Source organism: Trichosurus vulpecula, chromosome 1 (assembly GCF_011100635.1).
Source record: "Trichosurus vulpecula isolate mTriVul1 chromosome 1, mTriVul1.pri, whole genome shotgun sequence".
NCBI lineage: Eukaryota > Metazoa > Chordata > Mammalia > Diprotodontia > Phalangeridae > Trichosurus > Trichosurus vulpecula.
The window spans coordinates 213,354,097-213,498,275 of NC_050573.1; positions in this window are offsets into that span (position 1 = coordinate 213,354,097).

The following is a 144,179-nucleotide window of genomic DNA, read 5'->3' on the forward strand; positions in this document are numbered from 1 at the left end:
ATATGATGAAAAGGACATAGCATCTGTGCAATAACAGACAGAAGGCAGATTTTTAGATCTGAATCCTAATTGGGAAAGAACTTCACTCCTCCAAACACCAGAAAATGAAATAAATAGGCTCAATCCAAGAATGAATTGAAATTAGTGAATGCAATGTGGCACTAGGGAAGGCTTGTTTGACTTTTTGTAATATGAACAATAAATAGCCTCTTCAGGGAAATCATTGAAACCATCAAACCTGAGATCAACTGACTGAACACATGAATCTATAGTGATGATATCCCTCAACAGCATAACATTGTACCCCTAAATTTCATTCCACATGCTTTACTACATTGAATTGATCTGGAGGATGTGGAAATGATGACCCAATCCATTGAAAGAGAAATATAATCTAACTTGCAGTACTTAGTTGAAGGAGCCAGTAAGAAAAGTGACAGGCCGGAACTTAGGGGACAGAATTTGATAGGAAATATCTGCCATGTTCTTTGGGTAATGTCAGTAAAGTATCATCAAGGGAACCCTAGTAGTATAGAACTCCTGTTTTATTATACACACACACACACACACACACACACACACACACACACACACACACTAACATACATACATCTCAGAAGCATAACTTTAATTCATTAATTTTACCTTATTCTCATTTACATTTCCACACCAGTGCTTGGGGCAGGGTCATGTATTATTATTTATGCCTTAAACACCAAAGTTGTATCTAATTTTTCTGTGGGCCATACTTTTTCCAATAACGCAAGGATTTGTGCCTTTGTCAGTGTTGGCACTCTCTCTACCTCCACAGATGGCTACAACTAACTACATGGTCTTTAAAAGTTACCATGACTGCACCATGAGGTGCATCATCACCCTGAGGCTAACCTGGTAATCAGCTTCTGCAGACTTACCTAGGTTGACTCAAAGCTGACAGACATGTAGTCAATCTGGACACCTACCCTGTTAGGTAGGACTTTCCATGACTTTTGCTCCACTGGTAAAACTTTCAAGGATCCAGGTTCAGATCCATTCCATGATCAGATCCACATCAGTGGAACTTGGATACCATACTGCTTTGGATATAGACTGCTTCAAAATATATCTCAAAGTATGATCTCTTTTAAAAGAAAATAAGTATTAAATATAAAAAGTGATGATGCGAAATTATTATAAAATTATTATTCACTAGAGATGTTGCTTTTTCTAAAATGAAATAATTTATGTTAATAGAACCATGGTCCTTTATTGATCATTGCAATTTATATGCATGTGCATACTCATATTATTATAATACATGTGTATAAGTGTGCATGTATTTATATATTTATTTGTAATGGTTTCTGTTGCCATGAAAGTCCCGATCAGATTAAGATTAAAAATTTGAAATAAAGAGCAATAAGATGCTAGAGAGATATACTTTGGGAAAGAAACATTTTGCCAATTCTCCTCTCTGCCTGACATACTGCTCCCCACTTCTAGACAGCAATCAAGAAACAGATGGTATTTTCCCACCATCCTCCTCTCTGCCAACCTTACTTCCAGCCCACTCCATCACCTTAACTCTGTCATCACCATCAGAGACCTGGAAGACAATTCAGTGCTAGGATAAATGTAAACTTCTCTCCTCTGCCTCTTTCCTCCCACAGTGTTACCACATTGCAGTCTCTTTCTTTTCCCCTGCCAGGTTAGGTTTGGATTAGAGACTCATTTATTAAATGCCTACTATGTGCCAGACATCATGCTAAACACTGATTATCCACATCAATGAGATCATAGATATACTAAGGAATAAGTATCAAATTTTAACGTTTTAGAGGAAATTGGATTCTATATTAGGATTAATATAGTACAAATTTATATAACATTTAATGCGTTATATGTTTCATATGTAACAGTGGCTAAATAAAGGGAAGGAGCTAACAAAAAATGATGCAGTAATGTTCACAAAACAATCTGATTTTTCAGTTTCTTAGCCAAACACAGGATGCCTTAATTTTGATCCCCTCATTTTGCATGCTTGTATTTCTAACACTGAAGTATCAATTGATGATTTTTGCCTAAAAATGCTGGCTGACCTTGGCTTCCAAGTGTGGAACTCGTGATGTGTGAAAATCACATATTCTTGCAAAAACCTCATATGATTTAATTTATTAATGATCATTCAAGCCCTGGAATCAAAGCTCCACATATTAGGTAAAAAAGAAAAAAACAAAGAACTATCTTGTCTAATTGAAGTTTTAAAAAATGGGGATTCATTAATTTGCAAAGTATTCTTTTTGTTGTAGGTGCTAGGTAGTGTACATTTTGAAAAAATATTGATGGCTTTGGTTTTGACAGCACAGCTGTTTCTCAAACATTTAGCCTTTAGGAAACAAACATACATATGTATATATGTATATCTTGTACTTGAGAAAGTACAGAATGGAGGGGAATAAGTCCTGTTTTTATATCACCATATTCACTACCCACTTGGTGAAAAGAGGTAAAGGGAGCTATTAAGTGGCTAATAGCTATGACAAAATCTATTCTTTATGGCACCAGCTGGTATGATTCTACACAATTTATATCCAAGTAGTTGGAGACTTCTAAGAATCACCACAATGTCTGCATTGAACCATATCAACCATCTTCCCTTTAAAACTGCCTCAATTGCATATTAATATTTCTATTCCCCATCATATGGCAAAATATCCATATTCCCTATCATATGCCATATGAAAAAAAGAAAGTTGTATTGCTACTAATATGCTACTAGATAGCATTCATTTGTCAAATATAGTTTGCTAAACAGATGCAAAAAACTCAGAGTTGTTGAGGATACAAAGATGTTCAAGTCATAGTCAGACCCAGCCCTTCAGAAGATATGGTTTGGCAAGTGAGATGTACTCAAATAATTACATGTAACAAAGCTGCTTAACAAAGGTGTGCTGGAGTCAGTTGGAAACTCAAGCCAACTGCCAAATATTCAATATGAACACTTACATTTTGAAAATTGGCAAACAGTACAAATCAGGGTTTTATTTATTGTTTTGTTGCCTGTCTAGATTTAAGAAAGCATTGAAAATGTAAACTAATCTTAACACTGTATTGTTCTTACTTTTTTTTTTGGACAGCCAATTGTTAAATATTTGACATCACACTCCTGAATACTGTATATAAGTGCATCTCAGTGAATGGTGGAAGATATCTGAGAATTGAGAGATCATTTCCTCCTGGGCATTGTGAAGTAGGAAGAACTTGAGATGAGTTCAGAAGGATGAGTAAAATTTCAGTGAGCAGATATGTGGAGGAGAGCACAGAAGTCAACATGAGCAAAGGTATGAGAAGACTGGAAAGAATGAGGGAGAGTCAATACAATTCAGCAAACATTTATTAAATAAAGTTCTGTATGAAGCACTGTTATATTTTTTGGAGAAATTAAACAATTGCTACCCTCAATGAGTTTATAATCTACCTGGGAAAGAGATATATACAAAACTATAATATAAATTAGAGTAAGATATTAATTGCAAGTCTCTTGGTATCAATGTGGATGAAGAAAAAACTTGCATGAGGAAATAATGGAAGATAAGGTTAGAAATGTCAATAGCTCTATAATTCCCTGTAAAATTTACCTTTTATAAGGAGAGAAAGAAAGAACAGCTCCCTGAGTTCCCCTGATGGTTCTAACATTGACTTCTTGTGCAGGATAATAAATTAGCCTTATTCTGGGAGAGTTTTACATCATGTTGTGGTAATGCTTGTACATGTAACTACATTGTAAGAAATAATGCAATAACTGATTATTTTTCTTTTCAAAATACACTGAGAGTTTCAAATGAAACTTGAGTTTGTTTAAATTTTCTCAAACTGTAGTCCAGACATGAAAATGATCACATCATAAAATAAGTGAGATCAATGTACATTTTTCTTATTTATTATAACAATGAGCGTTCTAAGGTGTCTGAATTTGACATTCAGTTGTATAGCTGAATCAACTTCATCAATATTCAATCCAATTCAGTTCAATAAGCATTCATTAAGCATCCGCAGAGTGGAAAGTTAAACAGAGATTTGTTTCAGCTATATAGTGAGAATGAGAGATAACCAATGCATATCCTGAATGCTCCCTTTTTTACTTTCATAATGTCAGGGGATCTAGGGAAAAGTTCCTAGTATATTAAAGTTACATAGTATCATAGATATAGAACTGAAAGGGGCATTAGAGGCCAGCCAGTCCAATTCCATTTTGTAAATTAGGGAACTGAGACACAGGGAGCTTAGGTGATTTGCCCAATGTCACACAGGTAGTAGCAGAGACAAGTTTTGAACCAAGTCCTGTGAGTCTGTATGCCAGCACTCTTTCTACTGTATAATGCTGAGGAAATTTTCACAGATCCATCAGAATCGATGAGAATATTGTAGATACTGTAAACACAAAGTCGAAAAACAGCACAGCCCCAGAGTTGGCAGTATTGTGAGATATATGCCACGTTCATAACAAATAAGTCTGTGTGTCAGAATGTGATAAGTATAAGGCAGGAATCCTAACAAGGTCATCCATGGAAATTTGATTCTCTTGTCTCTGGGCATTTTATGCAAATTCATTGAAAAGACAATGTCTTCCATTAGCCAGTGAGGGTCTAATATGTGTGCCCTGAGATTAAATGAAATATGTTCTGAATCTACATTAATTCTCCTTGGCCACTAATCTTTGATGATAGTAAATCATTCTCTGTTTTCATCCATTTTTAAGGAGGAAATTGGGGTTAAGTGACATGCCCAGTGTCATACAGCTAGTATCTGAGGCCAGATTTGAACTGAGGTCCTCCTGAGTCCAAGGCTAGTGCTCTATCTACTGCACTGCCTAGCTGCTCCTCATTCACCCCCCCTTTAGAAACTGAGTGACCACTATATGCAAGTTGTTGTGCTAAGCATTGTGGGGAAAAATCTAGAAGTCACTGTCCTCCAGAAGCAAGCTTATAGTCTAGTGGGGGAAACTTGGCATATGCAGATGAAGGATGAAAGATAATATATGAATATGTCTAGACAATTCAATTGTAATTAACAAGCATTATATGCAAGGCACATTGTTGTAATACTGTAATGCGATGGGTATTATATTAAATTCAGTATAAGAAGAGATGGGCTAAAATAATCATTGAAAGTTTCATGAAAAGTTGGGCATGAACTATGTGTTGAAGTCACAAACAGCACAAAGCAATGAGGGCTTTATACCAGGGAACCAATGGGATCTGGGGGAAACAGCAATGCACTTACCACTCCTTGGGTTGCCAAAATGGGGGCAGGGAGAATGCTTTCTCCCTTGAGCAGTGAAGAGCTGGGAAAATACTAAATGTGATGAGGGAAGATGCTATATGAAGAAAAGTGGGTTTCCTAGAAGTCAGACTTGTGGGGAAAATGCACCTCTGTTAACGACTTACTAGTAGCAAGTTTCCTTTTTACATTAAGCTTTTTTGCCTGGGGTCCATATTCCCTCACCACCACACTGGAAAAACTGTATGCCAAAGAAGAGGACTACTTATATGCTAACTGTTCCATGTTCCCACATCAACCAGCAAACCAATGATAAATAACAATAGATACCCAACATAGCTTTGAAATATTCCCTTCACCCTGGCTCCTTTCCTGCAACTTCATTTGCCCTACTTGTAAAAATTCCTACTTACACTGATGTTGAAGGATGAGAAGGATTTAGATAGGTAGATCCAAGCTAGGGAATAAACAACAGGTGAGGAAAAGCAGAGGCAAAGAAAATATCACCACAACAGTGAGTAGAGATTTCTAGTTGAAGTGGAAAGTTCAAATATGACAATACTTTTATAACTATAAGCTGTGAAAAGCCATCAAAGTTTCTGAACATGAGAGACATGAACATGATATTTTAAGAAGATTAATATCACGGCAGTCCTCAGAATGGATTAGGAAAGTGAATTTTGTCAGGGAGACCAGTTACAATAATTCTCCTTAAAGGCACTGGTCAGAACTTTGGCGGTAGATGTAACATTGCAATGGAAAGGACAGATTCAACATACCTCGCAAAGAAAGAAGAAGGCTTGGTCATCAATTATATATGAAAGAGGATATTTGTGAGGCACCAAAGGACAGGAAAATAAGAGGTGACTCCAAGTGATTAACTACTGTCCTAATGGTCCTAATGTCTCTAAAATGTTTCATTAGCATTTTGTTGTTTATACAACTGGTGTTTCCCAATGTCCCTCAGTCTTATGAACTTACACACACACACACACACACACACACACACCCCACACAAATATATGTGTATATAATTAAGCAAAAGGAAAAATTTAAGTGACTCCATCTGATAGCATATGCAACATTTTGCACTCACAGTTCACCTCTTTTATTCCAATAGGAGAGGACATGTCACCTTCAGTAGCCTAACATCTTGAGACACATTAGCACAACTCACAAAACTGTCTAACTTAATATTGTGGTATGTTCAGAGCAAATTCAGTTTGTTATTAATCTTTCCTCATCATTCAGAAAAGGAAACAAACTACCCCCAACGGACAATAAGTCAGAGACACCTGGGATACCAAAAAAAAATGAACAGCTGTGAAAGTGCCTTTCACATGGTTTTCAACTTTTGATCCCTCACAAGCTGCTGCTTCCATAATTTTTTTTTGGTATCTATACCAAAAGTAAAGATCACTCTCTGTGTTTACACCTGACAAGACCAGAATGATCAGACTTTGTTTTCTTTTTCTTAGAGAGAGTGAGGGCTGTAATAGGTACTTTGAAGGATGTTTTCGATGTAATAGTTTCTTTTGTGTTATAATAATGCTTACACATTGTAAGACTAGCATGTCACAATTAATTAAAATTTCCAAATACATATTGGAGGGTGATGTCAAAACCTTCACATCTGGCATGGAAATTCAACAAACAGGAATTGCAGGAATGAAAACATGAATGAGCCTTATTTTAGCTTAAGACTACTAAAGAAAATGTAGCTTTGGAGATAGAACCTGAGTACTTAATGCAACAGGAAATTTGACGGTGGTGGTGATTGTGATGGGGTGTGTGTGTGTGTGTGTGTGTGTATGTGTGTGTTTTCTCTGTAGACTTTGCTGAAAGATGGTGTCTACACTGGAATAATGATTATCTTTACCAGGCAGTGAATGCCCGGTGATACTTCAGGGAATCTATTGGACAAATGTCACTCATTTAAATTAATGCTTCCTAAGGATTCACTAGGGCAGCTAGGTGGAACAGTAGACTGCAGGGTCCAGAGTCAGGAAAACTCATCATCAAATTCAAATTCAGCCTTAGACACTTACCAGCTGTGTTACACTGAGCAAGTCACTTAACCCTGTGTGCCTAAGTTTCCTCATTTATAAAATGAGTTGGAGAAGGAAATGGCAAACCACTTCAGTATATTTGCCAGAAAAAACTCCAAATAGGGTTACAAAGAGTTGGACACAACTGAACAACAGCAAAAACTATGATGATGACAACAAGGATTCACTAACATTCACTCAATAGTTTCATTTTGAAAAGATATGAGTGTCTTAGCTCAAAGCTGTTTTCTTCCTTTTTCTGATTTTCAATGGACCTTGAAACAGTTTGAAGGTGGACTCCATATACAACTGAGAATAACCCTGAAACCTTAATTTAGAGAGCAAAAGGCAAAAGAAAGGTGTAGCTCTGCTCACTGTTATATAACAAGGCAGAAAGAACAACTATGAGTACTAGATGGTAGCAAGCCCACATGCCCAGGGGAAACAAGTTTCCACAGATGTCAGCTGTTGTCAGTTGCATTCCCATTCATTTCAGGCTATCTGTCCTGGAATTTCTTTTCTTCTCTATCTCCAAAAATTGTCTCTTGGTGATCTCAGCACTTCAACTATTATACCTGTGCAAGTGACTCCAAGATCTACAAATCTAGCCCAAAACTCTCTCCTTAGGTTGTTGATTTTAACTCAACAACATCTCTCAGACCTGTATGTTTCTTTTTACTCACTTGGCCAGTTCAAGGATCATATATGTTATTTCCATAGAAACTGATTCTCTTGCTTCAAATCTCTCCTATCTTTAATTTTTCCTTTACATAGCTGCAAAATTTATATTCTTAAAGAACCCACCTGACTATATCTCCTTCCTGCATCAGAATATCTATGGTTTCCTCTTGTTTTTAGGATAAAATAAAAACTCCTGTTTTTTTTTTTTTTGTTATTTAAAGTCCTTCACAATCTCACCCCAGCATACATTTCCAGACTGTATAAACATTCACCTTCACCCACACGATGCTGCAAGAATACTTGGCCTAATTGTTGGAGGGTAATCTCAGAGGGAAGGCACCTTGGTAAGGAGAATATGGATGAGATATGTTTCTCACAAAAGATGGGATTTGTGAGAAAAGCAACAAGGAATCCAACAGAGTCAGAATGTTAGAGGAGAATAAAGTGTAAGAAGATTGGCAAGAGAGGAAGGGCAATGATATCAAAGTTCAGAAGGACCTTGGAAATCATGAAGCCCAGTCCTATCATTTTATAAATTGAAAAACTAAGGTTTAGAAAAGTTAGGTTATTTGCTCCAGGGCCCGTACTGTTTGTAAACTCCAATAATTTGAATTAAAAAGAACTTTTTCTACTCCTTCTCCAACTCCTACTTTAATCCTTCTGTAATTCTTTCCTTTGCACATGAAAGTAAATACATTCTCAGACTGGATACTACTAACAATCTAATTGTGCAGGTAGAGGAGGTCTTACTATTTGCACTTTAGAGATGAGGAAATTGAACATCAGAAGGATAAATCTAACAGCTAAAAAGTGGTAGTGCTCTTGTCTTCTGTTGTTCAGTGATTTCAGTTACATCTGACTCTTCATGACACCATTTAGGGTTTTCTTGGCAAAGATAATAGAGTAGTTTGCAATCTTAGAGGGAAAACATTAGCACTTAGTGGGATTGGAAGATTTTTGAAGAAAGTGTGATTTTAGCTGACATGAAGCAAGCCAGGCAAGGCTGGAGGCACAGATGAGGAGCAAGAGAAGTCCGGTTATGGAGGACAGCTAGTAAAAAATCTCCAGATCTGGGAGATAGAGTGTTGTGTGTAAGGAACATCTAGGAGTTTATTGCCACTGGATCACAGTGTACATGACAAAAAGGAGTGTATAAGAAAACTGGAAAGGTATAGGTGACACTTTTGACTATGTTTTGAATGTTTTAAAAGTTTGAGCCTGGAGATAATAATGAGCTAATGGATTTTTTATAATTGTGAAGGGGGTGACATCATGAGACCTTCATTTTAGCAAGATCAATTTGACATCTGAGTGGATAAGTCTATAGTGAGAGACTTGAGGCAAGGAGACCAACAGAAGTCCATTGCCATAGCCCAGGCATGAAGTGATTATGGCTTGCAGCAGGGTTATGGCAGTGTTAAGAGGAGAAAAGGAGATTTGTATGCAAGATGTTTCAAAGGTAGAATTGAAAAAAACTTGGCAATAGACTGTGAATGAGGGTGGAGGATGACACCTTGATTGTCAACCTGGGTGACTGGGAAGATGGTTGTCATTGAAAATAATAGGGAAGTTAGGAAGAGGGGAGGTCTTGGGGGAAAAGAAAATGAGTTCAGTTTTGGATATGCTAAGTTAGAGACATCCAAATAGACATTTGGAAAAATGATCCTGGAGCTGAAGAGAGAGATTAGGGATGGAAAAATATATCTGAGAATCATATGCATAGAGATGATAATTTAAGCCATGGAAATCAATGAAAATACCAAGATATCAAAATTCCAAAAAATAATTTAGGAAGTGAAGAGGGCACAACCTGGATAAGGAGCACCAGGAGAGAACAATGTCATGAAAACTTAGAGAAAAGAGAATCAGAGAGCAATCAACATTATCAAAGGCTATAGAGCAGTCAAGAAATATGAAGATTTAGAAAATGCCATTAGATTTGGTACTATAGATGACTTCTGTCTGTTGACCTAAAAGGAACTTGGATATGTATCACTGGAATCGATTATTTAATTTGTTCTACAACACAATATATATACACATATATATGTGTGTATATATATACACACACATATATACATAGAGATATATTCACACACACATATAAATGTGTATGTATTGTGTATATATATACACACACACATATATATACATACATACACATATATAATATCCTAAAGTCAGTGGACGTTTATGCTTTAATAAGCAGATATGTATACACTTACATATATGTTTATATATAAACATATATATATATATAAAATCACAATGAATTTAATTCTAACTCTTCCAATGAAAGCATCAGTAAATATTTCATTATGTAACATCTCTCTCATTTTTAGTGAGTTATGTCATGTAACATATTTCCACTACAATGAGTTACCTAAGAACATTCTCCAGACCACTTGACATAGTACTTTACTTCTCTGCAAGACAGGAGGAATATTGAATTCAAGTCAACACTACAAGACTATAAGTTGCAGAAGAGGTGCTGATCTTTATTGGTATAGAAAGTTCTCCATGAAGTACACTCTATAACAACAAAATCACAAGCTTGGTAAATAAACAAATTAACAAATAAAAATAAAATGAGATAAAACAACTAAATAAAGGAAATTATTTACAGTCTCAGAATAGGAAAGAAGTTAAATCCCTTTTCACCTGTGTTTGACTCTCCATGACCCCATTTAGGGTTTTCTTTGCAGAAATACTGGAGTGGTTTGCCATTTCTTTCTCCAGCTCATTGTATAGATGAGGAACTGAAGCAAACAGGTTAAATGACTTTCCCAGAGCAACAAAGGTACTAAGTGTATGAGGTCAGACTTGAATTCAGTAAGATGAGTCTTCCTGACTCCAGGCCTAGAGCTCTATTACAGCACCTAGTTGTACCACGCTTCTCAGAATAGGCAGTTACAAAACAATAATATTGGGATGAAACTCATAATTACTCCCTTAAAAATAAATGTTTGAAAGAAAATTGCTTATCACTTTTAAAAATGTTCCTTATACTTAACTATATACCTTTGCCATTATTAAAACTTTTTAAAACCTAATATACCCTATCTAAAAGACATGGCAACTTTATGAGTGAAATTTAGGCTTTATTTCTGACCTAGTCAGAATATCATTATTTTAAAAACAAATACTACCTAAAAAGATTATATGAAAGTAACAGCATGCTCAGTAAAATGCTTTCCGTCAAGGATTTATAGAAGACAAAAGGATGCTGAATCTCCACATTAATGCAATGTTTAAATTCTTGATGTCATATACAGCCTTTAACTGAGCCTCCTGAAAAATTAATCTAATTGGTGAACAAGAGACAAAATATGTAAATTTATCAGAAGGTTTTGCCAGTTCAAAATAAATGCGTGCAAAGATGTAGATTTAATAACATGAAACTCAGTACTTAAAGAAAAAAGAGTTAGGGCATTGTAATTGTATTACTCTTTTGTGCCAACACTTGAATTTTAGACAAGTCATCTCTATGCTCTCCAAGTGCTGACTGAGAAAAAAGAAAAAACATGGAATGTATCTGTATGAAATGGCAAAAGCTTCAGATCAATTTCCAGATCAATAGCAAGCTTTTAGTTGTTCACCTGATGGTTTTTAAAAATGAAATGCATGCATTTTGTGTTGATTATTTATTTCTAATGTCACCTTAAGGGGAAAATTGTATAGTAAAATAGGAATGCAATAATTTAATAGTGCTGACCGAGCAATATCTCCTTGAATTACTGGCCATTATAGCTGGCTCTGAAAAGTACTGCTTTGTTTTATAAGCTAATTTTTTCAGTACTTGCAATCTAGCTTCCAATTCCACCATTCAACTGAAACAGTTCCCTCTAAGTTCACTGAGGATTTCCTGCTAAATCTGGTGACTTTTTCCTCAGTCCTCATCATGCTTACTTCTCAATATCACTGAGCACTTCCGACTGACTCTTTTTCCCTTAATAGTCACTCTCCCCTTGGATTTCATGACAGTGTTTTCTATTGTTAGTCCTTCTACCTGTATGAGTCATCCTTTTTGTCTCCTTCATAGGCTCATCATTCATGCCCTGATCCCATACGTGGGAGTAACTCCCTGCTCACACTTGAGCTTTCTTTTCTTCTCTCCCTATACCTCTTCTTTTGGTGATCTCATCAGTTCCTTTGGCTTTGATTATCATCTCTAGAAAGATGGCTCCAAAATCTATAATATATCTAAACCTCATTTCCCATTATCTGTAAAATAAGCTGGTCACACTAAAATCCCCAAACAAACAAAACCAAAAATAAAATCACAAAACCTTTTTCTTCCTTGTATTTTTAGACTGGAATACAGAAAAGTAGACCTTCATTCTAGTGGGGATGGGAAGGGGATGTAGGATAATAGAGAAATTTCTCCAATGCTCTTATTTCCTGAAAATTAATGGCAACTTGTAGGAGAAGCACATGGCAAGCTAAATGTTCTTGACTAGATGGTCTCAGGTTTAGAGCCCTCAATTTCTTCATACTTTCAGAAATTAGAGCTATTGAGGGTAGATTTTCCCCTCTCCAATTATTGTGGACATTCACTTCCTGGGGAAACAAGCTGGAAGTTGACATGTGTTTGCATGAGGCCTTTGAGGAGAGATTCTGAGAATAAACTATCCTTATGTGTTTGAGACAACTAGATGGAGCAGAGCTCTGGGCTTTAAATCAAAGACCTAAGTTCAAATCTGGCCTCAGAAATTTATTATCTATGTGACTCTGTGTAAACTACTTAAACTTTATTTGTCTTAATTTTGTACTGTAAAACAGGGATGATAGCATCTATTTCACAGAATTGTTGTGAATATCAAATCAGCTAATATTTGCAAAGTACTTAGCACAGAGCTTGGCAAAGGGTAACCACTTAAATGCTTAAATGTAGTTATCTCATGGGTAAATCCAACTTTTAGAGTTTGGGTATCAGCTTCTAAGAAAGAAGATTTCCTTAACAACATTCTTATTAGAGTAAGAAGACGATTACATATGTGGAGAACTGAAGCCACATCATGGGGAATAGTCAGGGAGGTGGTAGGTAAGCTAGAGTTAAGAATCTAGAACCAACAGATCTAGTCCATGTGACTTCAGAGAATGTTGGAGAGTATAGTGTTTGTAGCACAGGTTAAATCTGTGTGGTCTTTCTTGATTCACCCAAATACTAGTGTTCTCCAATTTATTATTTTGTATTTACTTTATATATTTTTTGTATTTACACATGTAGAAAGAGCTCTTTCCAGATTAATTCCAAGAATAGAACATATATTCAAGATTTCATCAAAAAAATTTTTAAATAAGATGGATAAGCCCACTGTCATTTTAGTGAACTTTGCTACATGGAAACTAAAACAAAAGAACAAAAACAAAAACAAGCTAATGAAAAAACCCCACCCCCTCAAAGAAGAAAAACAACAAAACAGTGGGAAAAGTTGGCACACATATAGCATACACTAACAGAAAGGTTCATACATAGGGAACACACATAGCCAAGGAAATGCAAAAACCCCTATTTCTATTCTCTTCTGGTGGTGCTGCTCTCTTTAGATGTAGCATCTCCCAGTTGTTCCACTGGGCTTCTTGGGTCTCCTTTACTTCACAATTCAACATTGGGTTGCTAAGAGTGAATTCTAGAATAGACACTGAGTTCAGTGTCTGGTAACAGGGAAGCTACCCCGCTATAAGATGCCATTGCCAAAGGAGGAGGGAAAAGAGAGAGAAAAGAGAAAAGTGTTGATGTCTTCTAAAAAACTGGATTCTTCTTTCATAATTGGTTCTCTTCTTGACTGACAGGGATGATTCTTTAGAGAGGTCTATCTACTTTTGGATTTGTTTTTGTTGTTCTGTTGTATCAGACTCTTTGTGACTCCATGGACTTGTCTGTGGGGTTTTCTTGGCAAAGCTACTGGAGTGATTTGCTATTTCCTTCTCCACTGTGACCCCATTTTACAGAAGAGAAACTGAGGCCAATAGGGGTTAAGTGACTTGCCCAGAGGCAAGCAGCTAGTAAGTGTTCAAGGCCTCATTTTAACTCAAATCTTCCCAAATCCAGGCCAGTGCTCTATCCACTGTCCTACCTGGTTGCCCCTTTTTGGATAGCCTGCTTTTTAAAGCCTATCAGGAATGTGGCTAATCCTTCAATCAGCCAATTACTAACTGACCTACAATTCTATCAAACTGATTAAGGAACTTCTTCATACATCTGACAGGAATAAAGATATATAAACACTTCTTTATATTTTCTATATATTAAACCATGAAAGTCTAAACTGGGTGAATCCTTTGCAATCTCTAAATAATAGGTCACTCAGGTATTAGGCCACACAAGATTTCATGTTATTTATAATATATGACTGCAATCAACTCAGAGTGAAAGGGGAAAAGCCTTAATTAACACCATTGTTTCATTGTTAACGTTCCTTCCATTACACCCTGTAATTTCAAGTAGGAAGGACTGGGATTCAGTGTATCAGGGGTCCTATGATCAATCCTACCTACCAATTGCTATCACATATATGTTTAATGCTATTTCCCAGAGAAAATGTAAGCTACTTGGTGGGGGTGGGGAAGCTATTTCATTTTTTTCTTTGAGTCTTCAGTACCAAGACAACACCTAGTATATAATATATATTTAAAGTGTTCATTGTTTAGTTATTGGATCTAAGTAGAAACCCCTTTAAATAATCTGTCGACAGTGGCAAATGTCATTATTATTTTCTAGGCTAAACAGTTGTGAATGTCCAGGAGATACAGAAATGAAATACTTTCCAATTCTGAAGTACTAAAATACTCTGATTCCACCACAAAGTTCCTTAAAGGAAGAGGATGTTTTACACATGGGTCATGCAGACTGCCCAATATCAGGTGGAAAATTAAAAAATTCCAACCACTATCTGGAACAAGTATAATATTAATGATATCAGCTACATGCATGTACTAGGGATTTCTATGAAATGATGTTAAATTTTTTTAAATTAAAGAAATGTTGAATTTCTGATTTTAAATAGACTACTGTGTCAGCAACCTGGCATGACTGACATGGAGTCATTATGTAAAACTGAAGAGTGAGAGTTTAGACATTAACATTAAAAAAACTATCCCCTGGTGAAGTAACCTTTTCTGAAATGAATTATTTCTAACTTTAGCAAATATTATCACAAATATAATTTAATGTTTTCTTCATAACTCAGGGTCAACATCATGATGTCCATTTATTTTACATAGTTATAGATAATATGGAACAGTACATTTGATGTCTATTGATCTCAAAATATCATGAAACTGGTTTTCTTCAGGAAATGGAGGTTAGACATTTCTGACTTTCAGCAAAATTATTAAAGCAATTTCATGTGAAACATTTTTGTTTTCTTGACTTCAACAATATTTGTTAATAATTACTTTTGTCGAGAACTTTTGCCTTTCATTAGCATTCAAGGCATATTAGTACAGCTAGAATGACAGGCTGGGAAGCAGGGAGACCTGAATTAAAATCCAGCCTCTGACACTTTACTAACTGTGTGACCCCCCTGGGCAAGTCATTTAACCTCTGTTTGCCTCAATTTCATCATCTTTAAGTGAGGATAATAATAGAACCTACCTGCCAGGGTTGTTGTGAGGATAAAAATGAGATATTAATTTCAAAGCATTTGGCACAGTGACTGGCACATGGTAAGTGATATGTAAATGATTATTATTGTCATTATTACTATTCTTTAGTCACTATGACTTCAAAATATTTGTCATCTCCAATTGATCTACTCCTCTGGAAAACAGAAAATATAGAAATGTAGATATATCACTTTATCCTGTTATAGCGAAACAACCATTTGGTGAACTTCTAATATATCGTCATTAAGGTTAGGTTGTGTTTTCACAACCACAGATATAAAGGAGCTTTTCTCAGTGATCCAGACTCTTTGAGAAATCCAAATTTATGTCTAGGTCCTCAGTAATACTAGCTTTTTAATGATTTTAAATGTCTTTAGGTTGGAAAACAAAAGCTTAATTTGGTATGTAGATTCATCTTAGGATTTAAAGAATAGGATAATTTGCATTTTATGATGTTTATTTGTAGGATGCTTCTATTGCTCAATCAGAATAGTGTGGTATCATATATGAAAGACAGCAGTTATATGAACAAAAAAGATATAATACATTTGTTTCGTTACCCCAACCTAAAGTGAACTCGTTTTAGATGAATACACTTTCACTAATATTCAATTTTAGTCAGTATTCTGAAACAATGGCTAGAAAACTGAAATAGCTAGTGACTAGCAAATACACAAGCTATTTCTATTAATAACAGTGATATTTATCCTTTCAGTTTTCCATTTGCTGGGAATTGTGACCAGAATGCAATGAGTTAGAAGCAATTTGATTATCCCCTACTACACATTTTCATTTAAAGATGAAGCTAGATGAATTTGTTTCTCATTAAAAACATCATGCTGTTCAACACCACAATGCCCTAGATATATTTAGATCATGCTTTCCATGATGGTAAAAATGCTGATAAGAAGGCTTCTCTTACAGTTGGGAAAGAACATAGGGTTTCATTTCAGTTCTATCTGAATCTACTCTCAACTCCTTACAGTGTTAGGAAGTTTGATTCTATTTATTAACATTAACTTGAATAATTTCTGCTTCATAAAAAGGGATATTAAGGTCCATATATTGGCTATTTATTAAACATAACTTTACAAGGACTAAATAGCCATGAAAATCATAGTAGTCTATAATCCTACAGCCTTAAAAAATTTCAACAAATACTTAAGATTGAATTTAGAGGAAATCTGACACAGGTAGAAAGAAAAAAAATTCTTCACTTCCCACTATTCCTTTCTCCCATAACCATATATGCATATATTCACACACATGGACACATATATACATCTTTTTTCTCTGTGTCTAGCTCTTAATATGTTTCTATCTGTTTTTGACCTTATCCCCTTACTTCTATCTTCCCCCTTATTCCATCTTTGCTTTATTTCCTTCTTCCTTTTCCCCAGTCCAGTTCTCTGGCCATGTTTGGTTTGATTTTTTGGGAAATCCATTGGATTCACACTTCAAATATGAATTTACATATGGACAACATTATCATATGCTCCCTAATCTTTCTTGGTTGTATCCTGGGTAGGTTATATACTATATAAGAGCATATAATTCTTTCTCTAGATAGTTTATCTGTAACAATTATGATTACACTGATGAGCATACATCAGGCACACAATAAATGCTTATTTAGTTAAGAAATGATTGAGCACATGAATGGATGAATGGAAGATTAAACAAATGTTTCCTAGATATCATGGATGAATGGTTATAAACAGATAAAAAAATAGAATAAGTCTCTCATACTTCCAGTGATGGTTACATACAGAATAAATTATGATACCTTAGAAGTTATTAATGGAATAAATTATAATTGCCAATGAAAGAATTGGTAGTTTTGGCCAATGCAAATTTGGTAGTTTTTGAAATTCCCAATAATTTTAGACCTAAATAGCCTAAGTCATCTGCAGAAAGATTGACATACATTGTTTTCCATGAATGCTTACATTATCATAGCATTTTCCTTGCAGGTTAATAGCATTCTGAATTGCTCCCTTATTATTATGACTGATTTATTAGTGATTAAGTTAAATAAAACAAAGCAGAGCTCTGTCTACATAGCTAAAGGAAGATGTGCTAAAAACGTAATATCCGAACTGTGATCCTTTTGAATATATAGTCTAGTTTTAAACTCTTATTTTCCTATTTTGGCAGCACATTTGAAAATTCAACTCCGTCTTCAAGAGTACCACAAAATTACTAGTCTTTCTTTCCATTCATTTGGCCTGGTCAAGATATTTTCTCCAACTTTTTTCCAAGAGTAATTAGCATGTTGCTTCATGGCTTATTCATGGAGGCTATCCTGAAGCCATAACCCTGAGTCTTAGGATCCAACTGAATGCATTGAATTAGTCCTATGTGTTAATCAAGGTGCAGTGGGAAAGAGTACATCAGACTCATGAAGATACTACAGCAGAAAGAGGATTAAGAGGATTTTTCCTATTACTCCTAAAGCATTTTTTCCTAATATTTTCCTATTATATTATTTATATATTAAAGCTCTGATTTGAAATCAGGTCTCTGTAATGCTCTTTTAACCACATTGAACTGGAATAACTGGTAGAAAATAAAACTTGTAGAAATAAAGAACATCTTGCTTGAGTTGGAAACTTTGAGGAACAAAACTAGAGAAAAAAATAGCAAATTAAAACAAAACTATGCCAAGGTCAATTTGAACTTGATAGGAAAGAATTTAGCAGCATGTACTCCAAGAGTATGTCTCAGCCCTCCACTGTAAGATGCTAATTCTTAGCCCTCGAATAGTTAATGACCTGCTTCTGTATAGGTAAAGAATAAAGATGCACCCCCTTTAATTTATCAAGCACATAATTGTAAGATAATTATGAATAAAAGTTTTCACTTGATAAAGACATGGACATGTTTGACAAACTAGACACTAGATGGTAGCTGAAAAATGATACTGAAGAAAGAACAATGGACAAAATTACACTAAGACTTTTGGGACAGTCTCCATGATATAGATAAAAGAAGCTCTCCCAATGTCTGTTGGTCCTTTATTTGCTTTTTCAGTTTTATATTATTTTCCCCTCTCTCTCATGGGTATAGAATCTTGTTTCCCACCCACTTGGTGAAGTTATGATGGTTTAGGCACAGACTCTTATTCTCTGAGAATGTGCAGTAATTTTAGTAGGATTCACCAAGAAATGGTTCACTGGAATAGGTAACTCTACTGCTTTGTTCCCTCTTCTAGAGGGAATGTACTTTCCATGTTACAACCTCCACTTTTTTCCTGATTTTCTCCTTACATATGTGGATATATCTTCTCTTTCTCAGGAACTTTAATCTTACCCACTTCCCTTCTAAGAAGATGTTTCCTTAATTTGACTGTGATTCATGAATTGCTATTGGGAATGATTAATAACATTCTTAAAGAATGCACTTATTTGCTTTTAGCTAATTTTGATTTTTTTGTTGAAAAAAATGTTTATTCATTTATTTGTTTTTCACCTAAAGATTCTCATAAAGTCTTCCATTTTCATTCTGTTGTTTTGGTTCAGTTGTTTTTTAGTCATGTCTGGCTCTTTGTTACCCCATTTGTAGTTTTCTTGGTAAAGATACTGGAGGGAGCCAAAAAGGTGGAGTAAAAGCAGAGACTTACTAGAGCTCCCCACCAAACCCCTCAAAATTCCTGTAAAATGACTCTAAACAAGTTCTAGAGCACCATAACCTACAAAATAACAGAGTGAAACAAATTTCCAGCCCAAGACAACCTGAAAAGTCAACAGAAAAGGTCTGTTGCACCTATCTGAGAGAAGATCATAGTCCTGTTGGCTGTGCCAATACAGCTGGTCTGGAGCAGGTCTCAAGGCACTGAATCACTGGCAGCTGAGGTGATTTCCAGACTTTTCAACCCACAAACACAAAAGGCAAGTTAGAAGGTCAGTAGGAAAGGTCTGTTGGACCTGGGTGAGAGAGGAGCACTGTCTGGCCCCAGCCCCAGCCCCAGCCTCAGTGGCTGCTTCTGGAGCTCTCCACCCACAGATGTTGGGGGGATCGAGCAGCTGATCAAAGAGTGATTGTAGGGATTTCTTTGCTGGCACTGAGGAAGGTTTCTCTTGCTTTGTCCTGCTTGAATCTGGGTTGCAGTCCTGGGTGGTGATCCTGGGGCAAAGAGGAGTGCTGGCACGATGGAGCTTGTGATGGTGGTGGAGAGGGAATCCTCCTCACAGTTCCAAGGCAGAAAAGAGTACTTGTGGTAACTCATAGATCAAAGCACAGACCAGGAGAGGAGTAATCACCTCTCCTTTGATCATACCACCTTGGAAGAACTGAAAATTTACAGGTCCCTAAAAGTTCTATGAAAATAGCTGCACAAAACATTTGAAGTCTGGAACAGTGTACTCTCCACACTGGAAGCAGAGACCTACCTTAACAAAGAGTTAAAAAGTCAAGTAATTGGCTAGGAAAATGAGCAAAGAGCAGAAAAAAATCGGACTATAGAATCTAACTTTGGTGACAAAGAAGATCAAAACATACAACCAGAAGAAGACAACAAAATCAAAGCTCCTACATCAAAAACCTCCAAGAAAAATGTGAATTGGTCACAGGCCATGGAAGAGCTCAAAAAAGATTTTGAAAATCAAGTAAGAGAAGTAGAGGAAGAATTGGAAAGAGAAAAGAGAGTGATATAAGAAAATCATGAAAAAATGAGTCACCACCTTGCTAAAGGAGAACCCCCAAAATACTGAAGAAAATAATGCCTTAAAAATAGACAAACCCAAATGGCAACAAAAGGTCCAAAAAGCCAATGAGGAGAAGAATGCCTTAAAAAACAGAATTTGCCAAATGAAAAAGGAGGTCCAAAAGCTCACTGGAGAAAATAATTTCTTGAAAATTAGAATGGAGCAAACAGAAGCAAATGTCTCTGTGGGAAATCAAGATATTATAAACAAAACCAAAAGAAAGAATATATTGAAGACAATGTGAAATATCTCATTGGAAAAAAACACTGACCTGGAAAATAGATCCAGGAGAGATAATTTAAAAATTATTGGACTGCCTGTAAGCCATGATAAAAAAAAAAAGCCTAGACTTCATCTTTCAAGAAATTATCACAGAAAACTGCCCTGATATTCTAGAACCAGAGGGTAAAATAGAAATAGAAAGAACCCACTGACAACCTCCTGAAAGAGATCCCAAAAGGAAAACTCCTAGAAGTATTGTAGCCAAATTCTTGAGTTCCCAGGTCAAGGAGAAAATATTGCAAGCAGCCAGAAAGAAATAATTTGAGTATTGTGGAAACACAATCAGGATAACACAAGATTTAGCGGCTTCAGCATTAAGGAGTCAGAGGGCTTGGAATATGATATCCCAGAAGTCAAACGAGCTAGGATTAAAATCAAGAATCACCTACTCAGCAAAACTTAGTGTAAATCTTCAGGAGAAAAAAAATGGATATTCAATGAAATAGAGGACTTTCAAGTATTCTTGATGAAAAGACCAGAGCTCAATAGAAAATTTGACTTTCATATGTAAGACTGAAGAGAAGCATGAAACAGGAAAGAGAAACCATATGAGACTTATTAAAGTTGAACTGTTTACATTCCTAGATGGAAAGATGATATTTTTAACTTATGAGACCTTTCTCGCTATTAGGATAGTTGGAGGGAATTCACACATACACACTCTCTCTCTCAATCTCTCTCTCAATCTCTCTCTCAATCTCTCTCTCTCTCTCTCTCCCTCTCTCTCTCTCTCTCACTCATGCACACACACACACACACACACACACACACGTATGGAGAGAGGGATGGAGAGAGTGAGTGAGAGGGGGAGACAGAGAGAGAGAGAGAGAGAGAGAGAGAGAGAGAGAGAGAGAGAGAGAGAGAGAGAGAGAGAAAGAGAGAGAGAGAAGCACAGGGTGAGTTGAATATGAAGGGATTGTTTCTAAAAAGTAAAATTAAGGGGGAAAGGGAAATGTATTGGGAGAAGAAGAAAGGGAGAGGTACAATGGGGTAAATTATCTTACATAAAAGAGCCAAGGAAAAGCTTTTACAATGGAGGGGGAGAAGGGGGAGATGAGAGGGAATAAGTGAACATTACTCTCATCAGATTTGACTTAAAGAGGGAATAACACACACATTCAATTGGATATGGAACTATATCTTACCCTACAGGAAAGTAGGGGGAAAGGGGGATAAAGGAGAAGGTGATGATAGAAGGGAGGACAGATTGGGGAGGGGATAATCAGAAGCAAACACTTTTCAGGAGGGACAGGGTGAAAGGAGAAAATAGAATCAATAGGGGCAAGATAGGATGGAGGGAAATATAGTTAGTCTTTCACAACATGACTATTTTGGAAGTGTTTTGCATGACTACATTTGCTTACCTTCTCAATGATGGTGGATGGGGAGGGAGGAAGGGAGAGAATTTGGAACTCAAAGTTTTAAAAATGAATGTTAAGAATTGTTTTTACATGCAACTTGGAAATAAGATATACAGGCAATGGGGTATGGAAATCTATATTGCCCTATAGGAAAATAATAGAAAGGAAGGGGATAAGAGAAGGGGAGGTGATAGAAAGGAGGTAAATTGAGGGAAGATGTAATCTGAATGCACACTATCTTGGAGTGAGGGGAGGGGAGAGATGGGGAGAAAATTTGGAACTCAAAATTTTGTGGAAGTGAATGCTGAAAACTAAAAATAAATAAATTAATAAAAATTAAAAAGATAAAAGGAGAAATGGTATATATACAAAAAAAGATACTGGTGTGGTTTGTAAGTTCTTTCTCCAGGTCATTTTATAATTGAAGAAACTGAGGCAAAAGGGTTAGGTGACTTGCCCAGGGTCACACATCTGGTCAGTGTCTGAGGCCAGATTTGAATTCAAGAAGATGAGTTTTCCTGACTCCAGGCCTGACACTCTAACTACTATACCATCTACTCACCCCCTTCCCATTCTCTAGGTTCAATAAATCTAAATTTTCTATTTCAAAGAAAAAAATATGGGGATTTCTATGTACAATCTGTCTAAATTATTTCCCAAATCAAAAAATTCTAAGCTTCCAAGACTCTTCCAACATGTGTAAAAAATTTTGTTTGTGGAAGGAGGTTCTGTAACCTGGAAAGTATGAAGCATTACTGCAAACAGGAGGATTTTCTTGCTTTCTTTATTTGAAGTAGTGGTCATAGTGAAAAGCTGATGCAAAATATTTAGAAATTATTTAGTGTCCATTAGTCATCTGTCAAAAACCTGACATATTCCAGGTAATACAAAACTGAACCACAGGCTGTGATGACTTGCACCATGTTCAAGCATAAAAGCCCAGCCTCTGTGAGAATAAGATAATAACCTCAGGCAAAATGAGCCATGCTGTTCATTAGCGTAAAGGATTAAAACATTAAAGGTACAGTATAATGTTATATAATTTGCTAAGCCATTTCCCCAGCTAAGAATGCATTCTAATTATCTTAAGTGAAAACATATCATTATAACTTCTTTGAAATCAGGACTAATAAATAGATTAGTAAAATCTCACAGTCTGTGCACTAAATCATGTTTATGCATTCAATTCAGAAAGGGCCACAGAAAATGCAGGTTTTCAGGACACAGGATACTTTGGAATCTACAAGGCTTTCCTTTAACTTTCTTCTTAGACACTTTTATTGTACATTTCATTTTAAATGTCAACATTATATCATTTCACACCAGTAACCTCTAAAGGTGACTCCTGTCATTGCCAAGACAGATTAGTAGTGTTCAGGGAACAGTGGGCTGGGGGAAATGACTAATTTTTAACCCTTCTCACAAACTATCTACGACTGGCAAATGTTCTGTTTCTGACTCATGGTAACCCAGAAGAGATTATGATGATTGGTAGTCTGCTTCAATGAAAGGAATGTCTATGATGATGAAACTGTTCATCATTCAGACAGTTAAAATGTCAAAGCACAGCAAAAATGCATGGAAGACAACTACAGTCAATTGAGCTTTTCCTTCTTCTCTCTTCTGTTTTCCAATCCACCATGGGCAGGACTTAGAGGCTTGAAAGTATAGACTAAAAAAAGGACTTGTTTTTCATAATGTTCACAAAGGGGAAGAATAAGAGCTCTTCTGAGAGGAGAGGCCATGAAATAGCCAATGAGTCCTAACAGATGGCAAGTATAAGAGAGGCAATAAGCCAGAGGCAGCTGATGGAGACGAAAGGCACAAAGATTAGTGAACAGAAAAGCTTGAAGTTAGTAGGAACAAGCTACAGAATGGACTTTAACTAATGAATAGCAAACAAGTGCCTGAGCCAGGACTGGAAATGCATGTTGTTTTAGAAAGTAGGCAAACTGATATCTGAAGATGAAAGTAAAAACCTGGAGCTGGGAGAAAAGCAGTGGCCCCACTAGCCCACACCAGCAGTGTCCCTAGCCTACTGGAACTTTACAGTTATTCTGGAAACCATCGTCTGAACGTCAGGAGAGGTAGACTTGGGGCTCAGTGAGGGGAGTGGGTAATATGATGGATTAGCTTTCTTTTTGCTGTTCATTATGTCTTTTTATAATTTGCTTTATACCTTGGTAGCCTTCACTGCTAGCAGAATGAAAATCAGTCCCCTTAAGGGAGAGTTAAAAAGAAGCCAAACTAAAGTATTCATATGTTCCTTTGGAATACCTTGGAATAGAGGGCACAAGTCAAAGAGTATGATTACTGAGGAACATGTAAGAAATGAACCTGGTGTACACGAGTACACAGATGCTTTGGCCCATGGATTACAGCAGTAATGATTGTGTATTTAAATAATACGAACAAAAATAAGATGAAAAACCTTTATTATTTTGATCCTGATGAAAAAATTGTATTACCAGAGATAACAATGGTTTCTGCTCCTGCTTTTTAGAGATTAAGTAATTAAAAGTAGTAGTCAACTCACAGAAGGGTTTCTATATTTTAACTACTATCAAATGATTAAATCATGTAGATAAAATCAAACTAATAGATATTTACTAAACTCTCAATACATGCCCAGCATAGCTGTTTAGTTCCCCCAAAACTTTACAGTCTAAAAGAGAGACATAACAAAAACAGAAAAATAATGGAAGATTTAAGAAAGAGTTCAAGACAGAAATAAAAGAGATTTCACAGGGGATCGAATCATCAATTTTTAATGGAATTAAACAGATAAATTCTGTGGAATTCAGAGGAGGGGAAGATGATTCCTAGCTGGAATGATTAGGGAAGCATTCTCTTTTCTCTTAAGATCATGGAGGTGGCAGGATATAAAATTAGTTTCCTGAAGCATTCACACTATGTTTAAAACATCATGGAAATATTCATCCCAACACATTTCTACCAGAAGAGTCTGTGAGTTTTTGATAACTCTTCATTTGGGGTTTTCTTGGCAAAGGTACTGGAGTGGTTTTTCATTTCCTTCTCCAGCTCATTTTACAGATAAGGAACTGAGGCAAACAGGGTTAAGTGACTTGCCCAGGGTCATACACCTAGTAAGTGTCTGAGGCTGGATAGAGTACCAGGCCAGGAGTCAGGAAGACCTAAGTTCAAAATGGAGTCCTGAAAGAGATGGACATGACTGAAAAATGATTGAATAACCACCTAACCCACAGAGCTTGTTATGATGGAGGAAATGTATAAACAAACCTCCAAGTAATACATAAATGCAACCTGCTTTATATTTTCTTTTTTTTTTTTTTGGAGGTGGGAAGGTAGGGCAATTGGGGTTAAATAACTTGCCCAATGTCACACAGCTAGTAAGTGTGTCAAGTGTCTGATGCTGGATTTGAACTCAGATCCTCCCAAGTCCAGGGCCAGTGCTCTACTCACCGCATCACCTAGCTTCCCCAGCTTTATATTTTCTTGAGAACTTTATATCATAATGGAGATTTTTGAGGAATATTGTACTCTCCTTGACTCACTACACAGAGAAATCCCAGGAAAGCTGAAAACCCTTGACATTCAGAGTAGGACTAGCAGAATGCCCCAAAGTATGTTTTCCCACTCAGGGAAGTTTGATTATCTAGCCTCCAATTTCCCAGGAGTCTTCTCTACCCTCCAGGATGAATCAGCACTATTCCTGAGGTCCATGCTCCTGACCCCCTATCTCCAAGGTATCATTCTGCTACACTCAGATAAGAATGCTATAAAACCCACTAGAATTCAATGGTTTGGGAGAAGGTGCCTCACTGCCAGAGGCTGACCAATTACACTTAGGGGACTCAAAGCCTGATTTCCATCATTTTCCCTGACTACTGTTCATTTTATGAGAAGCTCTTCTCAATAAAGCTGGCTTGCTTTTCTGTTTCCAGAACTCCATGTTTCCTTGTATTGGGCTTTTGTTATTCCAAACCTTGCTAAGCCTGTATAAGACAATAATACTTCAAACAAGCAAAGAATACAAACAGGCCTACATTTTAGAGTTAATGAATCTAAAGCACTTGTGGCTCTAAATGGCATACTCAGTTCAACCTAAAAGGACAGAATACAACACAAACTTCCTTCTGACAGTTTTGTGGTCACCAAAAAGTTTTGCTTTAGATTTGATGTCCTTAATTTGAGAATTAACTCAACAGATCTATTAATTTATCCAATCCAACATATTTCTTCTCTTAGCTTCAGCTGAATGATAGGGGCAGGGCCTGAATCTATAATTTTATTGGTAAAAGGAACTCCTTGGTGAGAAAATTCCCTTTATGAACACAGTTAGGAACCTTTTCTACAATTTATATTGTTGAGAGTAGCCTACATCTCTGTGTAGTTAAGTGACTTGCCCAGGGTGACCAGGCCATCACCTTGGCTTCAAGGCCTTCTCTCCATTCATTATTCCACACTTCCCCTTAGTTGAAAGTATTAAAAATATCCTCCTTTTTGTTGTTTGTTTTTTAAAGTCCTGGATTGGCCCTCCCATTATTCAATCTGCCACCCAGTATTGTTGTACTGACATCTTCAAATGTTCCAGAAATAAAAGAGGACAAGCAAATGGTTGGTGGAACAATGGGAGTGGAGGAGGAGGACATTATTCAATTAGTTGCAAGGACCATTGAAACTGACAGGCTGCCGATTTTAAGAATCAGATTTACTTCAGAATTAGGGGAAAAAAACAATGTTTTACATTCCTTCTCTGCAGTGGAAAGGTTATCTCCTCACAAACACATGGTCTATTTCTCTCTGCTTATACATATGTACACAATGCTTCATTTCCCCCTTCTGTATTTTACTATAGCAGGGAAAGGGGAGTATTAACTGAAGAAATTCACTATTATTACCACACTGAATAGAAAAAAAAAGAATATTTTTGATAATGAAGTTTTGTGTATCTATTTCATTTTTTATAAATGACATAAAATAGCTAACATTTAACAAATGGAAGGCTGACATCATCTTCACCTTGAGAACCACTTTACAAACAATCTAAATCAGCAGTACCATGCCATTGTTCATGTAAAAAAAAAAACAAAAAAAAACTGACCATACTGATTTGTTAGCTATAGATTAGAAATTCTGGTCAAGTATTTGCTACAGAAGACAAAGTCTACATCATTCTTTGTTGAATGAGTCACAAAAACAGATAGACAGAAAAGCAGCCAGAGAGACAGACAAACAGAGAGAGGAAAACAAAAAGATCACATCCATATCATCCCCAAATTCTCACTACTCTGGTAACAAATGAGGTATGTGTTTACCTAGGTCAGATTTCAAGCCATAAGACAAGCAGAACATTCTTCAATATTTCAGTGACCTGAGATTTCATTGGTTTGGATACTTCCTCCAAAAACACAGAGCACAACTCCTCTATGAATTTGCTATAGTCAACTTGGTTCTAATTCTATAATGAGCCTATCTGCATTTAGCTAGATTATTCCTCAGAATATATATCTACTTACATAGTCTTACTTGGAAACTTTAAAGCTTGGTAGGTCTTCCTTGAAATAGTTCTCTACTTAAATAATCTTTGAGAACATGGAGTCACTTCAATTCTACCATGAGGTATCAGCAGGATTAGAAATATTACATATATACACAACATAAAAATATATACACACATATATGTATACATGCATATATACATACACATCACACACACACACACACACACACACATATATATATATATATATATATATATATATATATACATATATGTCTCACACTATACACACACACACACACACACAAACACGGAAAAATTACCCAAGAAAACTGATATTTAAGGGAAAATCAATATTGGTGCTCAGGCCAACCACTCAACTCTGCTTGCATTTGTCAACATAGAAATCATCTTTAGGAACTATATCATTCTTCTAGTCATTATTTTTAGATCTTTGAAAGAGATAAATGACTATTTTCATTTTATAACACATCAGGTTGTTCTAATTGTTTATTGCAAATTGGGTCATCCAGTAATTAAGAAATATTTAATATGACCTTTAAAAATAAATTCTGGATAGGAAAGGACATATTTTTCACATGTATTTTAAGTGTTCAAATATTAAATAATACTATTTTCAGTAGCTATATGCAACAACAAGGATATCTCAAAGACTCCATGGAACATTCTTTGGAAATAACTGATGCTAATGGAATGAATAAACTTTCTTCCCTTAGTTGCCACTTTCCTTATTTTTGTTTTTAGATGGTTTCTGAATTTATGGCTTGGTCTCATAGTGGTGGGTAAAAAGGTAATATGTATATAAATATATGGTGACATAATATAGATGTACTAAAAACTTTTTTTTACAGTATAGTCATTTTTTGTTCACAGGAGGTGGCAATCAGTTTAGTGCCAAGAATATTTCAAAAGGCAGTAATCTTCAAAGATATACACTCTTGCCTGATACTTTGTACACATATTGAATCTGAATTCTTATTGTGTGATGCCATTGCTCACTACAGCTATTTAGTACATTATGAAAATAATTATAGTACTCAGATGATTTCTTATTTAAAAAGATCATTATCAAAAGCTAAATTTTCAAAATTACTTTAAAATTTGTTTGTGGACTTAATTTTTTCTTATATTATGCTTAGACTAAATATTCTTAGATTAAAAACTATTGAGCAAAAGCCAGTTATTGGTTTTAAGTGATTACACTGTAAAAGCATAATCATCAATTGTATTTTACTCAGTTTAACTTTATAATAAAATATATCAATATATTTTAAATATTAAGGCAAATATGAAATACTTTGCATATAACCTTGACATCAGTATTTATTTACTGATAGAAACTAGATAGATTTCCACAGGTCTGGAGCCCACAGATGTATGTACCATCTTGAATACTATAGATAACTACCCAACCATATCATTCCAGATATAACAAGCATGAACATTTCATTAAAAAGAATAAAATGGAACCCCTAAATTATTCTGATCTAGTGAAATGCTATCATTAATTATGGGTTGCTAGAAGTAACATCTCCAAATGGAAGATAAAACAGAATTAAAATTTTCACTGTAGAAAATTAGTAAGTGAAAATGAGTGTTTAGAATCTAGGCAAAAAAGGAAGTACAGTATGCATGTATCAGGCCAACCCTTTTCTCCTCTCAGCTTCTAGATTTTGAAAGTGGAATTTGGTACTCAGTGTGTGGCACGTTAAGATGTAGAGGGAGTCACAGGGCAATAATGCACTGATTGAAGATTTTAAAAGCATGAAAATTTAAAGAATAGTTCCGATCTCTACTCCTATAGATGGCAGCACATATTTTCTGTAATATACATTTTTAAACACCATTAAAAGATACACAAGTATGAAGCTATCACCTTATGTTATATTTTAAGATTATTGAAATAAAATGATGAATATCATCCAGAAAAGGCTTTATTGCTCTATTTTCTAAGTAATTGTTTTCATTTCAACAATTATAAGGAACAGAAATACTCAGAAAAATTACACTATTGTCTTGTGCCCACTCATATTGTGAATACTAATCATGTTTTTCCTGATCCATAAAGAACATAACAATATTCATAGCTATTTTTTAGTGTTTTATAAATTATCTTACATAACCTATTTTATCTTATACGCATACAAAGCACCTAACAAAAATATTTTACAGGAATCACATAAACAACTCTGAGATATCATCTAGGCAGATATCACTCACATTTTATAGATGCCCAGACAGTCACTGGGGATACCCTAACACAGTCCAAACAAATGAAAGGCTCCCTATTGTTGATGAAGTTCTTAAAATATTCCTTTTGGCAGACGCCATTATACTAGTTACAGCTAGCCCCTAAACATGGCAAATCTCCTCAGTGAGATCTGCATTAATGCATTGTAGAACCATCTAAACATACACATAGGAAAATGTTGAAAAGCAGGTAGGGATTGCTTAGATGATGACATACAACTTAACTGGAAAGGAATCAATTTAGAATTCTCTGTCTGTCTCTCTGTCTCTCTGTATTTGTCTTTCTTCTTCTTCTTCTTCTTCTTCTTCTTCTTCTTCTTCTTCTTCTTCTTCTTCTTCTTCTTCTTCTTCTTCTTCTTCTTCTTCTTCTTCTTCTTCTTCCTCCTCTTCTTCTTCTTCTTCTCACTCTCTCTCTCTCTCTCTCTCTTTCTCTCTCTCTCTCTCTCTCTCTCTCTCTCCACACACACACACACACACACACACACACACACACACACACACACATACACATTTTCCCCCCAGTGGCTACAGATAATGAGTTGAAGCCAGAATTATAAGGGAGGTAGAGATCAGTCTGGACAACATTTGGGAAGGTGGTCAGTGCTTTAGTAATCTCAAAATAATCTCAAATGTAACAAGTCAAAATCAATTCATTTCCTTCACTCTCAAGCTCTTTACCCTTCAGAATTTCTCCGTTACTGTTAAGGGCACCATCATCTCTTCAGTTATCCACACTCCCAGCCTCAATGCTATCCTCCACTCCTCACTCTCACTTACCCCATATATCCAATCCATTGCCAAACTGTGTTGTTTCTTCTTTCACAATATCTCTCAGATACATCTCCTTCTCTCAATTCATACAATGATATCCCTAGTTCAAATCTTCATCATCTCTCATCTGGACTATTGAAATAAACTTCTAATTTAATTGATTCCATGGCCTCAATTCTCTCTTCACTCCAAACCATCTTCCATTCAGCTGCCAATTTGTATTAGACACAGATTTTTTCTAAACCATATGTCTAACCATGTTAAACCCCATCCCCTCCATGTTTGAGGATTCCAGTAGTCCTCTATTATGTCTAGAATCAAGTATAAAGTCCTCTGCTTGGCATTTTAAGCTCATCATAACCTGGAACCTTCCTATCTTTTTAGTGTTCTTACACCTTACTCCCATCTACACACCAGCCTACTTACAGTTCCTTAAACACTACACTTCATTTTGCATCCACCTATCTATCCAGGCTGTTCCTCATACCTGGAATGTTCTGGCTCCTCATTTCCAATTGCTGGTTTTATTGTCTTCCATCAAGATCTAGCTCACAGTCCACCTTCTTCTGCAGCAGGTGTATTCTTGTCCCTTTAACTGCTTATGTCTTTCCCTTTCATATTACCTTCATCTTCTCTCTCTCTCTCTCTCTCTTTCTCTCTCTCTCTCTCTCTCTCTTTCTCTCCATGTATATACATATATATATGCACACATATATATGTATATACATATATACGTATTCTGCGTACATAATTATTGAGCTGTGATCTAATCCATTAGAATATATACTCCTTTAAGTTAGGGATTTTTTGTTTGTTTGTTTTACTTTTTTGTATCTTCAGTACTTAGCAGAGTGCCTGACACACAGTAAGCATAATTAAGGATAAGAATGTTAATCAATAAAATGATCAACCATGATTTCTCAGAGGACTGATGAAGGAACTTGTTTCTCATCTCATGACAGAGAGATGTTGGACTAATATTTTCAATTAGAAATATGCCCCAGTACAGTTGGGAGGAGGGATGTGAGAAGGAGAAATAAATAAATGCTTAATAATTGAAAATATTTAACAATGTGCATTGACTCACTGATTGACCTAACACACAAACCCATCTCTTTAATACCAATGTTCTCTTGGTGGAACTATATAGCAATGAATCAAGGAATACCACAAATTCAGAAGAACCTAAATTACAAATAAAGAAATAGTGTCCAAAAGTATGTTTCAGAATTTTTTAAAAAAGTTTTAAAAACACTTTATTTTTAAATAGAAATTATTTTTTTTCAATGAACAAACATCAATTTTCTCACATTCCTACTTTCCCCCCATTGGGAAAAAAGAAAAACAAAAATCTCTTGTACTATACATACATAATCAAAGAAAAAAAAGCTACATTGGCCATGACCTAAAATGTGTGTGTCATTTGGCATTTGAGTACATTACTTCTCTTTCAGGAAGTATCTCATTTCGTCTTTGGTCCCCTGATCAGTACAATAATCAGAGATCTTAAGTCTTTCGAAGTTTGGCTTCATAATATTGTTGCTCTTGTGCTTGGACTTCTGCTCACTTCATTTCAGTTTGTATATGTCTTCACAATTTTCACACCATCATTTTTGTCATTTCTTACAGCAAAATAATATTACATTACATTAATATACTAGAATTTATTCAGCCATTCCCCAAATGATGGGCACTCCTAGTTTCCAGTTCTTTGCTACTATAAAATTTATAGAAATATTTTTGTATCTATTGATTCTTTTCCTTTTTATTTGATCTCTTTGTGGGTATAGTATAGGCCTAATAGTGGTATCACTAGGTTAAAAGGGTATGCACAATCTAATGACTTTTGGAGCACAGTTCCAAATTGCTTTCTGGAATGGCTGCATTAATTCACAGCCCCACAGCTGCATTAACTCATAATGCAATGATGTCACTATTTTCCTGGAAGCCCCTCTAACATTTGTCATTTGCTTTTTTTTTATAACCATTGCTAATCTCAGGGAACATGAAATTTGTTTTAATGTGCATTTAACTAATTATTAGTGCTTTGAGGAATTTTTTTCATATTGCTATTGATAACTTAGAATTTTTTCCTTTGTAATCTGCCTAATCATCTCTTTCAACCATTTATCAATTGGAGAATCTGCAGCATGTTATAAAGGATATCCCAGAGGTCATGTGAAATGCAGTGCTGAGAACTTTTTTTTACCATAAAAAACAGGAGAGATTGTCATGATAAGAGAATGGGAGACATAAAATAAACAGTCTGAATGACACTGTGGTACTCCTGAGAAGTTAGAAGAAATAAAGGAAGGTCTACAATTCTTGATTGAATTCACTATGCTTGATTTGTGAATAAGAAATGCACAGGTTGAGAAGAAATGGAGTAGTTTTGATCAATGGAGGGGACTCCTAAACCAATGATATCATGAATCCATCAAATCATCAAGATAAGCACCTACACAGTCACATACTATGAGGAATAAAAATAGAATGCAATAATTGATAGCATTTTCTTTAGCTAGGACTGGAGGATTTTCTTCTATCTTTCTAGATATCAGAAGTACTGAGTTGAGAAATCTGAATTCTAGAAATAATGTGGTGTCCTTTAAAAGACCATGGTTTGACAATCAATTGGACTTCCAGCCTTGAATCTGTCACTAATGAGCTTGGTCAAGTAACAACTTTTCTCAACTTTAGTTCCTTCCTCTGTAAAATCAAGGAGTTGGAATAGAGGGATTCTAAGGAAAGGTCCTTTGAACATTGATAGTCAATAAACCTCAAAAATCCATGCTCTGAAGCATTCCAATTTTTTTTGGAGGGAAGAAGGCTGGGCAATTGGGATTAAATGACTTGTCCAAGGTCACAAAGCTAGTAAGTGTGTCAAGTGTCTGAGGCTGCATTTGAACTCAGGTCCTCCTGACTCCAGGGCCAGTGCTCTCCTCACTGTGCCACCTAGCTGCCCCCAAGCATTCCATTTTTTAAACAAAGATTAGATCTCACCATCTTGCCAAGATTAGAAGTGCAAGGGGTGAACCAAGCCACTTTGACTTGCTCCATTTCTGACCCAGGCTAGTCTGCCCCTCCTTAGGCAACTTGATGTCTCCCTCTCCATCCTGCTCCCACCATAATAATGCCAAACCTAGGTCAACCACCTCTCGCCTTTATACCTATTGAAGCTTAGAACTCCTGCTCTCAAGCAGTACACCAGACTCAGTGACAGAGGAAGGTTACAACCAGGTGTGTGTCACTACAAATTGCTACTCAAATGATTTCTCACAATGATTTTAGTGAATTGATTGAGCCTCCCTGAATACTTAATTTTGAAATAAATCCTTCCTCCAATGCTGCAGATCACAGAGAAGCTCTTTACAATTTAATAGTGATGGCAAGTAGCTTATATTTTGCTATCATCAACAACACAGTTTATTTAAGCTATGACAAGTTACTGCTAGAATTACTATTGATGCTCATTTTAAATGTGCTACTCACATTAATATGAGGCTATTATCAAATGACAAAAATATAATCACAGACACAATACTGCAAGCTTCACTCCCACCTGTCTCTACCATGTAATATGTTGTGAAAACAACTATAACAATACTGACCTAATAACTAAGTGCCTACTTGTATATCTACTTCCATATTTCTTGATGTGTATTGTCATGCAAATTTTAAAAATGAGGAACAATTGTGTGGGTGCTCTACACACACCTCCTACTTCATTTAAAGTCCCACTGTCACTTTTGATTTGATTTGGGGGGTTTATTATTAATGTAGCTATATTTAGACTGAGAAAAGGTTCTAGATTGTGAGAAGAAGCATTTTGTAGAAAAGAGCTGTTACCACTGGCCAGACTAGAAGAGGAAATCTTAGTCTTTCCACATCAACATCTAGGGTACTTAAAGGAAAGCTGAAAAGCAAAATGATGGAGTGAAAAAAAAACTGTGGACTTAGAATCAGGATAGAATTTGAATTCTGACTCTTACTTACTAGGTGTTTGATTGTAAAATGGTCCTTTTAATTCTTTGAATTTCTATTTCCTCATTTATAACATGAGGAAGAAATTACAATGTGTAGACTGATTACCTCACAGTGATATTGTGAGGAAAGGGTTTTATTATATTAAAATGTTTTATAAAAGCAAAGTATCTTTTACTGATTATAATAAACCATAGACATTCAAAAGGGAGCATCATCCAGGAAATGACCCAGCCAAAGGGCAGTATAAAGACACCAGGAAGAACAGATAAACTGTCAAGGAGGAATGGCAGATCTCATGGCTTAGCAGGTATTCAGTACAGAACAGAACCATTGTTTATTGAATTCTGTTTCTTTTACTCTGAGGATATGTGGCTAATGAATGATGAGTGGAGACTTTTTCTTTCCAGTAAATTGAAATCAGGTATAACAATCTTATGCACCCTACCCTTGAAACATAACTCAGGTCCTTCTAACAATAGATGCCCTTCTTATACAATTCACCAGAAAAATGACATTGTCCTTGAACTTTAAAAAAAATGTCTGATTTTGTTTCTTCCACTGATTTGGCCTTTATTCTTAAGGCAAACTATTTGAAGGTGAGAATCCTGCTATAACATTATATTGGTTATTATCTTTGTGCCTTCAAACTTAATAAGAGGAAGAAATAGGAAGAGATAAGGGGATCTGACAAAGATTATCTTCAAGCCAATATAGTTATAGGTGAGCTGAGACTGACAGTTGTTTCAGGATGCAAATTAATCCAAACCCTCTGCCGTGTGGATAGGTGTTTAGGGGTGGCTCCAAAGCAGTATTTGTTCTAGGAGTGGAGACTATCTCAAGTACTTTCTATATCATATATGAAAAAGCATCATTGGGTAGCTAGATGGCACAATGGATAGAGTGCTGGGCCTGGAGTCAGGAAGATTAATCTTCCTGAGTTCAAATCTGATCTCAGACACTTACTAGTTGTGTGACTGTGGGCCAGTCACTTTTTCCCTTCTTTTTTGGGGGAGGGGGAAAGGCAGGGCAATTGGGGTGAAATGATTTGCCCAAGGTCACACAGCTAGTAAGTGTGTCAAGTGTATGAGGCCATATTTGCACTCAGGTCCTCCTGACTCCAGGGCCAATGTTCAACTCACTGTGTGACCTAGCTGCCCCTGGATATATTTTTAAATGTATTTTTATTCTGAATTTAAACCAAACAAAATGTGCATTTTTATATTCACAGCAGAATGGAGTGGGGGGGATGGATTACATTTATCCTTTCTACATCATGGGGGTTAGGGGTGCAGTGCCCCTGCAATCTGGAAAATACATGTAAAATTTTTGGCCCTCCCTTCATACCAGAGAAGAAGACTGGACTTTTTTCTTTTTTAATGGGGTTTTTACAGTACTTTTTTGTAAAATTTGGGCTAAGAATTTGGTCATAGGCTCTGTGTTGTCTGCTGGCCTTCACAGGTCATCTGTGGCTTCTGCATAACTCCCCCCAAAATTCCCATTTAATTTCTTATGCCTACCCACAATATATCAGAACTGCAACAGGGAAAGTCATGATGTGGAAGGGATAATTGTCCATACAAAGCTGCTGACCTCTATCTATTATGTATTCCTTCTTTTCTTTTAAAGTATAGTTCAGCTTGTATCTTTTCAAACTGTCCTGCTTGTTCGGGCTTTGTTCTTGCCAAAAGGTCATTTGTGTAGCTCTACTTTTCCCTCAAAAAATAAGCATCTTTGAATTACTTATAGTAATTATTTTAAAAACCAGTCATATCTAAACAAATGTGTATTAACTGACTTTAATCCCTTGTTTTCAAAATAACTAGCTATTTGTCTAAATTTAACATTAGCTTGCTTATTCCCTGTGAATACAGGCTAATATAGGATATTGAAACTTTTATTTAATGTAGAAAAGATTATGACACAATGCTTGCTTATTGCTAATATGGCTCTCATTCTTATTGCATTTTCTTCATAACAATCCTCTGAGACAGAATATGTTCTGAATAAAATGCAATCCCTTTGAAGGCAGGGATTGCTTCATTTTTTTTTTGTCTTTGCATCCCTTCAGCTTCCTCACTGCTTGATACATAGTAGACACAAATAATGATCATTTTATATGTATGAGTGTTAAATGAAGTACTTATCAGAGAGCAGATTGTAAGTCTGGTTTTCAAGGACAAGCCTAGCTAAACTGATGCAGGTATTTCATTAGATTATGTTCAAGATTATCAAATTTTTATCCATGGAAAATCTCAAAGACCCTAAAATAATTGTGCAGTGGTACAAGTCATTGTCAGTACAGCAAAGGACCTCACTGATTAAATAAAATGTCTTTGAAGTATTAAATTATTGAAGATTTTTTTTAAATCACTAAACGACAATCCATTTACAAAGTTACTGATTTATATCCGGAGTTTTCTGTAGTAGTGGACAGAAAGATGCATTTGTTTTGTTCAGAGGTTCAAAAATATTCTGCATGGAAGGTTTTAAATCAATTAGCATAGGGATTCATATAAAAAGAGCCATGCACATTTACTGCAGCAAAATCAATGACACTAACAGCAGACTGTCCTGTCAAGTGATTGAAGATGTTTTCATTATTTAATGGTTGATATTAAGTAAAAGCAATATTGTGAGTTTCCATTAACACCAACAAGAAAAATATAAGTAATGAAGAATTTAATAGGCAGTATCTGGCATCTTCACTTCAGTGAAATAAATCCACACTTTATTGCTCCCTGTGTTTAATAAGGATGTTGGGATTTATTTATTTCAGTTTCAAATTTTAGCCAAAATGACTCTAAAATAATAATGAGCTCTTACAACACAAACTAGAGTATTAATCTCCTAGGAGAGTAATAGCCTGGGTGAAATTTACATCTAATCAGCATTGTGGCTCCATCTTCCATTAGCCCTATGTGTTACAACATTGATTTAATAAAACCACTATCTAGACAAGGCAGTTCAATCACTTAGAGCATTACTAGCCAGAAAATGCTTCTGCTACTGCTGTTTCCATGCTGAAGACTAGATGTAATGAAAGCATTTTCCATCTATTTGCTGTTGCATAAATACATAGCACCCTCACCATCTCCATAGCAGTGCAATTACTGAATAAAAAAAATAGTACAGAATACAGTTCTTTGGGGACAGTTTCGCTTAACTAATTAATGTTTTATCTGCAGATGGAATGAAAGATTCCTATCTGCTCCTGCATGCCTCTGGGTGTTGGAAGGAATGGGGGAGGGGCAAAGAATGGAGTTTCACCTATTCTAATTATATTTTAGATAAAATTCATGAATATTTACAATCTACTTTTACAAAGATGGTTGTTAAATTGTAAATGGGTTGTTGTATTTCTTGCATGAGTGAAAATCAAGAAGGAAAAAGAAGGGAAGAATATTAAAATTAAGATAGTCCTTGGTGGGAAAAGGCAACCTGGGGAATAGCAGAGAAGTTCAATTAAAAGTATTTGGGAGGGGGAGGAAGGGAAGGAATGACCCTTGTCAAACATCACACAGTAGGACCACTAAGAGGTACATGTTATATATTAGAACTATTTCTATTTCAGAGAGGGTAGCAGGGCCTTGTCTAGAATGTATATGTATGAATCAGCCCCCAGAATTTAAATGTAAATCACTGGATATAATGTATTAGTGATGGGACTTGTTATCTCAGAAGAAAGAAGCAACCTATCACTATTCCCATCTGAGAGAAGACAAATTAGAAGGAATTATTGCATTCTGTCTAGGAAACTGCTGACACAGCTAGACCTTCAGAGTTGTTGTTGTTGTTGATTTTAGCATCCATTGTTTGCAAAGTGTTACATATATTTTGTCACCTTTGTTTGTATCCAGCACCTAACACAATGGTGTAATTATTGTTGGGGCTAAATAAATATTTAAAAAAATGATTGATTCTGTGCTGCCATGAGCTAGGGATAGAGATTTTAAGAAGCATTTATTAATCATCTGTTAAATATATATATATATATATATATATATATATATATATATATATATATATATATATATATATATAATTATGTTAGGCATTTGGGAAGGTAAAGATAAAAGTAAAATCATTATTACCCTCGCAAAGCTTGTACATTCTTAGCTGAGGGCTGTGGAGGGAAGGGTTCTAACGTGTACACAGATAAATATAATACAAGGAAGGACTGAAAGGAGAAAGTGACAGATCTAGACAATGTACTTTATGAAATTCTGAGGAGGGAGAACTAGGGAATAAGTCAAGGCCTCATGAAGCGGGTGACTCTTCAGCTCAGCTGAAAAGGAAGAAAGAATTCTGAAAATATGAGATGAGAAGGGCAATGCAAATGGGTAACGACAGAGAGGACAGCTTAGTGATTTTTGTAATCCCATATCTGCAAGAGTGCTTATGGGAAGAGCAGGATTTTTCCCCCTAGATAGAAGGAAAGAGGAAATGAAGGTCAAGGAGGCAGCCATATGGGTTAGAGGAAGTCTGAGAAATCTGGAGGAGTCAGAATTGCAAAGGATCACTAGTATCTTGAATTTAATATAATCATAAAGAGTTTCAGTCTTGTCTCTCTCACTGACCAATTTAAGGTCTGACCTGTCTGGACAGAATTTGCAGAGACCCAGAGATGGTAAAAAGTTATGATTCTGGGGTTTAGAGCCTGGGTGATTGAGAGGTATCATGACAAAAAAAACTGGCAAGATTAGTGTGCTTCCTCCATCAATTAGAACGTGAGCATTAGGAAATCAATGATTATCTTAATTTTCTATTTTTGTCCCCAGTTTTGTACCTGACAGATAGTTTAATTATTTAGGGAAACTTTTAAATTCCATTCCAGGCCACTAGGAGGATGGCCAGGTTGAATAGATAGGTAGATCAGGTTGAACAGAGAGGTAAATAAAGATGATGATAAACTAACAGAAGGCTAAGAACTCATCATCCTCAGGGAGTCAGACAGATATGAGCCAAGTTAAAATTTATATAGGGAAACAGAAATTGACCGGCAGACAAAATGTCAAGAAGAGGGATAGGCATTAAGGAATTCTTTTGGGGGGAAGGGGGATTAGATTTTTCATTTACTTTGTGTAGGGAACCCTGGGGTGGAAAACTTCTTCTACCAAGGGGCATCAGTAACAACTCTACAATTTACAATCTTAGAGATTTGCCTGGTGGAATTGAAAGATTAAGTCACTTTCCCTGTATCTCATTGCCAGCACGGCCATCATATGGAATTTGAACTCAGGTCTTTATGACAGAGCCTGGCTATCTCTCCATTATTTCATGCTTCCTCTTTTCATTAAAGGACCAAAGAAAAATAAGCCATAATAATGGTTTCTAAGGAATATAGTTTTATCATAAAATTTTGGTAATAAATAAATACTTAATAATTACTCTACTGGTATCTACTCTAAAGGAAATAACATCTAATAGTTAGTTGACTATTCCTTTACTTCTTCACTTAATTATTCTAATGCCTTCCACCCCCTTAAAAAGTCACAGTTTCCAATTTTACTACTTTATTTAGTGGTCAGTTTATAAACCATTCAGCTTCACTACAATCTACATATTAATCCATTTTTAAATGTGGAATAAGTATACAGAGCTTTGGAAATTGGGTATTCGGAGAGTGGCGAAATGTCTAGTTGATGAGTCAATGATACTTTCTGAGTGTCTCTTTTTTTTTTTTTTTTGCAAAATTTTGGATCAGCTGCTCTTGAGGGGCTATGAATGCAGCCTAAATAGAAATGAAATGTGGAAGTTGAGAGCTACATGCATGTATGCATATATGTGTTTATGCATATATATGTGTATATATCTATATTTATTATACATAATTCACAAAGATTTAGGGTTTGAAGGCACTTTCATCACTGCAATCCATCAATGAAGATGTTTTTGGTATTTTTACATATGAGGAAACTGAGACTCAGAGAGATTGAGCAATCTTTAGTATATGAGGTACATATGGATAGCATGTTAGTATGTTATATATATATTATGTATATATACTATATATAGTATATTAGTATTAATATATATGTATATATATATATATATGTATATGAAGCAGGAATTTTTAAGTCAGCACTCCTATTCACGGAGCATCATTCCTAATGAAGAACAAGTTTAAAATAGAGATACAAGAAATTGTTTATAAGGACTCTAATTCTATTAGCAACTTATAAATATAAAGCAAGGGGGATAGGAAAAGGAGTGATTACAGCTAAGGAACAAGACATGAACTTTTAGTTTCCAAAGAAGTTGCTAAATTAGTATTTAAAAATGATACTTTAGACTATTAAATCACAGATTCCTAAGTTTTTATGCCTATGCCTATGAGTAAGTACATTGAGACTGGATGACTACTCATTTATGATTAACAGATTAATAAATGTAGAGCAGAGCTTCTGAAGCTAGCATCCACGACTTCATTATTCTTTCTGCTATTGTGCTAGCTGAATTTACATATAATTAGTTTATTTTGTAATTCTACAAATTTTATGCATTTAAAATCATTATTCTTAGAAGGATTTAAGTGGATTTGCCAGATTGCCAGTGGGTTCAAGGCACAGAATATATTAAGAACCCCTGAAATGTTGTAACAACAATGCTGCTAGGAGCTGCTGTGGTGGTATAACACCAACAAGACCAACAACACCAGCACACAGGAGGGCTGCTGGCACAGGTTCCTTGATCTGCTTTTCTAAGAAAAGCAACTTTAAGGGGTTTATAATCTCACTTTAATTAAACATACATATATTATTCACTTAGTTCAGAGGAAAAGGTCAGCACCCTGAACTTCAGAGAAAACATAAACAGAAATTACAAGCAGAAATTATATAACCAGAGCATATAACACAAATCAGCAGACAGGGCTTCTAACAGTCTGTCCATAGCAATACATATGTAGTTATCAGAGAGAGAAGCAGAAACATCTCGGTTTTCAAAGCTGGGGAGGGGGGTGCTACTTAATGGCCACCAAGAGTCTTGTCTGGTCAAGTCACATGAATACTCTTCCAATGAGTGAGCCCCAAAGCAAAGTGCTAACCTCAGAGTATATATACAGGGTCAGCCCACAGAGGGCGTCAAAACCATGTGACTCAAACTCACATGACTTAGGCTTGTGACTTAAACAGGTCATCAAAGACTCTTGATTAATCAAAGACTCTTGATTAAAGCAAAGGCAAGTCTCAATCAAAGGCACTTGATTACCTTAGTGCTGAGAAGAAATAGACCTCCAAAAGAAAAATTGCAAAACAAAAAGTCTCACTTTGTTTGCCATTACAAATGTAGAGGCTACATATAGCAGGTTCATCATTTACCACCCTATGGCTGTATGAAATTGAAATATTTATAGAAATTAAAGGGAATACCAAGCAAATTTTGAAAACCACAGGTCTAATAATTCAGAGCCCTGATTCAATGACAGAATTAATAAATGATTTAGAATATTTCCAGAACACCTCCTGAATCTTTCAAACAACATTGTAATACCAATGGATATGATACTATTGATAGACAAACGTGAAGTGATGTTTTTGTATAGTAGCCAACTGGAAAATTTTAAAAAGTCAATTTTATTTTAGAAATTAGGTACTCATTTCATGTTGCTCATATTCCTATGTGAAATTTCTATCATAGTCTATGTTAAAAGCAAGTTATGCCATTGGTTATCACTAGCCACCTCTTCACCTTACCTCATGTCCATTAGACATGAGTTAGTATTTCACTCCTGTAAGTCAAAGATGGTAATTAATTTCACCTAAAGTATGAAAATATAACAGTAGCCAAGGAAACAATCTCAGGACTTAAAAGGAGTTGGAATTAGAAAATGAAAATCAGATAGTGAATCTTAAAATATTTTTAATACACTCAGATTCTGTTTATTACTCCTTGGTTGCAATTCCACAGAAACCTGTTGTAATAGGATTAATATCTACTGCAACATGGAGGAGGCCTATGGCCCTTCTCCTTCACTCTTCCAACAGGGATTACGTTTCCCTAAAAGGAGACAAAGTTCTCCCTAGGACCTGATTATCCCTCAGTTCCCTTATATGTCTTCCTGATCACCTAAGGACTTTAAAATCACAGCCACAAGGAGTCTAGCCCTCTTAGACTTGGTGTGTGCCTGAGATCACTTGCTCACCATACCTTGATGATACATTGACGACGTATGTTTCATAAGTCAAAGTTGAAGATAATAGCTACTACATTATCCTTTTTGCATATCAATGCTGTCTCAGAGCAAAGTCAACCTCCTTTTTGTCAAATGTTCAATCACTTATGAATTCCTCATTTTGTCTACATTTGAAGCTAAACTAAAAGATGTCTATTTGGCCTCTTATACCTGTATCTGTGGGTGAGTGAAACTTGTGTGAACTTAACTTCAGGGAGTATTTTACTAGACTGAGGGTTTTATATATCCTGGAAGTTGCTAGGAAAATTCTAGCTAAGACATAACTATATGATTTAAATATATATTTGTGTCTGAATCCCCACATTTCTAAAATGGCCTCTGACATATCCCTTCATCTGGAAAGTTTGAATAAATGAGAGTCTTAGCCATTTTAATTGCTACACAAACTCCCAAATTAGAAATGGAACTATCATCTACTGTCTATTCATTAATGTCACTTAACATTGAATCCTATTACTGCTGTCATTTTCTATTATGTATTTATACAAATAGATAGCTTTAAAGGTATAATTTTAAAAAAAATTATCTGAGTCACTCATCACTTTCAATAGTTCCTCGGAGTCTACTTTCTCTCAGAACACAATTTTAAACATAGGAAGAAAAACTTACTTTTTAAAATTCATAAAATAGACTAGCTCTCTTCTTATTTTTTCCACAGGTTTCCAAATTTGTTTTTTCCCCTCAGTGGTACTGAATTATGAATGGCATATTTGTGAAGTTCTTTTTTTCTTAAACTATGCTTTTGGCAAAACCTAGGTTTTCTAACCTTTTGTCAAAAAGATCATTTTCTATTTGTATAGGTGTAAAAATGAATCAGTGGATCAGAAAGCTATTAAAACAGATTCATTAATTTTTCAGGTCTCAATATTCTATTAAATTATAAATCATATTTATGTGAAATATGAGAGCAGTATGGAATAGTGGCTAGAGAACCAGCTCCAAACCACTGATTCAAATCTTGCCTTTGAAATATACTGTCTACGTGATCTGGGGCAAGCCATTTAATATCTCACTGTGCTTAGAACATTCTCTAGCACCATAAATTGTAGAGAAAGGACCAACCTACATTTGTAGAGGGGGGTTCCTCAAATGGGAGCTCTTTCTGCTAATGATTATAGTAAAAACAAATACGACTGTAAAATTACAATAGTGACTCCTTTACCTCATATTTATAGATCAAATAAAAGAATAAACTAAGAAATGATCATTGAAGCCTTTTTTCAGTCTATGTATTATGGGATTAAACCTGTACTAAAAACATCAGCAAAGTAGTTTTTATAATAGCTCCTATTAATTCTTTTTGTAAATTTTGTGCCTAAAAGCTGTCTTCCAGGATATCATTCAACCTAAATGGATAGTTTTAGTACCAGATGATGAAGACAAATCAACCTTTGGAGATGTGTGAGAAAGAAAAATCCTCAAACAAATGCTTTATAAATACTTTTCACGTTTCTTTCTATTATTGACAGCATCAATATACAAAGAAGACAATGAAAATTTTAGAACCATTGTTTTTTCAAATATTATGGCTATCTGGCGGAGTCAGCATTGAATTTGAAACAAGAATTTGATTACGATGATGACTAACATGTGTTTATAATACATATCATACCTATATACATGCATATCTACATACAGGCATGCACTTACACTTATACATATGTATTCATGTATGTAATTTTAGATCCATGGCTCCAAAATAAAACCATTTAGACATAACTGCATGGAGTCATGCTTGATACCCTCAAGTAATATAATTTAATTATCTAATTAAAAGAATGAATTAAATGATAATGTTTGCAATAATATATAATTAAATGTGAAACATATACACACACATAATTACACTCATCTGAAGTAGAAATTTTAAAATCCAGGGGTCAACTTGCTAAAGACCCTAGCTGATATATCTAAGGAAAACATCTCTACAACAACAACAACAACACCTGCACTTTGTGTAAATATGTATATCATTCAGCATAATATACAGACATGTATATATGTTGATCAATATACTAACTTTAAACATACTAACATACTAATATCAGAATTAACATACACATATGTTAATTTGCTACATGGTATACATATTGTATAATTCTGTTTGTTATACTTGCAAATTGAAATTGTTTCGAAGTACCAATTTGGTATGTGGCTTTTGCTAATTATTTAGGTTTATTCAAATGAAATGGCTTTCTACTGAATATTACATCTTTAAAATCCTCTTCTTATAAGTTTTCTATATAGTTTCCCTCCATGTATAATTGTGACTTAGTATAAAAAACATCATTTACCTGCAACGAGGACCTCTCAATTAAATTTAATTTTGTCAACATTTATTAAGTTCCTAACATTTGCAGAATACTATGCTAGCTGTTGGGGAAGATGCAAGGCATTGATAGGGCTAAGTCTCTGTCTTCATGGAGCTTATAGACAGTAGAGGTATACAAGTACAACATGAATACAACTATTTTGCAACATGCAACCTAAGACATGATTAAAAGAATCAAAGAACAGCATGGAAAAGCACATAGAGTTGGCCTAAGTGTCAGGAAGACATGGAGACAAGTCTCACTTGGCACAAACTGGCTGTGTGAGCCATGGTATCTTGCTCACTCCAAGTGCTGTAGACAACTCTAAGACTTTAAATTGAAGAAATGTTAACTAATTTGCTTTAGCAGAAGGAGTTTCCTTACATGAGAGTTCCCTCTACCAATAAAATCATAGGTCTAGTCTTTATCTTTTAAAATAATCAAAGGAAAGAGTGTAGTCCATTGTTTGGATCATTTGTTATTGAGTATTTATGGAAACATACGGATTAAAAAACCCATACAGTATAAGAAGTTGTGTATGTGTATGTGTATGTGTGTGTGTATATATATATATATATATATGTATATGTGTGTATGCATGTGTATATGTTTGTATGTATATATGTATGCATGCAGAACACATATATATATGTGGATATATAGGTGTGTATACATACATGCATACATATTTAAAGTTCTACTCATACTCCTTAAATCATTGATCAATTACTATACTGGTGTATTAAAATATCTGTGGGTTTCAAAGGGAGAAATGTAAACTAGGATCAAGGTAGAGGAATATTCGGCAATTGGCAGTCATGAGCAAGAAATGAAGGAAATGAGGGAAGCAGGAAAAGAAATAGTTTATAGTAGAAGGGATTGTAAAAGATGTTCTGTAATCAGGTGAAAGTTGAGGCTTAGTTAAATCCAGAAAGTTGGGATATTGATTAAAAATTTCAAGGATATAAAGAAATAAGTTGTGAATATAGAAAGACTTCTAAAAGTAGGGAAAACTAAGATGTGGGTGAGACTGAAGAACTTGGCCTCGGAAAGAATCTGGTTAATTAGAATAGTGGTGAAGCTTTGGAAAAAGGGATAGGCATTGTGTTGAATCTGAAATGGTTATATTAAAAGTCCAGGATTGAGGAGTTAGCATGATGGGAGATAGTTTGGAATGGGATATTTGTCAGGAGAGGAGTGTGTTGGTTACCAAAAATGGTCTCCTTAGCACTTAGTCAACAAGTGCCCTTGAATAGTTTGGCTTTTTCCCCTGAACTAACTAAATGCTGTTTGTATGTTGGAATGGAGTAAGCTTGTCGGCCCCTTCACCTTGCTTCCCTTGCTTAAGCAGATGGAAAGAACCTGTGCTTTCCCCGGTGTACCTTACACTGCCCTGCCCCCACTCCCCGCCCCGCAGAAGCTGGATGGTTAAAAACAGCTTCCATTGGAGCCAGAGGCTGCTACAGCTACAGCTACAGCCGAAGCTGAAGCAGGAGCTGCCGGTAGCAGAGCTGACCTACGTGAGGATCAAGGAGTGCTGAACAAGGACTTGAGGCCAGTGGGTAATCTTTTTTACCATAGAGGGGAAGCATGTATATGATTTTGCTTTATACCATCATGCTTCTCTGTGGTCTCCTGGTTACTCTTGTGAGGTGGACTTACTGGGCCTGGAAGCTTTTGATCAAAATGGGGATGCTGGTTTGTGGGTTGGTTACTGTGGAGCCTAAATATATGCTTTGATTCTTCTGCCTCCTACTTTGAGAATTTCTTATATCTGGCGGTTCCGAACCTTTCAGACATATATATGATTCTTTTTGAAATTATAAATTCTGCCCTCATACTACAAGGAGAAGGGATGCTTAGCTGGCAAAACTTAGGCAATAAATGAATATATAGAGCTAATAAGTTTTAAAGGTCTAAATGGAAAGCAGAGTGCTAGTGTTTTGGTAATCTGATATCCAGGTGTTTTTTCTGCCCCACTAAGAGTATCTATGGGCCTTCTGTATATAGGGAGGATGTCAGCTATGAGACTTGTTGAAAATCTGATCCTATCAATTTTTCTTCTGCCCTACTGAGTGCATTTGGCTTCCCATGAGATTTGAGTGCTTTATCTTCACCCATTAGATTGTCAGCTCTCTGAAAGCAGGATTTATAAATGATGATGGTGATGATGATGATAGCTAATATTTATATAACACTTACTATGTGCCAGGCACTCTGATAGGCACTTTACAAATATTATCTCATTTGTTCTTCACAACAACCCTGTGAGGTGGTTGCTATTATTATTTCTATTTTACAGCTGAGAAAACTGAGGCAAAAAGATCTTAAGTGAGTTGCCCATGGCCACATAGCTACTAAGTGTCTGAGGCCAAATTTTAAATTGGATGCTTCTGACTTTCTGGCCTAGTGCCATATCCATTGCACTACCTATCTACATGTTTATATTCCCCACTGTTTATCATAGTGCCATAAACACATCAGGTACTTAATAAATGTTAGTTGAATTGAAGTTTGCATTAGAAGTTCCAAGTTTCTACTGCTAATATCCTCTCTTTTTATTCTCCATTTTAGAAGCAGTATGGCATAGTGGGTTGATTGCTGGACTCAGAAATCAGGAATACCAGAGTTCAGATCCTGCCTCTGATACTTACAAACAACATGACCATTGGAAAGTTACTTAACCTCTCTGAGAACCATTTATAAAGCACTCAAAATACTCTTTTTCCATTTGCAAAAAAAATGTAAACTGGAAAATTTGACTCATGATTTGGTGAAGTAAAACTTTCTGAGTGCGGTGGCTCATGGAGGACTGTATTTGGATGGACTGTCATCAGGGATGCTATAGTTGGGATTCATGTTTTGTGTAAGCATTAAACTGAGTTACTTTAGAGGCTCCTTCTAATAATATATTTTCATGTTTTATGATTCTATTTATTTTAGCCTATATGACTTGGCAAATACTTGATATACTACTATAGATGCTTCAATTAGGTAGTTCAGACAAACATTCCATTGATTCATAAAACTAAAAAGTACTTTTGGGCTCATCAATCCCAACCCCCTGTCATATAGTTGAAAATACTAAGACCTAGTGAGGAGTATTCACTGGTACAATGTCTCTAAGCTAGTTAGTAGCAGAGCTGGGACTAAAGCTGAGCTAGCTGACAATGAATCCCAGTTTTGCCATCAACTAAGTATGATTAAAGGACAGTCGCTATTATAGTTCCTTAAGTCTGATGCCTTTTTTCATTTTCTTTTGAGTGTCTCTGCCTTTTAAAATTGTCCAGGGGATAAAAAGCTGGAAAATATAACCTCATTTATGCCTTAATATAAATTAATGGGAATAATATAAATTAAAGTCCTCTTTAATTCCCAATACAATAAATCTTCAATTAGCCTTACCCTCAATTAATCATAGCTTTCAAGTAGCATTTTTTCCTGCCTGAATTCTTATGTTGGAAAGAAAACAAATTGATATCAGGGTCAGCAAAGCAAAAGCATGAAATTAATCAATATCCACTCTCCCTCATCCCACCACAAGTATGACCATTTTGAAATATTTTCATCATTTTTCTCCTGAAATTTTTTTCTGAATTTTTTAAAGAGAATTTTTCAAGGATAATGAATAAAACATTCTTGCTTCCCAGATTTTACTCACCAAAATTACTTTCTTAAAAAAACCTCCTTGCAAGTAGTGAGATATGGTAGCTAAGGACAGTAACACAGTTTCAGAGGATATTGTCATTTAAAAGGATGAGATTTAAAAATCTCATTTTCAAAGGATCCAAAAGAATATTTTTCTAGTAGCATAAGATCACAAAATTGCAAAAAGTTGCAAATAAGAAAGTGAAATGACTAAAACAAGGTTCACAAATGAAACTAGAAAGATAACAGAAAATACATTAAACAGAAGAAACTTGCTACTTTTTCTATATTGATCAAGTCTCCTTGATTGATGAGTGTGTGCAAATAACATATTTTCACTTTAACTCTTCATGGTTTTTTTGTGTAAATAATAAGCATTTTTTAAAATAACCAAAATAACATAAATAAATTTGAGAAAAAGGAGCTAGACTGGACTAAATGCAAACAAACTAAATCCATGTTAGAGTTGGCACAATTTTAAAAGCTTGCAGGGATTAATTTTTAAGATAGCATAAAAAGAAAAAAAACAGAAGGAAAATGTCAAATTTTCATTTCAAAAGTAACTGAGTCAACATAAGTAACTGATAACCCACATATTTACTTTCTCACCTGCATAAAATATTTATTAGAATGTTTTATGCACACATTAAGAGTATTAATAAACATATGAGAAAAGACTAAGCAGACATGCCTGACTCTTCATCACTCCATGGACATCTGTCCATCGGGTTTTCTTGGCAAAGATACTGGAATGGTTTACCATTTCCTTCTCTAGTCACAAACAGAGGTTACATGAGTTGCCCAAGGTCACACAGCTAGGAAGTTTCTGAGGCTGGATCTAAACTCAGGTTTTCCTGACTCCAAGCCCAGTGTTCTATACATTGTGCTACCTAACAAAAGAAATAAATATATCACTGTTTGGCATTTGTTAATTACAACAAAAAAAAAGTAAGAAAAAACACATTCATGAACTCATCTTACAGGATTTCTCCTATGTATACATTTAATTACATAAGATTTCTTGATATATCTTGTCACAGATAGCTTTTATTAAATGATCCCATGATCATCAACATCAAAAAAGGCTTAAAAAGGAAAGATTTATTTTTATCAATGTATATTGATCAGACCTGTAATTTAGAAAATAAGAAAAACCTTTGAAACTGAATGGAAGATGCTTGGAATAGGAATAGACCTGGGGAAAAAGACCAGTTAAAATTATATTGCTGTAGTTCACATGAGAAGTGATGAGGGCTTGAATAAGAGTTGTGGTTGTATGAGTGGAGAGATGTCATGAAGTTATAAAGGACAAGATTTGATAACAGTTTGGATACTCATGGTAAAAAAAAATGAGTTGTGAGGGATAAAAGTGAGGTTAGGAATATGGGTGACAGGAAAGATGATGGTGGCTAGACAGAAAGAGGAGTATTTTTGTCAAAAGATAGTGAGTTCTGTTTTGGATATATTGAGTTTCAGATACTTCTGGGACATCTAGTTTGAAAAACCCAAGGGCAGTTGGAGAAGCATGAAAGATTACAGAGATATTTTGCATTAGTAGCTTTGAAATATTAAAAGACCTGCGGGAACATCTCATATGTGCAATACAAACATGGGGGATTTATGGAAGGACATGGGCAAGAGTCACACAGGATGAGAAGGCAAAGATGATATGGTATGGTGGATGGAGTACTCACACCATTGATAATATCTTTGCTCCATTCAAGTATCTAATTATCAAATTTTCAAATTGTGTACTTACCTCATAAGCAATTACTTTAAACTTAAACTAAATGAAACCACATCCTCTAGTTTCTTCCCAGGGGTCACTGAATATTCAATCAAATGATTTACAGATCCATGGCACTGTATTATTATGCAAAAGATCATCCTGAAGCTCTTTAAAATGTTCACTCATAAAATATATATCAAATTTTATGCACTGTATTGTATTGAACAATAACTGACTTCATGTAGTACTCCTTCCATTGTGCCATGCTGGTTTCCAAACTTACTGGCTACAACCAAAGATATCTGGCCAGGATGTCTGCAAATCATGTCATATAAATGTCAACTTAATTAAACCAGAAATGGTTTGAATTTTAGCCTGAAACTCAATATGCTTCTTGAGGATAGGTCTTTGTATTTTCAGATTTCAGTTCCTTTTATTTAATTAATAGTTGTAGAATTTTATCCAGAAGAGTAAATTTAGGGGAAATAAGACAGCTGTTTGTGTATAGGACTAATATATATATATATATATATATATATATATATATATATATATATATATATATATATATATGTATATATATATATATATATGAATGTATGTATATCATACACATACCATATATACATATATGGAAAGGGGAGACAGACAGACAGACACAGAGAGAGAGACAGAGAGTTTTTTTGCTGGGCACCAGGGGTAGAACAAGGTAATGATATAATTTTGTAATAATTAGATCTTTCCTTAATGGGTAGAATTTTGGAGGTAAGAGTATCCCTCTCATTAAAGGTCTTCAAACAAAGGCTGGATGCCTTTTATTTGCTATTTGCCTATACAAAGTTAGAAGGTATTCTTATACCTAGGTTATTCTTATACCTATATAACCAAGCAAATATGAATCTGTCTAGAAACCTCTGAAATTCTGTTTCTGAAATAGTGATCAACTTGAGAAATGTCACTAGCACCAAAATAACTACTAAATAAAACTTATAGGTTACCAAAGTGAAGGTAGAATCTATTTTTAGCTGTATCAGTGATGGGTAGCTAGCATTTATATAGCTTTTTCAGGTTTACTCACTATGCCATCTGTGTGTGTGTGTGTGTGTGTGAGCACGTGCACGCATGAATATGATCTTATCAAAAATATGAACATATAAAATGCAGAATATAAGAAGAGTCCATGATAGAATATAAGCTTCTATTACAAAGCTTTTTAAAGAAAAAATACAATTTAAGAACTAGCTAAAATGATTCATTTGCTTTTTTCACATCTGACCCCTTTTTTGTTTTGTTTTGTGCATTAAAATTATTTCCTGGCATATCTATCACTACCAACTAACTTATCATAACCATTTACCCAAATAAAATGCCTCTCTTTTGATGAATATGTATGTTAATCAAAATAAATGAACACATTATCCATTTTGGATAGTGCGTATCTCATTTTGCATCTTTAGACAATCGCCTCTCTGAAAACAAATGACAGATAGGTTTTATTATTAATATTTTGATATCACAGAAGTTGTGGACCAAATGTCTTTATATCATCATCATTACCAAGTTTCATTTTTTCTCCTATTTTTAATGCAATTTAGATAGAAATTGTCAAGACAGAGTGATTTAATAGAAACAGCATGAGATCTGAAGGCTTATGTTCAAATTCTGGCTTTGCTCTTTATTCTGCAAGCATAGAAAGTCATTTATAGCTTGGTCATTTCCTCTGTAAAATGAGAGTACTGGACTAGATGAGCTCTAACATACCTTCTTTTTGATATTATTATCATTGTAATTATCATTATTATCACCATCATTACTATCCTTACAATTAGATTACTTTCACCCAAGAAGCATAGGAAGTTTTTAAGAAGGACATATCATTGTAACAAACAAAATAAGGAAGAAAAGGAAGTCTCTAAAAAGCTAGATATGGAGGCATAAAGAATCCACTGAAGATATATGCATAATTAACCTGCCGAATACACACACATATACACATGTATAGTTGTTCAGTTATTTTTTCAGTCGTATGTGACCCCATTTGGGGGTTTTCTTGACAGACATACTAGACTGATTTTTCATTTCCTTTTTCAGTTCATTTTACAGATGAGGAAACTGAGGCAAACAGAGTTAAGTGACTTGCCCAGAGTCATACAGTTGGTAAGTGTCTGATGACAGATTTGTATTCAAGGAGATAGATCTTCATGACTCCAGGCCCAGTACAGGGTGTCCATAAAGTCTGTGTACAATTTAAAATACTTGTAACTTTGTAACTATATGTGATAGAAAGAATCTGTAACATGGATAAGAAAGCTTGATGTATCTAGTTTATTTTTGTCTTTAGAAATTTTATGTTTTAGATGGCGGCTGGTAAGCACGGACTAGAGTGAGCTCCGTACCCGAGTCCCTCCAAAAACCTATAAAAATGGCTCTGAACCAATTCTAGAACGGCAGAACCCACAGAACAGCAGAGGGAAGCAGGGCTCCAGCCCAGGACAGCCCGGATGGTCTCTGGGTGAGCTCTGTTCCACACGGAGCTGGGAGCTGGGAGCTGGGAGCTGGGAACGGAGTGGAGCAGAGCCCAGCCTGAGCGGCGTGGACGATCCAGACGAGAAGCCGGGCGGAGGGGGCCCTAGCGCCCTGAATATGTGAGCTGCGGCAGTTACCAGACCCCTCGACCCACAAACACCAAAGACTGCAGAGAAGGTTAGTGGGAAAAGCTGCAGGAGTGGAAGGAGTTCGCGGTTGGGCTTCCAGCCCCAGGGACAGCAGAGGTGGGGCAGCTACAGCTGTTGTTACTTCCAGCTCCAGGCCCACCTGGTGGGAGGAATTAAGTGACGGATCAGAGCAGGAGTGCACAGCCTGCCGAAGATCTAAGCCCAGTCCGGGTTGGGGGTTGGGGAAGGAGCAGTGCTGGTGTGGCAGGGCTGGCACCTCCCCCCCAAACGTGGAACATAGAACTCTGTAATCTACAAGCAGTCATACCCCACTGAAAAACTCAAGGGTCAAGTTAGTTGGTTGGGAATATGGCCAGGCAGCGAAAACGCGCCCAGATTCAGTCTCAGACTTTGGATTCTTTCTTTGGTGACAAAGAAGACCAAAACATACAGCCTAAAGAAGACAACAAAGTCATAGAGCCTACAACAAAAGCCTCCAAGAAAAACATGAACTGGCCCCAGGCCATAGAAGAACTCAAAAAGGATTTGGAAAAGCAAGTTAGAGAAGTAGAGGAAAAATTGGGAAGAGAAATAAGAAGGATGTGAGAAAACCATGAAAAACAAGTCAATGACTTGCTAAAGGAGACCCAAAAAGTACTGAAAAATACACTGAAGAAAACAACACCTTACAAAATAGACTAACTCAAATGGCAAAAGAGCTCCAAAAAGCCAATGAGGAGAAGAATGCCTTGAAAGGCAGAATTAGCCAAATGGAAAAGGAGGTCCAAAACACCACTGAAGAAAATACTACTTTAAAAATTAGATTGGAGCAAGTGGAAGCTAGTGACTTTATGAGAAATCAGGATATTATAAAACAGAACCAAAGGAATGAAAAAATGGAAGACAATGTGAAATATCTCCTTGGAAAAACCACTGACCTGGAAAATAGATCCAGGAGAGAGAATTTAAAAATTATTGGACTACCTGAAAGCCATGATCAAAAAAAGAGCCTAGATACCATCTTTCAGGAAATTATCAAGGAGAACTGCCCTGATATTCTAGAGCCACAGGGCAAAATAGAAATTGAAAGAATCCATCGATTGCCTCCTCAAATAGATCCCAAAAAGAAATCTCCTAGGAATATTGTTGCCAAATTCCAGAGCTCCCAGATCAAGGAGAAAATACTGCAAGCAGCCAGAAAGAAACAATTTGAGTATTGTGGAAACCCAATCAGAATAAACCAAGATCTGGCAGCTTCTACATTAAGAGATCGAAGGGCTTGGAATGCGATATTCCGGAGGTCAATGGAGCTAGGATTAAAACCTAGAATCACCTACCCAGCAAAACTGAGTATCATGTTCCAAGGCAAAATATGGAGTTTCAATAAAATAGAGGACTTTCAAGCTTTCTCAGTGAAAAGACCAGAACTGAATAGAAAATTTGACTTTCAAACACAAGAATCAAGAGAAGCATGAAAAGGTAATCAAGAAACGGAAATTGCAAGGGACTTACTAAAGTTGAACTGTTTTGTTTACATTCCTACATGGAAAGATGATGAGTATGATTCATGAGACCTCAGTATCAGGGTAGTTGAAGGGAATATGCATATATATATATATATATATATATATATATATATATACACACATATATATATGTTTATGTATATATATAAGTGAATGTGTATGTATGTATGTATCTCTGTGTATATGTATGTGTGTGTATGTATGTGTATATATATATGTGTTTATATATACATATATATATATATGTAAAAGAGAGAGAGCAGACACAGGGTGAGTTGAGGATGAAGGGAAGATACCTAAAAGAAATAAAATGAAATTAAGGGATGAGAGAGTAACATACTGAGAGAGGGAGATAGGGAGAGATAGAATGGGGTGGATTATCTCGCATAAAGGTGGCAAGAGGAAGCAGTTCTATGGGAGGAGGGGAGAGGGCAGGTGAGGGGGGAATGAGTGAACCTTGCTCTCATCAGATTTGGCCTGAGGGGGAATACCATACATACTCAGTTGGGTATCTTACCCCACAGGAAAGAAGAGGGAGGAAGATAAAAAAAAAATAAAAGGCGGGGAGATGATGGAGTGGAGGGCAGATGGGGGTGGAGGTAATCAAAACAAACACTTTGGAAAGGGGACAGGGTCAAGGGAGAAAATTCAATAAAGCAGGATGGGTTGGGAAGGAGCAAAATGTAGTTAGCCTTTCACAACATGAGTATTGTGGAAGGGTTATACATAATAATACATGTGTGGCCTAGGTTGAATTGCTCAACTTCTTAGGGAGGATGGGTGGGAAGGGAAGAGGGAAGGGAATTTGGAACTCAAAGTTTTAAAATCAGATGTTCAAAAACAAAAAAAGTTTTTATATGCAACTAAAAAATTAGATACACAGGCAATGGGGTGTAGAAATTTATCTTGCCCTACAAGAAAGGAAGGGAAAAGGGGATGAGAGGGGAGGGGGGTGATAGAGGGGAGGGCTGACTGGGGAACAGGGCAACCAGAATATAAGCCATCTTGGAGTGGGGGGGGAGGGTAGAAATGGGTAGAAAATTTGTAATTCAAACTGTTGTGAAAATCAATGCTGAAAACCAAATATGTTAAATAAATAAATTGCATTTAAAAAAAATAAAATAAAATAAAATAAAAAAAGACAAATACAGCACATAGATGACCCATAAAACCCATAAAACCAAAGAAAAGTAAACAAAATTGGGATGAACATAGCTTCAATTTCAAAAAACTAAAAAAAAATAAATAAATAAAATAAAAAAAAATAAAAAAAATAAAAGAAATTTTATGTTTATTTTATTTTCATTTTTAGAAATTGAACTCAGAAATTACTTATTTTTCAGGATTACCATTGACCCATGGCTTCACTAGAAGAGAAAGTAAGCTGTGTTCTTTGGTTGGCTGAACTAAAATCTACCACCGCTGTTCAAAGTCTGCCATTTTCTTGCCCTCCACATTTGCCAGATTTGACTCCATTGGATTTCTTTTTATGGGGACATGTGAAAACTATTGTTTATTCAACCAAACCTTGATCTAAAGAAGACTTGCAAGCTAGGATAACTGAAGTGATTGCTGGCATTAGTGAAAATCAGTTTGAAAATGTTTTCCACGAACTACAAAATCATATTACCCTTTGTATTAGTAATGATGGTGGACATGTTGAAAATTAACAAGAACAATAAAAAAGTAAGTGTTTTTTTTTATTTCTTTTGCTTTTTACAGATTCTTTCTATCATATATAGTTTCAAAGTTGCAGCTATTTTAAATTGCACACAAACTTTATGGACACCCTGTATTCTATCCACTGTATCACCTACCTGTCCTTAAATACGCATATATATTAAAATATATACGAAATTTTTAAAAGGATGAGTTTAATGGCAAAGTGAGGCATGATTATTTAAAAAAACTTCCAGGAGTCCTTAAATTCAGAACGACCAAAAGAGGGGATGATCGTGCAATCAAACAATTTTTGTTTTGAGATTTTTGTGACAAGAGAAAGATCAAAGAGGAGATCAAAATTTTCTTGGGGTTGATGAGCTGATGGTAAGACATTATGGAGAGAAGGCAGAACTACTCATAGTAATCTTGTTTCTGTTTCTTTTACCGTGAAGAATGTACTTTGGATTGAGCAGGATAAAACAGAAATAGTTAAGAAGGAGCTGACGCCCCACTTAAATGAGGAGATAGCAAGAGCGCACCTAGCTGTCCTCAATGAATTCAAGTCAACATAAGGGGAAGAACTATATATCTATGTATTGAAACACCTAGTCAATTTTTCTACTGAACCATAGATGTCTCTATTTAGATCTTCAGAGCTTAGTTCAGTGCCTAGCATATAATAAGCACTTACTAAATGTTTATTGACAGGCTGAATGAAATTATAGGTCTGTCACTATTAACTCACTCTTACCCTACCCCCCAAAAAAGGATGAAAAAAATCATGCATCAAGTTACTAAAATATGGGGGAGTTTTAGAAGTGGATAATTTATCAGAGAGATCAAAAATGTGTTTCAGTATTAACTAAAAGTTGTGAGAAATGATTTTAAATTTCTTATCCTCTGCTCATCTGCTTTTAGGTGCATGACTTTGTATTTCGTTGTAGTTGTTGAATGGAATATTCTTCACTGAACAATGCCTATCATATGAAGAAATATCTATTCTACTTCCTGAATACTTTTCAAGAGTTTTTATAATAAATTAGGAAAAATAAAATTCTTTTAGGAACACAATTTAATTTTTGAAGGCTAATGTGCATTGTATTGCTATTCTCAACAATTATGAAATACTTAGATTCGTATTGGGATTTGAATAAAATAAATATGGTCATTATTTTATAGCAACTAATAAAATTGAGATTTCAATGCAATAGATTCTCTAAGAATGGGCTGAGTGGTCAGGATCTCAACCCTGGGTGAGGAAAGGTCATTTTCTTCTCTTTGGTTCCCAGGGTTGTCCTGCTTCCCTATGCTGTTGAAAAAAGGCACCCACTGAAACGCAAGGCACAGAGTTGGTAAAAAAATGTTTATGAGAAATAAGATTAAATTAGCCAGATACAATGTTTAACAGGATATTTTCAAAAATCATACTTAGAAACCAATGCCAATAGGATAGAGGTGAAGTAAGGCAAGGGAAAAGGGATAATAACCACTAGTTCCTCATTTTCTTTTATTTTCCTTACCATTACAAGCACCTAACCAAGTGCCCAGGATTTCAAAGCAAAAAGCCTTGTACCTTCCTGCTTCATGCCTTACTTTGAGCCTCTCTAGCCTACCTGGAGACACTGGCTTGAGAAAGAGACCTACCAATGCTGCAATCTCACCAGATTGATGGGAAAGTGCTGCCACCCTCCTCTCTGCCTATTGTCTCTGCTTCTTTTTCACAGGTTCATCTCTGTCATCCCAGTCCCCAGATCATGAGAGATTTCTTTGGAGATGAAGAAAAATACTCTAGATCCCAGGAGTCTGAGATGTCTGGGTGTTTCACAAATAACATGTAGGTAGCACCGACTATGCCAATGTTAGACAGGGAAAGACACAGGACTGCTAGCAGGTGTTCTAGGAAAGGTTTACTCTTGATCTGGGCAGACAGGAAGATAGGAGCAGAGTCATGATATGAGTTTAAGTAAACTAGTTTACTTTATTCTAGTCTATTCTCAAAGAATTGCTGATAGTCTAGTCCATTCTTCTAAAAGTTTGCTGACAAAGGGAACACCAACTCCTACAGCATTCCCTAATCACCCTTCTTGCAGGAGTGAGCAAGAAGGGGGCAGGCAGCTACCCTTACATCTCAATGGGGTGAACTGAGACAGGCACGGCACTCAAGCTTGTACACTCCCCTAAATCCGCCCCCCAAGCCTCAATGGGGGCCAGTTGAGGCACACACAGAATTACGCTGTCATATTCCCCACTCACTGACCAGTGCCCACTTGATTTATAAGGCAACATACAAAGAAAGCAATTTGCCAGCAACAGCCTCACAAGTTTACATTATCTCACCGTTATATCACACAGCAGTCACAGTGGATATTTATAGTTTTAAGCACAAATGTTTATATTATTTATCATTACATAATGCTGTGAAAGTGTGGCAGAGATGTTTACAAGTCATTAGCCTGGGAGCTAGAGATTGTTATGGTCATGGATCCTGGGAAACTGCACTGTAAGAAAGAATAACAAAAATCCACCTTATACACACTAAAATTCACCTAACATACACTGGGTTATTCTTATTTCCTCTAAAGGATATATTTCAGATACAAAATAAAACAGTAGTTGGAAATGAAAATAGTTGACCAAGCAGATCAAACAATCCAGGCCCATACTAGTTGAGTGATAAAATGCTCAAAATACCTTAATGAGGCAAGAACATACAAATCTACCAAGAACTTTGTAGATTAACTGAGGAAACTTAATCTTACTGTGGGACCAGTTGAGGACCCAAATGATTCATGCATCATACTGAAATCCAGATTCTACCAAGTGGGAAGCAGTGGACAGATAATCAAAGCTAGGAAAACCAGGAAAGAGTATTTCTACTAGATCCCATGAGGAGTCACTTGGAGGGAGTGGGGGACTTTGACTTCTGTCTTGGTCTCCACCCTTCCCTTCCTTGGCCAAAGGAGGACCTTGTGAGCTTCAAAGAGTTTGGAAGATTTTTTTGACTTCCCATCTACAAACCAGCTTCCTAGAATTATCTTGATAACAGCAAGGATTGTCAGGACTGTCACCATCAGGTATCTAGGACAAAATGGATGCAGATTGATAGTTCTACAAAGAACTCATCAAAGAAGCTATGCCATACCTAAGGGGAATCTCTTGAGTACTCCACAAAGGAGAAAAGAATTCCAGCAAGCATTGGTAATTCATTGCCATTTTGCCATATCTGTCCTCTAAGCTTAAGCCTACTTTCCCCTGGACTCTGGATGTATGTGTGGGAAAGTATGAAATAGGTTGATTATTATTTGGGGGATAAGGGCATTGTAACAATTATTCTTACTATTTGATCTTAAAATCTTAAGTCTAGCTTACTAAATGATTCTCACCTGATAATCATGGGGTGAAGCACACACCAGTGGGTGATTATGAATTAAGGTATTAGGAAGACTACCCTCAACTTCTCATTGGGTATCCCTAGATCTGTGAGGGGATGCAGTAGTTACTTTTCAGAGAATATATGACTCAAGATAAACTCAGAAAAAAGCCACCAGCAGTGTTGAAGTTGAGGGGTGGGTGGGGCAGGAAAATCAAGTAAGGCCTCCTGTAAAAAGGGTAATTTTGGCTGACACTTGTTGGATGTCAGGAAAACTAAGAGGCATGTGGAGACATGGGGGACAAACAGTGCAATGGTATGAGCACAGAAAATATAGTTTCCTATGTAAGTGTGCCATGATAGATGGATTATAATGTATTTGGAGAGAAGTAAAGTAAACCCAAGAAGACCTTGGTTCAAATCTTGACTTCATTCTGAATCTGCTTGCTCTGCCTGATTTCAAGTACATAGAGCAAGATGCTATAGAACAACTGGCTTTCCCGCCTCCTTTTTTGTCTTCTCCTCCATTCAATTGCCAGCTCCTTGAGTTCAGGGAAGGTCTGTCTTTCTTTCTTATTTTTTTATTGTACTTCCACCACTTAGCACAGTACCTGGAACATTGTAGGTTCTTAATAAATATTCATTGGTTTGGATTGATACAGAGAAGATGAATAACCCTGAGGCAGTTACAGAATTTCTAGATAACTCAGGCAACTTCCCAGAAATCATCTACTAAGTTATAGACTAGATATGGTGGTTATCCTGTAATAGGAGTTACCCAAATACTGACACAATTGCAGATTCTTCTTGTTTTTCTGTGCTGTAAATCTTGGCCATGTAACCAGTGGGAATTTGATCAAATGCTTTTAGTCAAATCATCAAAATGATGATTATTTCAGAATTAGATGTGCTTAATTAACAAAGCAACAGTTACCAACAAATTAACAATTTACCACATACCTTTTAAGCACATTTAATCATATGGCATTTAAAATGAATGAAAAAGGGAGAGAAAAGATGAAAACTACCATTTCCAGTTACATTATAAGCATTTTGCTTATTTTTCTACCTATTTATTCACTCATTTATTTGTTTTTTGTCCTTTTTGTAGGCCTAGCACTTAGCACAGTGCCTGGAACATAGCAGATGTTTAATAAATGGTTATTGACTGACTTTATTTTTCACTCCATTCATTTCATCATCAATTAAGTCCCTATTATGTGCAAGAGACCATATTAGGTGCTGATTTTTATAAAGATGGGGAAAAATCACAGTTCCTTCTTTCAAGGAAAGCAATTATAATAAAGACTTAAATATATAATGAGAAGAGGGCAAAAGTAAGACTGAAAGTTCTCTGGGACAATTTGAGAATTTTTAAAAAATGCATTAGCCATTCAGGCTATTATTATTGTTGTTCAGTTGTGTCTGACTGCTCATGACCCTTAATGATATCAATACTGTCTATGGGGTTTTCTTGGCCAAGATACTGGAATGGTTTGGTATATTTTTCTCCAGTGGATGAAAGCAAACAGAGGTTCAGTGACTTACTAAGTATTACATATCTAGTAAGTGTCTGAGAGTCCAGATTTGAATTTAGGTTTTCCTGATTCCAAACCCAATGCACTGTCTTCTGAACCACTTAGCTGCCTCCATTCAAGCTGCCTCCATATACAAAGGTGCATAGTCAGTATCCCTGATCTTTAGAAGCTTAGATTTTATTAGAGGTAGTGAGATAGGTGCACAATTCTATCTACAATTCAACTGAAATTAGGATAAGAACAGAGTTAAATGAACTTAGCATAGGTCGGAGAAAGATCACTACCAGCTGAGGGAATCAGGGTAGACTTCATGGAAGAAGTTACCTTTGAGCTGGGTTGAAAAAAATGTGTAGAAATTCAACAGGCAGAGATAGTAGAGATGTGTTCCTAGATAAGTAGCAAAAGTGAGAAAGCGTGAGATGTATTGGGAGGACAAATAGTCAAGTTAATTTTTTATTAGAATATATTAACTTATACATATTTTCTACTGATCATATAGAACTCTATTCATAAGTTAAATCATTGTGTTGCTTGCATGTGTGTACTTAGTAGTAGTAGGTGACATTATTTTTTATTACCATGTATAAAATACTTCTTTTCAAGTTATTTTTTTTTTACATTTTTGCTACACATAAATTCTGGGACACACATAAGAATTTTTGGCAAACCAATTTTTTCAGGAAGTGAATCTGAATTATAAAGTCAAAGTAGAATACTTAACTGTTCTACCACTTACATAAACAAGGTTATGTTTATCTAATTTGACTATACCCTCTAGACATTGATTTTAAAATCAACAATGGAAATCTTGAGTTTACAAGATTTCTATGCTTAGTTTTATTAACTCATTTGTGAATTACATAACTTCTTATCAGACTCTGTTCTTCTTTAACAAGAAGTAATTTGGAGGTTTTAATTCTAATGGATTATTTTTTCTAGATGCCCATAGTCTTTTTTCATTTTATTTTATTTTCATTTATTATTTTATTTCCCCCCAGTTATATGTAAACAACAATTTTAACACTTGTTTTTAAAACTTTAAGTGCCAAATTCTCTCCCTTCCTCCCTCCCCAGTCTCCCTCATTGAGAAGGCAAACAATTCAATATAGGTTATATATGTGTAGTCATGCAAAACATCTATTACAGTTATTTTGTGAGAGAAAACATAGACAAAAAACCACAAGAAAAATAAAGTAAAATATGCTTCAGTCTGTATTCAGACACCATCAGTTCTTTCTCTGGGGATGGATAGCATTCTTCATCATAAGTACTTCAGAGTTGTCTCAGATCACTGTATTGCTGAGAATGGCTAAGCCATCCACAGCTTACAATATTGTATTACAACACAATATTCCAATATATTACAATGCTGCTGTTACTTTGTACACAGTACATTTCACTTTGCATCAGTCCATGCAAATCTTTCCAGGTTTTTCTGAGAGCATCCTGCTCATCATTTATTGTAGTACAATAGTGTTCCATCAAAATCACATACCATGACTTGTTTAGCCATTCCCCAGTTGATGGACATCCCCTCGATTTCTGATGCTTTGTCCCCCAAAAAAGAGTTGCTATAAATATTTTTCTACATACAGGTCTTTTTCTTTATTGTTTTTTAAAATCTCTTTTGGGATATAGACCTAGTAGTGGTATTGCTAGGTCGAAATATATGCCTGGGTTTATAGTCCTTTGAATGTAGTTCCAAATTGCTCTACAGAATGGCTGAATCAGTTCACAACTCCACAACAATGCATTAATGTCTCATTTTTCTCACATCCCTCCAACATTTTTCATTTACCTTTTCTGTTGTATAAGACAATCTAATAGGTATGAGGTAGTACTTCAGAATAATTTTAATAATTTCTCCATCAAATAGTGAGTTAGAATATTTATTCATATGGTTATAGATAACTTTGATTACTTCATCTGAAAACTGATTATATCTTCTGATCATTTATTAATTGGGAATGGCTCTTAACTTAATAAATCTGACTCAGTTCTCTGTATGTTTGAGAAATGAGGTATTTAACAGAGAAACTTTTTAATTTTTTTTCACAGTTACTATTGCTAACTGTATTTCCTTCCATCCTATTACCCCCACCCCCATTTATTCTATCCTCTCTCCTTTCACCCTGTCCCTCCTCAAAAGTGTTTTGCTTCTGACTACCCCCTCCCTGAATCTACTCTCCTGTCTATCACTCCCTCCCCATTCCCTTATCCCTTTCCCCTCCTGTTTTCCTGTAGGGTAACATAGATTTCTATACCCAATTGCATGTGTATATGATTCCCTTTTTGAGCCAATTATGGTAAGAGTAAGGTTCATTCACTCTCCCTCACTTCCCCCCTCTTTCCCTCCACTGTAAAGGTATTTGGAAGGGTTTGGGGGAGAGCTCAAATGAGTCCCTGCCTTTACTCTACCATCTTGTCTCTGCCTCTGTAATGGATTTTTCAACCCATGACTATACAGAATGCAATACAGAAACAGACTCAACTGCAAATTTATCCACAGTCTTCTAAGGACAAATAAAATAGAGATGCCTAGCCTAAAACTTAGTAGATAAGTCCTAGAGAGTTGACAGAAACATATTATGATTAAAAGGAATTTACGTATTTGCCTGTTAGGCAGCAAGAAAAAAAAACAACTGAATTTTAAAATCTAATTAAAATTACATTTAAATTTTATACCAGGAAAGGCAATGTGGTGTAATGTGAAAGGAACATCAAAAAAATATGGATTCTCATCTTGGAAATGACACTAACTGGAGGGCCACAGGCTTCTCACTTAATGTCTATGGACATCACTTTGCTAATCTGTGGAGTGGGGTGGTGGTGGTGGTGTGTAAGCTGACTAGTACTTCTCAGATCATTTTAGTTCTTAAAAATTGCTTAATTCTAGCATAATTTTTATATAAGTATTTTAAAATATTATTAACTTTCCACTCTGTTATTTAAAAGCAATGAATTGAGCTTTACATTGATCTTTGATAGAGGTTGAATGCCAGTGTGCTATTATGTACACACACACACACACACACACACACACACATACTTTCTCTCTCTCTCTCTCTCTCTCTCTCTCTCTCTCTACTCCAGTAGTCTTGCTGTTCATAGAAGGATTGAATCGTATGCTTCAGAGATTACCTACCAACACTTAAATGGCTGTAACAAAAATTGATGCATATTTTGATGGAATAAAGAATTTTTTAAGATGTCATTTTGTTCACAATGCAATTTTAAAAAATTAAATAGGCATAGAGACATTCAATTTAATTCAGAAAAATAACTTTTTGAGGATTTACTTTGTGTTAGGCAATGGACTAAATACGAAAATAAATAAAATAGACCCAGTCCTCATAGACTCTAGCATATCCTCATAGAGTTTAGCTGGATGGTCAACAAGTACACAATAACTACAATCCAAATCAGAATACAGTGTCAGTGAGAGTGCTACTAGCATTCAGAGAATGTTGAAATCAATAGAGATTATATCTCTAGGCCATTCAGTCTAACATATTTGTTTTATAGATGAGGGCTAGGGAGTTTATGTTAACGGTCCAGAGTACCTAAAGCAAGTTTAATCTGGCAGGTTTAGTCTTAATTCTGGCAGGTATTTAAGCACTCACTAAGATTTGGACATAGGAATTTGGACTCCAGAGCTAGTGATCTTTCCACTACACGAGGTGCCAATGGGAGAATGGGGGATGGGGAGGTGGAGGGTGGAAAGAGGTCACATTTGTTGGCTTTGGAAGAGTAGGCTTTGGATACTCAAGCAGGAAAAGTGATAGAGAAGAGGACGTTTCAAGAAGAAAAAACTAACATTAGCAGAGGTAGTAGAGAATTAAGATACCTTGGGGGTCCTAAGGCCCCAAGATTTAAGAAACCTCATAAGTTTTAATGTAAAAAGCACAAATCAATGTTTTCATATATAATTTTAAAGATACAATTTAAAAATTAAAAAAAGCTTATTTCGTTATTTTATAATTTGATTTAGTATTCAATTTTGACAGAGGCAAAAGTTGATGACATTTCTGCTCACCCTAGGGATAGGTTGAAGGGAAAAAACAAAACAAAACATGGTTTCCAAATATCTTTAGGTTGTATGTTATACTCTAGTACCAACTATTCTTAACATATTAGTTTAGATCTACATACACTTTAGGCCTTGACTACTAAAATTAAAATAAGGCTCAGAACCTTTAAGAAAAAATCTACACATACACACACACACAGACACACACACAAACACACACATGCGCAAGGCATAATATGAACAAATATTATGTTTGTAATTATGTAATTTTTGGAAGAATTTTGAGAAATAAGCCAACAAAAGAGAAAATATGGAAAACAAGCTATATTAAAGAAAAGGTTTAACTAAAATTGCAATATAATCTTCACCATGAAATAAAGTAAGCACTTAGATCATATACCAAAAGATTCCTGAGTCAAATATTCCATTTCATTTTACTCTCTGGTAGTAAGCTAACTCAGACAAAATAGAAGTAAAAGCTTAATGCATGGGTGAAAATTTACACAAGGGGAGAGATAAAATGCATTTCTAGAAGACTACTGTTCTGAGGGAATTTATCTTTCAAAATACCTAAGGGAAGTTTTTTTTTTATTTACAGACCAATGAAATGTTAACTTATCCACCATGTAATTGCATAGGATGAAGAAAGTGAGGCTTTACTATTCTTTGAGAAATTTTAAGAAAAGTTGTCTATCATTGCCTTGAATGAGCATTATCTCAGAGGAAAGAACTTCAGAGCAATATCTTTTTTAACAATGAGTCCAATCCCTAACTGAATCCAGAATATTTTAATTTTCATAGAGTCATGGTATAAAGATGCTCCTAGAAAGGAAGGAAGAAAGAAAGAAAAGAAGAAAGGAAGAAAGAAAGGAGGGAGGGAATGAAGGAAAAAAAGAAGAAAAAAGATGAAAAAATCTCTAACTGCTAATTATTGAGTTAATTTGGAATTTTTGTCATATTTTATTACAAGGAACTTATTGTATTACTTGTTTTGAATTAAATAAATTAACTAAACTATTGCATACTTTAAAAAACACAATATTTACAAAAGGCATTTAATAATCCCAATTACCACCCTATTTCACTTCTTGTGAATTTCCAAATAAGGTATCTTATATGATAAACAATCCATTCTCACTTATGTGCAACTTCTACCCATCCTAGCTTTGCTTCCTAGGACCAAACAAATACATCAAATCTGATCTAATCCAAGCATTTCTCAACAGTAATATATTCCCATAAATTTCAATGAACAAAAATGCAATGAACTAAATATTATTTTATAATATAGAAATATTAGTCACATTACTAAAGGAGGCACACTAAGGCTGTAAATTGAAGTTATCTCTTTTTGTATCTACTTTGAAATAGTTTTGTATTTCAAAAGAATTTCTTCCTGTCAGAGCTGAGTCACAGAATATCAGATGTGAAAGAATGTTCAAGCCATATGATTCCACCTATACTTGGAGAGGCATCTTCTATTCAACATGTTATCCTACAACTACTTCGATAACTTCAGAAGTGGGGAACTCATTATCTTGCTGGTTGTTTAACTTTAAGCATCTGACATAATTATTTTTTAATCACCTCTACTTGTTAATGCTTCCCTTCCCCTTCTTTAGAGTTAACAAAATATAAGCTTCTTAAGAAGAGGAACTTCAATGTATCTAAAAGATCTCCTATGGTGGCTTGCACATATTAGGGACTTATATAAATGTGTATTGACCTGAACTGTGTTCAGATCATGGCCCATCTAAGTTTTCTCTTCCTTTGTAATTTTTAACCATGTTTTTATTTTCTGCTAAAAAATTCTCTGCTTAGTGGCTACCCAAAACTCCTGAAGCCAGTCTCTGGTTTTATTATGTGTTTTTTTTTTGGTTAACCCTCACGGCTTTCCAGTGAGGGGAAAGGAAATTTGGATTCATCTAAATGTTTTATTTCCCTTTAAATTTTGGGATAGGATCTATGGTGAGCAGATTACATAATATAGCAGTAATCAAATTTATCAGCCTGAAAATGAAGCCCCAGGAATAGGAGAATCATTGGATCTTTAAATATTTTCTCAAGCATTTTTACAGCAGCAATTTTAGCAAGTTACCAGTGCTTAGCGCAGTGTCTGGCAGATAGAAGGTGCTTAATAAATTCTTATTGACTTGATATGACTTGATAAAAATTCCCAGTTTCTTTCTAGAGCCACCACTGGATTAGTTCTCAGAAGATGACAATTAGTCCAGTTTCATCTTGTCTCCCTGAGCCAAGTTGTAAAGACTGTGATGGTTATCAAAACAAATGTCTAGTTCCTTTGTACTGATTGTAATCCCCACCATATGTTTTCCCTCCCTTCCAAGGCTTTCTGATGAGAGGACTTCTCTTCCTGCTTACTGACATACTATTCTGTTTGTTTGCGCCTGAGGATTCTCTGGTTATTCTGAGAAGTCAAAGAAGGCAGACCTTGTTTCTGTAGCAACTTGAGGACATTTGGGAGCATGAGATGCTGAGGTAATTTATATTTCTGAAATCAGTATTCACCCTAAAGTATTTATAGAGAGGATCTCTGGGGCCCTTTGCTTCTTTTATAGAATAAACTGACCTGCATAAAAAGGGAAAACTCCTTTTGATAAAGGATGGATCCAGGTTGAAAAAGCCACTCTTTTTTTTTCTTTCAATTTTACTGTTCTCATCCATGAGAAAAATGGGAGAATCACTATTTCAAGCAATATGTAGAGTAGATATTTATCCTTGTAAAGAGGAAATTATGCATGGGGAATGAGTTTAGGAAAGTTACTTGGTAGTTTATTTGATAAAAATGATGGCTTTTCTATTTTAGCACTGCCTAGATGTCAGATGAACTGAGGCTGCCTATCCATTATCTTTTACTCTTGATTTGTTGGTTGACTGTTTCTTTTTTTCTGATTGGGAGGGTCACTGATGATGCCTATTGGGCCTCTAGTGTTTTATTGTTGGTGATAGGCAACAGCCTACTCACACTAATTATAAGCTTTTCCATTGTCCTTTGGGTCACTGGTAAATTTTATTCTTTTGAGACTGTGGTGTTCTATAATTCATAATCATACAGCACAAACTGGATCACTATGAGCATGAAAAACAAAGGTTGTACAGCATTATAAGCTTGGGTTCACTGAAAATATAATTTAATTTCTCAAATGTGAGAGGAAGAAACATGGGGCAGCTTCAGGGAATGACAGACCAATTTAGCTGAAACATTGGTCATATGAAATGGAAACTAATTTTGGAATGATAGATTGGTTGTATGTGTGTGAGGAGTAGTAGTAGTAGTAGTAGTAGTAGTAGTAGTAGTAGTAGTAGTAGTAATAGTAGTAGTAGTTGTTGTTGTTGTTGTTGTAGTTGTAATAATGTCAGTATTGAATGCCATGCTAAAGAATTTCAAGGTTTTTGGAGGGTTTGAGAGAGCGATGGAAGCTTTATTTATTTATTTTCTGGCATGAGAGTAATATGATTAGGTATATGTTTTAGAAAGGTTGGTCTGGCTGAAACCTTGTACAAGATGGATGGGAGAAATAGAGGAGACACAGGAATTTGTTATGAGGACTTCAAATTGGTTCACACAGTAGACAGTAAGGACCTGAAGCAGGGCATATAAAGACAAGAAAGAATGTTACAGACAGGACATGATGACTGAATAATAATATGGAAGATTAAAAAAGAAGAAAAAGTCTTAGCATAACAGATTTAGAGCTGAAGTCAATTAATCAGCAAAAATTTATTGAATACCTACTGTGTGCCAGTCACTATGCTAGGCTCTGGGCATACACTGAAGAAAAAGTGAAAAGCCTCTTCCCTTAAGGACCTTATATTCTATTTTTTAATTTTTTTAAACTGATGTTTTCTTCTTTCTTATATATAAAGGACAGCATCTTTTATTGACCCCCCCCAAAAAAAACACATACATTGTCAGAAAAATACAACGTTGATAGACATCTCTAAGAATATCAGTTATGAATATCTAGAGTACAAGAACATCTAGAATCTGTTCCATCTAATTTTCTGTGATCCTCAATAAGAACATCCCCAAAAGTGAACAGAAAGTCATAAAAAAAGTCATGACCCCTGAAGGGTATGCTAGAAGGGAGGGGGGTTATTTATTATTTAATCATCTGTATGTTACCCTCATACTCTCCTCTTTTTATTTTATTTTTATAAGTTAATTTATTTATTTTTAGTTTTCAACATTCACTTCCATAACTTTTAAATTTTCTCCCCCTCCCTTCCCACCTCTCCCCAAGATGGCATGTAATCTGATATAGGCTCTACACACACATTCCTATTAAACATATTGTCATATTAGTCATGTTGTATAGAAGAATTAGAATGAATGAGAGAATGAGAGGAATCATAAGAAAGAAAAACATAAAACAAAACAAAACAAAAAAAGAAAATAGTCTGCTTTGTTCTGCATTGACTCCATATTTCTTTTTCTGGATGTAGATGGCATTTTTCATCATGAGTCTTTTGGAATTATTTTAGTTCTTTGCATTGCTGAGAAGAGCCAAGTCTATTAAAGTCGGTCATTGCACACTGTGGCTGTTACTGTGTATAGTGTTCTCCTGCTTCTCCTCACTGCACCAGCATCAGTTCATAGAAGTCTTTCCAGGTTTTTCTGAAGGAAGATCTTATGTTCTATTGAAAGAGACAACATGTATGTATAATTATATAAAAAGAAATAAAAAGTAATGGAATAGGGAGAACTAGCTGCTGGAGTTGGGGTATCTAGATAGTCCTCTAAGTTTTAAAAGGAAACTTGGGATTTTAATAGGCAGAAGAGAATAGGAAACTCATTCTGGATCTGGGGTAGACATGTAATTAAACCCCTCTGAAATAAATCAGCAAACTGAGGTCCAGAAAGGTTACCCAAGTGCATACAGGTTGTAGGTGAGAAGTGATTCACCAGAAGTCCTCAGACTTCACATACAGCATGCTTTTTATTATGTCATGTCAAAGGAGATTTCAGAGCTTCAAGCCTGGGTTACTGGAAAAATGGTTGTACTACTGAGAGGAAGTAAGGTATAGGGCAAAGAGTATTAGATTTGGAGTTAGGTGAGACATCGGCTTAAATCTCACCTCTGATCATGTACAAGTAAATTAAATTTTAAATTTTAAAGTAAATTAAATTTTAAAGCCATCCTTTCCTCATTTGTAAAATGGATATCTATAACTGTAGTAATCCCAATACCAGGTTGATGTGAACATCAAATGAGATAATGTTTATAAAGTCCTTTACAAATCTTAAAGACTTTGTAAATGACAGCTATTATATAGAAAGGGAAAATCAGAGAGGGACAACTTAAAGGACAAACTAAAAACAATCAAAATCACTTTAATATTGTTTTGACAATGAGAATACTGGACTGTCAGCTGACAACTTGCTCATCTAAGACCCTTTTGAAACAGAGGGATTTTCTTTGGTTACTGGTCCTACCAGTATTCTCACATTCTGCCATGTGGCTTTTTAACTGTTTCTCTGAAGAAAATTCTAGCTGAGAAAGTGGTGGTGAGGAGGTATGGAAACTATGACCTCTTTCATCCCCACCTCAGAAATGTAGAATCATAAAAACTTTACACACTCTTTTTACTGTAACATTTGAACACAGAAATTATGTTCATTCCTTTCCAGTCTGCACTCAATTCTCTGCACATTAACATGTCATGGAAACTTTTTTACCCTGATACTTCACTCTCTACCTAGACTTCATATACTGGAAGTACTCTCTGCTCCTAAGAGCTCTCCCCTGAGTGATTGATTTCTTCATTACTTTCATTTTAAGAAGGATGCCCAGGTTAACCATTCCTTCATTCCTCTCCAGGCTGCATACTAAACTCTCCAGAATTTCTTAACCATTTCCCTTAGTAAGATACCTTCATCTTTGTGAAGAGGAGGGAAGTATATTCTGAAATGAAGTTGATATAAAAATAAATATCAATATTAAAAAAAAAACTTGAGAGTGACTTGCATAATCAGAATTGCAAATGAAGACACCATAAAGAGACGAAACAAAAGAAAAATGATGTAATGTATTGTATTTCTATTTTCCTGGCAATATTTCATTCTTTTTTTCTGGATTTCTTAGCCCTCAAACACAAGCCTCAGAAATGAAAAAAAAATCTCTATAATTTTCTATAAGCTTCACTTGGTCCCAGGATAATGCCGACTTTTTTCTACATTTCTTAGATATGAATCTGCTACTCAGATTTTAGCAAAATGGCAACCTTTCCCAATTTGACTTGACGTTTACCAATTGTTTTTAAATGTTCCTTTCTCTTTTAATTTTATATGTTTTTTTAATCACACAGAGCAAAAAGTTACTTAGCCAATTTCAATCTTCTGAGCTTAATACAGTGTTCAGCACATAGCAAGCACTTTATGAACATATCCTGATTGAGTTAGACAACATAAGAATTAGAAAAAAATTATAATTTGCTTTGATATAGCTATCATTAATTTTGAAACAAGATCCGCTGAAGTACTTGTTGTGATGGCTAATTCTAAGCTATGAAAAACAAAACAAAAATAATTATACACATTATAATTAGCCAGATATTTAGGAAAGGGGATAGGAACCAGATTTCATCACAGAGGAAATTCTCTGGTGAGACAACTCTTATCAATGCAGTTCAGCACTTTCTTTGTCATTTATAGTCCTAGAGAGTTGTGTAATGCCCTGAGGCCTGAAGTAATTTGCCCAAAGTTACATAATCATTAGGCTATAAAGGTTCTTTATAAAGCTATCTTCAATTCTTCATTTACCAGGCCATGCTATCTTTTAACCACCAATTTTCCACCTCGATTTCATGTTAATCTCCAAATAAACTGGCATAAAGAATCTAAGATATTTAAAAGTCATAAAATCTTTTTAGACAACTGATGTGATTCTTTGCTTCTCTTTCTATGTATTACCATATTAATCTTTTCATACTTTGGTAGATACAATGTGATTCGTATTTTGTATTTACTTAAATACATATAACAATGTGCAATATACATATATCATTATAACAATAAGGGTTGTACCTGTAAATATAAGGAACTTACAGAAAAGGAAATTATTGCTACCAATGCAGTTCAACACCTTCTCTGCAAATTAATCCTAAAGAATTGCCTAGACTTTAGGCCTAAGAACACTTACAAGTGAAGTAAATTGCCTAGAATCAAAGTTATTTGTTAGAATAAGGACTTGAGCCCAAGTCTTCATATCTTTAAGATATATTCTGTATGTACTATTCCATGCTTTTTTCCAAACATAATCATATAAATGCAACAAAATGTCCTATAATATTACTCACTGCACATTAATTCAACTATATATTATTAGTTAGTATCTAATTGATGAAATTATATTAATATTAACAGACTTCCATAATTTAATATATTTTTGATCACATCAGTTTGGGTATTCCCTTTATCAATGGAAATAACTACTCACCTATACCTTTTTACCTCATGTGAATCATAGCTATATATTGCCATAAATATGAAACAGGGGAGATTGTGTCTATCCAATAAGCAGAAGGCCTCCAGGTGGAAGTCTTGACATTGCATAGATATCAATGAAATATTCTTATATGAACTGGAAGGCATAATTTTTAATCATCTTTCTCTTATTTTTACTGACACACTCCATAATTAAATCACGGTAACAGAGCAAAGTTTATGCACGGACTTCTGTGATACCATAGTCACACACATATTTCTTTTTCTTTAAAATTATTAATCCCTTTTGAGTTTCCAAACCACCACCACCACCATCACCTGACTTTTTGGTGATTCTCAAAGACATGGTACAATTTAATAGCATCTTCAATCATTTCAGTAGAATCCTGGTGGTTGCAGGATAACAAAATTTGCTAATCATCAATAGGTAACCTGTCACCAATAATAAAAATATAGATTAATATCTAACTAACATGGTTGTTAGATTAGTCATAAAATAGAGCAAAGACAGAAGAATTTGAATTTGAAAATTTTACACATGTTGAAAATATATGAATGAGGTTACAAAATGATGATAGGAACTTGGAAAGAAATAGGTTATGAAAAAACCACAAATATTATAGAACTAGATGACAGGTTTTTTTTTAAAGGAATGAACTGAATGAATGAAATTACTAACAAGACAAATAGTGGAGTAGGTGGGAGGATATAAAATATGTAGACCCATCCAGCTACCTCAGAAATATTGAATTCTTTGGGTTATGTGTGAGCACTTTACTTCACAACAAATATTAATTCCCCATGGTAAAATAGGTGGCTTCCATGCCACATTACCACAATGGAAAGACAAACCAGCTTTGAGAGGGAAAAAAAATAGACACAGAATCCATTACACATAAATCAATAGACAGAGAATTAAATAAAATCTAGAGTACTTAGAAAATCTTATAGCAAAGCCACTAGCTATTATCTTAAGAGGGCTGTACTATATAGTTGGTATCAGAAAACCTGGTTGGAATCCTGTCTCTGTCAGTTACTTCCTGTACTATCTTCACCTCTCAAGTTCACAGTTTTTTCACTCATCAAAGGAAGGAGTTTGGGTGGATAATCTCTAAAGTTCCTTCCAATCCTAAAAATCTGTAATTATGTTATTTCAAGATGCTAAAGACTTTATAGATTTGAAAAAGTCTAGTTCAGTGCCTTTGTGCATATGAGTGTTCCAGATGGGGAGAAGGATGGTGAGTATTTTAATAATATTAAAGGTAAATTAAGTATAAGAATGGGAAAAAGATTGGTGATGGTAGTAAGACAGTTAAAAGAATGAGAGAGATGGGTGGTCAGATCTAGATGGTATCCATAATTAAGATAGGTTAGAATTGTAATTATATATTTATTACAGTCACTCAGCCACAAGAATTCTTGTCTCTTTAAATATTACTCCTTTTGTTTTCTTTCTGTCCATAATGAGAAAAAGGGATCAGTACTGCTTGAAATATTTCTTCAATAAACATTTGTCAAGTGCCTACTATGTTCCAGACTATTATATATATATGCATATATATGCACACACATATATATAAACATATACATATATGCATGTATGTACATATATTTGCTGAACAGAAATAAAACAAATCATGTAATATCTTTCCCTATTACATGCTGAAAAAATGTACACATGCATAAAGAACCAGTCAAAATACAATTTGAAATCACTGAAAAATGGCTAAGTCAGGCAAGATTTTGAATCAGCCATTTTAATTCCACAAGATTTGGTGTTTCTTTCCAAATGAAGTTTGCAATCATTCTCTTTGGTTTTATTTGCTACCATCTCTTCTACACAGCTCAGTAAAGGGCACCAGACAGTGATTTGAAGTCACTCTTTTTACAGGATACAGTTGAGTGCTCTGTCCACAGTGGGTGCTCAAAAATGTTGACTGATAAGCATTCCCTGATATTGCCATTCAGGGAACTTGGACATTAATATATAATTATGAATACAATGAAGCAAAAATCTATTAAAATATTTTGTAGAGGACTGAGGAAAGAAGAATTTTTTTAAATCGGTCTTCAAAATATTCAGGCAATGAAAATATTAAATAAAATGAAATTTATTCTTTCCAGGAGACAATACTTGACAGATATTTTCATGTTGCTATAACAGTGCCACCCAAAGAAATGTGAGACATATTAGTATAGTAACATGCATTTCATGGTCACCTAGACAGGATAGAAAGTTAAAACTGCTAATCAGGGACCAAGGTAAAATATCATTAGAAAACCGGTAAATCCCTCTTCTTTTTAGGTCATTTGTGAAGGGTAATTGATTCCAGGTAATTATCCATCATCAATAAATAAAAGTTGAATGTCACAAGTCTTTTATGCCCCAAATCCACTTAGTCTAATGCAGAACCAGCACAATATCTCTGACTGACTGAAGCATAACCACCAGTCAAATTTAACAAGTGAAATATAAACAGAAGGATAATTAATGGCTAGTTATTCTTCCCTGATGCTGACAATAGCTCATATATGTGTCAAATGACTTTAAGCAGCTTCCAGTCATTTATTTTCTTCATGTCTATATGGTATAGGTCTAAACCAAGCTGCATCAACCTAGAGAAACCTGAAAATAAAATATACAGCTGTCAAAAATAGTTATATGAGTGACCTATTTTTAATGTCTGCAACCTAAATATAAAGCCCAAGGGTGGGATGTGGACATTTAGCTTTTTCTAATCTTTAAACAGCTCTTGAGAAAAGAAGTGGGTGGCCAATGTTTTTATACAATGTTGCCTATATTGTAATTACACCACTGCACCCTGCTTTTTTCCTTTCCTATGTCTTCCTAGAGACCTGACCTTACAAATCACTATATCATTGCATTTTACATCCCCAACTCTGATGAAAAACACATTAGTAGTTACCACTGCAAATCAGGGAAAGATATTTGGTGGATTGCTGTTCTCGTTTTCCTATTTTCTTCTTTAAAAATCATCCTAGATTTGGAGCCTGGAAGAATCTTCAAAGTAATCTAGTATAATACTCCATTTTATAACTGAAGCAGGAGCAAACATGTCCAGAGTTGGAAGAGCAGCAAGGGGGACAGCAAGGAGATGAAACAGCAAATCCAGTCTTGTTCTGCATTTCTACCATTAATAATTAAGACTGGAGGAGTGTATGATAACCAGGATGGAGGTGGTACCCCTTGGATATTGGGGGATCATTTCTATATTGCCATAAAGTTCAATTCCATTTCCCAGAGATCTTCAAACCGAGAGTCATACTAAAAGTCTGGGAGATGGTGAGTCTCACAGCAGAGGGAAGGGAAACCCTCTTGATTGTTTATGGGCTCCTTGTGTTTGCTATTTTCTTTGGGATAGTTCACTCTGTATCTTATTTATATTGTTAGTGTTGCTGACATGGGGACTATGACATTTGTATCCATATCTATAGAAACTTAGAGACAATGATACCATGGGGTGACTTTTGTGGGGAGAAAGCGAGCCAAAGTCTGACATTCCTGTGGCAAAATCTGAGTGAGGATATGATTTAAAGAGGAATTTTTGAGGAAGTCTTCTGGATTTAGCACAGTCACATCTCTAACATCTTATAACTCCTTCCCTGTTCTGTGCAAATAGTACATACCAATCCATATTCTTGGAATATGTGTCTTCATCTATTCAATGTTACTGTTCTCTCCATCCTCCCCAATGTGTCTTCATCTATTGAAATCCTTTCCTTCTTTCAAACGCTCTACTTTCTCCACAAACCCTTTCTGTTTTCTTCAGTTAGAAGTGAAGTATAATAAAATTATAACATATTTATATAGTGATTAAATGGCTGCAAAGGGCTATAATATAAAATTTGATTTGATTCCTCCCTCTTTGTATCCTTCATGACACTTTATTTATATCTGCTATTCACATAGTACAGTTTAACTTTGGATATATGACAAAGTATTTATCTTATTCCCTTTCTACTAGACTAAGTTTGATGAAGGCAGAAATTGTATTTTTTTTCTTTTTTTGTATCACTGTCTAACATAGTGTCTTGAAAAGAGGATAACACTTCAACTGTTCCATGATCTGATCAATGTTCTAACTTTACTAATCATGCAGATCACAACATTTTTATCTCAAGAGATTCTTATCTGTGTCCTCCAGTAAATCCTCAGTAAGAAGTCCTCCCATAGTATTAGAGAACTTCTAAGTTTTTAGAAATTACATAGATAAAAGTGCTTCCCTCAACTACCTATCCTTACTGTTATAACGTGATCAACCCACCTCCTTTTCTGGTCATACTCTTCCTTGATAATATGATTTTATGACATTTTTAAAAGCACCTCATTTCTAGCAATATGCTATAGGCTACTTATGGCCAATATGCAGCAATGGTCATGGGAAGTTTTGATTCTTCAGAGGTCATGGTTCTTTATGGCTCAAAATCATGTAGTCACTAAATTGAAAAATGGAAGAATTATGTATTATCACTTAGCTTCTTAGCTCTAGGTTTCAATTTGTCAACATATATTTATTAAATGCCTATCATATGCAAGACGCTATTTGAGGTATTAGTAATCGAGAGAAAAAAATAAACAAAATGGTCACCATCTTCAAAGAACTTGCATTTTATTGGGGGGGGGAGGAGGGAAGCATATAACATATGCAGATAACAAAATACAATGTAATTTGAGGATGGAGAGAACAATAATATTTATGGGGGTGAGGTGGTCATGACAGACCTGATTTAGAAGGTAGGACCTAAACTGAATCTTAAAGGAAACTAAGGATTTAATATCCCTTAGTAGTCTGGGTAGAGATATTAAGAGTCTTCAGTAATGTGGTGTCCATGTGAGTAAAAAGAAGGCGACATAAAAGAGAAATGTAGTAGAGGTTTATTTGGTGAAACTTAGCAACTGGTTTACTATGGGAGTTTAAGGAAAAAGAAGAGTTAATGATGACTTGAAAGCTAAAAGCCTGAGTTGTTGGTAGGATGGTTATGTTTGCAACAAAAGTAAGAGCATTCGGAGAAGGAGCTCTTTTAAGAGGTGGGGGAAGATAATGAATTCAGTTTTTGAACATGTGGAAATTGAGATGCCTATTTAATTCCTTTAAGGATATATCCAATAGATAGCTGACACTGTTTTTAAGAGAGAATGTACTGAATATATAAATTCAGAAGTCGTATATTGGAGATGAACCTTGACCAAATGGGAGTTGAAGAGATCCCTCCAAGATAGAATGTTTTATGTTAAAAAATGTTAGTAGGAAATAGCAATCAATAGTCAAGCACATAAGAGACATTTGATGTTCATTGAATTGAAATGAATTTAATTTTCACCCACTAAGAATATCTGGAAGTTACAAAAGTATCTTGACCTCTGTTACAGCCTTTTAAAATGTAAAATAGCAGTTGCATTATCAAATTAAAGGTCACGCTTGCAGGAAAATTTAAACAGCATTTTCACCAATTTCCATTTGCAATATTCTATCACACACTTAGCAATGCTATTTCTCCTAATTCTTAAATCTCAGATTTTCTACTAAACTGACAACTTATGAAAGCTCTTTCAACATCAAATGAATTAAAGTCACAAAGCATTATAAAAACTAATGAACCAACAAAAAAGGGAGAGGAAGAGGGAGGAAGAGTTTATTCAATTGCTTTTGGATACAATGTCTGATTTTCTTAAGGTCAATTTAATTTATTTTAGATCTCAGTCATGCAATAATTTGCATGCTTAGTTCTCACTGTTTTCAATATTTTAATGATAATGATATGATAAATACCATGATTTTTCCTTTAAAATTACCTATTTATGCATTTTTAACAAATATACTGCTTGATATTGTAAAGAGCTACTCCTAATTTTCTATGCTACCTAGTGATCAGTTTCATTTTACTGCTTCTTTCCTCTCTTCATTGACTAGGAAAAGAATGAAATTGACTTCACTTACTAGGAAAGGAAATGACCGGAATGTATGGAAAAGATTACACAAGATCCTCCAAATGATTAAATATATTCAATTTAACAGATATGAATTTCTAAATATGAAAGAAATTAGAGTTAGGCTACAAGATTTTATAATGTAAAATCCAGGAATTACAAACCCAACAATATCCCAGTCCGTTCATAGTAAAGCAAGAAAGAAATTGGGAGTGGAAACATTAGTGTTTTCCATTAGCTGTTAGTATTCACTATTTATAACCTCTGAACTGCAATTATCACATATTTACAAGATGCGTACATCTGAGAGAAGATATTCTATTTATCTAAGAAGCATTCTTATGGTGGAATTCATCAGGGCCATGTTTGAATATTTGTAAGAAAACTAATTTAGTGGATGTTGTATTGGAAAATAAGTGTGCCAAATGCCACGGGCAGTTTTCCTTATTTATCAAGTGGTTTCTATCTAGATTTAAGCTCTTATTCTACAGTATACCTTAAATATTAAACAATACAAACAACTATGTTTTATATAGGAAATAAGTGTCAAAGGCTCAAATAACACCTGAAAAATTTTTGTCAGTGATTTAAACATCATTGTTAAATATTTACATAACATGGCTTAAATGAAAGCAAAATCCATGCACTTGGTATGAATGAGGTGGCATTTATCCAAAGGGAAATAATCTTTAAGAGCTTGTCCAAAAACTGTTACAGATGTTTTAAATAAGGTTCCATTACTTCAGTTGTTCTGTTCCATGTTTCTATAAGTTTTTATTAGCATTTCTACTTCCCAAAACTGCTGTTTTTATTCAGGTTAAGGAAGAGCTCATAATTTCATGATGCTTACATTTACAACAATGTAAAATTTCTATAGAAATTATGATGTAATAAATCCAGTAAGTTCTTGTGAATAGGATCGTGGTTTTTCTGATTAATTCTCTTTACAAAAATCCCAAATATTGCACACAAAATTGGTCTCAAATTGAGATTGAGAGCAAAATTTTGATTGTAACAGTGCTGTAAGGTCCAGTAAACAATTAGAGACTATTTCACTAAAATGTGGATCTATTGAGGAGAAATGCTGATATTAGCATTCATAAACTCTGATATTTTGTTCACATTCAAAAATATTCTGAGAATTGTTAGATGTTAAATATGATAATAATTAAGTTAAATGTCTAGTTATTCCTTTTTTACTTTATTTTGTTTGTGTCTTCTTTTGCAATATGGCTAATATGGAAATATTTGCCATGTGAATTTGCATGTATAATTGATATCAAACTGCATGCCTTCTCAAGGAGGGAGAAAGGGTGGGAGAGAGGAAGAGAATTTGGAACTAACAATTAAAAAATTAATGTTATTTTTTCATATCTAATTGGGAAATATTTAATCAAATAAAAATATATTTAAAAATAAATGTTCAGTTCTTAGCATTAAAACTCTGTAGGCACACCAGTGCATGTATATATTGAGAGGTAGCCTGACATAGTGAATGGTATGCTGCATTCAAGGAGAACTTAGTCATGTCCTACCTCTGACATATTTGTTGTGTGGTTCTGGGAAAGTTTCTTAGCCTCTCAGTACCTTTTCAATCTTCTTAGACTTAAGTCTCCTCTACAAACTGTCATTTAGTGCCACTGGTCTCCTTACTATTCCTTACACATGACACTCTAACTCCTGACTCCAGATATTTTCACTGGCTGTCCCCCATGCCTATAACTCTTTCCCTTCTCATTTTCACTTTCTATCTTTGCTGATTTCTTTCAAATGTCAGTAAAGTCTCCTTTGACTTAGGGCTTACCCTCTGAGACTAACCCCAAAACATATCTTGTGTATTTGTATGGACATAATTGCTTCCCATGCTGTCTCAGTCAATAAATTATGAGTTTCTTGAGAGCTGGGAAACCTCTCCCTTTCTTTCTCTACCCAGTACTCAGCACAGTAACTGGCACATTGCTCAATTTCAACACATTCTAGGTGACTGACTGACATGTCCTTTCCAGGAATGGCAATGTCAATTTGATTATTGTTCTCAGACTTAAAGAGCAAAAATGGGCATGGGTGGGAATAGCATACTGGCAGTAGCATGGAATGAAGATATCCACAGGGAATGGCATGGGAGGCTAGCGAATGTTCACTGTAAGATGACTAGGAACTAGGGTAGGAGCTGGAAAACCTCCTTGGAAATGAAGAGGCATGACATTAAGGTGTCCAGAGATCAGCCCTTTGTGGCATCTTTTTACTAGGTGACCATTCCTTATCTATCTCTGTCATTTCCTTTTGTATCTTCTGACTTTCTGTTCATCATATAAATTATCTTTCTCGTCTTCTCTGTTGTCTGAACTCCTGGCTGTTTAATGAACAAGACATTCTATCTAGTCCTCTGGGCATTTTCTCTGCCTGTTTCCCATACCTACACTACTTTCCCTTCTCAGCTCTGCCTATTGTCTTTGCTTATTTCCTTTAAGTCTCAACTAAAATCTCGTCATTTACAAGAAGTCTTTCTCAGTTCTTCTTAATTCTCCTTCTTTTTGTTGGTTATTTCCTATTTATCCTCTCTCTCTCTCTCTCTCTCTCTCTCTCTCTCTCTCTCTCTCTCTGTATATATATATATATATATATATATATATATATATATATATATATATATAGTGTGTGTGTGTGTATGTGTGTGTGTGTGTGTGTGTGTGTGTGTAGCTTGCTTATGAACCTCCACAGGAGACAATCCCACTCTTCTGTATATATTTCATTGTATATTGTCTCCTTAATCATATTGGAAGCTCCTTGAGAATAGGGACTGTCTTTTGCCTCTCTTTGTATCCCTAGAACTTAACATAGTACCTTGCAAATAGTAAACGATTAATGAATAGTACTGGTTGATTGAAAAAAGGGAAGAAATTATTCAATCATCAATATTCAATTAGATTAAAATTCTCATTCAGGTGTGAATTATTGTATATCTCTTTGTATTTATCATAGTACCTAGGCTATCTTGTGCATAATATCTTGCATGAATCTCTCACTCCACAAATGACTATTTATACCCATACTTGTAAACAATACTTGCATTTTCAAGTTTTTTTAATCTGCATTTATAGCACCAGCTGGATGCAGTCTGAGATTATTAGAGTACTTTGTCTGGATAATGTAGAACTGATGTAATACTCAAAATTCTGTTAGTACCTGTGGCTCTATGTATAATTATTGTAAAATTGTCAAAAATGATAGGATTATTTGAGAATAAGAGTACTATGATAATGTAGTAATAAAAGGAATACATCTTACCCAATATATTACACAGCTTGTTGATTTAAACAAAACAAAACTTTTTATTCCAGGATGCACATCTTTATTTTTTTAATTTAGAAAAATTTCCCTAATTTTCTTCTGTGAAGAGATGTAACACCAGTCGTGGCAGCACACCTGAGGACTGCTGCTGTGAATAAGTTCAAGGGTCTAATCACATAGTGTAATGAACTCTATTTATTCAGCAATTAACTAAAGCATTGTTCAATAAAGTAAAGCATAACATTCATAACAACAACCTTAAGCTAAACATATCATTTAATACATATATATGTACACACACACACACACACACACACACACACACATATCATAACACACAGCATGTCATATGGTACATAGCATATATCATTGCATTCAGTAGCATTCCCCAAAATATTTGTTTACAAAATCAGGGGGTCTGGGGCCAGGGTCTTCCATAGCACAATACATCCTTAAGGGGTAGCAGAAAATACCACACCATCCACCCCTAGGTCGCAGTAAGAACAATCAATGCCAAGAATCCAAGTAAAATCCTCTTTCATCTTGACTTGAGTTTGATTTCTAAGTCTCATTGCTCTTCCTCTGTGGGCTGACTACTTCTGACTACTGCCTGGATTCAAACCTGGCAGCTTTCTGCTCCTGCTTCAGGTCTCAGGTCATGGGGACTGCTCCACTCCAAGCTCTTCCTGCTCCTGCCCAACAGCAGGCTCAGGGGTTCCTGCTGGCAGCTTCTGCTTCTGGGAAAACAAGGCTTAACAGGGAAACAACACACACTACCAGCACCACCATCGCAATTCACCTCCAAGGTCCAGAGGCTCTGTGATAACAGCTCAGTTCACTTTAACAGCTCTCAAAAGGGGCTTAAGCTAACTCTCCTTCCCAAGGGCAGGTTTCTGCCCTACAGCTCTATTTGCTTTTACAGCTCAGAAGCTCCTTCAGCAAGTCTCTTCAATCAAAGGTCTTCTCTTTGTTCTTAGACATCTCCTCTCCACTCTCAGATATTTCCTCCCAGCTCTCAGAGACCTCCTCTTTGCCCTCAGAGGTTTCCTCTCAGCTCTTAGAGGTCTCCTCTCAGTTCTTAAAGGTTTCCTCACAGTTCTTAATGGTTTTTTCTCAGCTCAATGGTCCAAGCTCATTCTTCTTCTTTCTCTTCTCTTCTTTCTCTTCTTCTCAATGCTGGCTTGCCTCCTGGATGCTGGCTCTCTTAATGTCTGCTTTCTGTCAACACCAACTTTATTTATATACAGTTCTAGTCAGCATCTGATTGGCTGAAGCTAACTCCAAGAGTCTGATTGGCTAGAACTCAATACACATGTCTGATTGGCTAGAGCCCCATACAAGTCTTTGATTAGCTAGAACTCAATCTAGCAAAAAATCCTACTTTGTTTGCCATTACATGCTCCTCCATCTTTTCCTTTCAGCGGGAATGGAATTTGACTATCTTGCCTCTTTACTTCCACAGAAAACACTCCTAGTTTGAAGATGATTACTTAACCCATGAGACAAAGGCCTCTGAAGCCACTGCCTAAACAATGATTACTTTATCCAAAGGTAATGGAGTCTCATGAGCACATGGAGCTTGGCATTCCTCTCAAGTAGACCAAGGCTGCCATACGTCACTCTGATGTTACCTTTCTTTGAGATAGAGCTCTTCTCCCTTTTTAAATTATTTTATATTTTGTTTTGTCCAATTACATGTAATAACAATTATATGTATGTGTGTATATATATATGTATATATATATATATATATACACACATGTATATATATATAATATAAATTTTCCCCAAATTCTCTTCCTCCCCTTACCTTTCTTTAAGAAGTCAAGCAACTTGATAGAATATGTGTATAGTTATGCAAAAATATTTCCATATTTGACATGTTATGAAAGAAAGTATAAAAAGCCAAGAATAATAAAGTAAAAAAAAGAAGAGTGCCTTGATCTGCATTCAGACTCCACCAGTTCTTTCTCTGGAGGTGAATAACAATCATACATCCTTTGGGATTGTCTTAGATCACTGTATTGCTGAGAATAGGTAAGTCATTCACAGACGGTCATCATACAATATTGTTAACCATGTGCAATATTCTCCTGGTTCCACTCACTTTACTTTGCATCAATTCATACAATTCTTCCCAGGTTTTTCTGAAAGCATCCTGCTATTTTATACAATAGCATTCCATCAAAACCATATACCCCAACTAGTTCAGCCATTCCCCAATTGATGGGCACCAACTCAATATCCAATTCTTTGCCACTACAAAAAGAACTGCTATAAATATTTTTGTACATATAGGTCCTTCCCTTCTTTTTATCTCATTGAGATATAGATCCAGTAGTGGTATTGCTGGGCTACAGGATATATACAATCTTAAATCCCTTTGGACATAGTTCCAAATTATTCTCCAGTATAGTTGGATCAGTTCACAACTCCACTAACTTTCCACATTCCCTCCAATATCCATTATTTTCATTTTCTGGAATATTAGCCAATTTGATGGTGTGAGGTGGTACCTCAGAGGTGTTTTAATTTGCATTGCTCTAATCAGTTGTGATTTAGAGCATTTTTACATGTTACTAAAGATAGCTTTTGTTTGGGGGTGGGGCAGCTAGATGGCTCAATAGATAAAACACCAGGCTTTGGGTTCAGATCTTTCCTCAGACATTTACTAGGTATGTGACCCTGCATAAGTCATTTAACCTCTATTTGCTATAATCCGCCTGAGAAGAAAGTGGCAAACCATCCCAGCATCTTTGTCAAGAAAACCCCAGTAAGTGTGTTCCAAGGGGTCACAAAGAATCAGACATGACTGAATGATTGAACAATGGATAGCTTTGATTTCCTCTTCTGAAAAATGCCTATTTTTATCCTTTGGCCAGTTATCAATTGGGGAATGACTCATATTTTTATAAATTGGCTCAGTTCTCTATATATTTGAGAAGTGAGATATTTATCAAAGAAACTTGATACAAATTTCTTCCCCCAATTTTCTGCTTTCTTTCTAATCTTGACTACATTGGTTAGAGGACTTCTTTCTTGGGCTTCTTCCATCCTGCTGATACCATCACCAACTCAATACTGGAGAGAATTGAATTCCCTTCACTCTCTTAGACGAAAGGTTTGTTCTCAGAAGATTTGTTAATTGAGTACTTCATTCTATGAATCTGCTCAAACTGCTTCATTTATAACTCATAGAAGGCAGCTATGGCGATACCATTTGCTTACTTAAATTATAATAGTGGAATGAATGCAATGATTATAAAATATTTGTTAGATAGTTATGGCTACTATTGTGAGGAAATTAGGTTTTTCATTGTTCTCCAAGTTCCATTTTTACTTTAATACAGTTGTAATAAATTATTTATCTTGAAGATTTACCATATAATGAAAACCCATATAATGAATTCCAGTTCAAGTATTTGCAATTTACATGCTAATCTTTCTTGCATTTGCATTCCAAAGTTGACAGGCAGTATGTTAGAGTGGATCATCACCAAGCTGACCACAGATGATGAATTTTTCAGCCAACAGCAACTACTGATGACTATATACTAAATTATGGAAGGGTCTTAATCTGCATTGCTAGAAGTGAAATCCACATTCAGGAAATCATGAAACCATGAATTATTGATGTAGGACATCTTCTAAATCCATTGAGTATATTATGAATGTCTGTGGACGTGGGCACGCACACACACACACACACACACACACACACACACACACACACTGCCTGTGAGCTACAATTCCATTTTGTATTATGAATTTTGGAAAATTTCATGATACTCCATACAGTGACATAATTATAATGTCTAGAAAAAAATTCATAAAACCAATTATATGAGTTTTGTGGATTAATGATCTTATTTTTCTGCGGTTTTTTTGATCATTGCAAAATTAGAGTTTTAAGTGGTTGTGTTGTACAATCTGAGAAGGAAGTAACCATTGAACAGACAAGTTAAAAAGTGGGTAAGGAACACTGGCAAAAATATCGCTGATAAGAATTGCATTGACTCAATTCATGTCATTTCAATCCCTTGTATTAAATGAATATTTTCTTCTATATTTCCATTAATAATACTCCACTCAACTCTTTTTATTCCTATCAGAATCCTCTTACTTTAAAAAGTTAGATTTTAAGGTTTCAAAATAACATTCAAAGAGCATGAGCTTTGAATAGATTAGTTTCATTCAAGAATAAAAACGCAAGGTTTTCCTATGAGCAATATTACAGAATCATAAACTTTTGAACAAACTTCATGGCCTGTCTTTGAATAATGACAACGAATTAGAATTATTTACTCACACATTGACAATGGGAAAAGACATTTTCCTACAAAAATGTTAATTTCTAAATATCCAGTTCCTAGTAGTACTGCTCAGTTAAGAAACAGAAGCTTACCAGAGGGCATGCCCCCTTTCCCATGTTGATCTTTGGAGTAGTACTTGTGAATCACTACAAATGGATGGTGGAGACCAAGACTGGGGGAGGAAAAGAGGAACAAGGAAAGACTAAGGGAATGGTGCATTTTGGTAGGTGATCCCTCCACCTCTCATTAACCTCTCTCATACAAGCTTCTTCCTCCCCCCTTTCTCCATCATCATTATACTCCTCTTTTTCCTTTTGCACAAGCTATCTTCCCATGACTGGCATGTACTCCCTCCTTAATTATACCTCTTACAATCCTTAGTTTCCTTCAAAGTTCAGCTCAAATACCTTTTCTGATAGCCTTCCACCCCCAATCGCCTTTTATTTATTTTGTTTATATTATTGTGAACATATATTATTATATGGCTATATATAAAAGGACATATACATATATGTGTGTATACATGTATGGTATATACACACATGTCCACATGCATACAATACATAGGTAAATATGCACACATACATACACAAACACACAAATGCACATGAACACACACATATATATGCATACATACATACACAGCCACACAGACACACACACACACACAGACACACAGACACACGCACACACATACACTTTCTTCAGGAAGCTAGGGGGTATAGTGAAGAGAGTGCCAGGCCTGGTATCAGGAAGATTTGATTTCAAATCTGGTCTCAGATATTAATTAACTATATGACCCTAAGCAAGTCACTAAATGCATTGTGTCTCAGTTTCCTCATCTATAAAATGAACTGGAGAAGGAAATGGCAAACCATTCCAGTATCTTTGCCAGGAAAGCCTCAAATGGGGTCATGAAGACTCAGACATGACTGGAGTGACTGAACAACAAATGTCCTCTTCCAGTAGACTCCTTAATGCAAAAGACCATTTCATTTTTTTCTCTCCAGTACCAAGCATAGTACTCGATGCATAGTGGGTACTTACTAAATGCATATCAATTGATTGATTTTCTTCATCTCCATTATTTAAGTGAAATATATTTTTTAAAAGTATACTGTGCCAGGCACCTCCAACAATAATACCAAAAAAGCAAATCCTTTGAAAATTTTCTTCGGAAGGATTCTGGTCCCTCTTCTCTTAGATATCAATTCAAATTCAGAACTTTAAAAGAAATGGGATTATACATTTAAAGGTGAAAGGAAACTTAGAAATAATCTAGTTCAAATCACTTATTCTATAGTTGAAGAAGAGGAGCCCCAGAATAGTTAAGGTCATTCATTATTTTGACATCATGCATAGCTTAAGAGGATGACAATGGTTGGGAGCTTGATATAAGCAGTCCATACTATAAACAAAGAGGAGCCTCTGAAGAATTTCAATGACTTCCATTTATCTTCCTTTTTCATCCCTCATTTTATAAGTCATTAAAGTACTTCTCTGTGTGGTTGCATTTATCAAGAAATCAAATATGTTCTTAAAGTATGCATGAAAGACTTATTGACGAAGAGCTATTAAGCCGGCATTTTGGTATACCTACTCAAATGTTCTTTTTGAAATCAACAAATAGCAAACTTAGTGGAATCATGCATTCTATTTAACTTCCAATAAATAATGTGACCATAAAGCTGTTGTCTCCCTTAATAGTGATTTGTGGAAGTCTGCACATTTACTTCTTCTATTTAAATCACTGATATCCTTATATGTATAATTCATTCACATAAAGATGAAGATGAAAGAAATGATTTTAAAAAGTTGGTGTATATGTGAGTAGTCATCAATATCCTCTCAATTCCCATTTATTATCTGTAATTTCCTCCCTCTTTTGAGGTACCATGTCATCTAGCCCTTTTATTTTACTAATGAGGAAACTGACACCCAGAGAAGTTAAATAACTAATCTAAGCTTAGATGGGGAATCACTGTCAGAGGTGTGGCTTGAACCTAATTGGTCTAACTCCTCAGTCAATTATTTCTTACTATACGATGCTGTTGTTGAGTTGTTTCAGCTATGTCTGACACTTTATAACCCATTTGGGATTTGCTTGGCAAAGATATGGGAATGGTTTGCCATTTCCTTTGCCAGTTCATTTTATAGAAGGGGAAACTGAGGAAAACAAGGTTAAGTGACGTGTCCAGGGTCACACAGCCAGTAAGTGTCTGAGGCTGAATTTGAACTCACGTCCTCCTGTCTCTGGGGCCATCACTCTATCCAGTGTGCCACCTAGCGGCTGAACCCCTCTATATCCCACTATCCAGTACTGCTTCTTATTGAGTTCTGGGCCCATGCCAGTCTCCCTCTGCAGGATATATCCCTGATACATGCACTAGTGACCTAACTAGCTTTGTATATAGTATGCAGAGCAATCTTTGCTGGAGGCAAAACATTTTTGAAAGCCTTGAAAGACTGTTTTCCAAGATAACCTATGGAAGAAAAGGTCTTACCATAGCACCTCCTCTCCCATTTAATAAACTCTAGTGGTTCCCTACCAACACCAGGATCAAATATAAATTCCTTGTTTAATATTCAAAGCCCTTCACAACTTTCACTTCCCTCCCCCCAATTCTTTTTTAGTCTTCTTACACCTTACTCCCTTCTCTCTCTCCACCATAATGTGCTCTATAGGACTGATCTCCTTGCTTTTCTATGCACATAACTCCACGTCCAAACTCAGGATATTTTCAATGGCCACCCCTTGTGCTTGCAATTCTCTCTTTCCTCATCTCCATATTCTGGTTTCTCTTTCAAGTCCCAGCAAAAATTTCATCTTCTATGAGAAACCTTTCCTGATTCCCTTTTATGCAAATATATTTGCTCTATTGATTATCTCTAATTCATCTTGTAAAGATCTTTTTTGCACCTGTTTCCCCATTAGACTGTAAGCTCCTTGAGAGTAGGGAATGGCATTTGCCCTTTTTTCCCCAGTATCTAAAAATTAGTAGGCACTTAATAAATGCTTGTTGACTGACTGACTAGAGTATTCCTGATGTGAATATGAAGAATTTAGAGAATCATGGGAAGATTTATATGAACTGATACAGAGTAACATGAGAATAAGCAGAATTAGGAAATCAAAATACACAATATCTACTACAATGGAAATAACTAAAAAAACAAAACTCATCTATATGTAATTATTATCAAGCTTGGTTCTGAGGAAGAGATAAGAAATTTCCCTTTTTCTTTGCAGACACTATTGTTATGGAACACTGAATATACTGTCATTCTCAGAGAATAGTATCATTAGTTATACTAAGCTCCTTTTTCCTCTTTTTATGTTATTATAAGAACATACTTGTTGGATATAGGACATAGGAATGGTATTTTTTAAAGTGAAGATAATATAAACACAAAAGTTATCAACTATTATTAATATTTACCAAAAAATTGGATGGCTATGGGAGTTATAGTTTCTGGCTCTAAAAGTCAGCAATACTAAGTGCCCCATTCAGAGTAATAACATATTTTAAACTGTTTTGGTGCTATGTGCTGAACAAATGATCTAGTCATACACACACAATCCCAAAAAAGTATATAAAAGATAACTTGGGGATAACAAATCACACATTGTTCTTATAGACATAGGCATATTGATGTGAACAAAATGTCAGAAATTTATAATAAAAAGCAACATTTTTTAGACATCTTGAATGCTTATTTTTATAACTGGTCAATATGAAGAAAAAACATAAACAGATGATTTGTCTTAATATTTTATTCCTAACTGAAAGTACTTCTTGTCTACCTGATTATATGTGGTGGAGTTTGGTATCTACTGAATCTTTTCCCTTTGACAAAATAAAAGAATAGACAACAATTTTATGACAAAATAAATTAACAGTTTGATTGAAATTTAGACTTTATCTCTTTCATTTAAAATTGAAGTTAGGTAAGTCTTTTTACATTTCAAATACAGCTCTCTCCTTCAAGCTTCTATTGACCAATAAGAGAGATCCCTTGAGGAGGTTTCTGCCTATCTTGCTGTGTAGAGGGGAGGTTTGGTATGGCATAAAGATTAAGGAACAACGGAGGCATAGAGAGGAGCAACTACTTTTGTAGACCTAAGCAAGGAGAGAGAAACATCATAGATACTGTTTAATAAGGTAGAAAACAACTGAGATTGCTCCTTTCATTAAAACAAAATAAAATGGTATCATAGTCTACACAAGTCATACTGGAATGCAACAGCTAAGTAGAAGGTGTTCTGATCCAAAAGTGGATTTTCATCCTCTCCTGGCTGGGAAGTACAATAGTTTGAGCGGCTTCTTTACTTTTTCTTTCCTGCTAACAGTTACCATTATTTAATTATCTGTTTGTCTGTAGAGCCCTTATGTTAGATCCTGAATTAGTTACAATGTTAACTTTAGACATCATCCTTCCCTTGTGGGTTGTACACAATAGGGATATGACACCTACAGAAATAAACATAATGACAAAATATAATTGTATTAGTCAGGTTCAAAATAAAGTTCTATAATATATATATATATATATATATATATATATATATATATATATATATATATATATATATACATATAATATAAAGTTCTAATAGCAGAGTGAGAGGAAAATGGTTGTACCTGCTAAAGAAATTAGGTTGTGGGTGACAGAGGGTTTTGATTTAAAAAAATCAATTGGAGATAAGCCATGAAAGAGAACATTTGAGGCAGTACAAGCAAAGTTATAGAGCTGGAAAAGTTCAGGGTTACCCACGGGTCAGAGACTGGTTTGGCTGTAGAATCAATTGCTTGAAGAGATTAATATGAGATAAGATTGGAAAGGTGAGATAGGAAGAGATTGTAGGAGGCCTTAGATTTCAAGGAAAGCGCTTGGAAATACACTCATTTCCAAGCTATCAATAACCACACGAAAAATGCCCCAAATCACTAATAATGAAAGGAATTCAAATTAAGGCAAATTTTATTTTCACTTCACAAGACTGGCAAAGATGACAGAAGAGGAAAGTGAAAAACACTGGAAGTTATAAAGGGAAAACACGCACTCTAATGCACTAGGAGAGATGTGAGTTGATACAACTCTTCCTGGAAAGCAATTTTGAAGTATAATTCAAAGTTACTAAACTGCACATATCCTCTGTAATGACAATATTAGTCCTATACCATAAAGAGATCAAAGAAAAAGGAAGGAGATCCAGATGTACAAAAATATTTATAGCAGCATTTTTTCTTAGTAGTAAAAAAGTGTGCACTGCCTGGAGAATGGATAAGCAATGGAATATCAGATAAGTCATGGAACATTATCATACCATGAGAAATGGTATAATAACCACTTCAGAGTTAACTGAGAAGACCTCTCTGGAAAAATATAGAGGAACATGTGAAGATCCACTGAGGACAACTTATTCCATTATAGCATTATTTAAGACATTATAGCTTTAAAAGACTAGATTTATGATCAATTAATGACAAATCATGATTTCATAGGACCAAGAATGAAGACTGCTAGCCACATCTGTCAGTGTGGTGATGTTCTTAAAATGTCAAATTATCCATACATTTTTGGGAATGATTAATATTAGAATTTATTTTGCTTTACTGCATATTTTTATGAAAGTTTTTTTTATGTTTAATGGGATGAGAAAAGGAAGGGTGAGAAAAAATAAATTCTTGCAAAATTACCTATTAATAATTATATTTTACATTTATAAGCTGCTGCAACACTTACAAAGTATGTCCTTAGAGCAACACTATGAGGTAAAGAGAACGAGTAATATCCTCACTTTATAAATGAACTAAATGGAGGAGATGGAACCTTCGATGGAACTTGTAGAAGCTGGAATTTCAGCTGAGTCTTAAAGAAAGCCAGGGAAATCAGGAGTTGTATAAAAGATATTAAAAATCAGAGGTATGACTTGAACCCAGGCATTCTATCTGCAGAACCATCATCAGGCAAGTCTCTAAAGGAACTGAGATTTTTATTCTGTGAGTTTCTTGATAAACAAATGAAAAAAATATGTTTTTTTGTTAAGCATTGACATCTGTTTGTCAATGAGGAAAAATGCAAAAGCAATTAAAGTATACAAATGACCTAAGAAATCATATCACATGGAACATTAAACCCTCAAAGCCAGGGTTCAATAAAATATGCAGGAGAAAAAGAAAGTTTATGGGGGGAAAAAAGAACTGGAATAGAAGCTGATTAAGTACAAATGATGAACTTCCTGCTGCTGCTCTTCCAAACAGAAAGGACACTGTTCATCAAAATTAAGGATGAATACTGTTAGATACAGAGGGAATCATTAGAACATTCTAAAGTGTGGCTAAAGCATTTTTTAAATTTAACACATCTGTGGGTATGAATATAGTTCCTGGTTAAATACTGTGTGCGGAAGAAAAATACATTTAATATATTCATTTATCTCATGGAAATTTCAAGAAGTAAGAGAGTATGTGCAACTCCAAGAAAAAAAAAAAAACAAAACAGAGAAAGAGAAAAGAGAGGATGGAAAGAAAAAAAAGAGAAGACAGGAAAAGAGGTATGAGGAGAAAGAAAGAGTAGCCAAATAAATTTAGAATTAAAAAAGGAGAGCTCCAGAAGGAATTTTTGATGCTCTGAAAATTTATTTTGGAGTAATGCTCATTGCTCCCTAGTTAATCTTTTATCAAGGGAATTGGCATTTTTGGATATCCATGTTGATTCATTAATTGTTAGATTCAGGTTTGCAAGTTATGTGTCACCTTGTTCTCTTCCCTTCTGATGGGTGCAGAACAGTCTTGGGGAATTAGAATTTTCTTTCCCTTATTATATTTGAAAGTCTTTCTCTTAGTGGCTTACAGAATTTGTTGTTTATCATTAAATTTGTTAAAGTTAACGATTCTATGTCTTGGAGTATGCAGCATAGGGTTTTGTTTGTTTGTTTTCCGAATATTATCTGTGGATTATTTGGTTTGGCAATTTGTTTTTTGAGTTCAGATGTTTTGGGCCATTTTCTTATTTCTTGCATTATTCATTTTCATTTATCCATTTATTTATTGTTATTTGCCTTGTTCTTCTTGAATACAAAAGAGATGGCTATTAATTTTGACTTATATATCAATGTTTTTCTTGTATGGATTTAATATTTTTGAATGTTATTGCTTTTGGTGTCTCTTCTACTAGTTTGTCCTTCACATTTGTGCATTTGTATTCCCAATCAATTTTTTCCTTGTTTTCTCTGCTGATTTTTACTACTGTGTATTAAAGTGCATGTTTTTTGTTTTTTTAGTGCATGTTTTTCTTATGCTGTTATTTCTACTATGCAAAATACAAATACTACTTAATTTTTTCCTCATTTTAAACCATTCAGTATTTTTTAACAGTTCTATGCTTTCTTGGGAATCCATGGAGTCTTCTGTCTCATCAACTATTCATTTTTCTTTGTATTCAATCAATCAGATGATGTCTATGAATGTACAAAAAGAGAGAACAGAACTTGGAGCAGAGCAGAACTGAGGACTGAGGACTGAGAACTGAGAGTGGAACTGAAAGAACGGAGCTGGAAGCAAGGAGTGGAAAGCAGCAGGATTCAGAAGCAGAGAGCCAGCATTGAGAGTGTGCAGAGTGGAGAGTACTGAACAAGAGTTGGCAGAGCTACAGGAGACAGTGTTGAGCAGAGAGTTAGGATTTGTGAGTGACCTTCTTATAGGAAGGCCCTAGCTTCAAGGAGAAGCACAAGTATGGTTTGGTTCCTTGCTATAATATTTTCCTATAATTTCCTTGTTACTATAGTGAGGTGGGCTTATTGGTTTGGGAATATTATTGCCACAATATCAAATTGGAGGCATTGGTCCTTGAATCTGATCCTTTGGAGTGTAAATAAATGTTATACTTCCTCTGCCTTCTACTTAGAGAATTCCTTATACTTCATGATTCTGAACCCTTCAGGCATGCCCACGGTCCTCTCTGAAGTCATGAATTTTGCCTTACTGATATAGTGGGAAATTGGTCAGCCTCAGTTGTTTTTCCCAAGTGACTTCTGAGGAGACAGAAATGTCCCAAATTTGGTGCTGGGGCCCTTTCTCTCAGGTCTTTGGAGCTCCACACATACTGTCATACTGCCCCAGTTCTCTTGGTTTCTCATTACTCTAATTCTTTGCTGGTGCAGAGACAGGGTTCTCTTGCTTTGCCCTGCTTGGATCGGGGTTGTGTGCTGGTTGGTGGTTCTAGGGTGTGGAGAAACACTGGTATGGCATAGCTTGAGATGACAGTGGAGTAGAAGTAGCTCTGAAAACAGCAGCATAAGGCCCCTAAAGCTTGGGACAAAGTATTCTCTATTCTACAAGCAGTTATAACCTGACAAAAAGCTCAAGGGTCAAGTAGTTGGCTGGGAACATGAACAGGCAGTGAAAAAAAAAGATGTAGACTATTGAATCTTTTTTTGGTGACAAAGAAGATCAAAACATACAGCCAGAAGAAGTCACCAAAGTCAAAGAGCCTACATCAAAAGCCTCCAAGAAAAATATGAATTGGTCTCAGGTCGTGGAAGAGCTCATAAAGGATTTGGAAAAGCAAGTAAGAGAAATAGAAGAAAATTTGGGAAAAGAAATGAGAGTGATGCAAGAAAATAATGAAAAACAAGTCAATGACTTGCTAAAGGAGATCAAAATTACTGAAGAAAATAACACCTAAAAAATACACTAACCCAAATGGCAAAAGAGCTCCAAATAGCCAATGAGGAGAACAATGCCTTGAAAGCAGAATTAGCCAAATGGAAAAGGAGATGCAAAAGAACACAGAAGAAAATACCACCTTAAAAATTAGATTGGAGCAAGTAGAAGCTAGTGACTTTATCAGAAATCAAGAAATTATAAAACAGAACCAAAGGAATAAAAAAATGGAAGACAATATGAAATATCTCATTGGAAAAAGCACTGACTTAGAGAACAGTTCCAAGAGCAAGAACTAAAGAATTATTGAACTGCCTGAAAGCCGTGATCAAAAAGAGCCTAGACATCATCTTTGAAGAAATTATCACATAACACTGCCCTGATATTCTGGAACCAGAGGGTGAAATAGAAATTGAAAGAATCCACCAATCACCTCTTGAAAAAATATCCCAAAAAGAAAACTCCTAGGAATATTGTCGCCAAATTCCAGAGCTCCCAGGTCAAGGGGAAAACACTGCAAGCAACCAGAAAGAAACAATTTGAGTATTGTGGAAACAAAACCAGGATAACACAAGATCTAGCAGCTTCTACATCAAGGGATCAAAAGGCTTGGAATATGATATTCTGAAGGTCAAAGGAGCTAGGATTAAAACTAAGAATCACCTACCCAGCAAAACTGAGTATCATGCTCCAAGGCAAAATATGGATTTTCAATAAAATACAGGACTTTCAAGCTTTCTCAGTGAAAAGACCAGAGCTGAATAGAAAATTTGACTTTCAAATACAAGAATCAAGAGAAGCATGGAAAGGTAAACAGGAAATAGAAATCATAAGGGACTTACTAAAGTTGAACTGTTTTGTTTACATTCCTACATGGAAAGATGATGTGTATAATTCACGAGACCTTCCTCAGTATTAGGGTAGTTGAAGGGAATATGCATATGTATAGACAGAGGGCACAGGGTGAGTCAAATATGAAGGGATGATATCTAACAAAATAAAATTAAATTAAAGGGTGAGAAAGGAATATATTGAGAGAGGGAGAAAGGGAGAGATAGAATGGGATAAATTATCTCACATAAAAGTGGCAATAAAAAGCAGTTCTGTTGGAAAGGAAGAGGGAGCAGGTAAGAGGGAATGAGTGAATCTTGCTCTCATCATATTTGGCTTGAGGAGGGAATATCATACACACTCAATTGGATATCTTACTCCACAGGAAAGTAGGGGGAAGGGGATAAAAAAAGGGGGATGATAGAAGGGAGGGCAGCTTGGGGGAGGAGGTAATCAAAAGCAAATACTTTTGAAAAGGGACTCGGTAAAGGGAGAAACCTGAATAAGGGGGGACAGGATAGGATGGAGGGAAATATAGTTAGTCTTTCACAACATGATTATTATGTGTTTTCCATAATGATACATGTGTGGCCTATGTGGAATTGCTTGCCTTCTTAGGGATGATGGGTGGGAAGGGAAGAAGGGAGAGAATTTGGAACTCAAAGCTTTAAAAAAGATGCTCAAAAAAAGTTGTTTTTGCATGCAACTGGGAAATAAGATATACAGGCAGTAGGGTGTAGAAATCTATCTCGCCCTACAAGAAAGTAAGGGAAAAGGGGATGGGGGGAGTGAGGTGACAGAAGGGAGGGCTGACTGGGCAATGGGGCAATCAGAATATATGCCATCTTAGAGTGGGGGTAGAAATGGGGAGAAAATCTGTAACTCAAAATCTCGTGGAAATCGATGTTGAAAACTAAAAATATTAAATAATAAATTCCTTGAAAGAGCAATTAAATCTGGCTATACTAAGATCACTTATATTATGTATCAATATGATTACCAACAGAATGCATCCTTCCTGTCTTGTTTTTGTGTCATTTCTCAGGTATGTCCAACTCTTTATGACCTTATTTGAGGTTTTCTTGACAAAAATACTGGATTGGTTTGCTATTTCCTTCTTCAGTTCATTTTACAGAGGAGGAACTGAGACAAACAGGGATAAATGACTTACCCAAGGTCACACAGCTAGTAAGTGTCTGAAGCCTGGTTTGACTTCAGGAAGATGTCTTCCTGACTCCATGATCTAGCCACTGTAGCACCTAGCTGCCCTCTTCCTGTCTTCCCCTATATTAAACCTTGCCAATGGTGAGTCAACCTAGCATACGTACATGGAGTTCTCATAACTGGCAGTTGATCTGATATTTGGAACAAAATTTTTGCTGTGTCCTCATTCCTTTAACTGTTCCTTTTCCCTGACACTTCACTCTCTACCTTGAACTTTAGCTGGACTCCTATCTTCTACAAGAAACCTTTCCCAATGCCTCTTAGTTCTAGTGCCTTCTCTCTTTAAATTATTTCTGATTTTTCTTGTATATAGCTTGTTTATGTTTGCCTTTCTGTCTCTGTGTGTGTCTATCTATCATCTATCTGTGTGTATGTGTGCACATCAATATATCTATATCTAAATATGTTTATTTGTTCTATCCCCAATTACATTGTCAACTACTTGATGGCATGCTGTTTTTTGACTTTTTGTATCATCAGCACTTAGCACAGCATCTGGCATATAACATTTATTTTGTTGTTGTTGCTTTTGTTATTCAGCTGTTTCAGTCATGTCCTATTTTTCATGACCCCATTTGGGGTTTTCTTGGCAAAAGTACTGGAATCGTTTGCCATTTCCTTCCCCAGCTCATTTTATAGATGTGAAAACTAAGGTAAACAGGGTTAAGTGACTTGCCTAGTTTCACCCAGCTATAAGTGTCTGAGGCTGGATTTGAACTCAGGTCTTCTTGATGCCAAGGCCTGCACTCTATCCACTGCTCTACCTAACTGCCCAGTAGGTGCTTACTAAAAGTTAATTGATAGACTGACTGAATCCAATTTTAAAATAGATTTTACATTTCTAAGTCCTACAAGATCCTCATTCTCTGTCCAAACCATTATACGTTCCCTCATCCAAGGCAAAACAAAAACTACAACAAAACAAAACTCATTTTTATCTTATCACTCAAGCTTGTCTTAACCTTCCATACAACTGGAACATCACTGTTTTCTGAGTTATCATGGTATTTCCCTTCCACCATTCAAACATTTCCACAATACCTCTTGTATCTGTCCCTTTTGTCTCCATTCCCATATCACTTATCCTATTATAGGTCGTCTTTATCTCTCACCAGGATTATTATGGTACTCTGCAAAGGGTCTCTCTGCTTGTCTCTGCTCTCTCCAATTCATCTATCACACATCTGCCACAGTGATATTTCTTTAGCACTATTTCTCTTGTTATCTTCCTAGTCATTTTTATACCATATCACTCCAAGACTGCTGGTGTTGGCACCACGTGCTTCTCTGGGCCATGCTGTCCTGACCGGTGAGTGTTTACATGACACACTTTATGCATCTTCCCCCAGAACCCTGATCATGCTTCAGCAAAACAACTTTCCTGTCAAGCCAAACATACTTCCCAGATATCTTCTTGTGATGTCACTTGGTTCCAATCCTCTGTCATCTTCTCTTTACATCTCTGGAACCAGTAATCAAACCAACACTACTGTTGCTTCTAGAGAGGGCATATCAATCATCTCCTTTAAGGAAATTCCCCATTCATGTCAATTCTGACAAAAACATCCTTTTCCAGCTACCACTATGCATTACTAATAGCCCATATGTATTACTTTTCCCTATTAGAATGTAATTTCTCTTATTGTTCTATTAAATTCTGATTACCCTAGTGCCTAGCACAGTCACTAGGCTATAGTGCTATATACCTATATGCTATTGTAATGGCAAGTAAAGTGGGACGTTTTGCTGTTTTTTTCTTTCGGAGTGCTTCTCACCACTAAGGCAATCAAGTACCATTGATTGAATCTTGCCCTTGAATTGAGAGTCTATGATTGAATCAAGAGTCCTTCATTGGAAACAATATATACACTCTGAGGTTTGCATTTTGCTTTGGGGCTTACTCATTGGAAGAGTGTTTGTATGATATGGCCAGAAAACACTCTGGGCAGCTGTTAAGGAGCCCCTGGCTTTGAAAACCCAGAAGATGGTTCTTCTCTCTCTAGTAACTATGTATGTATTGGTATGGACAGACTATTAGAAGCCCTGTCTGCTGATTTGTGTAATATGCTCTGTTCGAATAATTTCTGCCTGTAATTTTAGTGTTTTCTCTGAAGTTAATGGTGCTGACTTTTTCCCCTGAACTAAGTGAATGATATATGTATGTTTAATTAAAGTGAGATTGTAAACCCCTTAAAATTGCTTTCGTTAGATAAGCAGATCAAAAAATCTGTGCTAGCAGCCCTCCTGTGTGCTGGTGTTGTTGGCCTTACACTTCCACAGCAGTTGCAAGGAGTATTGTTGTTACAACTATATAGCATATAGTGAAAGCGTTTAATTGTGTTTAGTTCATTTTGTATCAATTTGTATACATTTCCCTGTATACTTCTTTGTAGTCTTTATAGTCAGGAAAAGAAAATAGGATCTGTGAACACGGACTCTGTAATGACTGCACTAACCTGTTAGGTAAATTGAAGCTTCCTTTCTTTACAAGGGAGAATGAAGTGAAACAACAAACCAATTAAAAGGGTTTTGAGGTTCAGAGCTGCCTGACATGCCAGTGATACTTTGTGAGTGAACTCTAGCTGAATTTAGATACCTGTAACTGCCAGAAACCACAGAACCAGCCTTGACCACCTCAGGGACAACCTTGAGCAGCAGCTGCAAACTGGAGACCTTGCACAGGACTTTCTAAACATCCTGCTCCCCAGGTCACTGTGTCCACGGACACCTTCTTCCTTAACCGCTACTCCCAGGAGAAAAGCATCTAAAAACTATTAATGTCTCACCCATTTCCATATCCCATTTGAGCTGCTAAGAACTCTCTCTCTCTCTCTCTCTCTCTCTCTCTCTCTCTCTCTCTCTCTCTCTGTCTCTCTCTCTCCTTCTCTCTCTCCCTCTCTCTCTCTCTCTCTCTCTCTCTCTCTCTCTTGTCTCTCCCTCTCTCTCTCCTTCATGCTCTCTCTCCTCCTCCTCTCTCTCTTTTCTTCTATCTCTCCTTCTCTCGCTCTCCTCTTTCTCTCTTCCTCCTTCTCTCTCTTTTCTTCTCTCTCTTCTTCCTTCTCTCTCTCTCCTTCTCTCTCTCTCTCTCTCTCTCTCTCTCTCTCTCTCTCTCATCTACCTTTATCTACCTTTTATGCTCTTCTCACATAATATGCACTTTTGTAATCTAAGACCAGAGTCTCCGTCATTTCAGAGTCCATTCTGGGTCCAGGTTGGTTGTGGTATCTTCCTTTAACTGATCATATATTAGAGATCTAAGGGACCTTAGAGATCATTGAGTCCAACTCCCTTACAATGAGAAAAGAGAGACTCCAAAAGGTTAAGTGATTGCCCAAGGGCACAAAGTGACAGAACCTAGATTTGAAGCCAGGTCCTCTGACTTTAAAACCCAAATCTCATTCTCATTTTACTATACTATGCTGCTTCCATATTTTTTCCATTGTCAGTAATATTCCATTCATATACTATAATTTGCTCAGTCATTCCCTCATCAAGCTACATCTACTTTGTTTTCAGATCTTTGCTACAAGTCAAACAAACAAATAAACAAACAAAAATATGCTGTTGTAAATATTCTGGGATTGCTTTTTATATCTTTGTATATCTCTTCTTCTTCTAGCCTACCTACCTATCCTCTCTCTTTCCCTCATTTACGTTGATTTGTTAGGTCCCAGGAGGAGAGACCATTCTATGTTGAAAGTATTCTATACTTTGAGGCTGAACCCTGAAGACTTGCTCATGAGCCTCAACTAGTATATTTGCTTTCAAAGTCAGCCATTAGACACAATTAATTCAAAATAATTTACTGAGATGATGTTAATAAATATTAATATTTATTAATAAAAAGTCTTCCCATAAACTTGTGCCACATTTTCCTCAAATAAATACAGAGTCACTGGGAAGTGTAGGCACTACTTAGAGTATACTAGTACAGAGGCACACCCTTAGGGAACCCATGTGACCAACATTGTTTAAAACTCTGGTACTCCAAGGCTTCTTGGATGGACTCTTCTCAGTAATTCAACTTCCATGGGACACAGAGTGTTCTTTTCTTGTGTCAGAAATTAAACTCTTTCCCTGGGCTTACTTCATATTAACTGTGGGAGTCTGTTTCCTGTTGGACCTGGAGCTCAGATTTTTATGGTCAGTAGTAGAAGGAGAAAGAAAAAAAATCCTCCTCTTCAAACCAGGAAATAATCCATCTGAAGGACTTTTTTTCTTCCATAACTGGCTCTTTTCTTTGCTGCCTGTGGTCACTGATCAGAGCTGGCTCCTTTCTCAACTGACTGCTTGAAGCAGTGGTTCTCAAACTTTTTGATATTAAAATTATTGGGGACCCCAAAGAGCTTTTGTTTATATAGGTTATTGTAACAACAATTTGGCTAGCAGCTGTTGTTGAGGTGTAAGACCCAACAAGATTAGCAACAAGGGCTGCCAGCATAGGTCCTTTGGATCTGCTTTACTAAGGAAAGTAACTGTAAGGGGTTAACAATCTCACTTTAATCACACATACACATATAACTCACTTAGCTCAGGAGGAAAAGTCAGCCACCTGAACTTCAGAAGGAATACAAATAAATTACAGACATACATTATATAAACAGACCAAAAACAAACCAACATCTGGGTTAGCAAAGCCAGGGGGCAGTTACAACGGCTTGCCCAGAGTCACGCACCACTCTTCCAGTGAGTGAGAGACCCAGACAAAATGCTAACCTTTGAGTTTTCATACCCTGTTCAGTGACTGAAGGATTCACACCTATTCAGCAAAAGGGTGTGAGCCTAGGGCTTAGCACCTAGTAAGCCCTAATCAAAGGTACTTGATTACTTTAGCATTCTAAAAGAGAAAACAGTAAAAAAATCCCACCTCCATTACCAATAGAGTTTTATATATTGATATGTATAGCATAAAAAATTACAGTATATTATTATGAAAAAGCTTTAGTTTCTAGGCCCTCTGGAAAAAGTCATTGGTCCCCTCAGGGGTTCCTGAAAAAAACTACAAAAACTAGAGCTTACAGCAAGGGTTATTTACCTTTATTATGTCATAGACAAATTTGATAATCTAGAGAAGGATACAGACTCTTCAGACTAATATTTTTAAGATGTAGGATACAAATACATAGAATACCAATGAAATAAATTAAATTAAAATACCAGGTCTCCTACCTATCTTCTAATTGCACCAGTTTCTATAAAAAACTATATACCTGAAAAAGGTATAAGAAAGTATAAGCTCTTCTCAATACTTTAAGACATTATTCTTGTCTTTATTAACTGTCTATATTACCTATCCCTTAAGTTCTGGGATTTCATTACTTGGGCTAGAGAAAATAAATTAAATATATCTTGATGAACTCTCTCTAACTCTAACTACCCTTTTCTCTCTATCTTTCTGGGATTATAGGATTATAATAGAATTTATAGATCAAAAGATAGAGACTTTCTTATTACTTGCCTACCATATTTTCAGATTGATTTCCAGAACAACTGAATCATTTCAAAGCTTCAACAACATTATATGTTTTTCCATAATCTTTCCAATATTGACAATCCCACTATGTTGTCATATTTGTAGAGTTTGAAGTGAAACCACAGAATTGGTTTGATTTGAATTTTTCATACTATTAATCAATCAGATTAATCTTATGATTGTTAATAGCTTGACATTCTTCTTTTAAGTGTTTTTATTCATATCTTTTAGCCATTTTTGCAGAAATATTCTTGGTCTTACATATGTGTATTCTCTGTGTGTATGATGTCAGATCAACTGATTCTTATTACTTCTTTTTACATATGAATTTTTCTAATGAGCATTAGGCTCTAAATTCAAGAAGACAGTTTAAATAATTCTTGTGGTAGTAGTAATGGATGTCCTATATATTATCAGTTTTAAATTCAAATATAATTCTATTTAAAAAGAGAAATTTGTGAAATTTATTTTTGAAAATTTTGCTTAAAAGCACAGAATCACATAATGGTCAAGTTGAAAAAAAAACCTCAGAGATTCTTTAGTGTAACAGGTACTTGTAGTGTGAATATGTTCTATAATTTAAAGTAATCGGAGAATGTAAAGATTGAGGCAATTTTCAAATTATTGCTCATTATAACTTCACAGGAATGTCATTTCCATAACTACTCAGTTAAAAACAATGACACCATAAAACTACATGAAACTTAAATGCTCCAAGAATATTTTTTATTCTACTTTCTAAGAAATCCTCCCAAGAGGATTAGCTAGAATAGCTAGAAAAAATTGTCTTGAAGATCTGTAAGCATCAATTAAGTTACCTTGTGGGTTCAAGGAATATTGGTTAGCTTAAAAAAATTATCATGGTGTTTCCACTATCCTACTAATTCTGAAATCCTCAACTCCCTTTCTCCCATCAATTCCACCTATCCTACTTACTTCAAATGTACCTTTTTCACTCAGCAACAATCAGATTCTTTGTTGTGGTTTTATGACTCTTTTGAATTAGAAACCTTTCTAACCTGCTAAGGTACATGGCATGCAGTATAAAAATTTTTGAAAAAGTTGAAGGTGAACTTGTCCCACATTGTCATTATGTATTAGACATTTGAAATTGGATTTCCTGTTCAAACTCAACATATTCAAAACTTCACTCCTTAGCTTTCTTCTCAAATCCTTCCATAATAAACTTCCCTTATGTCTGCCATAGGCAGCAACATCCTTCTAATCTTCAAGCATCTCAACCCTACCATTATCCTGGACTTAACATTTTCTCATACCCCACATATCCAGTCCTTTGTCCAAATATAAAACAGTTTTAAGCACTGTCTAGAGGGTAAAACCTCAGTTATTTCCCTGCTTCTCCCCTGAACTGTGTCCTTCCTACCAAACTACCTTGTAATCAACTATATATTTATAAATTTTTATTTTATATTTATAATATAAATATTTACATTATATTTATATTTATAGAAGGAAGGCAATAAAAACATTTAATACATGGTTTACTCTGTGCCAGGCACAGTGCTAAATGTTTTACAAATATTTTAACATTAGACCTTCAAAATAACCCTGAAAAGTAGGTGCTGTTATTATCCCCATTTTACAGTTGAAAAAAACTGAAGTAGATAAAGGTTAAATGACTTGCCCAGAGACACATAGCTAGCAAGTTACTGAAGATGGATTTGAACTCAGTTCTTCATGACTCTAGACCCAGTTCTCTATCCACTCTACTACCTAGCTGCCTCTCTCCCTCTCCCTTTCCTTCTCCCTCTCCCTTTCCCTCTGCCTCTCCATCTCTCTCTCTCTCTCAGTATACATATACATGTATACATACACATATAAATATACATGCATATGCGTGTATATCTATACATACATACGCATGCATTTGTTGTCTCTTCATTTTACCTCTTTTTTATGAGTAAAGTTTACTCCATTCTTTGTACTTGTATCCCCAGTGCCTAACATGGTGCCTGGCACATAGTTGGCACTTATTTGGCTTGTTGATGGAATGAAAGGAATCCCAATTATGGCATACACAACAGGTCATCCAATCTAAGAAGGAGGGACCCAATATCTCTATTTCCTTTTTTGAACAGCTAAATTCAAAAGGTGTTCTCTTGATATCTAGCCCACCACACCTTTGTTTCTTCCCTCTGAGACCAAGTTAAACACTTCTAATCCCTTTTCCACATAACAGCCCTTCAAATACTTGAAGATAGCTATTATGTTCCTCCTGAGTCTCCTCTTCTTCAAGTTAGATAGCCCCAATTCCTCCAACTAATCCCCAAATATCTTGGAATTTAGGATTGTTAGAAACTTTGTTTCCCCATGTTTAGTATTTTCTCAGTTCAGTGGAAAGAACACTAGCTATATAGTCAGAGGAGCTGGGTTCATGTTTTACATTTGCTACACATTTGTATGACTTTGGTCAAGTCACAACTTACTTGCTCTTGAGTTCTCTTATCTGAAAAATGAGTGGATTAGACTAGATGGCCTTTGAGATATCTTCCAGTTTTAGAATTATGATACTATGATCTTTCTTAAGCTGATCAACACCACATGCTTAATTTTTTTTTACTTTTGGGCCAAAAGAATAGAAAACTCTGTAAACACCATATAGAGTATTAATAAAGAATTCTAAAGTGATTTCTATTTATTTCTTCATCTTCAATTAAATCAAACTGACATAGGACATTTGGCAAGAGAAGAGTATGCAAGTAGAGGAGAAAAAAAATCTTGTTGTTTTCCCGGAGCAAACTATAGAGCAAACTGGCTTTCAACTCACTTGGAGTAAATCCATCTGCTTGCTGGAGAAGATAATATATTAGATTATGAAGAAATAAACATAAGGTTCAAACAAGTGAATTTTCTCTTTTATAAAATCAAATAACAATATTATAAAACATGTTAAAGTGTTGGATAATTGTATGAAGCTATATTCATATCTCAGAATTTAGGAGAAAGAATTGAGAAAAAGAATTGAAATCAATCAATCAAAATTTTTAAACACTATGTGCCAGACAATGGGCTAAATGAAGAGAAAAAGAAAATAAAATAAGGCAAGAAAGAGTTTACCTTCAAGATGATTACTTTCCAAAACAGGGAAATATACACATATAACTCTGTATTATAAGATGTATGTGTGTGTACACATACATTATATGTACATATACACATTCATTATATAGTCTCTATATAAGCACACACATTCTCTGTCTGTATGTGTGTCTCTGTATGTCTCTGTCACTATCTCTGTCTTTCTCTCTCCCCAATGTTCTATATTTACCTTGCATGTGTATACAAACAAGGTAAATATAAAGAAGACCTGAAAGAATGGGCAGAAGTATTTCTTCAGTGCCTACTATGTGCCAGGCACCATTTTTATAAATATATCTTTTTGAGGAGATGATAATCGAGCTTAATATTAAAGGATCCTTAAGGCCAGATGTTGGGAGGTAGAGCATTCCAGGCATGAGAAAAAGCAAGAACAAAGACACCAAGAGGGGGAGATGGAATGAGGTGTATGAGAAAAAGCAAGTAGGCCACTGTGGCTGGATAGTAGAGTGCATAGAAACTAGTAGAATATAAGAAACCTGATAAGGTGGGGGTCAGGTCATGAAGAGTTAAATTCCAAAAAGAGATTTTATATTTGATCTTGAGGATAATAGGTAGTCATTGGTGTTTACCAAGTAGGAGATGATGTGACCAGACCAGGAAAATCATTTTGACAGCTGTATGAAGGATGGATTGCAGTATAAAAGACAGTTAATTTCTCTTCTTCCTCTTTTTCTTTTTCTTCTTCTCTACAACAGAGGGTAAAGTGGGCAGATGTGCTATACAGTAGAACGTGTCCTGGATTCAGAGGTACAGGATATTGATTTGAATCCTGACCCTTCTATTCACCATTTGTGTAACATTGGGCAAGTCATTTTCCATTTCTGGGTATCATTGTCTTCATCTGTAAAATGATGAAGTTGAATAGAATGATTTCTCAGGACCCTTCCAATTCTAAATCCCATGATATTTAAGAACTGGGAAGACTTTATGTAAATTGAATTAAATGGATATTCATCGATTCATCAATGAATTACTTATTTGAATGTGAAACATAAAACTATTAGACCTTGGTGGATAAATATGCAACATAACTATTTTACATTGTGAATCATTATTTCTGTAATGATAACTCCTTTGAGAGAATTCACATGTACTTATTAGATAATACCTTATGTCTTTAAGATAAAATGATATTACCCTTTCATCATTACTTAGTAAGTTTAATTTTTATGGAAACACATAAAATGTCAATTGTTTCTATTCAAAAGTACTAATTATAATATTATTTTCTAAAAAAGCTGATTTTTTTAATTTAATAGGGGCAATGGATGTTCCTAAAATACATGAGCAATTAAAATATCAAACATTTAATCCAAGTACATTTATTCCTATCACCCACATTAATATTTCAGTGAATAGCCTGTAATATTTAATTAGCTCAGTTGAAGAAGAATTAAAGGAGTTTTTAGTGCGCTAATTCATTAACAACTTTTAATAATGACATGCTCCCACATGACTTACCTCAAATTTTATTAGTGATTCTGATAATTAAATTAAAATCAGGCAACAATAAGCTCACATAAAATTCAGCAGATGCAAAAAAATGATTAATCATGTTAGTGTCATACTTTATTTAAAATACTTTATCTGGATTTTTGCTTTCAGCAGGAAATGAGTATTTTTACTCCTCCTGTATAATGGTTTGCCTACAAAATGTTCTTAAATTATAACTGATGAAGGAGAGCCTATAACATTAAATCTGAGAAAGTCTGTAATAAAATTATGTCTGGGGAGAATTTCATAATTTAAAAATTGGAGAGATTACAATATGCACAATACATTTCTTCCAAGTATTATAAAACTCTACCTCAGATAATTAATTCTAGGGTCCACAGCACATGAGTAGAAATTGAAATTAAAAAAGAAGTCAAAGAAAAAAAAAAACTTCTACTCATTCATAGACCATGAAATTGTAATAATTATGGCTGGAAAATATGACTATTACATTCAGTAGGAGACAAAATGAAAACCATAACACCATAATCCTATGACCTTTTAGCACCTCACTACTTTTTTTTTCCAGCATCTTTGGTCAACAAAGCTATTGACACCATATCCCCATACACACTGAGGTCAAGTTGTGTATATAGCTTGTTCCACACATAACCCTAGATTATGTTTCTCTTTTTGCCCAATACTTTATGAAAAGGCAATCTGAAAAAGATGTGTCCTATCTACTCTGGTTTATTTATTCGTCCTTTTAAAGAATCTAAGAGCTTACTTTATCCTTTTTTCCAGTAATACAATAGCCCATGTCATTCACATCCATAAATTAGAAAACAAAGAAGGGGGAGCATGTATGTTAGGATATAGTGTTAGTGCTCAAGGTACATTGGAACACTGGGAGCAAAAATGCCATGAAGTGGTTGTGTGGACATTGCCTAGAATTGTGTTTTGTGTTTTGGCCTAGAATTGTGATTTCATCAGTATACCACTACTCTGGGATTTGTAGGCTTAAATAATTTCCTGGGGGCATGGAGAAGTTAAGTGACTTGCCTGGGATCACATAACCTTATGTAGAATTATTGCTTGAATCCAGGTTTCCCCAAATTTCAAGCTATCCAGCTTAGATAGAAACTTTTCTATCCATTACACCATGTTAAAGAGCCTTTCATCAACACTCTAGTTTTTGAATTATGGCTTAGACAATGTAACTATTTCTAAGGTCTGAACTCTTTAATAGGTTATATTAAACTATTTTAAAATCCATAAAATTAATTCTGTTTTTAGTTCAATACCTAAAAGTTTATTCATATATATGTGTATACATATGTATATATGTGTGTGTGCATGTGTGTATATATTTCAAAAGTTTGTATAATGAGCTAGAGTAACCACAGAGTGAAGAGAGATAACACTTCCAGAACACCATGTTAACATGAAACACAATAGTTAAACTTCTATAAAACATGAAATACCAGTCATAACTTGAATATAGCAATCAAAAGCAGACTCAAAGGTCTATTTCTCAAAACAGTGTCTGGCACATAATAAATACTTCTTGACTGACTCAAAGTCCAATTAATATTTTTAAGATCAAAATATGTGAAAATGAATTCTAGCTTCTAATTCAATATTCTCTCCATTGAATCTGCGATTACCAATTTCAAATTAAATCAACAAACATTTATTAAACACTTAATGTATCTAAGTCATGGTACTTCCCTGCAACATAGTATTGGAAAAAAAGCCAAAAAAGTCTCTGCCTTTAAGGAATTAATAATTTAATTAGGTGTATGTATATTTTTATGTGTGGGAGAATTGAGTGAGGGGTGGTGACATAACTACTACATAAATAATTATGATACAAGATACAGTGTGAGAAAGGCAAAGGAAAGGTTTACACAAAGTGCTATAAAGAAGGAAGAAGGGAGGCAGAGCCAAGATAGCTCAGAGAAACCAGGAAGTTGTCTGATCTCTCCACAGTTTCCCTCAGAAACATCATTAAATCAAGGCGCTAAACAGATTCAGAAGCAACAGAACCTACAAAAAGAAAGAGTGAAACAATTTTCCAGCTTAAGATAACTTATAAGGACTTCAGGAAAGGTCTGTCTCACTTGGGTAAAAGGAGTGCACAGGCTATCACAGCCGTGTCTGGGCAAGTCAGCAAGAGGCTCTTAGCCTCAGCAGGCCAGTGGCTCAGCAACACAACTGTGAGGCTTCCAGCCCCAGCACAGAAGCCAAATTGCCAGCCTCAGGAATTAGGAAACAAAAGGCATGACCAGGCCAGCCCCTCCCCTCCCCTCCCAGTGCAGTGAATAAGCTACCAGCACCTGAGGCCCACGCACAAAGTCTGTGACCACACTGCTGACCTCCAGTACAAGAAGTGGGAGAAAGTTCCCCTTCTGGCACAGGAAGAGAGTTAAACTTCAAAAACCATGAAATAAGCACAAAAAATGAGCAAGAAGCAAAAGAGAACCTTGACTAAAAAGAGCTAATATGGTGACAAGGAAGGCCAAAACACAAACTCAGAAGAGGACAACATTGATGATATACCTACATCAGAAACCTCAAAAGGTAATACGATTGGTCTCAAGCCCAAAAAATTTTCTTGGAAGAGCTCAAAAAGTATTTTAAAAACCAAATAAGAGAGGTAGAAGAAAAATTGGGAAAAAAAATGAGAGGTATATAATAGACAGTCAACAGCTTGAAAAGGAAGGACAAAAATTGACTGAAGAAAACAATTCCTTAAAAAATACAGTTGGCCAAATGGAAAAAAAAAAACTCATTGAAGAAAACTACTCCTTAAGAAGTAGAATTGACCGAATGAAAAATGAAATACAAAAGCTAACTGAAGAAAACCATTTGTTAGACAAATTAAAACAATAACTAGCAGCTCTTTTGCCTAATTGTATGACAATCTGACAATCTAAGTGAAATGGATGAATATTTATACAGAATATAAATTGCCCCGATTAACAGAAGAGGAAATAAAATACTTAAATATCCCCACGTTAGAAAAATAGATATTTCAGAAACCATCAGTGAACTCCATTAGAAAAAAAAAATTTCCAGGCCACATGATATTAAAAGTAAATTCTACCAAACATTTAAAGAACAATTTATTTCAATACTTTATAAACTACTTGGAAAAATAGGTGAAGGAGGCCTACCAAATTCTTTTCATGACACAAATATGATGATGATACCTAAACCAGGAAGAACCAAGACATAGAAAGAACATTATAGACCAATTTCTGTTATGAATATTGAAACAAAAATTTTTAAATTAAATATTAGCAAAGAGATTATAGTAATTTATCAGCAGGATAATATACTATGTCCAGGTGGGATTTATATCAGGAATGCAGGGCTGGTTCAGGATTAGAAAAACAATCAGTGTAATTGACCATATCAATAACAAAACTAACAGAAATCTAATGATTATTTCAATAGATGCAGAAAAAAGTTTTTTACACCCATCCATATTAAAAACATTAGAGAGCATAGGAAAAATTGGAATTTTCTTTAAAATGGTAAGTAGTGTCTATCTAAAACCATCAGCAAACACATTTAATGGTGATAAGCTAGAGGCTTTCCCAATAAGATTTGGAATGAAACAAGGATATCCATTATCAACAGTGTTATTCAATATTGTACTAGAAATGTGAACTTTAGTAATAAGAGAATAAAAAGAAACTGAAGGAATTAGAATGTATAATGAGGAATCAAAGCTATCACTCTTTGTAGATGATATGCTAATATACTTAAAGACTTGTAGAGAATCAACTGAAAAACTACTGAAATAATTAACAACTTTAGCCAAGTTGTAGGATATAAAATACAACCAAATGAATCATTGGCATTTCTATATGTTGCTTAGAAAGCCCAGCAGCAAGAGAAAGAAAAATTCCATTTAAAAAAACTGTAGACAACATAAAATATTTGGCCATCTGCATGCCAAGACAAACCCAGGAACTATATGAACACAATTACAAAAGACTTTTCACACAAAAAAAGGCAGAAGTAAACAATTCAAAAACGATCAATTATGCATGGTTAGGCTAACCTTATTTAATAAAAATGACAATTCTACCTAAACTAATTTACTTATTCAGTGCCATACCAAACTACCAAGAAATAGAGACCTAGAAAAAATATCAAAATTCTTCTAGAAGAAAAATAAGTCAAGAATATCATGAGAATTAATGAAAAGAAATGCAAATGAATGTGGTCTAGCCATACCAGATCCAACAGTATATTATAAAGTGGCACTCATCAAAACTATTTGTTATTGGTTAAGAAATACAGTGGTGGATCACTAGAATAGGTTTTTTCCACAAGACACAGCAGTTAATGACTATAGTAATCTACTGTTTGACAAACCCAAAGACTCCAGCTTCTGGGATAAGAACTCACTATTTGACAAAAAACTGCTGGGAAATAATATGCAGAAACTAGGCATAGATCAACATCTTACACCATATACCAATACAAAGTCAAAACAGGACATGATTTAGACATAAATGGGGATGCCTATAAGCAAATTAGGAGAGCAAGGAACAGTTTACCTGTCAGATCATTGGAAAAGGGAGGAGTTTATAACAAAAGAAGAGATAGAGAACATTATGAAATGCAAAGTGGATAGTTTTGCTTACATTAAATTAAAAAAGTTTTTGCCCAAAGTGAATGGCACTGAGATTAGAAGGAAAGCAGAAAGCTGGGAAACAATTTTTACAGCCAGTGTTTCTGATAAAGGCCTCATTTCTAAAATATAGAGAGGACTAAGTCAAATTTATAAGAATGCAAGTCATTCTCCAATTGATAAATGATCAAAAGATATGAACAGGCAGTTTTTAGATAAAGAAATTGAAGCTATCTACAATCAAATGACAAAAAATGCTCTAAATCTTTATTGATAAGAGAAATGCAAGTGAAAACAACTCTGAGGTACCACTTCACACCTCTCTTTTTGGGTAAAATGACAGAAAAAGAAAATTATAAATGTTGGAGAAGATGTGGGAAAATTGAAACACTAATGCATTGTTGGTAGAGTTATGAACTAATCCAACCATTCTGGAGAACAATTTGATACTATCCCCAAAAGACAACCATACTGTGCATACCCTTTGATCCAACAACATCATTATTAGGTCTGTATCCCAAAGAGATCATACAAAATGGAATGGAACCCACATGTACAGAATATTTATAGCAGCTCTTTTTGTGGTGGCAAAGAATTGAAATTGAGGGGATGTCCATCAGTTGGTGAATGGCCGAAGCAATCGTTGTATACGAGTGCAATGGACAACTATTTCGCTATAAGAAATGATGAGCAGGCAGCTATCAGAAAAATCTGGGAAGATTTACATGAGCTGATGCTAAGTGAGGTGAAGAGAATGGAAAGAACATTGTACACAGTAACAACTCTATTGAGCAGTTGATCAAATTTGATAGACTTGGGTCTTGTCAGCAATACAATGATCTAAAACAATTCCAAAAGCCTTATGATGTAAAATCCTATCTACACTTTGAGAAAGAACTTTGGATTCTGAATACAGATCAAAGCATACTATTTTCATTTTTTTCTTTCTTGTGGTTTCTCCCTTGTCTTCTGATTCTTCTTTCAAACATGACTAATGTGGAAATATTTTAACATGAATGTGCATGTATTTCCTGCATCAGATTGCTTTCTATCTTGGGGTGGAAGGGGGGCAGGGAGAAAAAAAAATTGGAAGTCAAAATCTTATAAAAGTGAATGTTGAAAACAAACAAACAAACAAATAAATAAATGCATGAATGAATGAATAAATAAGCATTAAAAAAAGAAGGAAGGGGGAGTGATTACTTCTTGCTGTGTAAATTAAAAATAGATAATAGTAATAGTAAACTAAGATAAAGAATGCTTTCTACAGTGTGCATTCTACACCTTGCCGATAATTTGACATAATGTATAGAATCAAGATATGAGAAAGCAACACAAAAAAACAGCTCACAGTCCAATATGATTAAAATGTTGAATGTTTTGTGGTTAATAGAAGGTAACAAGGCCGGAAAGCCAGAATTGAATGAAACTGAACAAGGCCCTAGATAGCAGGCCAAGAATTTTGTACTACAGGCAATGTAGACCCATTGGAGTTTTCTGAGCAAAGATGTGTCCACACGATCAGAATTGTACAAGGGAATATTAATTTAGCAGCCGACTTTATGGTAGGTTAGAAGGAAAGGAAGGAGACAGGAGGTAGAGAAACTACTTAAGAGGCCATAGTAATTGTTGAAATAAGAGGTAATGATGGTCTTATCTTGGTGGGAGATATATAAAGGAAGGGTCAGTAGCAATCTATGGAATTAGATTTAGCATTACTTGAAACTGTCAATCATCCATCAACCATTTATTCACAAACTATGTGCTAATTGGCAACACATAGTTATGATAGAGCTTGGCCCATCAGACCTTCACTGTTCAACAGCCAGTTTTACTAGTGCTAGGCAGACACAGTTTCGCTACACGGGGCTCAGTATCACTGGGGCACTATCTCCAGTGGAGGACAAATCTTCCTTCTGGCAACAGCTACAATAGGGAAAGGAAGATTTACAAACTCCTTAATGCAGTGAAGCAATGTGGAGTTGGTAAATGAGCACAGTATTAGGCATTGGAAGATCTTGCTTTGAATCCTACCTCTGATTTTGACTGTGGGCAAGGCATTCAAATTTGTTGAAGCTAAATTGTTTCATCTATATATTGGGGCCATAAAAGCTTGTGCTTTCTTCTGAATCTCAGTTTCCTCTTCCACAAAACAGCAGCATTATTATTTGTAGTATATTTATTAAAGAATTGTTACAATATCACTTCATAGATCTCAAAGTGCAGAATAACTAAGAACTGTTATTCCTATTTTTGTTGTGTGGATGGAAAGAGAACAGAAGCTTGCAGAAAGGGTAAATCTAAATTAAATATATGCAAAAGCTCAAATCTATGATTTATTTAGATTAATTTGATAATAAGTCATAGCCAGCAGCCAAAACTGTTTTTTTATCTTAGAGTTGAAATGTAGCACAGAATAAAGTAATAGTTTCCCCTCATTTTGGTATTGGAAAGATACAACAAAATACGTAGAAACTCTATTTGGAAATGGTATGATTTAAATGTCTGATTGATGATTTCAGGAGTCTTTATGGAATTATAGTCACTAAGCTTTTTCTATGAAAGTGGAATAATTTGTGGGGGAGGAATAGTAAAATTGCATACAAAGTTACAAAAAAACTTGATTTTTTTCTATTTCTTCTCATTCTTTTTAATCAGACAGAATTAATAAGTCACCTTGAAAATTCTGTGGTAAATAAATGGTCATAGAAGGAAATGAAGCATTATGTACCACTCTCTGTTGAAGATACAGGAGATCCCCATAAGATATGCTCCCCAGAGGAAGAGGGAATTTTGGAGCATTGTCTTGACAGCACCCTCTTCCCAAAATATGAACTCACTAATCTAGAAGGTCATAATGATATGAGACACATGAGCTGAGAATCAGAGTCAGAAACAGCCTTGAATCAAAGGAATGCTTATTTGAAATCTCTAGGTGAGGTAGGCATCATTATTGATTCCTTTCTTTAAAGAAATAAAAGCTTCCCTTTATCATTCTCTAAAGACAATGATGTTCACAGCCGATAAGCTTTGTGACAGAATTAGCCTAGAGTGAATAAACTCATATATCCCTCAACAATAAAGTGACTATTGTTTTCTGACAGTTATGCCTATGTTATAAGGAAAAATCCAGGAATGAAATTAAATAGGTAAGAACTATTTATATGAATTTTAAATAGTAATGTAGCCTCAACCTAATTTCAGCAGACCATTTTGCATTGTGCAAAGGAGTACTTAATGATCAAAGTGATCTTTTTGACATTTCTTACAGAATAGTCATTATCAGGGTTGGCAGACCAAACAGCCTCTCATCATTCACCAGTAATCATTACTGCCAACCTCAGCCCTGGTCTCCAGAATGGTTCAGTAAATAAATCTGAAATTTCTGAAACCACAGGATTAGGCAAGCATAGATCTAAGTGGATAGTGTTTATCTCTACACTAGGGGCAGGAGGTATTGTTGAATATTTTTCTATTGAATCTTTTCTGCCCTGGAAATGGGGCAAAAATAATATTAGCGTACTACATCATTGCTTTCTCAGACATCTAGAATGGATTCAACATAGTTTACAGATTCCAAAAATTGACTTTCTTATAAAAGGTATGCCTATGTTTAGAATAAGAAAGGCAAAGTCACAAAATGCTAAAGTGATTAGTCTACAGATATAATTGTCAGTGAGGACATTAATAGAATCTAAATCTTCTGACTTCTAGTTCAACAACACATCATTTATATTAGCCTGTATTAGCAATTAAACAATTAAAATAGTCCCAAACTGTAGTCACTAGCATTGGGGAGATAGAATCTCTGACAGGTAAATTAGTCTTCTAGTATTCATATTAGTTTTTCTCACCCTGGTGAAGAATCAATCAACCACAGGAGAAAAAGAAAAAAATGTGCAAATTGGTTGAAGATGACTAATTTTTAAACATTTGTTAAATTTCCTTTAGTATCCACTGAACAAGTCGAAATGTTTCTATTTTCTAAAGGAATGTCATTTAAAATCACAGTTGGCAACTTTTTTGAATCATTAGGCCAAAGTCTTCATGAACATAAAATCTGATCTTTACTGTACTTTCTTCAAAAAGAATGAATAACACCACCTTTTATCCCAAATCAAGCTCTCAGAAGCTATATTTCAAATGCTCAACAACAGACAGCACTGATACATGGGTTGCATTATCTTGATCCTTATATTAAAAAAAGAAGATTAACATCTTTGCCAGAACTCAGTTAAATCAAGTTTCACAGATGAAAAACAAGATTGGTTTAACTAATGTTTATTTACAGTGTCAGGAACTGTCACATATCTAGTACAAACTAAATTACTAGTTTTTAAGCCTTTTATTATCTTACAAGCTATTTTCCCAACTTACAATTCATTTGCTTGATTGAGGTACATATCTCAATTCAGTCCATTGTTGAAAGGAAGTCATAAATATTTGTAGAAACATGATTTCCAATAGCACTGAGGGAATCTAAATAAGCACTCGGCATACAACAGAGTTCTACATCATGTTTAGCAATTCAAGAACAAACACCTTTGAAATTCTCACTTCAAAGACAAATTATGTGCCAAATATATGATTATTTTCCCTGTCCTTGAGTTGTTTGGTCAATAATAGATTATGAAGAGAAAATCCTTTTTAATTCTAAATTCTATTACTTCTTACTGCTTTAATGTGAGCAAATTTAGAAACAATCACCAGACATTCATGACCAATTCAACTGGGAACTTCGCACAAGGCCTGATTCTAATGAATAGTTTTGCTTTATAGTCCTTTAGACTAGCTACATTTAGTAAATTCAATACTCTTTGTTCCTCTTACTTTCTTGATGAAAGGAGGATATCAATAACGCTTTGTACTTTACCACACCTTTTTTTCTAATCTTTCAAATTGTTGAAAGTTTTATACAATGTTTTCCTAATAAGCTTCCTGTGAGGTTGTATCAAGTACAATATTTCATCTGGACATGTGATTTCTTCCATGTAAAGACTCTTGGTTTAGCAAGAATATCTACCAATTCAGATTTGTCATTAAAAAGAATACCTATATTTAGAACAAGAAAAGATGTCACAAAAAGTTGTGACTAGCTTAAAATTACAGATTGAAAGGTCTTCTGACTTCTAGTTGATTTCTATCTCTTTTAAATTTACTAATATAATGTTTGATTTATATTCTCATCTAGCTACTATGGCACTGACAGTTTATGTATTATGCCCATGATCTTATAGCTAAAATATGTCAGAGACAGGACTTGAATCCAAGTCTTCTTCATTCCAAAGTAAGGGCTACATCCTTCTTTATACATACTTTACCAACTATGAAAATTTAATAAGTGGTAAAATTGAGGAATAATATTGCTATTTTAATCTTAATTATACTGACTCTTGGGGTCACTGGCATGCATGTGATTTAGTTTGCTGAAATAGGAATTTAATCAATGTTATCTCACCACCCAGAAAAAAAAAATTAGGATAACTTTCTAATGTGCCAGGCTTTGACTGTCTTTAAAAATAACTCAAACTAAATAAAAGATCTATTGACTTTATAGTTGGTTGGGAGACAATCTTAATGTTTGGGTTTAGTTCCAGTTCAATTGTTTTAAAAAATAAATCACTTTACTTCCAACTCGAATTGGCTCAATGGATTTTTAACTTTTCACTTTTATTTTTATTTTAATAATTCAAGGGAAAGGAAAAATATTGGAGCTAGGTCTAGCAGTGAGCTTGGTTTCACTCTGGTTTATGTATAACTAAGAAAATGAACTGCATGCTCACTATAACAAGTCATTTGATTTACTCATTTTAATCATTATATACAACAGGAATTCATGTTTCTGTTTTATTATATCTATAAAGTCATTATCTGACTGCATCGATCAAACCTCTTAATAATGAAAGTAGAAGGAAAAGGCAGAGTTTGGCTGATGATATTCTATGTAGACGGTATCTTGTTTACGCAAGTGTGTGTGGATAACTTAAGATACTATACTGCACATTTCCCTCTGAAGAGCAGCGTGCCACCTGAATACTTTCCTCAAACCAAGAAAACTCTCAAATGATGACCATAACAATCGCAAATATCTGTACTGCCAACCATTTGGAATGTTTCGACCTTTTTTTAATTGCCTATACTTTTTGGCTTCCTTTTCCTTTCATCCCACCACCTGCCCCCAAATAGTCATAGCCAGATTATGAGTAAATTGCTTTTATTTTACCTTACTACATGTTTTATCCACAAATTGATTAATGTGATTTCACTGATGGGTAATGAAGATTTCGATGAGGCACCTATGTGAGGTACTAGATAGAGCACAGGGCATGTAATTAATAAAATCAAGAGTACAAATTCAGCTTCAGACACTTACTAGCTGTTTAACCCTGGCCAAATCTCCTAACCTCTGTCTTTCTCTGTTTCCTTAGTACCTATCTCCCAGGGTTGTTGTGAGAATAAATGAGACAATATTTGCAAAGCACTTAGCAGAGTGCCTCCCATGTACTAGAAACTCAGTAAATGCTTGTTTCTTTCCTCCCTAATATTAGTTTCTTAGTCTCAGTTAACTTTGGCTTCTTCCCCTGGTAAATCACACAATAAGTATCAGTGGCCTAGACCAGCACCTAAGTTTTCCTAACTATCAGTATAGCACTATTCCAGTATTTTTATAGCATGGTTCACTGGAAAGAGCCAGACAACCTGAATTTGCCTCTGATCTTGGCCTTTGGAGCAGTCACTAAATCATTTTGAAGCTTGGCTTCATCATTTATAAAATAAGAAAGTTGGATTAAATTACCTGTAAAATTGTTTTTTGTTCTAAAAATCTGTGCATGTACACATAATAGACAAATATGTGAATATACACACATAAATATATATATGTATTATATATTTATTTATTTAATGTAAATTTTGTAGAAAGCACTGTACACACATATACATATACACACATATCCATGGAATAAGTATAAAATATATTTATATAAATATAAGCAGTATATAAAATATACCACTTTCTACAAAATATATATGGAAGAAACCTTTGAGAAGTATTCAACCTTTTTGCTACATTTTTCATAATCATATTGAAATTCTCTTAATGGTAAAACTATTTTTACTTCAGAAAGTTCAAGTTTTATTTGAAATAATAAATTCTAAATATCTAAAAAAATCTTGGTATGGCCTCTTCATAGCCCTATTCCAGAGCAATAAACCACTAAATCCAATTAACAATTCAGGATCAGAGTCTTCAATTATTCAATTGTTTTCTTCACCAATGAAAAGGTGATATATAGAATTATATTTTTGTACTGACTTTTAAAAAGCAGAGGCTACACCCAAGATATGGCTTTATAGATGCTAATAAAATCAAGAATGTTTAAACGTAGACTGTCCAATATTTGTGTCTTTTAAGGTTTTTTAAAAATAACTTACTGGAAGTACAGAGAAATCAAAGATAAGGGATAAAAATAAAACGTGTTCATCACTGTGATTTATGTATTGAATAACTTTGCTATGCAATAAGTATGGTAAATACTTACAAATGCCCTTGGGTATATTTCAAAGAGTATGAGATTTTCAATAAGTAAAAGAAGATCTCTATAATAATACTTGGCTCAGGCTGTAAGAAATTTGTGGATTTAGCTTCACTGATACATTATTAATGAAATCCTGTCAAATACTTTTGATTAGTTAAGAATATATGACCACTATGTTTTCAAGATGAGCCATGGATCCAATTTTGGGGTCTGTACATATTTCGAAAATGTTTTTCAGCTCAGGTTGTAGACACTGAGCTGCTATGGTTTCAGGGCAGGTGACCACTACTAGGGTGGTACATAGCAGGGTGGTAGGCAGGTTTTTAGAGTCAGACATCCAGAGGAAAGTAGCAGAGAGGCTGGGCCTAGTCAGGATCCACATACGGCCTGGGAATAAGAAAAACCTTAGTCAGAATGTAGAGAGAAAAGAGACCAGGCAGTCAGAAGAATCAGGAATATAGAAAATAGGGAAGGATATGATCTGCAATTGTGGAAACAGAACAGAAAGAAAAGTAAGACAGCAGAGGCAGAGATCATAATCAAATTCTTGGGAGGATAAGAGATTTCTTCTTTGCCAAAGACTTTTATTTTTTTTTCTGGCTCAAATTGAAGTCTACTGCTTAATTGAGGCATATTGAGGTTCTGCAGGGAAAGACAAATTAGAACATGAGATTCAGATGAGTTTGACACAGAAAGAGAAAAGTACTTGGAAGTTACAGAATTATGTTCCAATCCCAGCTCTACTGCTAACTAGCTGTGTGATCAGTCATTTCATCTCTCTGGGTATGTTTTCTCTTCAATAAAATGAAAAAAGTTGTACATAATAAACCTTCATAGATCATAGGTCAAGGAACTTGACTTTGGTTTCTTATAAAAAAAACTAAAATATATTATTAAAGGTAGAATTGCAAACACTTTGAATAGGGAAGGTGAACCTAAAGAACCAGTATGGCTACATCAGGTAATGCCAACAATCTTTTTTTTTTGACAAGGAAACTAGATGAATAAATTAGACAAACATTTCAGATTCCATATTTCCTCTTTCACATCATGAGGAGATCTGTAGGAAGCATATAAAAAGATAATCTGAAATTCTGGGTTGTGGTTTTGCTAGCCTACTCTGCTGAAATTGTAGTGCTTTGAACTAAAAGTAGGAAAAGAAATCAGAGAAGTGAGGACTTTCTGTGTACTAGTAAAGTGATTCTGATTGATATTCTGGAGTGGCTTTCTCTGTGTGTCTATGTTTGTGTTTCCTTATGTTATTTGTACTTCTAAGGAAGTCTAATACACAGGGGTATGTTGAAAGCTACCTGGTCTTGGGGACAGAAAGTACTTTATGGGTGGGCATGAGGAATTTTTAACAAGTTTTTAACAAATTCTGTGGAAGATGAATTGTTGATAAAATCTTCCAAGTTCCTTCATATATTTTGGGGAATGTTTGTGTCAGAAGAATGGGTTTCAATATATCCCTTTCTGGTCCATCTAGTACAACGCTACCAGAATAGTTTATTAAATATCACTTGTATCATAATTATCCCCAACCTCAAAACCTATGTTCTTTCTATATTATGTATCACGTTCATCCAACAAACTAGCTCATTTTCTGATCTTTGCCTCTTTTGTTCTATTTGTTCCAATAGCCACTTATGAGCTCACATTGACAATGAAGCAAAGTTGCTTTTGTGCTTATCCACATGTAGCCTTCTAGGTTCTTGGGTGTAGGACCCAGTCCATATTTTACAGAACAAATCTTTTTATTAAGGGGATTTATTCTGAGAAGTTTGGATTCAGTTAAAGGGCTATAATTGAGGAGCAAGAGGGCCACCTGTGGCCTGGAGGCAGCAGGTTGCCCATCCCTGGCCTAGTGTAAGTAACAAGATTTTCTGTTAAAAAATTATTGATATGTTTGTTTTTGCATTGCAATCACATACAGATCACACCCACTCCATGAGAGTTCTCCCTTGTAACAAAGAAAAATAAGCAAAACTTAAAAAAAATACAGGGACCTCATTTGAAAGTGTGTGCAACATTCCACATCTGCAGCATAGTCCAAACTCTACTTTTAAAAACTTCTTCAATCAACACAAATCTATCTTCTCTCCCAACCTTTGCTTCATTGAAAATAGAAAAAAAAAAACCAAATTTTTGTCGCTAATATATAGTGTCAAACAAAACAAATTCCTTGACCGTCAGTATACAAATATACATGATATGTCTCATTTTGCATCCCAAATCTATTATCTCACTGTTAGGGTTATAGTATGTTTCATCAATGGCCCACTTGTATTGGTCACAGTACTTACAGCTTCCTTTTCAATGCTGTTATTAGTGTATTAATTGTTTTCTGGGCTCTGCTCATTAGAATCTCTAAATTAATTTATAAAAGACTCCAAAATTATTCACTTTTGTAATATTGATGTTATAATATGAATTGTTCTTTAGGTTATGCCTATATCACTCTGCATCAACTCATATAAGTCTATTTGAAATAAGCTATTTCCCCATTTCTTACAGCAAAATAGCATACCATCACATTCAAATATGACTTATTCAGTCATCCCTCAATGGATGGGTATCTTTTTAGTTTCCACTTTTTTCCCACTACAGAAAGAGAAACCATAAATATTTTTGTACATATAGAACATTTTTTTCCATTTTTAAAAATTTATTTTGAGTAGTGCTAACAGTGGTATAGCTATTCAAGACAATATACATTGTTTATTAGCTTTTTGCATATAATTCTTAATCACATTCCAGAATAATTGCATCTATTCACACAAGTCCACCAACACAGCATAAATGTGACTGGTTTCTCATAGTAGCCCCTCCAGCACTGATCTTTTTATTTTGCTCATCTTTGCCAATCTGATGAGTGTGAGGTAGAATCTCAGACTTGCCTTAATTTGCATTTCTCTAACCAGTAGAAATTTTGAGCAGTTTTTTCATATGTCTGTAAATCACTTTTGTTTCAAATGGTACTTCTTCTTATAAATTTCATTTTTTACTTAGTATAAAAAGGTTTTGTGAGGGGATTTTCCCTCCAGTTGTTTCTACTTTAATCTTAACTTTATTGCATTTGTTGGTTTAAAAACTTTTAAATTTTATGTAATCAAAATTATCTATTTTCTTAGATGGTAATGATTCTCTATCCTGTGTTCAGTTATGAACTTATTTTAAAAAAATGTGGTTCTGAAAGGCAATTTTATTTGTGATTCTCTAATTTGTTTATGACGTAATCTTTTATGTCTTGGTTATTTGTCCATTTGGGGCTTATCTTGATATAAGATATGAAGTGTTGGTCTAAATCTAATTTCTTTCTGCTGACCATTTTTCCAGCAGTTTTTGTCAAACAATGAGTTCTTATCCCAGTAGCTGGGGTCTTTGGGTTTACATATTATTAAGGTACTTGAAACATTTACTTCTATACATTGGACACCTTATCTGTTCCGGAGATCAATTTCTCTATTTAAAAAAAATATATATATGCATATATATATATATATACACACACGCATACACGCACAAAGATATATAAACACATATATAAGTATATATGTTATTTTAACAAATATTTTTAAAACTTTTGAGTTCACAGTTTTCACCCTTCCTACAGCCCCTCCCCATCCATGAAAAAGGAATGCAGTATGCATCAATTATATATGTGAAGTCATGCAAGACATCTCTCTCTTTTTCAATCAGTGTCAAATTGTTTTGAGAATTAATTGCATTGAGATTGGGTATTGCTAGGCCTCCTTAGTTCCTACTTCTTTTCTTTATTTTCCTTGAGATTTTTGACACTTCCACCATACAGATTTTCTTATTTTTCAGTTTTACAAAGTAATAATTTGATAGTTCGATATGACATTTAATAAGTAATATCATTTATAAGATACTATAATTTTTATTATATTTACTTGTCTAACCAAAGACTAATTAATATTTTCCAATCAATTAGGTATATCTTTACTTACGTGAACAGTGGTTTATAGTTATATTTATGTAGTTTTTTATATATATTGGAAAGTAGACTCTCAACTATTTTATACATTTTATATTTTACACCTTTCAAATACAATTCCTCTATTTCTTCTTACTCGGTTTTATTTGTATTATATAGAAATACAATGAATTTTTAAAATTTATTTTATACCTTGAAAGTCTGCTAAACTTATTGTTTCAATTAACTTTAGTTGACCTTTTAGGGTTTTTTAAGATAATTATTATATCCTCAGTGAAAAATGATAATTTGTTTCTTCTTTACCTATTTACCTTTTAATTTCTTTTCCTCATGTTATTGACATATGCAGGACTTCCACTGCTCTATCAGACAAAAGTGGTGAATTCTTACTGCAACACTGAATTTTTTATGTGCGGAAAGGCTTCCAGTTTATTTTCATTACATAAAAAATAAACTCTGGATATTCTACGCCTACTATATTTAAATTTAATAAAAGATGCATTTTATTCATATGCTTTCTGGTGTTTTGACAGAAATGGGAATTGTATTTTGTCAAAAGTTTTTTATGTATCTCTTAATATAATAGTATTTTATTTGTTGATTTTGTTATCAATGTGGTTAGTTTTCCTAATATGAAAATAATCTTGCATCCCAAGTATATAAATCCAACCACTTATATTGTAAAGTATGTGTAACATTTTTAACCACTTTTGCTAATATATTATTCAAAATTTTTTATTAATGATCATTTTGTCCTGATATTTTTTTCTTTAGAAATTAATTTATGGATTAGTTAATTGCTTCCTCCGAAATCAGATTGTTTAACTTCTCTATATTTTGTTCATTTAAAATGAATATTTTATGTTTTTGTAAATATTCACTTGCTTTCTTTAGATGTTCAGCTATATTGGTTCATCCTGTGGCAAAATATTTCCCTTTTTGATACAGGTAGTTTGGTGTTCCACTTTGATATTTTAATTTTTTAACATTGTTATATTATCTTTTAAATCAGCTTGTAATTTTCTTTATTATATTAATGAATTTTTTTCTTGTTTTCCATTGTGCTATTCTCTTCTTTGATTTTCAGGATTTCTATGTTGGTATTTTTTTTAACCAATAAATCTGAATGTCTATATCACTATCGCTGTTATACTTCTTTCTCCTGATCTCCCAAACCATAGAGAACCCTGAAGTCTTCTGCTATAAATTCATGTTTTATCACTTTTGTAGAGGCACACTCCCCAAAACTGCACTTTACTCAAGTTTTTAAAAGTTGGTTCAAAAGCAAACAACACGAAAAATGCTTCAGTTCTTTGTAGGGACCAAGGATACCATGCAATGGTGGTAGTGGTGGTGGTGGGATGGAGTGTAGAGAAACAGAGACCTTGAACATTGTCATTAGTTGGCTTCCTGTGGTGGGTGGGTATAGTAGGATAGAAGAGAGGAAGAACTCAAACTACCAACTGATAAGTTTTTATTTTAAGTTATTATTATTCTTGATAAGCAAGAACAGAACTTCACAGCCTCTAGTTACACTAGTTAATACAAATGTAGTCGGAACCCTCTAAATTAAGAGCCCTTGGGAAGATATTGGGTTCCCCTTTTGGCAATCTTTAAGAGACATTTCAGTAAGCTAAAGGGGGAGAAGTCAGATTTCTTAGAACTCAGAAGACAATAGGTAGTGAGGAAATATAGATGCTAGATATAGAAAAAAAATATGAAGTAATGTAAGAGTGAAGGACAGGTGAAAAAGATAGGTTAACATCGCAGATGAGGAGAAAAGTACCAATGCCAGACATTTTTTTAAGAATTGGGGAGAACTGAAGCATGTTTGCAGGCAAATAAGAGAGAAGGGAGAAGGAAATCTTGATCATACATGAGAGAGAATAATGCTTTAGCAAGGTCACATTAGAGGTGGTAAGGAATGGAATTGTGTGCATGGGTATTAGCCTTTGTGAAGGTACTTTACTTTTGACTGAAGGAAAGAAAACAGAGTGGATGATCATATATGACCACTGTTGTATTACATTTCATGTAATTTTACAGGTTAGGTGATAAATCAACTTGAAGAAAGTTATCCCTTTATTGCTCCTGTCCAAGATTCATTCATTCATTCAAAAATATTATTGATCATTCAGGACACATAGTAGCCACTTATAGAATATGATTACTAAGTAATATTTTTTTTAAAAAAGGTAAATAATAGTAGCAAAACTGAATAAAGTGACCTTGGGCATTAGTTTCTAATGCTCATTTTATAAAAACAGAATTTAAATTAATTGGCTAAAATAAATTCTTTGCAAATAGTGTATTAAATTTTATTAAATAAGGTCTGTTTTGAATTAAAAGCTGAGCCATAGTTAAGTGGAAAATCCAACTGATTCATCTCTATTTGTCATATTTGTGCTCAACACTCTCCTTGTAAAAAATACTACTATCATGGCAGTATAAAAGGCAATCCCATTAAAATGAGAAATGTCTTGCAAACATTGCATAATGTCAATGGTTTACAAAATAAACCATGGGATAAATGCATGAGTCTAATCACAATGAGCAAGAGGAAGAAAATAATATGGGAATGAGAAATGTTAAGAATCAATGGGAATTTTCATTGCCCCGGGAAACATAACGCAATATCCTTTTAAAACCAAACCATAGCCTATAGCAAAACACACTTGTTAAAAAAAAAAAAACTGTTATCCACATCCAGAGAAAGAACTATGGAGTTGGAATGCAGAGCAAATCAGAATATTTTCTGTTTTGTTTTGTTTTGGTTTGCTTTCTCATGTTTTCTCCCATTCATTACAATTCTTCTATGCAACATGACTAATCTGAAAATGTGTTTAGTAGGAATGTATGTGTGGAGCCCATAGCAGATTGCATACCATCTTGGGGAGGGAGAGGGAAGGGAGGTGGAGAAAATTTAAAACTTATGGAGGTGAATGTTGAAAATTAAAAATAAATTAATTTTAAAAAACTGTTGTTATTAATCTTACAACTAGCAGCTAAGATAAACTTCTTGAATTGTACTACTGATTATTTTTACCTTTCTTATTCTTCTAGTATCCACAAAATATTTGTTTTGTTTGTGGCGTTTGTCAGGTAAAGTTCAGAAGAAAAACATAAAAATGCAGAAATTGGGATCTCTGATACATAGCCATTATCACTTACTGTGATAATATAACTGTGATAAATAATATACTGTGATAAATAACGATGATGTTGATGACTCACATTTATATAGCACCTACTATTCTCCAGGCACTGTGGTAAAATGTTTTACAATTATTATTTAATTTGATTTTCACAACAACCCTGATTTGTAGGTGCTATTATTATCCTAATTTTCCCCATGATGAAAGTAAGGCAAGCAGAGGCTAAATGGCATTCGCAGGGTCACATAGCTGATGTATAAGCCAGATTTGAACTCAGATCTTCCTGACTTCAGACCCTGTGCTATATCCACTGTGCCACCTTTGTAATTATATTATATATTAGGTAATAACTTTCTTCAGATGTTTAGTTTCTGTTTTAAGGATTAAGATTAACTTGAAAAGGATGGTTCTATAGCTTATATCTTTCCTTACTATCTATGCTTCAAAGTTTCGGATTAACTGAAAATTCAGATTAATGATGGAAAGTCATTCCTAGAGGAAATTATTACAAATGCACAGAAATGAAATAATGAATGACTTCAGATTGCTTTCTTGTGGTATATATGATTTTACCCTTTCAAGAAATTTTGTGCTCATTAAGCAGAGAAACAAAACTCCTAATATATGCATGAAATAGTTTACTTAGTAGTAAGTTCAAAGGTGTGGAAATGGTTCCTTCCACAAAACAAAACCAAACCACAAACAACAACCACCTTCCTCATTTGCTTGTTATTATCACTAGAATCTTTAGCTTAAAGTTTTGATTAAAAACAAGTAAATGCCCCTTGGAGTAGTAAAAAGATAAACTGTCATTAGAGCTATAGTGTGAAAGAGAGTTTCAGATGCTTTTTAAACACCAGATGGTGATAGAAAAGTTACAGAGAACAGGTAATAAAACCACTGGCTCCCTACAGAGGATAAAGAGGAAGTTTCATTAAGGTCAGGGGGAAAAGAATAAGCACACATAAAGAGGCTGGAATTACCAAAGACAAACCATGGGTACTTCAAATTATTTTTGTGGACAAACTCTCAAACAAATTTACTAAAGACAATGGAGAAAAGCAGTTTAAAATTTTGAGAATGTGGTCAAAGTTCAGAATAATTTCTAGACTGATAAAAAGATGAAGCACAAGCTCCTAAAGTATATAAGAGGAAACTGTTTAGATCATAAAAATAGGACCTTCTTAAAAAATTGGGAAAGAAAGGATAGAGTGCTTAGTCCTTCATGATACATTTTAGGAGAGACATTAGGAAACTGGAACACATCCATAAACCTGCAAATAGAACAGGAATTACACTTGAAATTATACCACACAAGATTAGTTGGAGGACTAGGGAACTTCATGGCACTGTACAACATAAAAGAAAGGCACAGTGCGCTTTACGTCTAAATAAGACAAAGTCAATTAAGAAAAAAAATACACAATTAAAGCATCAAACCCTATGGGCAAGACTAATGGCCTGCAGAAAATGTAGTTGACAAATACTCAGAAGAATTCATTAAGATTTATATCCTTAAAATACCAGCCCCTTAAGTCAATTTTGTGATCAAGAATTAGTATTCCTAAGAACCAGACAGGCAATTGAAAACAAGAAGAAAATTCCCTGTTATCCATTTCTATTAGCTTTTATGAATTGCTCATGTGGGAATATGTATGGATATATGTATATGGGGTTTGGTACGGGGGGAGTGGAATAGAGGAGGGAAGAGGGAGTGCTGTGCTGTGAGTGTACATGCCCATATGTTATGCTGCAAACTAATTTCTAAGTAACAGGCTAAAGGAAATTACTGGTGAAGGAAATGAGAAATAAGCCACACTACCAGTCATCCCTCCTGGTTCAAAGAATTTAAAAGGCAGGACAGTTCTTAATGACTTGAGTTTCTTTGGCACAGAGTTAAAATAATTGCTCAAGCCCCCAAGAGAGCCACTATTCCCAATGTTTAAAAGCTCTTAATCTGGATTTGTTGAGTTCTGCACAGATTTGAAGGTTTCATAATCTTCAAGCAGAGGGATTATTCAGTTAATACCCAACATAAAATGCTCTACAAAATTTAAGAACCAAGCCAGGGCAATTCATTGAAGCATTTTAATCAAAATAAAGAGTGAAAAACTTGCAAGAGCAGGGGCTTTCTATCATGTATCAAATTTGCTGAATAAATGTAACTTTAAATACCCTTGGCATTTTCAATTGCTAATACCAAAAGTACTGAAAGAAGCAATAATTTAATCAAAACATTCTTGAAAAGCTGGTGCTTTGAAGCTAGAATGTGGAAATGCTCCTAACAGTCACATACCAAGGGGATTTTGGAGGGGGCAGCAGTAGAACACATGCTATAAGAAAAAAAATCAAGTAGTTGAGATGAATTGATACATGATTCAAACTTCATTCGCTCCTCCTCTCTCTCTCTCTCTCTCTCTCTCTCTCTCTCTCTCTCTCTCTCTCTCTCTCTCTCTCTCTCTTTCTCTCTCTCTATATTACACCCACACACCCCCACACACACTCACTCACCAATATGAACTGTGTGTGTGGTAAAACAAGTGCATGGTTAAAAAGAAGCAGTCAAAATTTTTAAAATAAAAACTAAAAAACCATGGCTAATATGGAAATAAATTTTGCATGACTTTGCATGTATAATTGATATCATGTTGCTTGCCTTCCCAATAGATTGGTGAGTAACTGGAGAGAAGGGGAGAACTGGGAACCCAAAATTTAAAAAAACAGAATGTTAAAATAAATTTTAGAAGATCAAGAAAGTGGTCAATCAATAGACATTTATAGAGTCTTTCCTATGTATAAGAATTGTGACAGATGCTGTTGCTGCCTTCAAGGGGCTAACAAGGCAAAGGAGACAAGTATTAATATAAAAGAAAATTTCCAAGAGAACATATAAATGTCTGATGAGAGACATAGACAAGAAAACACATTGTATAAGTTCAGAAGAGGCAAAGACACTTCCAGATGAGGTGATCAAGGCAAGTTTCATGGAGATGGAACCTGAAGTGGGCCTTGAATGATGAGTAAAAGTTAATTTGTTATAGCAAATGAACAAAAGTGTTTGAGCCATGAGGGACATGTAAATGGAAAGGTGGAACAGGAAAAGCCGTGCTCAGGGGATAATGCCTAGGAAGAAAGCATTTTAGAGCTACAAGAGCCCTGGAGATAATCTAGTCTAACCCTCTCGTTTGGCAGGTGAGGAAACAGGCATCAATAGGTTAAATGCTTAAAGTCACAGACAATATATCCAGAGCTAGGATTTGAACTTTGTTCTTTTTTTTAACCACTACACAAATCAGTCAAATGCTGAACAGGATATAACTTCAAAAACAAATCTGAGCTAGATTGCAGAAATCTTTGAATGGCAGGAAGAGAAGTTTGGATCTTATTTTTTTTTAACACTGGGCTGCCAAATAACAATGGTAATGATGACAATTACAATGACTACTATTACAGGCATTTGTATAATAATTTAAGATTTGAAAAATGATTTACACTCTCCCTGAATCCCACAATAAATCCATGAAGGTAGTTCTATTATTAACCTCATTTTATAGCTGAATAAAATTGAGGCTAAAGAGTTAAGTCATTTCTCCTAAGTCATGCAGCTAGTAAGTATCTAAGGCAGGATTTCATCTCAGATCTTTTGGAATCCAAGTTCATCATTCTCTTTACTATGCCACCTACTAGTTGTGCCATCATGTTTTAATCACAGCTTAGAAGAGTATTGAATATAATTCTAGGAGCCTAGGATCTAGTACTTAAGGAAACTTAGAAAACACCTCCTTCTGTAGATGAGGAAGCTGAATCCCAGAGAAGTAAAGGGAATTGCCCAAAGCCACACATGTAGAAAGAAACAAACCAAGGTCAGTGAAAATATAAATCACATGAACAAAAAAATTTGGCAGGAGAAAAAATTGTGAGGCTGAAGAAAGAATCTGCCATATAAAGGGTAGCCACCTTAAAATTAGGTTTGTCTAAAAAACACTTTAAATGTTTGTTATTCTGGTTAAGACCATTCACGGCCATAATATATTCACTGATTCCTCCTCTGATTGCTTTAAATACCAACATTATCACCTTTCTGGTACTATTTTTGAGATACCGTAAGAAAGCTATGTTTTCAGCAGGTAAGGAGGCTGAACATATCAAGCATACCCAGGAGATGAGTAAATTTCCTTGCATCCTTTAAATTAACAATTTTTTTTTTACCTGCTGAATCCAATGGTCCCTTCACAGCCCTCATTCTACTAGACCTCTCTGAAATTTCTGACACTGGCATCACTCCATGATGCTGGTTATAGTTTCATGCCGTGACTTCTTAGTTCTCCTATCTATTCTTTCCTAGGCTCCATTGCTGGATCCTCATCCATCAGCTGTCCATTAAGCAAGAGGGTTCTCTATGGTTTTGTCCTTGACTATCTTTATGACATGCTCCACAATCTCTCTTGATCTCATCAGCTACTATATGATTGATTACTATATTTGAAGACAACTCCCCTAAATTGTAGTTTTTCTCTAGAATGCCAATTCAACAATTATCTAGTGCCTTCTGAACAGCTCAACCTGGATATATTAGTGACATCAAGATCTTAAACCATCCAAAACCCAGTTCATTATATTGTCCTCCAAACCTATAGTACTCCTCCTCCAAACTTTTCTATGATTGCTGAAAGTGCCACTATCCTTTCAATAATACAAGTTTATGCCACTAGAGCTTTCCACAAGTCTTCTTTCTTTCTGGCTTGATGGCTATAGGTGGCTTGGTAGAATAGAGTACCAATCCAACCCCAGACACTTATTAGCTGGTGACCTTGGGAAAATAACTTAACCTCTGTTTGCCCGAGTTTCCTCCTCTGTAAACTGGGGATAATAATAGCACTTACCTCCCAGAGTTGTTGTGAGGATCAAATGAGCACAGAGGCTGGCACACAGTAAATGCCATTTAAATGTTAGTAATAATATTACCCCTGATATATGTTGATCGGCCAAATCTTACTGACTTTACTTCTACAAATCATTTCCATATATTCCCTTGTGTTATTCTCAGTTTACACAGGCTCTACACTGGTTCAGGTCCTCTTCTTCTCTTGGCTGGACTTTAGAATTGATCCACCTCTTTCCTGTCTTCCCTCTCTCAGATTCATTCTTCAGAGAGCTGCCAAAATAGTAGTACTAAAACAAGAGTCTAAAAATATCACTACCTTGCTCCAAAAACAATGGTAACTCATCATTGACGCTAAAGTAAAATACAAAATCCTCAGTCTAGCATTTAGTACCTTTCTTTACATAGCTCTCAAGAACTTTCCACACCAATGTCTTAGTACCATTCAGGAACTCTACATTCCAGTTAAATTGGTCTACACTTTTTTTTAAAAATTTATTTAAAGTTTTGAGTTCCAATGTCTTTTTTGGGGAGTAGGGGAAGGCAGGGCAATTGTAGTTAAGTGACTTGCCCAAGGTCACACACCTAGTAAGTATGTCAAGGGTCTAAGGCCGGATTTGAACTCAGGTCCCCCCGACTCTAGGAGCAGTGTTCTAATTATTGCGCAAATTGGGCTACCTTTTGATGACTCAATTTGATATGCCACATTCCATTTTTTTTTTGCTCTTGCTTACACTGTCCCCCTTCCTGGATACAGGTCTTTGCTTATGTTGTTCACCACATCTGCCTACAGATCTCCCTCCTCAAATTTCTATTTATTTATTTAACTGTTGCATAATACATTCTTCCTAGCAGAAGGTAATGTCCTCAAGGGCAGTGCCTGACATGTGGTAAATATTTAATACATGTTTACTGCATTGATTTAATACATGTTTACTGCATTTCATTTACTGCATTGATACTGATTGATTTATACATGTTTACTGCATTGATTTATACTATATTGATAATACATGTTTATTGCATTGAAAAATAAAAAAAATAAATTATACAAGCTAAATGATACCACTGATTAAGCTGGCCTTTATAGCTTGAATTAGAGTTATAATTTCCATTACTGTCTTTATCTTCTAATGTTCATTGTCTTATATTTAATTTTTACTTTGTTGTATCATGATTGAGATCATTTTCAGATTTCTTAAGAAACATTCTACTCTCAGAGTAACAAATTTGGAACTGGGAAGAACTTCAGAGGCCGTCTAGATCAACACCTCCATTTGATAAGTGATGAATTAAGGTCCAAGGAGAATAAGTGACTCATTCAAAGTCAAGGCCACATACACAAGGAAGCATCAAACATGGAATTTAAAACTCGGTCCTCTGAATCATTACCAATGTACTTTCTATGGTACCTTCTTTGATGTTAAAAAAAAGAAATAGCTTTTGGCTCCAGGCAAATTGGATTGTCTTAGATGCAAGTGAATTTGAATCCAATTTAAAAAAAAACCTTATTTCATAGTCTTCAATAATTTTTATTCTTCAAGTATTCATGGTCTTATCAGTTGAGTCACTGTTGTTAAAAAAAATCATCTTGTATTAGCCAGTTTTCTGATGATAAGCACATCCAAATTTGACTAGATTGGTCCTTAGAAGATGGACATACAGCCTTTCATTAGACTGATATTTTTAAGCTTATTAGGAGCTGACAGAGCTGGGAAACAGATGGAAAGCTTTGGAGATAACAATGTCACTTCCATACCATGATGAGACCACATAAGATCATAAGATCAGACGCACATAAAATTAAAAACTAACAACCTACCCTCCCCCCCCAAATAATGACAATAAAAAATCTAAATCATAATCTGGAATTATGGCACTTTGATTCATTAAATATTTTTGCAAATAGATTATTAACCTTTATTGCCTACACATTTACCAATTTTTCTTTTTCTTTGTTTTAAATTTTATTTTAGACTCAAACATCAGCACACAAATACAGAATAAAGAAAAGAAACTTGTAAATTTGATTTTGGAACTTAAATACAAAGAAAGAAAGGAAAACAAGCATGTCATGTGTGTAGTAGAACACAGGAGAGGATTCAAAATATGTAACAATAAATTTTCATTCAAAAAAAGCCTGTATGATAAATACTACATGTTGTGTTAAGAGCTGTCCCATCTTTTTTTTTTTGCTGCCTTGTAAGTTTTTTTTTTCTCTGCTGTGTACTTTTTTACTTTGTTCTTTTTTCCCCCGCCCCCTAGAAGCTACAAAATGCAGATATATTTCTCTATAGATATAGATACACACACACACACACACACACACATACACACACACACAGACATATACTTTCCCGAACAAATTTTACTCCTCATCTTTTTTTTATATTGGTGCATATCCCTTGTTTCCTAACCCTCCTACCTCCTATACTTTACTTCTACCAGCTATCTTGCCCTTGTATTACTTGCCTACCGCCCTCCAAGAATCCCTCCCCTATTCTCCCATTCCCATAAATCTAAACACCCTTCTATATCCCCCTTTTACCTATTCCCTCATCCTCCCCCATGAAGATGCCTCCCCTGTCTTCTCCCCCACCCTATCCCTTAACCATTTTGTTTCTTCTGAATTTAGAAGACTTTTATACTCTTCTAAATATACATTGATTGTTCCCTCTTAAACCCATCCCTGGTGAAAGTAGGTTACCAGAACTTCCTCCCTCATGTAATTCCTCTGTATTGATTCTTCCTCTTGTACCTCATTTGTATAAGATAATTATTCTTTTTAGCTGTTCCTAAATGCCTTTACTTTAAAAATTCATATCATACTCAGATTTACCCCAATCTTTTTATCAACTCCTCAATTATTAATAAGAATCTTAGACATACAGTTTTGCATTTTACATATACAAAAAGTAAATGGTCTGCCCTTATTGAATCCCTTGTATTTAGTCTTTGGTATGTGACCTTATGTTTCTATTGGCTCTTGTATGTCAAATATTCTATTAAGTTTATTTTTTTAACAAAGTCTTGTAAGTCTGACAGTTGATCAAATGTCCATTTTTTTTCATTCCAAATTATGCTTAACTTTACTGGGTATGATATTTCCAGCCGGAGCCTTAGTTCTTTTGTTCTTCAATATACAGTGTTCCAAGACCTGCAGTCCTTTAATATCTCCACTGCTAAGTCTTACATGATTCTAATTGTGGCACCATCATATTTCAATTACTTTATTCTTGTTGCTTTCAATATTTTATCCTTGAGCTGGGGGTTTCAGAATTGACTACAATATTGCTATGAGTTTTCCTTATAGGATCTCTTTTAAATGGTGATCAATGGATTTTTTCTATTTCTACTTCCCCCCCCCTTTTTTAATGTTTCAGGACAATTTTCTTTAATTATTTCTTGTATTATTATATCAATATTCTTTTTTGATCATAGCTTTTACTTGCTCTGATTATTTTTATGTTTTCTCTTCTTTATTCTACAGACCTGTTATTTTTCTTGTAAGATATTTCATTTTCTCCTATTTTTCATTGTTCATATTTTGTTTAATTATTTCTTGAGCTTTTATAATTTCACTGACTTTGCCTTGCCCAATTCTAATATTTAGGGATGTCATTTTCTTCCTTAAGATTCTAGATCTCCTTTTCTAACTGTTTGACTTTCCTTTCATTATCTTCTTGTGTTTCTTGGATTATTTCTTTTTTTATTTTTTCCTCCATCTCTTCCATTTGATTTTAAAAGTCATTTTTAAGATCTTCTATGGATTCTTTTTGGGCAGTTGATTATTTGATGTTATTCTTTGGGGTAGAAGGGGTTTCTTTACTTCAATATCCTCCTTGGAAGATGAAACTCATTCTTCTTTGTTTCCGTAATAGCTTTCTAAGGTTGGATTTGTAAGACATGAACAGAGCTTTTGTTTCCACAGAAAATGTCATATTTGTTGGAGAAGGCAGGAAAATGAATGTATTAAAAAGTCTTGGAAATGCTGATTAACTCTCCACTCCAAAAGGATGTGTGTGCCTGCTTATGTGCATATCTATAGGTGAACAACTAATGCTTTGTACTTTAGATAGAATCCACAACTTCGAAGGCCAGAGATTTTCATTACTCTTATGTTAATGGTGAAGGAAGCTTAAAACATTCTGGGTTTGGTCTTTAATCAATTAAGGCAATTCCTTTCAGGTGTGCAGTCCCAGGGTAGGGGTGGGGGTGGGGGGACATTTAGTAAACCCTAAAATGCAGACCAATGGAGTTCAAGGTGAGAAATTTGAATCTGGATGAATTATAAAGGGTTTCTGTAACTAGCTTAATGTGTGCTTAAGATGGGCCTTTTTTCAGAAGGGGCAGAGGCCAAGTCACCCCTCAGATAATGATGTGAAATAAAAATCCTTTTTTTTCCTAAGTTCACTTGTGGCCAGGTGGAATTCTTGCTAAATCTATTAATTCTAACAGATTATTTCTCCTTTGCCTGTGAATTTTTTTGTGCTAGTATCTTAATTTCTGTAATCACCTCTAGACTTGGGATATGGGGGATGGTGCCTTTTGCCCCAGATCTTCAGTTCTAGCCTGGAACCAAAGCCAAACCTCAATGCCCACAGCCAGGGGCTTTCTGCCCCACTGCTTCTGCACTCACCTGGCATGTGCTCTTTTCTTCTCACTGCCACCACTATACGCAGCACAGCTTGGTCTGGCATGCCTTGCCAGCAGAGAGTCCCTCAATCTTCCCCAGATCATATGCCCAACACTCCTCACTTTCCAGGGGTAAAAGTCCTATGGCTGGGGCCAAGACAGCCTCTCAAAGCAACTAACCCCAGGGCATGCTACTTGTTGTTAAAGAGGACCCTAGACTGGAGGTATTTACTTTTCACAGGGAGCAACCTAGTCCTGGGATTTTTCTTCTGATATTCTTAAATTGTCCCAGAAGACCCCTTTGTGCCCCTATTCTTATTTATTTTTATCCATATTTTGTTTACCCGAAGGTGCTATTTTATCTCTTTTGTGGGGGAAAATCTTGAGAGTTTGGAATTTTCTGACCTACTCTGCCATCTTCCCAGAATCCTCTCCCTCCAATTTTCAATGAATTGGAATATAATGAATATTTCTTTATTTAAAAATTCTAAATGTGATCAGAGTTTTGTGGATAATTTAATTTTCTAAAAAGCAGTTTGGTCTAGACTCAGATCACATAGGTTTAAATCCTGGCCTGCCACTTGCTACTTGTTTAATCTTGAAGAAGCCAACATTTAGATGCCTCAATTTTCTCAACTATAAAATTCGATGGTTGGTCTAGGTGCCTTCTAAGGTTCCTTCCAGACCTAAAACTATGACATTAAGATCCTACATGTTGGTGCTCAAGAAAGCACTTTAGAATCTGAGATTTAGTCTCCTTACTGTGAATATAATCTTATTGCATTAAGTGCAAAAGTGACAATAAAATATTTCAAGAGATATAGTTAACTAAATCAATTTATTTACTTTATTAGACTGACACGTGTTATTAGATATGTCTATAATAATTTTCTGAATATTCTTTAGGAATCTTTGAATTTCATAATACATTTATCAAGAAGGCAGGAAATAGATTTTCAGATTACAAAAAATAAATAATATTTTTGTTTGTATCATATCATGTTTGTATCATATTAACATAAAGTGACTCATTTTATCTTCATAAAACCTTGATGAGTGGGAAAAACAGCTATTTCTCATCCTATTCTTCTTTCAGAGATGAGGAAATTGTGGCTTAGAGAGGGGGTGTAATTTGGCCTAGGTTTTTCAAAGGTAATTGAAATTATAATTTGCTCAAGTCCAGGTTTCATGCTTTCAAACCAAGTGTACTTTCCATCACCACAGTGCATTTCAATGAGCTTCTAATTCTAGTTAAACCTAATAGCTGGAAAAGATCCACACCACACTCATTGGTCATTTTCCCACTAACACTGCTCAGCAAAGTTCTGATGACTCAAATGAAATAGAAGAAAGATTTATTTCTACTTTACTGTTCCATATATTTTCTCTTGACACTTGAGTACTATAGAAATCAATGTTCTTCAATCTAAGAAAGAAAATAAAAATAAAAACAAAATATAATTGAATAATTTTACTTTTGTTTTCCATCCCATTTTTTCCTATAAGGCCTATTGACCATGAAGTTAAAAACAAACAAAAAAAACCCAACAACACTCACATTTTAGTTCTATAAACCACATGATATTCTGTAAAACAAATTACAAAATCCCACATCAAAGACTAATTGAATTTTAAAAATCTTAACAAAAGCTAAGCATTTAAATTTGCGTGGAGTATTTTTTCACATAGAGAGGGGTTTTAAATCAGGGCCTTCTTAGAATAATTAAAGAGAGAATTTTAGATAAGAATGATTTGCAAAATTATTATTATGAGCACATTGTATTCCCTTAACACAATAGAAAAAAATCCAAAAGAAGAGAATTTCTGATGTACCCTGTAACTAACTAAGCCTTACTTTCTAACTGTGAAATTTGTTATAAATTTGCATTATATATTGTAATATATTATATATACACATGTACATAAATACACAAAATACATTGGATAAATATGTATAGGCTATATATGTACATATGACATACATATATAATATGTGTTCATTATAGATTCATATGACATACACATATTTTTTGAAACTGTTTTTGTCTCTAATGACTTAAACATTTTGTCAAAGCATTTTATGGCATGTAATCACTACTAATAAGAAGGAATATGAAAATTTACAGAAGAGGCTAGCCTTCCTATTTAGTTCTGTTTTGATAGAATACAATAAAAATGTGTGTCTGCTTATATACACCAACGTGCAAAAATCTAGGAGGGCATTTTGTCTCATCTAGTCCATTGAGTCATATTATTTTAGATCTGTAAAGACTCTTAGAGATGGTGTAGTCCAATGACTTCATCTAATGGATAGAAACTGAGGGTAGAAAGATAGAGTGATTTGGCCAAAGTCACAGAAGCAGTTACCAGTCACAAATAGTTAACCAGTTGAACCAAAATATGATAGATATTTGGATGATTAAACTGGGTGCTCTTGGGCTTGGCATCTGTGTTAGAAATGAGATTTGACTATAAACTAATGAAATTTTAAAAAATGCTTCTGGAGGGGGCGGAGCCAAGATGGCGGCTGGTAAGCAGGAACTAGTGTGAGCTCCGTATGGAGGCCCTCCAAAAATCTATAAAAATGGCTCTAAACCAAGTCTAGATTGGCAGAACCCACAAAACAGCAGAGGGAAGCAGGGCTCCAGCCAGGACAGCCTGGATGGTCTCTGGGTGAGGTCTATCCCACACGGAGCTGGGAGCTGGGAGCTGGGAGCTGGGAGCTGGGAATGGAGTGGAGCAGAACCAAGCCTGAACGGCGTGGACCATCCAGACCAGAAGCCGGGCAGAGGGGGCCCTAGCGCCCTGAATCAGTGAGCTGCGGCAGTTACCAGACTCCTTAACCCACAAACACCAAAGACAACAGAGAAGGTTAGTGGGAAGAGCTGCAGGAGTGGAAGGAGTTCCCAGTTCGGCTTCCAGCCCCGGGGGCAGCGTAGGTGGGGCAGCTACAGCTGTTGTTACTTCCCGCTCCAGGCCCACCTGGTGGGAGGAATTAAGTGGCAGATCAGAGCAGGAGTGCTCAGCCTGCTGAAGATCTAAGCCCAGTCCGGGTTGGGGGTTGGGGAAGGAGCAGTGCTGGTGTGGCAGAGCTGGCACCTCCCCCCCAAACATGGAACATAGAACTCTGTAGTGTACAAGCAGTCATACCCCACTGAAAAACTCAAAGGTCAAGTTAGTTGGCTGGGAATATGGCCAGGCAGCGAAAACGCACCGAGATTCAGTCTCAGACTTTGCATTCTTTCTTTGCTGACAAAGAAGACCAAAACATACAGCCTAAAGAAGTCAATTAAGTGCAAGAGCCTACACCCACAGCCTCCAAGAAAAACAAGAAGTGGTCTCAGGCCATGGAAGAGCTCAAAAAGAATTTGGAAAAGCAAGTTAGAGAAGTAGAGGAAAAATTGGGAAGAGAAATGAGAAGGATGCGAGAAAACCATGAAAAACAAGTCAATGACTTGCTAAAGGAGACCCAAAAAAATACTGAAAAATACACTGAAGAAAACAACACCTTAAAAAATAGACTAACTCAAATGGCAAAAGAGCTCCAAAAAGCCAATGAGGAGAAGAATGCCTTGAAAGGCAGAATTAGCCAAATGGAAAAAGAGGTCCAAAAGACCACTGAAGAAAATACTACTTTAAAAATTAGATTGGAGCAAGTGGAAGCTAGTGACTTGATGAGAAAACAAGATATTATAAAACAGAACCAAACGAATGAAAAATGGAAGACAATGTGAAATATCTCCTTGGAAAAACCACTGACATGGAAAATAGATCCAGGAGAGATAATTTAAAAATTATTGGACTACCTGAAAGCCATGATCAAAAAACAGCCTAGATATCATCTTTCAAGAAATTATCAAGGAGAACTGCCCTGATATTCTAGAGCCACAGGGCAAAATAGAAGTTGAAAGAATCCATCGATCGCCTCCTCAAATAGATCCCAAAAAGAAATCTCCCAGGAATATTGTTGCCAAATTCCAGAGCTCCCAGATCAAGGAGAAAATACTTGAAGCAGCCAGAAAGAAACAATTTGAGTATTGTGGAAACCCAATCAGAATAACCCAAGACCTGGCAGCCTCTACATTAAGAGATCGAAGGCCTTGGAATACAATATTCCGGAGGTCAATGGAGCTAGGATTAAAACCTAGAATCACCTACCCAGCAAAACTGAGTATCATGCTCCAAGGCAAAATATGGATTTTCAATAAAATAGAGGACTTTCAAGCTTTCTCAGTGAAAAGACCAGAACTGAATAGAAAATTTGACTTTCAAACACAAGAATGAAGAGAAGCATGAACAGGTAATCAAGAAAAAGAACAAGAAAAAGAAATTGCAAGGGACTTACTAAAGGTGAACTGTTTTGTTGACATTCCTACATGGAAAGATGATGTGTATGATTCATGAGACCTCAGTATTAGGGTAGCTGAAGGGAATAAGCATACATATATGTTTATGTACATATATGGGTGAATGTGTACGTATGTATATATGTGTGTATGTGTATATATATATATATATATATATAGAGAGAGAGAGAGAGAGAGAGAGGGAGGGAGAGAGGGAGAGAGCAGACACAGGGTGAGTTGAAGATGAAGGGAAGATATCTAAAAGAAATAAAATCAAATTAAGGGATGAGAGAGGAACATACTGAGAGAGGGAGATAAGGAGAAATAGAATGGGATGGATTATCTCCCATAAAGGTGGCAAGAGGAAGCAGTTCTGTGGGAGGAGGGGAGAGGGCGGATGAGGGGGGAATGAGTGAACATTGTTCTCATCAGATTTGGCCTAAGGAGGGAATACCATACATACCCAATTGGGAATCTTACCCCACAAGAAAGAAGAGGGAAGAAGATAAAAAAATGGGGGGGGGGATGATGGAGGGGAGGGCAGATGGGGGTGGAGGTAATCAAAAACAAACACTTTTGAAAGGGGACAGGGTCAAGGGAGAAAATTCAATGAAGGGGGATGGATTGGGAAGGAGCAAAATATACTTAGTCTTTCACAACATGAGTACTGTGGAAGGGTTATACATAATGATACACATGTGGCCTATGTTGAATTGCTTGACTTCTTAGGGAGGGTGGGTGGGAAGGGAAGAGGGAAGAGAATTTGGAACTCAAAGTTTTAAAAACAGATGTTCAAAAACAAACAAAAATGTTTTTGCATGCAACAAGAAAATAAGATACACAGGCAATGGGGTGTAAAAATTTACCTTGCCCTACAAGAAAGGAGGGGAAAAGGGGATGGGAGGGGAATGGGGTGACAGAGGGGAGCGCTGACTGGGGAACAGGGCAACCAGAATATATGCCATCTTGGAGTGGGGGGAGGGTAGAAATGGGGAGAAAATTTGTAATCCAAACTCTTGTGAAAATCAATGCTGAAAACTAAATATGTTAAATAAATTTAAAAAAATGAAGAAAAGAAAAAAAATTAGGTGTTATAGTATTTGGTGTATATACGTTCAGCATTGATATTGCTTCATGTCTATGGCACTTTTTATGAAAATATACTTACCCTGTTTATTTGTTTTAATTAAATTTATTGTAGGCATAATTTTGTCTGAGAACATAATTGCTATGCCTGTTTTTTTAATCATCTGAAGCATAATAAATTCTACTTCTACCCTTCACAAAAAAAATGCTTCTGGTAAATTAACCTTGAAGGCATTTACAAAAGAGGAATTCTGAAGCAGTTTGTGTAACATCAACATTAATAACAATAACAACAAACAACATTTACAAAGCCCTTACTATGTGCCAAGCACTGTGATAAGTGCTTTGGAATTATTATTTCATTTGATTTCACAAACCTAGGTGGTAGGTGCTATTATTATCCCTGTTTTCCCAAAGATGAAACTGAGGCCAATGGAAGTTAAGTGATTTGATCACAGTCCCACAGTTAGTAAGCATCTGAGCGTTGATTAGAACTCAGGTCTTCCTGGCCTCAGGGCCAGTGCTCTAGTCAGCCTACCTGTTCTCTACTTTGAAGACAATTTCACTCATTTAGAGGTATAAATTCTGGAAAGTTAAGGGGAAAAATATATACCTTAAATAGCAGACTAATAAAGTATTTCCACTGAATAAGATAATAAACCACAGAAATAAAGGAAAAGGTAAAATGTACTGAAGTCCCAGTGGACCTACGTATGTATCTACAATTACAGTAGTGAGAACAGCAGAAAAGGAAGCAGAAAGTACAAAAATCGCACAGGTTTTCGATAGCATATAGATCATTTCTGACACTATTTGAGTAACAAGTGACTGAATGGGTAACAACTAGAACTCAGTCATATCATCCTTGAAGGCCTCCGTGTAAAGAAAACATGGCTAGGTGCATATGAAGCCTGGGAAACTGGACAGAACATAATGAATTTTTCTTTGTAAGAAATAAATTCAAGTCAGTTTAATATAACCTAGATTTCTCTTGTAGTCTTCTTTCCTCCTAGGTATACACTTATTGAGACAAAGATTGTTTTTAAGTGAAAGAAAAGAAAAAATTCAGCAACATGAATCAGCACTGAACAAGTCTGATGTTATATGGCATGTTCCAAAGGAGCAAAATTTTCCCCTACATCTTTGCAAATGTATAGGGAGAGGTGTCTTATCATAGCCTTTCTTTGGGTCCCAGCTTTGTCATTATGAATTCATAACATTCAGTTCTGCTTGTTTTATGGTTCTGTCTCTTTACATTTTCATTATAAGACACATTGTATGTATTGTTTTCCTGATCCTACTTGTTTTACTTTGTATCAGTTAATATAAATCTTTTAATTCTTTTCTGTACTCATCATGAGGATAACTTCTTACAAAAGAGTCATTCCATTACATTCATATACCATAGTTTAATTAGCTAGTCTTATATAAATACTTTTATTAGCTTGTCTTATATAAAGACATTTTGTTTATAATTCTTTACTATTGTAGGAATAAATAATGCTGTAAATGTGTTGGTCTATGTGGAGCCTTTCATTTTGACAATGACATCGTTGGAATATATGCCTACCAGAGGAATCTTTTGGTCAAAAGGTGTGGATATTTTAGTCCTTTTAATTTGCATAATTCCAAATACTTTCAAGAACAGTTATGCAAATCTGCTGCTCCATCCAAAATTCCTTAATATGCCTGACTTTTCACAAGCCTCCGATGTCCCAAACCCTATTACTATTTGCATTGGCAATTTTCTAGGCTTGGGATGAAACTTCAGGGTTATTCTGTTTCAAATTTCTCTTATTATTAGTGATTTGGAGAATTCTTTCAAATTGTAATAGTTTTCAAGTCTTGTTTAAGAGCTTTGCTCATGTCTTTTGAATGTTTATTGTTGGGAGATGACTTTTAGACATATATTTGTACATTTCTGTTATTTCATGATAAACTTTGATATCAAGCTCTCAAAAGAGATTTATAATATAGTTCCCCCCTCCAACCAGAGTCAATGATTTTATCCTCTTATCCTAGATGCATTTTGTTTGTGCAAAATTTTAATTTCATGTAATCTTAATTATCTATTTTATCTTTTGCAATTCCCTCTATCATTTATTTATTTAAGAATTAAACTACTGAATATAAATATCAATATATCAATGAAAAGTATCTGATTTACTTCTCTTCCAGCTTTTCATGATCTTTAATATTTAGAGCATATGTTATTTTTGAATATAACTTGATAAAGATGGTAAATAAAGGAAAAAAAAATCTCAGCATCTAGATGTAATCTGGTGCCTTCCTAACCAACTCTTGTCTGGAATCATTCATAGGAAAATGGACAGACAACATTTTTAAAAAATCTTTTCTAATTTAATCTGAATTTTTACTTTAGTCTTTTGTGACCTGATATATATGACTTTGGATTTCAGGCAGGTTTGTCTTGACAAAGCTTCCAGTGATTGCCCTTAAGTTTTGGCATCAAATTCCCCTTACAGATTCTCACTGGGTAGGACCGATCATGAGTGAGAGTCTTCTATTATTTACAGAAGAAGTTATTTTTCTTTTATGAATGTGATTTTCCAATAGTTTCAGAACTCTGAAACAGAATTTTGTTACATTTGGGTCCACATTATTTCCAGAGGACTTCATCTCTGTTTTATTATGGAAAACAATAAGACAGGATCCATTTTAATGAAATTTAAGTTACAGTGGATTTTTTTTCTTGGACACATAGACTATATCCAGTAAGCCTTTATAAGTTGTAAAAAAAAAAAAGCAAAGGCTTTTAGGGCACAGCCTAAGTTGGCATATTGCTTACTGAGGTGCTAATAAAGAACAAATAAATGTTATTCAGATGAATATCTAGAGGGAGTTGGTTGGTTTAGAGGAGCTTCATAAAGGTGGTAGTAAGACGTTCCTAGTCTTCTTTTTTCTCTCTATCTTGAAAAGGAAAAAAAAAGTTTTTCTAGGAAGGACATTGGTTGACACCTTGGTAAATAGGAAGACATACTGTATGAATTGAAAATGTAGAACAAAATT